General features: G+C 43.2%; 2 protein-coding genes, 3 long non-coding RNA genes and 1 other non-coding gene across 6 annotated transcripts; 2 read left to right on the top strand and 4 right to left on the bottom strand.

Annotated features, from left to right (window-relative positions):
- Positions 1-3,316: 3,316 nt before the first annotated feature.
- MBOAT4 (membrane bound ghrelin O-acyltransferase MBOAT4) lies at positions 3,317-9,893 on the bottom strand. The gene is made up of 3 exons (XM_004310631.4): positions 9,724-9,893; positions 6,715-6,939; positions 3,317-4,286 (listed from the first exon to the last, which is right to left on the bottom strand). The coding sequence occupies exons 1-3, from the start codon at positions 9,843-9,845 to the stop codon at positions 3,317-3,319; spliced, it is 1,317 nt and encodes a 438-aa protein (XP_004310679.2). The 5' UTR covers positions 9,846-9,893.
- A 5,759-nt stretch (positions 9,894-15,652) lies between these two features.
- On the top strand, positions 15,653-39,360 carry DCTN6 (dynactin subunit 6). The gene is made up of 7 exons (XM_019921574.3): positions 15,653-15,772; positions 22,945-23,009; positions 32,352-32,457; positions 34,397-34,485; positions 35,730-35,777; positions 37,154-37,296; positions 38,891-39,360. Exons 1-7 carry the CDS (start codon positions 15,750-15,752, stop codon positions 38,987-38,989), a joined length of 573 nt encoding a protein of 190 aa, XP_019777133.1. The 5' UTR covers positions 15,653-15,749; the 3' UTR covers positions 38,990-39,360.
- A 9,272-nt stretch (positions 39,361-48,632) lies between these two features.
- LOC109547637 (uncharacterized) lies at positions 48,633-58,910 on the top strand. The gene is made up of 5 exons (XR_012329006.1): positions 48,633-50,300; positions 53,664-53,862; positions 55,203-55,424; positions 56,773-56,844; positions 58,142-58,910. It is a non-coding gene; the product is annotated as an uncharacterized lncRNA (long non-coding RNA).
- Positions 58,911-61,508: 2,598 nt separating this feature from the next.
- On the bottom strand, positions 61,509-77,964 carry LOC117309990 (uncharacterized). Its single transcript, XR_012328903.1, has 4 exons — positions 77,740-77,964; positions 66,999-67,131; positions 66,751-66,826; positions 61,509-66,302 (listed from the first exon to the last, which is right to left on the bottom strand). It is a non-coding gene; the product is annotated as an uncharacterized lncRNA (long non-coding RNA).
- A 42,463-nt stretch (positions 77,965-120,427) lies between these two features.
- Positions 120,428-123,779, bottom strand: LOC141277471 (uncharacterized). Its single transcript, XR_012328911.1, has 3 exons — positions 123,548-123,779; positions 122,610-122,954; positions 120,428-120,777 (listed from the first exon to the last, which is right to left on the bottom strand). It is a non-coding gene; the product is annotated as an uncharacterized lncRNA (long non-coding RNA).
- A 3,889-nt stretch (positions 123,780-127,668) lies between these two features.
- On the bottom strand, positions 127,669-127,776 carry LOC117310072 (U6 spliceosomal RNA). The gene has a single exon (XR_004524330.1). It is a non-coding gene; the product is annotated as a U6 spliceosomal RNA (small nuclear RNA).
- Positions 127,777-144,179: the final 16,403 nt, after the last annotated feature.

Genomic DNA, 144,179 nt, shown 5'->3' on the forward strand with positions numbered 1-144,179 from the left:
TATACACTGCGGGACCGATTCTAGGTACTGTTGGGGAACAGAAAAAGATGGGGACACGTGGTCCCTCTCTGAGCTGTCAGTCTAGTGAGCTAAGACGAGACACAAGAACGGACCAAAGGAAGCTGATTACTATACATGCCAAAGGAGAAGTTTGTGGGTTCACAGGAGGAAACGATTTGGGAAGCAAAAGTGAGCTGGAGGGAGTTTCCCGTTCTGCTCTGGCCGGTCTTCTGCTGGCAGGCAGGGTCATGGACACGAGGGTGTGTCCAGAGCAACGTCCTGGTGGCGGTTCTTCAGCTCCCTGGGACTCGGGAGGTGGTGAGCGCACCAGCAGTGGTCGTGGGAGCTTCTTGATTCTGACACCCTCATCTCTGGGTCCCAGATACAGTGGAGATGGGAGAGGTGGTGAGACTTAGGGTATATTTCAAAGGAACTGATCAGGGCTTCCCTGGTGGCGCAGTGGTTGGGAGTCCGCCTGCCAATGCAGGGGACGTGGGTTCGACCCCTGGTCCGGGAAGATCCACATGCCGCGGAGCAATTAGGCCCATGTGCCACAACTACTGAGCCTGCACTCTAGAACCCACGAGCCACAACTGCTGAAGCCCGCATGCCTGGAGCCCGTGCTCCACAACGGGAGAAGCCACTGCGCTGGGAGGCCCACGCACTGCAGCAAAGAGTAGCCCCTGCTGCAACTGGAGAAAGCCCGCGTACAGCAACGAAGACCCAACTCAGCCAACAAATTAATTAATTAAAAATTTTTAAAAAGGAACTGATCAAGCAGATTCGCTGATGAATTGTGTGGGAGAAAGGGAGAAGTCAAGCGTGACAAGCAAGTTTTCAGTTGTCCCTGTCAGGGCCGTGGGGAGAAGATGTAATGAGGGAGAGTTGGAAAAAGACAACTGAGGTGGACACCACTTCCAAACTACTGGTTTGTCATATGTATTTGTTACCTAGAAATATCATTCGCCATGTTTAAAATCTTTACCAGACAAGAGAATACTGCTGACCTGTTGCCCTGTATCTGCTTTATAAACTGCTTGAGGGGCGACGTGGTAGCACACCATCTCGTCCTCGCAGTTACACTGTGGGCTCTGGGGTCACACTGCCTGGTCTCCAGGCTCTTCCTTACACTAGATGTGTCACCTCAAGCGAGTCCTTTCTCCTTTCTGGGTCCCATTTCCACACCTGTAAAATGAGGATGATAGTAGTACCTACCTCAGGGTGGTGGTGGGGTTCAAGTGTGACGTAGAGAGAGCTCACAGTGATGGTCTTGTTCAGTGTTAGCCATTATTACTGTTTCTCTTGCCAGTTCTCTGTACTGCTAAGCAGTTCCCTCTTCTCACACAAGTAGACAAACTTTTTTTTTTTTTTTTTTTTTTTTTTTGCGGTACGCGGGCCTCTCACTGTTGTGGCCTCTCCCGTTGCGGAGCACAGGCTCCGGACGCACAGGCTCAGCGGCCATGGCTCACGGGCCCAGCCACTCCGCGGCATGTGGGATCCTCCCGGACCGGGGCACGAACCCGTGTCCCCTGCATTGGCAGGCGGACTCTCAACCACTGCGCCACCAGGGAAGCCCGACAAACTGTTTTTAAAAATACATTTTAACAATCCAGTCTCTCTAGAGAATATATTACAGACACGAGTCACTGTCAGCCTCATAGTATCTCTTGGAAATGCTGTAACCACCTTGTTCCCCGTCTGTTGAGTACTTCAGGGTAATCAAGAGGGTCTGTTGACTATCCAATAGACACTGCCTGGTGCTGTGACACGTGCTTCCAGTGCACTAAGGACACATGATCCTCCCACCCCCTACTTCTGCCTCAGAACTGAGATGTACACATTTTTTTCTAGAACAGAGAAATATCAATATATTGCCAGACTTAAAACAAGAAGGGGAAGTCACGGTGAATCTGAAACTAAGAAATCCTTGAGAAAATGAAAACATCAGGGATCAAATTGAAGAGAGAAGCTGCAGCCTGAAACACCGGTGGCAGGTGTGTGAGCGAACACTACCCTAAAAGGTGGGAGCCGTGCCGGGGAGGCACCGTGCCGGCGAGGCCCCGTACCACTGCAAGTGGTGGAACCTGGGGCCAGGATGGGCTTGGGCAACTCACAGGGGGATTACATGGGGCGCTGTAGTGGGAACAGCCAAGCCAGCAGGTCCACCTGCATCACATACACACACATCCCCGTCTCACGCCCTCTAGGGTGGGGAAAACCCGTATCCTCCAGTAGCAAGAATGAGAATACCCAGTCCAGAAGACCAGCCATCAAGGTACCCTGCTTAGTGGCACATCTTTTTTGCCAGTGAAAGCACTGCCTCTCCCTTTAGGCGGGCTGCACAGGCAGGGGCAGCAGGTGGTCTACCCAGGGGATCTCAGCAAAGGGGAGGAGCTCCCAGGCAGGAATAACCGAACAGTTCAGGAGAGCCCAATGGAAGAAAACAAGTTCACAGAATTTACCACCAAGGAAACAGTTGACAGAAAAAAAGATGCTCCACGCTTACAGTTTTGAGTACTGGAGCTATCCACTGGCCCAGAAGGTCACACCGAGTGCTGTACACAACCTGGCTGATGGAGTCAAGTCACAGAACATTTTACTTTTTTTGCACCCAAACCCAATTACGATTCCCCAGGACCGAACCTTGGAGAAAACACTACTTTATTTTTCCTCAAGGCTCTTCTTCCTATAACAATAGATTTGATTCAAAGACACGTAGAATAATCTTATTACTGATAAACCTTTCTCCACAATGTGTTCTCTCCCTGTGGCATACTGTGCTGAGACAGTGAACCTAGAACCTGCTATCTGCGTGGATGGGAAGAAAGGGAAAAGTATACCGAATATTCTACATCTCATATGATGTTTTGCATTCCCACCTGAAACGTTACATGGCCCACCATCAGCATTTATTCATTCCACAGACTTTTGGAACCAGACACCAAGACTACAAAGTAATTGAAAAGGAAGGTGAATAGGAATTTGGGAGTAATATATACACACTATTACATGTAAAATAAACAACAAGGACCTACTGCCTAGCATTGGGAAGTCTACTCAATATTTTGTAATAACCTATATGGGAAAAGAATCTGAAAAAGAATATATATATGTATAACTGAATCACTTTGCTGTATACCTGAAACTAATACAACATTGTAAGTCAACACTACTCCAGGTACATACATCCAATACTTAAAAAAAAAAAAATAACTTTTATCACGGAAAAGTGCAAACACCTGCATCTTCAAGGCGCCATCTGGTACTTTCTAAAGTCTGTTTCACGGGTGTATAAGATGAAAGTTGGGGAAAGATGTCAGTTAAATTTATGCTTTCTCTTCGCTAAAACAAAAAGCAAAATACAATACACCGTGGGAAAGACGCTGTTGTAAGAATTCCACAGCAGCCAGAGAGAGGAGAGGCTCCGGACCTCCACGGCCAGCATTATGTAGGCAAGGATGAGCTGGGTGTGGGCCCAGGTGAGAGTTCTGTAGAGCACCCGCATCGGCCCGGATCTGATGAACACATTGGCAAAGGTGTGAATCAGGTAGTCGGCTTCCACCATCACAGCCCAGCAGAGGAAACCAAACACCTGTCCCGGGTGGAGTCCGTGCCACCAAGCCGAGAAGACGAACGTCTGCAACAAGGGCCAGGTCCTGCCCTGCTGGAAAACGAGGCGTCGGAGCCACCGAGCTGTGCTCTGGTTCCACTTTCTGGTGAACAGAGCTATCCTGTGGGTTGTTTCCAGCGTCCAAATGTCCGCATCAGGGATGTATCCCTCCTCACCGGGGCTCTGACCAAACTCAGATCCAAAGCCCGCTGCGTAGAGGAGGGAGTCATCCAGGAGCCAGTGGGAGTAGTAGGTGAGTTTGAGGAGCCCGGCAGTGGACCACGTGACATAGACGCACTGCAGTTGCCGGCAGTCTGTCAGTCCTGCCCCTGTGCTCACCGCCCGCCTCACCACGACCTTCAGACACTCTAGTCCCAGAATCTGCAGACCCCTCCGGGTCAGAGCCCAGAAAGAGTGCCTGGGATACAAACTGCTGGGCCCTTGAACACGAGCCTGAAATCTTTGGAAGGAACACAGGGGGCCTCCTAGGAGAGCAGGGAAAAAGAGCAAGTAGCTGAAATAGGGCAGAGCTCCCCACAGACGCTCAGACAAAGAGCTCCTGTTCCTGATGCCTCCTCCTGCTGTTGCTGCTGCCACTTTCCCTTCACGAATGTCCAGAGACAGGGATGTGACCCTCTGGGTCAAGAGCATGAGGGAAGAAAGAGTGACGCAGAACCTGAAAGAGATTTTTTTTTTAATGTAAAAACACTCCACGTTTACTTTATCCCCTTGCAGTGCCTCACCCAAGACCCAATGGCAGGGACTTCCCTAGCGGTCCAGTGGCTAAGACTCCATGCTCCCAATGCAGGGGGCCCGGGTTTGATCCCTAGTCAGGAAACTAGATCCTGCATGCATGCTGCCACTAAGAGTCTGCATGCCGCAACTAAAGATCCCACGTTCCACAACTAAGACCTAGCCCAGCCAAAAAAAAAAAAAAAAAAAAAAAAGACCCAGTGGCAAATGGGTGGCTCTGAACAATTAAGACCAAGCTCATGGCCTGCAGTTCCCCCACAAAGACTCTTGGATTAATCCAGAACCACAGGCTCCTCCGAGCAGGATGGAAAGGTAAATGGAGAAATGAATCATTAGGGAGGCAAATAAATGAATGATGAGGAACATTATGGTGAAACGTTGATTATCGTATTTCTAAGAATACCTTATAAAGATTAGGATCGAGCATCAAGGAGAAATTTGTCACAGAAGAAACAAGACCTTAGTTCTGTTTAGTCTTAGTTCTTCCTATAGACACTATAGGAAGTTGGAGGTTTGGACTGTGAACCGGTCCCTGACTGCAAGATTCTGAAGGCTTTGGGATTTGGGCTGAGGAAGGGTGAGTCAAGCTAGAGGTTCAGGGTGTATCCTGAGTCATTAGCAATTTGAGCTGTGTTCTTAACCAATCGCCTGACCTGTTCCTGCATCACCATCACACAGTAGAGAAGATCCTGCTGACCATGGAGAAAATCAATGAAAATTACAGTGACACACTCTACAATCAGGAACACTGTCCTGTGGGGAGAAAATGGCTCTGTTTCCCAACCGTTGCTGCTTCTGTGTCTGAGAACTTAAGGACAACTGACCTCCTTACTTGACCTATCAAACAGTAAGCGAAGTAGCCACCAAATGCCACTAACCCCTGTGCAGTCAGTCCTCTTCTGTTAAGGGCTGAATGTGTCCTCCCCCACCCCAAATTCATATGTCGGGGTCCTAACCTCCAGCACCTCAGAATATGTATATTTGGGGATGGATCTTTAAGAGGTAATTAAGGTAAAACGAGGTCATGAGGGTGGGCCCTAACCCAAGATGACTGGTTTCCATATAAGAAGAGATAAGGACACAGACACACATAGAGGGAAGACCATGTGAAAGCAGAGGGAGAAGACAGTATCTACAAGCCAAGGAGAGAGGCCTCAGGAGAAGCTGAACCTGCCAACACTTTGACCTTGGACTTCCAGCCTCCAGAGGAAGTAAATGTTTGCTGTTGAAGCCACCCTGTCCGCAGTACTTTGTATGAGAGCCAGAGCAAACTAACACATCTTCCCGCTTCAGCTCAGGTTCAGCCTCCCTCCTGTGCAGCCAGATTCTTCAACTTGCTCCTCCAGCCCCTATCAGGTCCGGACTTCTTCCTGAAATCCTAAGTCACCACATCGCGGTCAGTACTCCCCACTCCCTATCCACCCACCATCTTGCCTCTTCTTCAGAGAAGCAGGCCCTGGAGCCTTTGGTGAAAACAGTCAGAATAAAGAATAGGATTCTGGGTGTGGGAGGGATGGCAGAGTAAGGCAACCCATGGCAGCTAGAATCAGAGAGGTGACCCCCTCGACAGGTCACCGCTCCAGTTCACCGTGCGACCATGAAGCCAGTCCAATGGTGATCACGGCGAGAGCCAGGAACAGCAGGCTTCAGGGTGGCAGAGACGCCTGTTTCCCTCCAATCCTGGTGATCTCACTGGCTCAGGAAAACAACGTCCCTAGACTGTAATTAGCGCCGTATTTTTTTTCTTCCTGGATTGAGTGACTTCTCTTTTTCTGGGGGATGGAAGAGCTGAGTGTCAGTGAAAGTAAAACTCTTGCAGAGCAGGTGTGTGGGAAGGCAGCAAAGGTTTATGGTAGATTTATACCTTTCCTGTCCTACTGAAACAGCGGGGAAGCTGCCGGCTATGTGTCTAAACTACCTACACTGAGGTGTGTGTACTCTGCTTAGTCACCTGCAGGCCGGCCTCATCTGTGGGCCCTGGGACTCCTGGTTCACCCCCTTTCTCGGGCACAATGTGAATTACAGCTAGTGTCAGGCACTGTGCCATGCAGGCAGCACATGGTAGTTACTAGGAGATTAGTCATACAATGACGCTTACATTCATTCATTAACTCTAACCTAAGAGGCTTGCAAGATAGGTATTGCTATCCCCCCAACACACACTTACACACACCCTTTATTTCAGGAAAAGACATTGAGGCTGAGAGAGGTTGACTGACTCACTCAAGATCACACTGATGGGATGCGGAAGAATTTGGATTCAAAGTCCACGCCTAGGTCCTCCCCACCAGCACCCCGGTGCAAGCAAACCCTGGTGGGCTCCGTAGGAACACAGGAACGGGCTGCTTTACCTCGTGGAAGGAGCTTCTTGCAGATAATACTCCGTATAGTGCAGACCCAGGTGGCACAGCGTCTGCCAGCTCATCTGAAAGAGGAAAGTCAGCCTGTGGACGTCCTGGGGGCCCAGCGAGTAGATCAGGACCACGGTGCACAGAGCGGGGATGAAGACCAGCACAGCGAAGGAACCCATGGCGGCTACTGCCAGGGCTCCTCCTACCACCAGGAGGAACAGGTACCTGGAACACAGAATGCCTTGGAGCAGTGCGACAGATGAGTCACTTCCCATGGCAGCCCATCTGTGGAACCCAGTGGAGGTGGGCGCCCCCTCACCCCTACAGAAGTCACACTGTTGTCACTCTGCAGTATTCCTCCTGTTCTGAAGGAGAGAAACATGGAGGGTAGAGGCAGAGTCCATTTGTAAACCACTTCTGCAGGAGACAAATCTTGACTTCTGCCTCTGGGACCCTGGGCACCCCTCTTTGATGTCTGCCAGACCAGTGGGGAGACACCTGCCCCCAACAATCCTGTGGGGACCGGTCTGGAATGTTTCCCAGTGGGGTCACACCCAGCCCTGTGCTTGCTGCCCGACCAAAGTGATGGGACTCTAGGATCCAGGATCTAGGAGGACTCTAGACATCATCTCATACAGATGAGTCTCTTCCCTTTCCACAGAACTGCACACCCTGGCCCTCAATGCCTCCCTTTGATAAGTGTTTGAGAACTCGATTACAAAGTCTTTAAGTGTATCATTTAATAATTTTTGTCGTCTGCATACATAGTTTAGCCTATTCTCCAAATTCATACGAATAAAACCATACAGTATTTGCTTATTTGAGTAAAGCTCCTATCATTAGTATAATATTTTGTTTTTTTAATTTATTGAAGTATAGTTGATTTACAATGTTTCAGGTGTACAGCAAAGCGATTCAGTTATACATATGTATACTCCTTTTCAGATTATTTTCTAGCATAGTTTATGATAAGATATTGAGTGTAGTTCCCTGTGCTATACAGTAGGTTCTTGTTGTCTGTTTTATATATAGTAGTGTGTATATGTTAATCCCGAACTCCAAATTTATCTCTACCCCCTCCCCAGCTATCCCTTTGGTAACCATAGTTTGTTTTCTATGTCTGTGAGTCTATTGTCTATCTCTGTTTTGTAAATAAGTTCATTTGTATCATTTTTTAGATTCTACCTGTAAGTGATACCACGAGATTTGTCTTTATATCTACCCTTAATCCTCTCTACTGTACTTTAAGTTCTCATGACTTGGTGCTTTTTGCAATGTTGTAAATACATGTTGTAAATGATGTTGCAAATACATCAGTGAAGTGGTTTGTGGAGCATGCCTCCTTTGGAAGCCAGCGGATGTCCTCTGGATCTGCAGAGGCACCAGAGTTTCCATATTATGAGGACTCAGCTCTTCTTTCCACAGTATATGGAGATTTGTTTGTTTTTTCCTTTTAACTGGTGCCTAGTTAAGAAATCTGAACAAACAGGCCAGAAAAAAAATCTGAAACAGGGACTGAGTGGTCAGGGACAGGAAAAGTGAATGAATCTCTATGTCACAGGGTATAGATCATGGCTCCTTGGCCTGTGACGCACACGCCTTTACAAGAATTTCTTTCTTTCTTGAGGGAGACGGCAGGTGCTTCAGTGTGCGAGGCTCTATTCCACAGGCCCTGGCCATTCCTGAGCTTCAGACTATGCTTGGGATGACTCCTCCTCTACCCGCCCAAGCCTTCGCCTCCCTGCCATCGGAAAATAGGGGAGAACACTTATTCCTTACACAGCAGAGATGAAACATGAAACAGTGCCCTTTCCCAAAGCAACTGCCCTGGGGATTTGTAAACATTATTATGTCTACACATGTACAATGCAGGATGCATGATTTTCTGGAGTGCTTATTTTATTCTGGGCATTGGGCCAATAATTCTTTTATATGAAATATCTTCATTTAACCCTTAAAACAATCCCATGAGGTAGGCATTATTATTTCCATTTTACAGATGAACTCAGAGAGTTTATCCACATACACAAGGACACTCAGGAAGTGAGGGACCAGGACTCACCAGGCTAACTCCCAAAGCCAGCAATCTTAACCTATGGGAATTAGCCCTTATTTTTGCACTTGTTTTGCTTTATTGTTTGTGATTCTTTCTCAATAGGAAACTTTTTTTTTAACAACTGCTTCCCTCGTCTCCTAAACAGAGGTAAAGTGCCATTAACCAGTTGTGACGATGTAATAACCTGCCATAGTTTAATCGAACTCAGCCATCCTGGTTGCTAGAAACAGCTAGATTTTACTTATGAATCCCCAATATATAAAAATCCTAGTTTCCAAAATAAGTGAATTATTAAGAGGTAGAACTTCGGCAATGGATTTTCACTTTACAAAAGGATATTCCATAGAACCTTTTTTTAAAAATAGGGACTGTCTCTAATGTATTGAATTTACCAGGTATAAAAAAATCATTTCGATCAAGTTATCAAATCTCTAGTGACAATAATTTTGGATCCCACGTAGAGATAAAACTAATCGAACAAAATTTATTTTGACTTTTTTCATTTCTCTGAGAAATCATACAAAGGCATTAAAAAAATCACATAGTTGTATATTTAATAAAATTTAATTTTATTGAAAATGATAGAATTCCATGAAATTAAGACTGTTCAAGAACATCTGGGGCATATGGTTGATTTATAGATGCATCTATTTGGGGAATTCCTATATCACCCCAACATCCCTCTGTCCCCCATTTATTTTCATCCTTTTCCTACTTAATGTGACCCTATCAAACTTTGGCTGAGTCAATGCAGACATGATGTCAATTTCCAGTTCCGATTCACTCTATTAGACATAATCATGATCAAGCAATCAATAATTGGTGGCAGTGATGATAACTTAAAAACAACCAGTGTAATTAGTATTTAATATTCACATCTGCACTCCAACCTGGGCTTTTTGATCTACTATAGTATTCATAGACGTAAGAGCAAAATTAGCCATCAAACCTACCTGGCATGAGTGGAAAATGAATCCATAATGCAGAGATAATTAAAGAGAAGCGCAAAAGGAAAAGCAGCCCCTTGATAAAATGATACAGGATGGAGGAAGAACAGCTGAAGCCAATCCATCATGAACTGGAACAAAAGATACTGTCCTTTCCAGAATCCTTAACGGATGCTTTCCTGGAAATCTCAACCAGGTTCTCTTTGATCTTTTTATACGGTTTAGGAAGGCCTGGCTGAGCAAAAGGCAAACAAAAGCACTGGAGATAAGCAGTATAAAAGTTGGCTTTCTGATAAAGGGAACTCACTATAGAAACCAAAACGCATCTGGTGTTAGATTACCTAGTAAGGATATGTATGAAAAGCATTGCTTTCAGAAGTTCTGGTTTTGTTTATACACTGCAGTATTTGCCTTTCCAGTCATCTGACTTTCATATTCTTCTCACTAAGTAAATGGAAAAATCTCATTTTCCAATTGTGGACAGGCAACTCACCCGACTGGGGAGGGGGAACGAACGGTGAGGAAGGGAGGCCGGTTCCCCCTCCCAACCCTTTCCTCCTTAGGCTCTTTATACTACTCCCTTATGCTATTTCTTCTTTTTTTTTATAGTACCTAGTCACCACCCTTTATATACCTATTTCTCGATTAGTTTATTGCCCGTCTCCCTGCTGCAATGTGAGCTCTGCAAGGGAGGAACCTTGTTTTGTTTATTGCTCTACCCCACTACCTATAGAACAGTGCTGGATGCGTACGATGTACTCAGTAAGTACCTGTTAACATTTGAAAGGTTTTAAGGAAGCTAAAGTGTGGAGAGGAACATTTAAAGAGAAGCTCTTCTTTAGGGTGTGGACAAGAAATCCAAGAGACACTGCTTACAAGCAAGACAAGAACAAGAGGCCAGGGCTTCCCTGGTGGCGCAGTGGTTGAGAGTCCGCCTGCCAATGCAGGGGACACGGGTATGGCTGCTGAGCCTGCGCGTCCGGAGCCTGTGCTCCGCAACGGGAGAGGCCACAGCAGTGAGGGGCCCGCGTACCGCAAAAAAGAAAAGAACAAGAGGCCATTTCTTGGCGGGTAGAGGTCTATCTACTGAGCCCAGAGCATTACAACGCCATCCCAGACCAGCCACTTTTCATCTCTGAAGGCACATGCAAGAGCAAGCAGCCTTAAATAAGGGACGGGAGAGTATAGCCTGATTCAAGAGCATCTTAAGGGCAAGGACCCCCTGTTAGTGGGAGACAGCTCTGCTCAGAAGAGAAAACATGAAAGAGAGCCTCCAATTAGCTAGGGAACTCTGAGCAAATCAGTCACTTCTCTGAGACTGAACATCTTCATCTTAAAATTCTATATAATAATGACTGTTATTCAGCAGAATTGTGTTGTCTTCAACAGAACTGTTATGAAGATTAGATAACATATGTAAAAGCATGGAGGATAAAGCTGGTTGGTTGAATGTAGTTGAAGGTAACACAATTGAATAATAAAAATGATGAGCGTTATTGGGCTACCATTTTATTTATTATTTTTTAAAATAAATTTATTTATTTATTTATTTTTGGCTGTGTTGGGGTTTTTTTTGTTGTTGCTGCTCGCGGGCTTTCTCTAGTTGCAGCGAGCGGGGGCTACTCTTCGTTGTGGTGCGCAGGCTTCTCATTGCAGTGGTTTCTCTTGTTGTGGAGCACGTGTTCTAGGTGTGCGGGCTTCAGTAGTTGTGGCTCGCGGGCTCTAGAGCACAGGCTCGGTAGTTGTGGTGCATGGGCTTAGTTGCTCTGCGGCACGTGGGATCGTCCCAGACCAGGGCTCAAAACCGTGTCCCCTGCATTGGCAGGCAGATTCTTAACCACTGCACCACCAGGGAAGTCCCTGGGCTACCATTTTATGACAGACCTGTGCTAAGCACTTGGAATAGAAGGATGAATAAGATACGGTTCCTGCCCTCAAGTAGCTCTGAATCTACTAGGGAGAAGGAAATGGCAACAAATACTTGCGTTAAAGAACTATAGGTGCAGTATACCACTGGCACACTGTACTGGACAAACAAAGAAGCAATCATCTGCAGAGATAAGGAATTTTTAAAATGCAGGGGAAGTGGGGAAGGGGGAATGCTTACATTGGCTCTGGAAGGATGTTTCCAAACAGATGGATAATTTATTCCAGGCCACAGATGGCACAAAGACCTAGACAAACAGTAGAGCAATTAATGGGAGAAAAGGGCTCCCTAAGCAATGAATAAGCTCACATCGTAGTAAACATATTAAAATGCAACCACAACCCCCATTAAATATACTTGCTAGGTTCAGAAGAATTGAGTTGCACTTGTTAGGGAAAAGTTATGCTTTTTGTCATTGAATTAAATATTTATTAATTCTTACTTGTACTTTCTGCATTTTGGAATCAGCATATTTTATTTGCAGGTCTCAAACATTTTATAGGTTCCCCGAAAGGCTTATAGGCCCTAGACACTGTAGCTAATATTGATAAAATGGTCCTTTTTACAAGCATGCCATGAGGGTTAATTCTGTGTCAACTCAGGCTATGCTGCCCAGCTGTTTGGTCATCACCAGTCTAACTATTGCAGCGAAGGTATTTTTAAGATGAGATTAAAATCAGATTTAAATCAGTAGACTTTTAGTAAAACATATTACCATCCAAAATGTGGGGGGTGACTTCCAAAATATGGGGGGTGACTTCCCTGGTGGTGCAGTGGTTAAGAATCCGCCTGTCAATGCAGGGGACACGGGTTCGAGCCCTGGTTTGGGAAGATCCCACGTGCCGAGGAGCAAGTAAGCCCGTGTGCCACAACTACTGAGCCTGCACTCTAGAGCCCGCGAGCCACAACTACTGAGCCCACATGCTGCCACTACTGTAGCCCCCACGCCTAGAGCCCGTGCTCCGCAACAAGAGAAGCCACCGCAATGAGAAACCCGCGCACCACAACGAAGAGTAGCCCCCGCTCCCCGCAACTAGAGAAAGCCCGCGCGCAGCAATGAAGACCCAACACAGCCAAAAATAAATAAATAAAATAAACAAACTGTGGGTGGGCCTCATCCAATCAGCTGAAGGCCTTAAGAGCAAAGACTGAGGTTTCCCCCCCGCAGAAAGCAATTCTGCCTCATAGAAACCCTGCCTGAATTTCCCACTTGTAGATTTTGGATTTGAGACTGCAAGATCAACTTCTTCCAGCCTGGGGTTCTACGTAACTACGTGAGCCAGTTCCTTAAAATAAACGTGCGTCTCCCACGGCTTCTGCTTCTCTGGAGAACACTAGCACCCATGCCATGGAAGTCTTTTTTTTTTTTTTAACATCTTTATTGGAGTATAATTGCTTTAAATGGTGTGTTAGTTTCTGCTGTATAACAAAGTGAATCAGCTATACATATACATATAACCCCATATCCCCTCCCTCTTGCGTCTCCCTCCCACCCTCCCTATCCCAGCCCCCTAGGGGGTCACAAAGCACGGAGCTGATCTCCCTGTGCCATGCAGCTGCTTCCCACTTGTTATCTACTTTATGTTTCTTAGTGTATATAAGTCCATGCCACTCTCTCACTTCGTCCCAGCTTACCCTTCCCCCTCCCCATGTCCTCAAGTCCATTCTCTACGTCTGTGTCCTTATTCCTGTCCTGCCCCTAGGTTCTTCAGAAACTTTTTTTTTTTTTAGATTCCATATATATGTGTTAGCATATGGTATTTATTTTTCTCTTTCTGACTTACTTCACTCTGTATGACAGACTCTAGGTCCATCCACCTCACTACAAATAACTCCATTTCTTTTTATGGCTGAGTAATATTCCATGGTATATATGTGCCACATCTTCTTTATCCATTCATCTGTCGATGGACACTTAGGTTGCTTCCGTGTCCTGGCTATTGTAAGTAGAGCTGCAATGAACATTGTGGTACATGACTCTGTTTGAATTATGGTTTTCTCAGGGTATATGCCCAGTAGTGGGACTGCTGGGTCATATGGTAGTTCTATTTTTAGTGTTTTAAGGAACCACCATACTGTTCTGTATAGTGGCTGTATCAATTTACATTCCCACCAACAGTGCAAGAGGGTTCCCTTTTCTCCACACCCTCTCCAGCATTTACTGTTTGTAGATTTTTTGATGATGGCCATTCTGACTGGGCCATGGAAGTCTTTCAAATTAATTTAGACAGACATTGCTTAAAAATGAATAGGTGTTTACATGCTTGGAGACAACAGGATGTTTTAAATTCATCCATATATTTAGTCAACAATTTTTTTTTGAGTATCAACTATGTGTCAGGTACTGTGGTCAGTGAGTAAAGAGTAGGGACAAACTCATATGGCCTTACTTTCATGGAACTTAGTCTTTGGGGGAGGTGGGAAAAGAAATACAGTTGGTGATGGATGCTATCCTTATCCCTTGGAGATAACCAACAGTATAGCAAGAGTGACCTATTTTTTAAAAAATTTTATTTTATATTGGACTATAGTTGATTTACAATATTTTACTAGTTTCAGGTGTATAGCAAAGTGATTCAGTTATATATATACATATAAGAGTGACCTATTTCTGACTCAGTGGTCAGAGAGGCTTCTCTGAGAATGAAGGTCAGTTTCTTGTATCAACTGAGCTGGGCTACAGTTCTCAGTTATTCAATCAAACGCCAGTCTAGGTGATGTAGTGAAAGTATTTTGTTGATGTGATTAAATGCCATAACCAGCTGATTTTAAGGAATAGAGATTATCCTAGATAATCTGGGTGGGCTTGATTCAATCAGTTAAAAGGCCTTGGGGCAGAGCTGGAGCTTCCTGAAGAAAGTCCACCTGTAGACAGGGCTTCACTCCATGTGTCGGAGTTCCAGGCTGCCCGGAAGATTTCTCACCTGCCTAGCCAGCCCCACAATCACGCTGACCAATTCCCTGCAATAAATCTCTTAATATATTATCTCCTAGTGGTTCTGCTTCTGTGGTGGAACCCTGGCTGATACGCCCAGTATATGACATCTATCTGAGACTAGAGTCAGAAGCGGGGGCGGGGGGGGGAGGGGGTTGGCGAGGGCAGGTGGAAGCTCTTTGGGTCTGAGATTCAGCCTGGCTTCCGGGAGAATGGAAGTGTGATTACAGAAAGAGGAAGAGAACATGAAATTAAAGAAGAGAGAACTGGGCAGGGGCTGGATTTTGAAAGGAATGGGAAGTAAAATAACTGAATTTGGTTTTTAAAGGATGATTTCAGCTACAGGAGAGTGGCTTGGATGGGGGTGTGATTTCAGAGGTCACGGGTGGAAGGGGCAGGCTACAGGGGGAGGTTAGATTAGAGAGGTGGCAGAGTAAATGATGCAAAGTGTAAGAATGAGATGTAGGAGCTGCAGAACTTGCCGGTGAATTATGTATGGAGAGGTGAGGACTGCCAAGGATGACTGTTGAGTTTCTTACTTGAGCAGCTGGGTGAATGGCGGACTCCTTTACTAGACAGAGATCAAATGACCAACTTGGATCCTCTGGAGAGAGGGCAAGGGCGTAAATCAAAAGCTCTGTTCTGGACATTTTAGGTTTCAAAGACCTTGAGGCACCCAAGTGGACAGGTGAAGTAGGCAATCGAATAATCAGCCCGGCAAGGAGGACAGAATTAGAGATATTAACCTGACACCGACAGCAGGTAGAGGGTACTTAATTTACGGGAATAACGAGCTCACACTGAAAGGGAAAAGGGCCCAGCGTTTAGCAGTAAGATGCTTAAGGAAAGGAGACTGATAATGAACAGTGGGTATAATGAGGTCACAATGACGTGCGTTGGATCAAACTAAACGGCTGTTTTAAATCCGAGTCCATCGATCCCCGGATTGCGCTAAAACCAGATGGTGGCCATGCACCGCCCCCTGGCACAAACCCGCTTTCCCCAGCGAAGTGGAACCTTACACCAGAGCCGGCCCCGCCCTCGCTCCGCCCCCGCGAGCAGCCCCAGGCTCCGCCCCTTCCCGATCCTGCCAGGCTCTGCAATCGTTCGTAGAGATCGTCGCTTTGCCCAGGCGGTTGTGTAGATCCAACTGGAGGTCAGGCCCAAACCATGGCGGAAAAGACTCAAAAAAGGTGGGTCGCTGCCTGAGAAAAGCCTGTTCTGTCCTCTCTGCAGGGGTGGAACCTGTTCCTGGTCGCCTGTGGTGGGGATTTAGATGGTGTCTTAGATCCCGGGCGCCCGGCTTAGACGGTTCCTAAGGCCCAGACCTGGGCGTCCGCGGAGGGAGGGGCGACGGAGTAGCGGTAGAGCGGCCCGGGAAGGTATACGGAATGGGGCTGGGTTCTCGGTCCCTCCGCGACCTCTCCGGCTCTCCTCCGCCACGCGCCTGCGCGGAAGCGGTCTCGGGCGGGGCTGCGAGGGGAGGAGGGTGTTGTCCCCCGCCCCGGACACGGAGGAACTGTCCCCTTTCTTTCCGCTGCCTTCGGGGCGCCTGTAGCTGCCCTGTGTCCACGACACACGTGGGAGTGCCGGCCGCTCCCCAATCCCTTCGTGCCTGTCGTGGGCGCTGTGTTTGTGTAGACGGGCTCCAGGGGGGCCGCGCCTGGACCAGAACTAGCTGCTTTGTAGACGCGTGGGGACAGGCCCTGGGGTTGCTTCTCCAGTGGTCTTACTGGCTGGGCACTCTGGGTGGAAAGGAGCGGCTGGGATGGGGACACGCTTAAGTTAAACTGTTTCCCACAGCAGCAGTGTTGAACACTCTCTGGTGATTCTCTCTGAAAAAGAAAACCGACAAACCTTGTTTTGGGTGCCATAAATTAACATTTAGGTTTTTCTTCTCTTTAGGCAGGTAATTGTAATCTTTTTCATAAGATAAAGAGGAAAGGAATATTATGCACAGTGTATAGTAGTGTGCAGTGGAGATGAAGGTGGTGTTGATTGTTGTTTTAATAGGTAGGTCTTTGGCTAAGCCTTCTGCCAGCTGCCTGTTTCCCCGTCCGCCCCATCACTCCCAGGTACAGTGAGGTCTACGTGGAGATATTCGGACCACGTTTTAATTGATCTAGCGGTGAGTTTAATTATTCCTGCCTCACAAAGTGTGCTGATTGTAACACACACTGCCTGGAGCCTCTTCCTTCTGCATAAAACTGAAGACAGGGCATTTTTGAGTTTCACCTGTTCTCGCTTGCCCAGGATAAGTTAAACGTTAGATAATACTTTTTTCATTAAAAAATCATAGCGAGAGGGAGGGTGAGGGAATGGAAAACTGGGATGGGAAATCATGTCTAAAATGAGATGTTTTATAGAGGTTAATTTATTTGTCCAGGGCTTAATAAAATTGCTTTTTTGAACACACAAACCAACTTGAAAAAACATTTACAAATGTTGATACATTCAAGGGCAGCATCATTCAGCTGTCACAGAAAGAATATCCAAAATGACAGGATGTTTCCAGGAAACTTTCAGCTAACAGAAAAGAGATGACTGGTGTTAGGATAATGATGTCCCGGAAATGAACTTTGCTTCAAGACATTTAAAGTCTCTGGGTTTCAGTTTCCTCATCTAGAAAATGAGAGGTTTGGACCATTTTCTGTTTTCTACTTCATGTTACTGAAGTTTTTTCTTTCTTCTATTCAGTAGAAAGGTTTTATATTTTCTGTGGTTTCAGCAGACAAGTGACACATAGTAACCCAGATGGATCATTTTAAAATTTTATTAACTTGTTCCTTGTAGAAAGTCAGTGCCTGTTAAAATGATGGGAGCAGTCATAGCTGTGTCTAATCTCAACAACATTTCTTGAAGATAGACCCAGGGATTATTAGTTTTTGGTTTGATATTCTTTTTACTTAGAGCTTTAAAAATACTTTGTGGTAGGAAGGTTTGTTCACAGAAATTTATAGAAGAAAAATTCTTGCATGTCTTTTTTTAGTTTTTCACATCAGTAAGGAAGTGGTGATATTTAAAAATATTTAAAAATATTATGCATATACCTGGAGCTCCCAGCTGTGCTGTTCCTATATAATAAAAATATTTTAAAATATTTAAAATTTTAAAAAATATTTAAAATTTTTTTAATTTTAAAAAATTTAAAATTTTTTACAAATTTTTTACAAATGCTCATCACATAATCTTTCTGGTTTTTTCTTTTTTCCTAGAAATCTTCCCTTTGAAGTCCTCTGTCAACTTTGCTCTCTAAGACTGATGCACAGCTGTTATCCTGATGTTTCCCTCTGTCCTTGCACGCTGGAGCCTCTGTTTCTAGAATCTGTCTTGTCTGCTGGTTTACTTTTATTTAGCTAAGTACATCCTTCATTAGCTTCATAATAAAGAGTACATAGGAAATATTTTTTTTTAGTCCTTGCAAGTCTAAAAATGTCTTTATTTTCCTTCCGTAGTTGTTTGCTAGTTTGGCTGGATAAACAGCTCTAGGTTAAAAGTTTTCACTCAGATTTCTGTAGGCTTTGTTTGCTGGTGTTGTAGTATCCAGTATTGCTCTTAAGAAATCTGATGCCATTCCGATTATTTCTTCTCCTCCGTGTGTGACTGTCCCACCCCCCACCCCTGGAAACTTTTGAGGATCTTCTCTATAGTGTTCAAAATTTTTATGATAATGGTACTTGCCCATGGGTGTTTTGCATTCACTGAGTCCTTCTGGAGTGGAGATTGATAGCCTTTGTCCTGGGGAATTTTCTTGTGTTATTCTTTCATAGTTTATTCTCTACCAATATCTCTCTTTTCTCCTTTCAATATTACTTTTATTGGGATTACTTTTATACTTCATGTATTGGTCCTCTAACCGTCTTGCCTTTTCTCTTTTTTTTTTTTTTTTACATTTTGTTCTACTTTCCGGGAGAGCTCTTTTTTTAACCTCCATCCTTCTAGTGAATTTTGAATATTAGTCATGTTTTTTATTTCTAGGACCTCTTTCTTAGACTCTGTTCCTTTTTCATAGGCTTCTGTCTTGATTTATGCAGTAGTGTCTCATTTCTCTCAATTATAAGTGTTGTGTGTTTTTCATGTTTTCTTCTACTATCTGAATTAACTGTGTTTCCTCAAACTATTTTTTTTTCCTGTTTGTTTTGGGTTTTTTCCTTCCTAGTTGGAGGCTTCCTGGATGTATCTGATAATGGCCTTCTGTCCATTCTGTCCATTGTTAAGCATGAGAACAGCACAGCTGGGAGCTCCAGGTATATGCATTAGGCTTGTCCTCTGATGTGTTTCAGGGTAGAGCAAGTCAGGCAGGAAGCTGAGCTTTTCATTGAAGAACTCAGGATGTCTGGTAGCTTCTGTAGAAAAGAATCGTCTTATCTCCTTGCTGCCTGAAATTCTGTATGAGGCCAGGAAGGGACATGGGGAAGGGGTGCTGGTGGTCTCACTGTTGCTCTGCCCGTCATTGTCACCTGGCTTTGGCTTGATATCTTAAGTGCAGCGCCTCATGGAGGCGCCAGTCATCACCCGGCTGTGCTCCTGAGGATGAGGACGGGGGCAGACATCTGACTGCTTGGTTGCCTCACTTTTCTCCCCTTCCCTAGTGCCTGGTGCCCCCAAGCTAAGCCTCTCAGTGACTCTCTTCCTGCTGCTTACAGGCTTCTGAAAGTCTTGACATCTTTCATCTGCTGTTACCTCCTCTCCCTTGCTCTTTGGGAATAGTACTTTTATTCCTTTACTGTTGTTTTAGTGGTATTTTGAAAGGAGAGATAAGTTGTCCATGTAGACCAGGGGTGGGCTAACTTTTTCTGTAAAAAGCTAATATTACCTTGTTTTTATTGTTAAGGAGTACATAGTGTTCCAGTAAGCTGGTGGCAATATTTTATTTCATTATCTCTCCCTTTTTATGGCTATCAATGTTATTAACAATGTTTCACTGTTCTGAATAATATTACAATGACCAATTTGTGCATATATTTTCCTCCTATTGAATTCTTGATGATAGAACTCCAGAAATAGATTTCCTAGATCACACATTATGAATATTTTTATGATTCCTGATGCATATTGGTACAGTAATTTCAAAGACGTGTCCTGATACTGCCACCAGAAATGTCCTAGTGTCTCAGTTAAATTACAGCTGCATCATCATTGGATAGCGTCATTAAAGGAAAAACAAAACACCTCATCACCCTGAACAAACTAATATGAGATAAGAAATGGACCAGAATATAACCATATTGAATATTCCACGTATTCACATTTATCTCATAACACAGCCTTTCATTTCTTCCCTCCATTGACTTGTGTCATGTTTCTGCTAGTACGATATCAAGCATCCTGGGTGTAATATGACACAGAACAGTTATGAACAGTGGTCTAGAAATATTCTAACCCATGCCGTTGTGAATATGGTGTAATCAGGTTATATTTGTGATAGCAGTTTGTTTATTTGGAGACTGAAAGTAATGAGAAGTAATGCTAATGAAAAATAATCATTTTTTCCTTGGTTAAAGAGGATTGTTGCTGAAGCAGTGGGAGAAATGATTTGAAGAACAGAAAAACTGGTCTTAAAGGGAAACTAAGGAGTCTAAAATTCATTAAATGATACTTACAAGTTACATGAAAGTATTTTTAGATAAAGGGGGAGACACTTTTAGGGATTATGATTTGAGGGGGACTTTTCCAGGAAAGTGGATAAAGTTTCCCCCTGATTATGGAAACATATCCAGGACTTCTGTAGTACCTGGCCTTAAGAAAATTTGATCAGCTATTGATTGATTGATTGGATAGGTAATGCATTTGTGTGATTCAAAATGCAAACAATTTAAAAAATGATATATAATGAAAAAAATCTTCCATCTACCTTTGTGTCCCTGCTATCTAGCTCCTCTCTCTGAAGGCAGTGAGTATTGATTGTTTCTTACCTGTTCTTCCAGAGATAGTTTGGAAATATTCAAGAAAATACAAATATTAAGCAGTTACACACTAGTACTACTGTACACATTGCACCAGTTGTAAATGATGCTCAAAAGTCATTTCAGAAAAGCTGAATGTGCTGAACACTTAAGTATTTTATTAGAATGGTAAGGTTGTCTTGTTTAAGTTCATGTTACATATAATGAAAATTTTCAGTCATCAAGGAGGACAAATTTTAAAAACATATGAATCTGTTTCAGAGTAAAACATTTGAAAAAATAAAACTTTGCAATAATATTTTTTAAAATCAAAGAAGTATCCAAAAAAGACATGAAACACAAACAGAAAGTACCATTAAATTTGTTTATAGTATCTACTGTATGTTAAAAATAAGCAAGTAGGGACTTCCCTGGTGGCACAGTGGTTAAGAACCCGCCTGCCAATGCAGGGGACACGGGTTCGAGCCCTGGTCCGGGAAGATCCCACATGCCACAGAGCAACTAAGCCCATGTGCCACAACTACTGAGCCTGCGCTCTAGAGCCCGCAAGCCACAACTACTGAGCCCGAGTGCCACAACTACTGAAGCCCGCACGCCTAGAGAGAGCCCATGCCCCGCAACAAGAGAATCCACTGCTATGAGAAGCCTGCACACCACAGTGAAGAGTAGCCCCCGCTCACAGCAACTAGAGAAAGCCCGCGCTCAGCGGCGAAGACCCAATGCAGCCAAAGATAGATAAATAATTAATTAAAAATAAATCAATAAATAAGCAAGTATTTTCATACATGAATATTTATAGAACTTAATGATATTGATATGAGTGAATCATTGCACTCTAGATTTCTAGTCCTTGCTGGTGGTGATACAAATATTTCAATATAAATATGATATATACTGAAATGAGAAAACAATTTTTTGAAAAATTTATAAATCAAGGCTGTAACATGCAAGTCAAGAAAACTTCAACTGTTGTATACCAGGTTTTAGTAATTTACTTGAAATGCAAAGTTCATGTCTTAGAAGAAACTTTGATAGGTTTTGTTTATCTTGTAGAGCTAGAACATGGCAAGGATGTCTGGTTTCAACACTCTTCTACTTAATATCATACTGGAAGTCTTAGCCAGGACAATAAGGGAAGAAAAAGAAATAATATGAATACAAATTGGAAAAGAAGAAATAAAACTGTCCCTATCCACAGATAACAAAATTGTTTACATGAAACTGGTTTACATGGAAAATCCCAGAGAATCTATAAAACTACTTGAACTAAGTGGGTTTAGCAAGGTTGCAAGATACAAGGTCAATATACAAAATTATTGTATTCCTATAAACTTGCAATGAACAGCTAGAAATCAAAATTTTGAAAAATCCACACAGATATAAAATAGAAATATCTAAAATGGTATTGTTATTTCATAGAAACTGAGAGCAGATTTAACACCATGAATAATATCATTACTACTAAGAAAAATTATTAATGACTACAAGTTACTTAACGATTATCAGTTTAATGGGGAAGTCATTTGGTACAGTTCTTCATGTCAGCTCATGGCTCAGCTAGGGTAGCATTTAGCTAGATTCAGCTGTGTCCAACAAAAGATCACAGCAGAATATCAAAAACATTAATAAATTATTAATTTTTTGAATAATTTGCACTACAATTTATATCACTTGATCAGCAGCTTTATCATATACATAGAGAATAAATAGGAATATTTATAAATTTTAAATTTCTACATTAATATTACATTGCTGCATTGTTAAATATTTTGAATGAACATTCTTTTTCCTCTTCTTTTTTTTTTTTTTTTTTTTTTTTTTGCCGTACGCGGGCCTCTCACTGTTGTGGCCTCTCCCGTCGCGGAGCACAGGCTCAGCGGCCATGGCTCACGGGCCCAGCCGCTCCGCGGCATGTGGGATCTTCCTGGACCAGGGCACGAACCCGCGTCCCCTGCATTGGCAGGCAGACTCTCAACCTCTGCGCCACCAGGGAAGCCCTCTTTTTCCTCTTCTTAACCAAAATACTGGCATGTTACTGTCCATCTCTGGCTTTGATTTTGTTGACTTAACAATGTAGCTTGGAGATCATTCCAACTCTTTACATACAGGATTATTCATTATTATGCTGTATATTAGTTCATAGTATACCATAATTTATTAACAGTTCCCTACTAATGAATATCTAGATTGTTTTGAGCTTTTTGCTATTTAGAAACAATGTTGGTGTTAAAAGAGTCCAAAGCCTCTTTCCTCTCAAGCATTTTAAGAACGCATGATAAATAATTTTAGCTCAGGATGGTGTGCCACCTGAGAAGTTTATAATATATTAAATCTTACAGTTTATTTTTCATTTTTCCCTCAATTTGTTTTAACCTTTTTCTCATTGCAGTGTCAAGATAGCTTCTATAACAGTATTTTTAAACTTTACACATGATGAATGTTACCTTTTTTTCCTGCAGTGTGAAGATTGCACCTGGAGCAGTTGTGTGTGTAGAGAGTGAAATCAAGGGTGATGTAACTATAGGTAAGAAAATAGCCTATTAGTGTTGTTTCTCAAGAATTGTGATTTCTTTCAGTGCTTTACAATTCATTAGGTATTATTTTCTATGTTTGACTGATGCCCTAATTTTATTGAGAAACAGTGTATTTCTCTAAGTGTTTAATATTTCTAAAAGAATTTAGTGTGATGGAGTCTATATTTAAACTCATGTCTGATAAACTAACAAGGCAATATAATAAAGTCATTTATTTGAGAGACAGCTATTGTGTACCTACTACGTGCCAGGCACTGTGCTAGCACTAGGGACACAGCAGTGAACACAGCAGACAAAGGTACTGCCTTCACAGAGCTTACATTCTATTAAGAGTATAAACCACAGAGTCTGACAGACTTGGGGTAGCATCCTCGCTCTTAACCTGCTGAGTTACCTCTGGTATGTCACTTAACCTGTCTCATTTTCCCCATCTGTGTAATTGTGTGTATCAGAATTGGGTTCAACTGCTTGTAGTGGTGGCTTACACGCTCAAAGGTTTACTCCCTTATGTAAAAAGCCCAGGGGTAGGCAATTCAGGGCCTGTCAGTTGATTGTCTGGGAACTCCAGCCTTGCAGGCTAGGATGTGATGGCTAGAGCATGAAGAGTGATCTCGGATAAGAAAGGGGAGGAGCGGAGACAAAGGGTGTACCTCCCAGTGCATCAGCTCCCCTTAAATAGTCTTCCTGAAAGTTCCACACGGTCTTTTGCCTTGGTCTCGGTCTCATGGACACACTTAGCTACAGAGAAGGCTGGGAGATGTAGTCTGAACTGGACACGTTGCTGCCCCCTTATTGGGTTCTGTTACAAGGCAAAAGGAAAGAATGGATGTTCAGTGGTAGTTAGCAGCTTTTGTCACAGGCAAAATAGGAGTGCCTCCCTCAGAGGTTTTTTTTTTTTTTTTTTTTTTTTTTTTACCTTATAGGTTTTTGAAGAATTAAAAATAAAAGAATATTTGTGGGGCTTCCCTGGTGGCGCAGTGGTTGAGAGTCCGCCTGTCGATGCAGGGGACGTGGGTTCGTGCCCCGGTCTGGGAAGATCCCACATGTCGCAGAGCGGCTGGGCCCGTGAGCCATGGCCGCTGAGCCTGTGCGTCCGGAGCCTGTGCTCCGCAACGGGAGAGGCCGCGACAGTGAGAGACCTCACGTACCGCAAACAAACAAACAAACAAATGAATAAATATTTGTGAAAGTCATTGCCCAATACCTAACAGATAGTAAGCACTCAATAAACGTTGGCTAATCACAGTGTAAAATCATTGTAGCCTTGTTAGAGGTGAAGTCTAACATTTAAATCAAATGAACAATTTAACATGAGGCAACTTGCTTATATGAACATGATTGAATTCCCCCAAATGCACATTTTAGCACATTCTAGTTCTTTTACATGTGTTTTCACTGGACATGGTGCCCTGGTAGCTTTATTAACGTGAGCCCATCTTTACTAGCCACTGTGTGTTGCTGGAGTAGAGCTTTCAGGGAATTAAGTACACTTGCAGAGAGAAGATATGCCTTGTTCCCTTATACTAACAGTATCTGTAAAAGAAAAAAAGATTTTTTTTAATTTCAGTAAGTCTAAGCCTCCAGCCACTTCAGGCATCATGTCTTATAAAACCAGTTAAGATTGTGGCTGTATTGGGGACTTCCCTGGTGGCCCAATGGTTAAGACTCTGCACTCCCAATGCAGGAGGCCTGGGTTCGATCCCTGGTCAGGGAATTAGACCCCACATGCATGCCACAACTAAGAGTTCGCATGCCACAACTAAGGAGCCGGCAAGCCTCAACTAAGGAGCCCATGAACCACAACTAAGGAGCCCGCCTGCCGCAACTAAGACCCAGCATAACCAAATAAATAAATAAAGGAAATACAGCATTAAATTACTAAAAAGATCATGCCAGTATTAGGGAACATCATTAGGAATTTGCCAGGTTGGATTTATTTAATTATAATATTTTAAATTGACAGAATTTCAAAGTTTAGGTGATGGCTCTTTCTTTCCAGTGCTGTATTAACTCTTTGTTAACTCTTAAACCACTTGCAAACTTTTTATGAGGAGAAATTATGATGGTCACATGTTTATCAAAATGTTCCTCTGCATTTTGCCTTTTTTTTTTGGCCTCATGTGGGCTCTTAGTTCCCCAGCCAGGGACTGAACCCGAGCCCCCTGCATTGGGAGCACAGAGTCTTAACCACTGGACCGCCAGGGAAGTCCCTCCTCTGCATTTTTATTCTAGTATTTTTATGGTTTTCTTCATGATTCGAGGAATAACATCTAATAGTAGCCCACAAGGTGTTCTGTAATTAGAAGGAAAATAAGATTATAGTACTTACTTTCCCTCTCATTTCTACTTCTTCCTCACTTTAAACAATAAGTGTTCAGTATCTACTGTATAGTAGATATATAGATGGTATAAATGTCTCTACAGGCATAAATGTACGCACAGGTATACATATATGTTTGTGTGTGTTTGTGTGTGTGTTTCAGATTTGAAATAACAGGTCCTGTCCTTGCAAAGCATCCCTAGAATAGCAGTAAAGGCTTTATCCTGTGAAAAGGAGAGCTGGACCACTACATAGGACTGGGGCCTGGGGGTTTCAGGAATCAGCGCTCGCTTTTCTGTTCCCCCTCTGTCTTTTGTTCCTTTGTTTATCCCTTTTATCCTCCTGCCTTCTGTAAATGTTGAAATTATGTAAAGAAATACAGTATTTAAATCTACTTTCCATGTAAGCTCATTACCATCAGATCATGCACAACTTTGATGGTTAAAATATAAAATGATTGTTCAACACAGATTTTCAGTGACGGATTGTAGCATAAGAAATGGTAATTTTTTTAAAACTAGGGATTTGAAGTTTATCATAGAATGGATCTAAGTTAATATTTGTTGGGTTTATTTTTGACCCAGTTTTTTAGAACAAGAAAATTTGCTCACGTTACAGAAACATCTCAATTTTTGAAATTAAGGAAAGGGGCTTCCCTGGCAGTCCAGTGGTTGGGAGTTTGCCTTGCAGAGCTGGGGACACGGGTTCGATCCCTGGTTGGGGAACTAGGATCCCACAGGCCTCGCGGCAATTAGGCCCACGCGCCGCAACTCTTGAGCCCGTGCCCAAACTAGAGAGAAGCCCGTGTGCTGCAGCTAAGACCTGATGCAGCCCAAAAATATAAATAAATAAATATTTTAAAAGAAAAGGAAAAAATTCAGAAGTGATATAGTTACCCAGTGTTCTATGTTACACAATTCTTATCTCATTTTCATTGTGCCTGTTTCTTATCTCTAATTTTATATATAAATATCGAAATTTTCCAGTATTGGTATTTAGTCATTTCTATCATGTTATATTTGGTATAAAATTATCTCTTATCTTTTGATACTATTAATTCATTTTTCTGATGTAATACATCAGATTAAAAAAGCTCCTGGGAGATATAAAGTTAAATCAAAGCTGAGAGTAGAGATAAGTTATCTGATTAAACCTCACTCTCCCTACCATGTTGTGTTTTTTTATTTTTAGTGTTGTGGTTTTTTTTGGGGGGTGGAATTTTCTTCTTAGGGAAACTTTTATTTTCTTATTTATTTTTAATAATTTTTATTGGAGCATAGTTGATTTACAATGTTGTGTTAGTTTCTGCTGTATAGCAAAGTGAATCAGTTATACATATACATCTATCCACCCTTTTTTAGATTCTTTTCCCATAGAGGTCATTACAGAGTACTGAGTAGAGCTCCCTGTGCTATACAGTAGGTCCTTATTAGTTGTCTATTTTATATATAGTGGTATGTATATGTCAGTTCTGATCTCCCAGTTTATCCCTCTCCCTCCCTTTTCCCCCTGGTAACTGTTTGTTTTCTACATCTGTGATTCTATTTCTGTTTTGTAAGTAAGTTCATTTGTACCATTTTTTTAGATTCCACATATAAGCAATATATGATATTTGTTTTTGTCTGAATTACTTCACTTAGTATGATAATCTCTAGGTCCTTCCATGTTGCTGCAAATGGCATTACCTCATTCTTTCTTATGGCTGAGTAATATTCCATTGTATATATATATACCACATCTTTATCCATTCCTCTGTCAATGGACTATTTTTCAACTTACGGCTGTTTTTGTTTAATTTATCAAAACAACTAATGTAAGTCTTCTGTTACAGTATGAGATTTGAGCACTTAATAAGCTCTGTTTTCTGGCTTAAGTGGCAATGAATTTAAGTGTAGTTTAATTAATAGATTTTTCAGGATGTTTTACATAACTTATCATTCCCTTATCAGTTTTACTCTTATCAAATTATTCCATTCTGAAATATTTGAGGAGGAAAGTAATTTTTTCCTTTGCTATATTTCAGTTAGTAGAACTTTAAACCTGATCTTCTGTTTTCCTAGAAAATCAGGCATTTGGTTTATCAAAGTAACTAGTCCGAAGCTTTGAAGTATTGTCCTTAACCAGAAACCCTATGGCTGTGGCTCTGCAGGAACTTGACCCTTTCATTAGAGGCAGCTAGGAAACAGACCTTGGGAAAACTAACAGCACTCTCATTAATTATAATTTGGGTAAATAAGGTTTCATAGTATGAAGCCTGTTTTTAATTAGTTTGCCTTGATTCATGGGCCATGCATTATTTCCTGAAAATTTTTTTTGAAAGCTGAAAAACATTTCAGAAAGGTAGCTCTGAGCACAGTCCTGTAGTCCTGTTACAGGGTGAAGGCAGACTCCTGGGGTTAGGACAGGGCTTGGTGGGACATCGTAATGTGAAGGCAGAACTGGGTATAGTGGCAAAGCTTTGTGATGGAAGCACTTTGTCCCACTTATTCTGTCGTTCTTTCCATTAGAGTTTTTAATATAAGCTTCCCTTTTATTGTGGAAATCTTTTTTTAATTGAGGTAACATTGGTTTATAACATTATGTAAGTTTCATATATACATTATATGGAAATCTTTTTCACTAAAGCAGAACAGTGGCTTTGACTTGAGAAATTCATTGAATATAAAGCAGTTCTTAAAGATACTTCAGCTTACAGGTCAAAGGAATTGTTTTCATTTTCAAAAGAGACCTTGTGGCTTTTGGAGCTATTTATTGACATATGAAAATGTCCACAAAGATTGCTTTCTGTGGCAAAGATAGACAAGAAAAATGCCCTTTACTAAATGAGGGGAATGGAAATTTGATGCAAGGAATGTCTTTCTGGCTGGGTTGCGTCAAGCCCGGCCAACCATTTAGAAAAATAATTCATCAGCGAGTGAGGCAGCTCCGACTCTAGACACACTTATCCAAACAAGGAGATAAGCCAAATAGGGTTTCAGCACATTTGGTAAGAAAATATACAAACTGCCCCGCCAGAAAGAGCGCCAAGAAAGTTCACAGCAGCCTTTTAAAAAAAAACTTTCCATGGTGACAGATTTTTATTGTTAAAGCATTTTAACCTCAAGACCCTTCAGCTTGGTTTGAATTCAGACCCATTCTAGGTAAAAATGCTTCTTGCGTGCAGAAAAGTATGGAGCAGACTGTGCTCACATTCCAGTGTCTTGGACTAGTGCTCAGGTTGCCGGGCTGTCTGGTGACGACCTCCAGCGCTGCGCAGAGACAAAGCCTCACTCACCTAAGTCAGAAGGTTCCTTTAAGGAGTTCACCAAATTTAAGTCTTAGCAGTCACATGTCCTGCGGTTCATATACACGTACTAACCTCTCTAGTCTCTGCCCAAAAAAGACCTACAAGAGGTTAAGGGAAGCAATTCAGTTTATTGTCACCCATGACCTTGTTGTTAACATCACAACTTGAAGTAGATAGTTTTCACGCCCTGAACTCCAAGACTTGTAGTTTGGCAGTGTGGCCACCAGGGGGAGGTGTTGTCCTAAACACAGGTCTCACAGCAGCTGCTCACAGGTCTCATATAATGCTTTATATCCCAGGGCAAGGCCATCAGATTTATAACCAGTTTTCCAGTTACTTACTAACAAACTTATTAATAATGATAAAAACAATAACAATAATAAACACCTGGCTAAAATAGCCCCAACATTATTTTTAAATATTGTGTAAGAAGACATGGGATTTGGGATTATTTAATTTTTAAAAATTTGTGCTCATCTCTTTGGGTTTCTTTTGTATAATTAACATGTATTATATTATTTTTGAAAGGGAGATGAAAATGCCAATTGTTTTCAAAGCTGGACTTCAGAGGAACTTTTAAAGGAGCACAGGTCCCAGTGGTACTTTTGTCTTATTAGCCCTCTCTCAGGTAGCTTCTTGCAAGGCTGCTTGTTGTCAAAAGCTGCAGCCTGAGTACCAGCAGAATATCTAGTGCCTCTGGCTGCTTATCTAGCTGTGGCAAAGGATCTGCTTTCTGTCACAGCCATGACGATCTCTTCCTCCTGTCAGATTTTTAATGCCAGCAATGGAAAATTATTCATTTTATTAATTATTAATCTTTTTCACTATCTTACAGTTTGGTGAAGAATTTTCCTCCCTGGTTAAAAAGAGGTTTTACCCCAGTACCTGAGTATCAGGGAAGTAAAGCACTCCCTTTTCTTCTGTTTCTCAGACCAGAAGAAGTTATTTTGTTTACTGTGATAAAGTTCTTAGCTCTTAGTGTCAGGTTATGATGAACTTCCCATTTTGAAAAACTATGATCTCCTTTTCAAACATTATTTTATATAATCCACACTTCAGCCCAGTGAGGTAGGTTATCGTGCTCATCTTTTTATAGATGAGAAAACTGAGGCATTTGAGAGATTAAGCACATAGCCTTTAAGTGATAAAGGCCAGAGCCTGGACTTTCTAGACAAGGGGCGGGGTGCTAGCTGGGGCTTTAATTATAAAGAACCTAAAATAGAAAGATCGTGTCCCTTTATCATGGAATATTTTGACGTAAAATGTAAATCTGGTATTGTGCAAACTACAGATTTAAATTGGTTCACATGGCTGGAAGACCTGTAAGAAATTTCTCATTTCAAAGGAATCCAGTGTTTGTTTCAGAAATGTTTTAGCACCTCTCCCCAAAAGTGTTAACTTCTAAATGCCCCTTATTAAGGGATTGGTTAAATAAATTATGGTATATTCATATGATGTGAAATAATAATCAGCCATTAAAAAGAATAGCCAGCTAGATACTTATATGGAAAAATCACCATGACTTATTAGGTGAAAAAGCAAATTGCAGAATAAGTACTATTCCTTGTTTTTTTGAAAAAGTATGTACTTGTAATTCATATTTTTTCTCCTTTATTTTTTAACTTTCTAATGAAATATATTTTATATACAGTGATATTTACAGATTTTAAGTATATAGTAGTACTTAAGTCTGGAATAATATACTCCAAATTTTTAAGAATAGTTATCTCTAGGGAATGGGATTAGCAAGAGGAGAGAGATCATTCACTTTTGGCTTTGATTGAGGTTTTTCTAATGAGTATGTATTCCTTTTATGTGTGTGTGTGTGTGTGTGTGTGTGTGTGTGTGTGTGTGTGTGTGTGTGTGTGTGTGTTTAGCAAAGGAAAAAGGCACACGTGGTCACAGTCACAGTCGCCTTGAGAAGCTTCCCCGGGATCTCAGTGATCCCGTCTTCTATTCTGAAATCTCCTATCCTGAACAGGAGAATTCGCCAGGGAAATTGTACTTTAGTAGCTGAGAATTTGGGAAGCCAGAGGTGACAGAAATAACAAAGCCACTCTCTGTGCATCCTTTGACTTGGGCCCCACCCTCTTTATCAATCCTGAGCTCTTCATTGTTAGGGAAAAAAATAAGCTGCACCGAGATTCCTTCCAGTTTCTGGGCACCTGTAATGCCTCTTTATTTTAATACATTTTTGAGCAAGCATGTTAAGTATCCCAATTTTTAAGATAAACAAGCTCAAAAGGGCAAATATAGCACACATTCCTTTTTGTTTCCCTGTAACATACAGCCCTGCCTGTCACAAGCAGATAATGATTACTGAATAAATTAACAAGTTATTAATATACTTTATTAAAACAATAGAATACTGAATTTCATGGACAGTGCCATCTATCTGACTCCCCTCCTACTTTCTGTCAGCACTTCTGCCCACCCTCTCTTACTTTCAGAGTCAGTTACTTCCTGTGCGCTTGTTTACAGATAAAAATGGCCTTGGTATGGGTGGGTGGGCGGGTGTTGGAGAGAGCGGCTGCCGAGAGAGATTCTGTTTTCTCACTAGTGGTTTCATTATCACCCAAATGCTAGGCCTATAGGGAGGGGATGTTACCGGATTTAGGCAGTGCACCCTGACCCGCCAATGGGCTTGATGAGAGCCCTTCCTGCCCCTCGACTTGAGGTTGGAGTCACTGCCTCAGGTCTCCTTTTATCAGAGTCGTAGGACTCCAGTAACCATGCTTGGCTCCTTCCTCTGCCTGCCGTTACCCCTTTCACCTGGTTAAAATCACATCCTAGACCAGTAGGGATGGTGACAGAGTAACAAAGCTAGTTAACAAAGTTAACATAGTAACAAAGACTAACAAAGTTAGTCTCCATATTTTCTAACTCTCATCTCGCCCATATTTCCTCTTAATCCCTTAATAAAAGGACTAATTTTGGGCTTCTGTGGTGGCGCAGTGGTTAAGAATCCGCCTGCCAATGAAGGGGACACGGGTTCGAGCCCTGGTCCAGGAAGATCCCACATGCCGCGGAGCAACTAAGTCCGTGCATCACAACTACTGAGCCTGTGCTCTAGAGCCCGCGAGCCACAACTACTGAGCCCACGTGCCACAACTACTGAAGCCCGTGCGCCTGGAGCCTGTGCTGCACAACAAGAGAAGCCACCGCAATGAGAAGTCCGCGCACTGCAACAAGGAGTAGTCCCCACTCACTGCAACTAGAGAAAGCCCGCATGCAGCAACAAAGACCCAACACAGCCAAAAATAAATTAATTAAAATAAATAAATTAATTAGCTAATTAAAAGGACTAATTCTGTAATGCACTAGCATAAGAAAGCACCACCATAAGCAAAGAGAGCCTTACCTTTATGAGGGAAAGGAAGGAAAGGAATTAATTTTTATTGCTGGCTATGTGTCAGAATACTATGTCTACAAACATTATTTCATCTAATTCTTAAAACAGCCCTGCAAGACTGTTACTATCACCGCCCCCATTTCACCGCTGAGATAACAGAGGCTTCAGAACAGAGGGTGAGCCAGGGCTGTCCGGCTCCAAAGCGTGTGCTGTCTCCACTCACCTCGGCTTGAGATTTGGCACAAACGGCAGTGATAACATTTGTAACGTGCCTAGTGTGGTGCCTGGCACCTACTTTAGGAAACGTTCCTCCCAACAGCCTCCTTGGAAGCGCAGCCTTCAAAAGTAATTTCTTTTCACCATACTTTTAACAGGACCCAGGACAGTGATCCACCCTAAAGCACGCATCATCGCGGAAGCCGGGCCCATAGTGATCGGCGAAGGGAACCTAATAGAAGAACAGGCGCTCATCATAAATGGGTGAGTGAGACTCTTACAGATGCTCTGAATCAGGTGCCACAGAGAGCGTTTCCATTCATTTCAGCCCCATCTCCAGGGACCTTTTACAACTGACATCTGCAAAGCCCACTATTTGAGAACTAGGGAAACACTAAGCATCTTTTTCTTTTTTAAAATAATTAATTAATTAATTTTTAGCATCTTTATTGGAGTATAATTGCTTTACAATGGTGTGTTAGTTTCTGCTTTATAACAAAGTGAATCAGCTATACATATACATATATCCCCATATCTCCTCCCTCTTGCGTTTCCCTCCCTCCCACCCTCCCTATCTCACCCCTCTAGGTCGTTGCAAAGCACCGACCTGATCTCCCTGTGCTATACAGCTGCTTCCCACTAGCTAGCTATTTTACATTTGGTAGTGTATATATGTCCATGCCACTCTCTCACTTCATCCCAGCTTCCCCTTCCCCCTCCCCGTGTCCTCAAGTCCATTCTCTACGTCTGCATCTTTATTCTTGTCTTGCCCCTAGGTTCTTCAGAACCTTTTTTGTTTTGTTTTTTTAGATTCCATATATATGTGTTAGCACACGGTATTTGTTTTTCTCTTTCTGACTTACTTCACTCTGTATGGCAGACTATGTCCATCCACCTCACTACAAATAACTCAATTTTGTTTCTTTTTATGGCTGAGTAATATTTCATTGTATATATGTGCCACGTCTTCTTTATCCATTCATCTTAAGCATCTTTTTCAACACAAGTAATTAGTAAATGAGGAAAGCAAAGACCAGAGGGGTAAAGAGACTTGTCCAAGGTGAGATAGCTCGTAGGTGGATGACTAGAATCTCCGAGTCTCAGTCTGATAATCTTCCCCTTACATATGACAGCCTCTTCTGTTCCTGAAGCGAACATTTCCTGAGGACACCCCCAGTGGCCCAGTGCTGTGCTCACTGCCTCAGATAGTCTTTTAGTTGGATGTCTTGGTTCTGGCTGCAATGTTATTTCTCATACCCAGACATGTGAACTTAAATCTGATATATATTTTCATATGCTTTGAGGGATAACACTCAGAATTATATTTGAAAAATTGGGGGTTCTAGAGGCAATTTTTAAACTTTATAAAATATTAGAACATGTACATGATCTTAGTGAACTAGACTATCATACCTGTGAAATTTTTATAAGCATTTGTAAAGCTTTCTAGGTAAAATTTTGGCAGGAAATTCAAGCTTATACCTAATTTATAGCAACAGTGTATGGAATTTTTAATCAAGACCTTGGGAAAATACTTAACTGTGGTAAAGAGATTGATTTCTCTTAATGCTTACTTAGGATTTGGGAGTTTCTTACTATATTAAGCAGTTTCTTTTTAAAATATATTTTGGCACTTTTAGTGTAAGTCAGTTAACAAGTTATATTCTGCAGTAACTCAGCTGTCAGAGATAAAGCACTGTTTTTAAATGGCTTTTTTCCTCTTAGACCACAAACATCTTATGTTCTAAATGTTTCAGCTATCCACCTAACAGCATAAAATGATTATTTTATGTGAATATCTGTTTACGTTTCACAATCTTGAATGATTATTAAGAAAGGGAATTTTTCAAGTTAGGCATGATTTTGATTCCATTTCAACAAGCCGAAAGTCCTAGCCAGCATCTTTTCTACCTTGTCCTGGGAAAGGCACACTGGGCTTTGAGTTTAAAAAATAAACAAAGAAAAGCTGACCTTCTATACACACCTATGACTTCTTTACATTTCAGTAGTTCTTTTTCAACTCAGAATAAAGTCTTCTGCAGCATAGAGGATAAATAATTCACTTGGATTAAGAAATTACTTACATCGTTACATATATTAAGCTTGATGGAGGTAAAATTGAGAGAACGAACCCAAATTCCAAACCAGCAGAATTGCTTACTGCACTGTTAACTTGTTGATAACTTGTCTCTCCTTTCTATAGTCACCCTGAAAATATCACTCCTGATGCTGAAGATCCAGAGCCCAAACCTATGGTCATTGGCACCAATAATGTGTTTGAAGTTGGCTGCTGTATCCTTTGCCATAATTTAAGATAAATCGTTTCCAGCTGTCTTGGTACCTAAATCTCCTCTGTAGAGATTGTTGTAATTTATCTATCAAATACTTACATTTTATATATATATATAATTATTTTTTAACACATAATATAATTGTATGTAATATATGTTATGTATTATGTAATTTATATTATGTGTATATATAAACATATATAAACTATGTTTTTAGGACTAGGCCATCCAGCTCTTTGAAAGGACTTATTTACAGTATAATCCCCTCTGTTCCATTGAATAACCCGAGTAAAAGAAGTATGCTGTTTTCAGGTGTGCATGCATGCACACACAAACTCACACTCACCTTTAGGAGCCATCTCGCTCCTGTTGCTACATCTTGTTGGTAGGTACAGTGACTGAGTGGCAGTAGACATGGAACAGAGTAATCTTGGCTTCAGTCCTGGTTTAAGAACCACACTCTGTCCATTTGATTCCTATATAGTTTCAGGTTGACAGTATGTTGTCTGATACAAGGAAATGGTGGATGGAGATGAAAACATTTCATTCTTTGCATTTTTCCCCCCAAGTGTCACCAGTGTCTTTGCTGATTTCATACTCTAAAAAGATAGTAAAATCTTTTCAAGATGTCAGCGAAACCTTATTTTATAATAGAAACTACTTGAAGGAGAAAATCTAAAGGTTTAACAATAGCAAAATATTTAAATAAATTAAACTGCAAGCATAAAATGGACCACTAGAACCATTAAGCAGTCATTTACAATTATGTTTTTAAAGATTTTTGATGGTATGGGATAAGGCTTGCAAATGGAAGTGAACCGAATAAAGCGAGCTACAGACGTTTATACGGTTTGATTTTGTACAGTTTGATTTCTAGTTATATAAAGGGAATTATACATATTTACATAAAGATATATCAAGCCATTAACAGTGCTACCCTTAAGTGATTGGGTGTTAGTTTTCATTTCCTTAAAACAATTGTGAAAATATGTTACTCATAAAATCGGGGTATAAGGTGCTCATTTCTTTAAAAATATAGAAGACATTTATTTATACTTGAGGTATTTCTATATAAAGATTAAAACTTTACTTGCAGACTGCCCTGGGCAAGGAGTTCTGGCCAGGCCAGCCTGCGTGGCCCCTCCCATGCCTCTGTCTCTGCCCCAGTGCAGGATAAGGACAGAGTGAATTAGTAGGGAAGAAAGATGAACATATTCACAATGTCTACTTAACTCTGGCTTACAGATTCCCAAGCCATGAAAATAGGAGATAATAATGTTATTGAATCAAAAGGTAAGTTATGTTTGGAACTTTATTGTGAAAACTGATTACCTCCTTTCTCTTTGTGGTGTTCCAGAAAACAACCTAAGTACAGACCACGGCAAAGCGGTGTGCTTGGAAGGAAGGCGTGGTTGGAAGTGGGCTAACACAGCTATGAGATGAATTCTTTGCCTTTAAGGAACCTAATCTAGTAATGTGTTTCATACATTAATTTAAAATTCTAGCTATGTACATTTAAATCAGGATTGAGTTAAACCATAAACTTCAGGTGAAAGATTTGAAAAAGATTTCTCCTAAAAACTAGTGTCTGACTTCCCTGGTGGCTCGATGGTTAAGAATTGCCTACCAGTGCAGGGGACACAGGTTCGAGCCCTGGTCCGGGAAGATCCCACATGCCGCTGAGCACCTAAGCCCATGCACCACAACTACTGAGCCTGTGCTCTAGAGCCCGTGAGCCACAACTACTGAGCCCACATGCCACAACTACTAAAGCATGCGTGCCTAGAGCCCATGCTCCACAACAAGAGAAGCCACTGCAATGAGAAGGCCATGCACCACAGCAAAGAGTAGCCCCTGCTCGCCACAACTAGAGAAAGCCCACGCGCAGCAACGAAAACCGACCGCAGCCAAAAATAAATAAATAAATGATTTTTTTTAAACCAAAAAAAACTTCCTTCCTTCCTTTAAAAAAAAATTAGTTTCTCTAGCAGTTTACTTTCTTGAATTTCAGGACTGCTTTCCCCTAGCCCATCAGAAACAAATGTAAGCTACTTTATCATAGGTGGGGCAATGCCGGGGCCGTGTAAGTCACCATCACTGCTGGGAAGCAGCTCCAAGAGCTTGTCCAGAAAGAACTGGAGTGATAAGACTTTTTTAGAATAGTGCCTTTCCTTTCTTGGTCTTGACTGGCATGAAAGAAAATGTTTTCTTTAAAAAAAAAAAAAATTAGGCTTTTTGTTAATCTGCATAATGGTTTTTATTTAATTTGGATTACCAATTATGATGATGATGAGTCCCACTGTCATTTTCTATTTATTGTATACTTACTATGTGTCAAACCTGTGCTTGACACTTTACATTTACTATCTCATTTATTCCTTACAGCAAACTATGAAGTGGGATGGTCTCCATTTTATAGATGAATTTGCTCAGAGAATTTACAGTGACTTGCCCAAGATTGCACAGATAGCAGCAGAGCTCTGTTTTGAATGCTCTTGATACTAGTCTGGTGCCTGCCTCTGCGCCGTACAAACTCTGGACTAAAGTGATTTCTTAATATTTTTTTAAGGGCAGTTTGTATTTTTAGACTTGCATCATCTTAGGAAACAAAATAGTGTTCTAGTCATTGAATGTCTTACATGGTAGTTCTCTCTGTGTCTTTCCTGCAGCGTATGTAGGCAGAAACGTAATATTGACAAGTGGTTGCATCATCGGGGCCTGCTGCAACCTGAACACGTTTGAAGTCATCCCTGAGAACACAGTGATTTATGGCGCAGACTGCCTTCGTCGGGTGCAGACGGAGCGACCACAGGTACTAGAACCTCTCTTTTAAAAAGAGTCTTTTCCAGGGCTGCTAATTTTCCCAAAATACCACATAATTGTTTTAATGGGGCAGCAAGTCAGCTGTTTAAAAAGCAAATAATTAAAATAAAACATGAGAGAAACATTCCTAAAACTATAATTTCTTTGTAATTATTGAGTCCTTAATATCAGAAATATGTCCAAAGATGACAATGACACATTGATTATGGGAAAAGAAAATCCAGGGATATTATTCCTAGTCTTATGTATTTTCACTGGAGGTGCATCACCAAGCCTTACAAACTATATGGATTTGCTCCTAAAAATACCAACCTTCGAGGGTAAGGAATGAACCTACCAAATTTATACTGAATAGCTAACTTGGGTTCATCTGTTAGTTTACTAACATAGATGCCTTGAAAATAAGCACAGCTTGTGAACATGCAGGTATATTTAGATATTTTCCTGTCTTACGAGAAATTGTCCCCTCCTAATAACCAAGAATAATGGGAAGTATGTATTTGGAGTTTCACATTAGAGTAGGAGATAAGTAAGATAGGGCATTTGGGACTTCCTTTGGACAGAAGATATTCTGATTGAAGTTTGGAGCCTCACTGTTTGGCACACTCAGTATATTACCCACCCTCCTTCCCTTTCCCCAAAGAAAGTATTTTTCAAGACATTTAGCACTTTTGCTTCTTAGCCATATTTTATCAGAAATTAAAATTCCAGTTCTTTCTGGGTTATTGTAATGCTGTAATGTTTGGCTTTTATTATTATTACTATTATTATAAGCAGGTATTACCTCTGTAGACCAAAAAGGAAATAAGAACTCCAGTATTTTTTCACTATCTTTCTGCATAACAGCAAAACAATTGAAGAGGGAGAAATGAAGCTGGAGTTGGGTTAAGGGAGATTAGAATTAAGTGAGCAGGAATATCTGAGGTTTAATACATAATGGTGTGTATGCAGCTCTGTTTTCCATTATCTTGCTGAACGTAAGGATCATGTAGAGGTCCTTATTACAGAGGATTCACCCAGACTTTTGGAAACAAAGTTCTTAGGGCAAGGGCCTAAAAGTCCGTAATTTTCACAAGTACTCCCAGTGAGATTTACAGTGAGGGAAGTTTGAGCAAAGCTGGTATATGAAGAGAGAAGATCAGGTGAGTGTCACAGCTGTGTGCTCTGAAGGTCGTGTAGAAAGCAGTGTACTCGGGGTATTTTACTTGTGTTGTCTACTATAATTGGAACTTTTTCAATTCTTAGAGGCCAAGGTGAAATCTACGAAAGCAAGGTTGAAAACTGATTAACATATATTTTTATATGTAAAATTTTTTGGCTTTTTCTTATTACCAAACTTAACGTATGTTCATTGTAAATTGAAAAAACAGAAGCAAAAATAAGTCAGTGAATGGGATCCACTGCAGGGGCACAGTTTCGATCCCTGGATCCCTGGTCAGGGAACTAAGATCCTGCATGCTGCACGGCAGGGCCAAAAAAAAAAGTCTGAAAATCACCTGTAATCCCATGACATGGTGATAATCATCTCTACCTGATACTCTTTGCTTTCTGCTGGTCAGTTCTTAATTCTCTTATCTTTTTAGCCCCAGACACTACAGCTGGATTTCCTGATGAAAATCTTGCCAAACTACCATCACCTAAAGAAGACTATGAAAGGAAGCTCAACTCCAGTTAAGAACTAAGAACAATACATGACATCAAGATAACATTTGTCTTTGACCACTGTCTTTTGAAAGAGCCACAGTGTTTATGCACTCTTAGCAGTCCGCAGAATAATATGTGTTGACTTTATCTTGTAAAATTGAGTTAGAGAGGAAAGAAATGGGTTTTCATTGTAACTGTCCTCTATAATTTATATAAAATGTATTATTTTCTGATGTCCTTGTCCCATTTCTGATAATTTACAGATTTCTTATTTTGTGTTGTTTTGTTATGTAAAATGTTGGCCATGAATTTTAGTTATATAAAAGACTACCCATGATAAGAAAGAACATATTGTCATGTATTTATATTCTAACATTTACTAAACTAAATAAAAATGTTGATGACAGGACTTTCAGTGAATATACTTTAATCAATTTTTCTACTTGCATCAACTCTCCCAAAATAGCTCTTTTAATTTTTATTGTGTACTAGCTATATATTAAAGCTAATGTGGATTTGTAGCTGTTTAAAATTTCAGTGAAATTTCAGCAGCTATTGAATTAATTTAGACTTCATTTTGTTTCCAAGAAAAAGATTTGGTTTTTTTTTCAGTAAAACAAAAGTAATCAGGGAAAGATGTATTCAGTAGAATACAAAATCAAAAAGAATGGTGTCTGATGAAAATGACAAGTAAAATGACCATTGAGTGGTATTCTTAGGTTTCTGAGAACAATGAAACTAGAAGAGATTTTGATATATTTATAAATGTATGAAATTATTTTGGCATATTACTAATCACTAATTATCGACCTTGTCATAATTCTATTTACCTAATTACATAATGGGCAAAATATTGAGGATTTTATTGTAATTCCAAGTTTTTTTAATAATTCAAGTGCATACATTTAATGGGACATACTTTTTAACTTTTGAATCAGTAGATGTTGATTAATACTAAGACATTAAATGCTAAAATATTTTCTCTTGAAACTTTTTTTTTCATTGAAGTATAGTTGATTTACAATGTTATGTTAGTTTCAGGTATACAGCAAAGTGATTCAGTCATACGTATATATGTATTCTTTTTCAGATTCTTTTCCATTGTAAATTATTACAAGATTAATTTTTAATTGTGGATAGTAAAAAACTATTTTTGAATTTCTGAAACTGACTGGTACAAATTAGCCTTTGTTCCAGTTGTGAACGACTTGATTTTGGTAAGAATATTCATGGCTCAAGTGAGAAAACTGTACTACTACATATAGTGGTTTGAAAAATGAGAACATCACATAAATGTCCTGTTTTTGATAACTGCTCTTTATTCATTTTTCAACCCCTGGTGATCAACTTAGGATTTTGTTGATCATGAAAATTTCTAGAGAAAAGATCAGAAATTACAAAACTGCCCTTGCAATGCTGTACCAGTTCTGAAATATTATCTCTGGACAGGCTCTGATATGCTAATAAATGCCCTGTGCTCCAAACTATACAGGTAGTATGTGAAGACAGCAGTGAGATCCCTCCTGAGGACTTGGTAATAAGATATCCCCAGAGAGTCAAACTAGTTTAATCATCATGTGAGAAGAGCCTCAACGTTTCCCAGGTACACTGTGGCTTTTAATCACTATTAACTCATTTGAGGAAAGAAAATGTCAATTTACCAAGAGTTTAGAGAAACAAAAGTGACAGTGTGAATATAGTGTTAACCCACGGAGGGGAGGTGCTGAATCCAAGAGATGTGAGCCATTCAGTGACCAGAGGTGTTCTCTACTTCCCATAGTATCAGTTTATGAAGACTTGCTGTGGCTTGGGAAGAGCATACCTCAAGACTTGCCACTTTGTCCTCTAACTGCAAGCTTAACTGAGCCACCTTCTGATTGCCGATATGGACTCTAAGCTGTCATTCAGGAAAAGGGGGAGCTCTGTATGAGAGCATCAGAATTCCATTCTGCACATAGTAAACTTAGAGAAGCTTCCTGATTTATACATCAGTATCATGTGAATTTAGTTTGTGTAGTTCTGCCTCCATGTCCGTCAGTTTAGTCTGTGAGTTTTGAATATTCTAATAAAATAGTTTATAATCCTTCAGGACAGAGAATCAAAGCCCAGACAGTTTATTGCAGTCTTTACTCTTTGGGGCTTCTCCATAGCCAGGCCCCCAGCCTTCTCCTGATGACAGTCTCTGTCTCACTGAGACCGCATTCAATACTCAAAACTTCAGCACAGATATTCTAGGCAATTATGCTAAGTGGTAGGACAAACCCTGACATGCTGATGACATAAAAAGTAGCAACTAAGCAGGGATAAGAAAGAAACCATTTTATCATCGCAGTTTGGTGATAGTTCTTGGGTCAAGATGATGGGTTTTCACCAGGTGAAGTGTCAGGTCTAGAAAGGGTACTTTTTACCCTGCTGTCTTCTTCATCCATTAACACACACTGTAGGGGTTTATCTATGCAGTGTAGAAAATTACCCTAAAATATAGCAGCTTAGAACAACAGATGTGTATTATCTTCTTGCGTGGTTTCTTCAGGTCAAATCTAGGAGCGGCTCAGCTGGTGGTCCTGGCTCAGTGCCCCTCAGGTTTCACTCAAGCCAGACTGCAGTCATCTGAAGGCTCAACTGGGTCTGGAAGGTCCACTTCCAAGGTGGCTTCCTCACATGGCCATCGGCAGGAGGCCTCAGCTCTGCACACGTTGAGCCTCTCCACATGGCTACCGAGTGTCCTCGTGATGGGGCAGCTGGCTTCCCTCAGCTTCCTTCAGCTTCTCCCAGATCCAAGCGAGGAAAGACCTAGTCTCTAACGTTGCACACCACCACTTCCATTGCATTTTATCTGCTAGAAGCAGGTCCCTAAGTCCATCTCGCACTCAAGGGGGGGTGATTAGGTGCTACGTTTTGAAGGGAGGAGCATCCAAGAACTCCTGTTCATGTTCTAAAGCTGCCAGCATACACACGCATCATTCCCACCTGGGTTCCTCCCTAGTACGCCATCAGCATCTCTTAGGGGCCCCCATGCTGTGGGGAAGCTTTAGGAAGGACTGCTGTTTATTGATGGGCACACACATGACATCATTCAAGATCTTCATCTCATAACCTATAAACCCTGTCTTTTTTTTTTGCGGTACGCGGGCCTCTCACTATTGTGGTCTCTCCCGTTGCGGAGCACAGGCTCCGGACGCGCAGGCTCAGTGGCCATGGCTCACGGGCCCAGCCGCTCCGCGGCATGTGGGATCTTCCCAGACCGGGGCACAAACCCGTGTCCTCTGCATCGGCAGGCGGACTCTCAACCACTGCGCTACCAGGGAAGCCCAAACCCTGTCTTCTTAGACATTTAGATTACTTGTCCTAAATTTAGCATACATTTCATTAAGCATCAGTTTAACTTGTCTAGGCTTAATAGAAATTATTAATAAAAATCTTGAAGGATAAGGATGTTGAATGAGAGAATGTTGAAAATCATACAGAAATGCTGAAGTATGTACTTAGTAAACTCACTGACATTTTAAAAATTTGCACGTATTTGTTAAACTTGTATAGAACCTATTACATGCCAGGCACTGTTTAAAGCAGTTTACACATAACTTATTAACTACACATTAACTTACTTAATACTCTTAATCAGGTAGGTAATCTTATTACCATTATTTTGCAGATGTGGAAATTGAGGCACAGAGAGGTTTAGTAATCATCCAAGGTCACTCAGCTGGTAAGTGGCATTTCAGCTCCGGAGTTCATAACCTTAACCCCTTTCAAGGCTGCCATTTGGAAGACTGGTTAAACCTTTTAAGATAGAGATTCCATAGCTTGGTGAGCTTCCTAAATACTAGTTAGGAAAACAGCTGTGGATTTGTCTTGCTTAGTTTTTGTTTCTCTTAAAGTTTTTAAACCGCATGAGACAAAACAATAGGAAAATTTCAAAAGAATTGTTTGGTCTTCCCACTGAATTCAGTAAGAATTACCCAGAGGGATTCTCATGATAAGGCTACAGGTCATTCTGTCCAAAACTTTGAACTACTTCTGCATATTATTACTAATTAAGTGTGGTGGTAAATTGTGGTGGTATTTTTATTGTTGTTTTTACTTATAAAAGTAATATAATTTCATTTTAGACATTAAGAGGATAGAGAGGAAATACTTCTAATTTCATGGCCCACCCTAAAGCACCACCACTTTTATCATTTTAGTGTCTACTTCTTAGTGTGCAATCCAACCGCTAATGAAGGTAAATGAAGATAATTTAATCTTAGAACTTTATAATTCCACTGCAGGCCTGCTGTTTTATCACAGAAGGGAAACAGCATCATTTTTTCTGCTTTTGGCTAGCAATTGGGTTCTCCTAGAGAATTTTATTATCCTTAGTAATCCAACCTATATTAAGGCTACTTTAAACATATTTTATTAAACATAAACTAGAAACAGTTCCTCGCCTGCCCCCTTCAAAGGGAGATATATTTTAACATTTTAGAGAATTTACCAGGAGTAGAACCAGTGACGCTACACACATCCAAACGGGGGTTCGGGCACGGCATCTCCCTCAGAGAAGCATTGCTGGTCCCACCAGGGACCTAGCAAAGAAAGGTTTCTCAAATCTTTGTTAGCATCCCTCACAAAAGAGTTTCCACACTAACTTCATGTGAGTTTGAGGGCTAAGGCTCTGAATTTAGATGTTCTGTTTCTTAAACCAACTCCACTTTCCTGTGATTCAGACCTTTGAACCAGTCTCTGTTCTCTGTGAAAAACAGGACTGGTGCTCAAGGCCCATCCACTTTTTTTTTTTTTTTTTTTTTTTTTTTGCAGTACGTGGGCCTCTCACTGTCGTGGCCTCTCCTGTTGCGGAGCACAGGCTCTGGACGCGCAGGCTCAGCGGCCATGGCTCACGGGCCCAGCCGCTCTGCGGCATGTGCGATCTTACTGGACCAGGGCATGAACCCGCGTTCCCTGCATCGGCAGGCGGACTCTCAACCACTGCGCCACCAGGGAAGCCCGATATATTTTTTAATAGGGGAAAGAATGACCCACACCTGATCCCATATGCTGTCAGCCTTTATATTTTAACTTTATCATAATGCAGTAAGAACAATTAGAAAGCTCTTTACTGAATTATAAATAAATTATTAAAGTGTGTTTGTGCTGGATGACAAAAAATCAAGTGCAGTTGAGTTTTGAATATTGAAATAAGAAGGGGGAAAAGTCATGCTGTAAATGACATTTTGCTTAAATCACCTTCCTCTTTCTGCAGTATACAAGGGCCCCTTCCCTATATTTCAAGCTTTGCATAAAAGAAGAGCCGTATTAGATCAGGGGCAAGCATCCATCCCCGCTTCATCCTTCTGAGTAGATCCTCAAATTTTGTTCAATTGTCTACCCAATCCACAAGTAAACCTCAGTCAGTCGGTGCCAATGCGTGTTTGCCCTTTCCCTGGTCCACAATTGCACATGTAACTTAAATTTGCTTAATTCAAGCCCAGGGAAGGACTTAAGAGTTGGGGAGGAGATTTTCCTTCTGCCACAGGATGTGTATAGGGGAATAGGCTGCCTCTTTGCTGCTGGCAGCCACCTTACCACCATGAGGGGAGGCAGCAGAATGGAAAGATAGGTGCTCCAAGACATGGCTGAGCCTAACCTTAGAGCCTACCTAACCCTGAACTTGTTAGGGGAGACATTTTCTCATTGTCTTAGCTGGGGTTTCTATTGCAGAAAATACAAAATTTTTCAAGAAATTTTGCCTCAATTTTTTTTTCTTCTTTTTTTTTTTTTTGTGGTGAAGCAAGGTACAGCATTTATTTGCAGGACACAAAGCAAGGAGAATGGGCAACATATGCTCAAAAGACCTGAACTCCCTGATGCTTTGGAGCAAGGGTTTGTTTAAGGCAGCATTAGGAGCGAGGGTCACAGGTCATCAGCTCATGGACATTCTCCTGGTTGGTTGGTGGTGAGGTAACAGGGTGATGTTTTGGAAATCTTAATCATCAGTCTTCTGGTTCCAACCAGTCTGGGGTCTACATGCTTGTGGTCAGCATGTAGTCAACATCCTCCACTGGATGGGGGTCTTAGTTTCTTAGTTTATGTCTGAAGCAAGTTCCTGAAGCAACACCCCCCTGTGTACTGCGGACAGCAGGCAGGACATGGTGGCAGTCTTCCCACCTCAATTTTTTGGTGGCCTGCTTTGCTCGTGTAGTTAGCACAAGCCTGGTTCATCTGTTGAGCAACCCAGCACTGCCTGCTGCTGCATGGGTGGCAGATTGAAGAGGGGCAAGAATGAATAAACAGGGCAGAAAAGAAACTTTGTTAACAAGAGATGATGGTAGCTTGGGATGTAGCAATAAAGGTATGGACAAATGGAAAAACTAAAGAGAGATTTATGAGAAAAGTGTATGATTCTGTGGTCTTTAATCCATTCACAGAGTAATACAATCATCATGACTAATTTTTTTTTTTTTAACATTTTCATCATTCCAAAAAGAAAACCCCACACCCATTAGCAGTCCTTCCTCCTTCCTTCTCACCTCTGGCCACCACTAATCAACTTGCAGTCTCTGTGGATTTGCCTGTTCTAGACATTTTATGTAAATGGAATCATGTAATATGTGGTCTTCTGTGACTGGCTTCTTTCACTTAGCATAATGTTTTCAAGGTTCGTGTAAGTAATAGCACGTATCAGTACTTCATTCCTTTTGATGGCTGAAAAATAGTCCAGTATATGGGTATACCTTATTTTGTTTATCTGTTCATCAGTTGATGGACATTTGGGTTGCTTCTAGTTTTTTTTTTTTTTTTCTATTATGAATAATGCTGGTATGAATATTTATGCACAAGTTTTTTTGTGTGACAAGTTTTTATTTCTCTTATACATACCTGGGAGTGGAGAAGAATTGCTGGTAACTCTATGTTTAACTTTTTGAGGAACTACCAAACTGTATTCCAAAGTGGTTGCACCATTTTACCTTCCCACCAGCAACGAATGAGGATTCCAATTTTTCCACATCCTCACTAACACTTGTTAATATTTGTCTGTTTTATTTTAGCCATCCTAGTGGGTGTGAAGTAGTGGTATCTTATGGTTTTGATTTGCATTTCTTTGATGACTAATGATGTTTGGGGCACAGATCATGGCTTGCATGCAAAAAGTATTTTAGTAATTGAAAAAAGTATTTTCAATATTATAGAGTGGTTTGTTTTTGTTTTGGTTTATTTGGTTTTTTTGGCCGGGCCACATGACATGTGAGATCTTAGTTCTGCAAACAGGGATTGAACCCTAGCCCCTAGCATTGGAAGTGTGGAGTCTTAACCACCAGACCACCAGGGAAGTCCCATTATAAAATATTTTGATAAAATATACATCCAATAATTTAACAGATAATAATAACTGCATTGAACAGTACTAATTGAGCCATCAGGTAATGAATTAAAGTAATTTTACAGAGAAACACGGGTTTTATCCCTCAGAAAGAAGCTTATACTCGAATTGGGAGGTATAATGAAGCTTATACTCGAATTGGGAGGTATAATGAAAATAACACCTATATATGCACATTTATTAAGGCTCAAATCAAAACACTAATTAACTTGTGGTCCATGGATTATATGCAAACTGTGGGTTTTTTCCTAAAAAGATGGTCACGGTCCATAACTTCTGTGAATTTCTTAAAGAATTCTAACCACTACCACCCCCGCAAAAGCTAAGAATGACTGCTCTAAAATTTTCATTGGGGAAAAAATGACTAATGCATTCTTAATGTCTGCTTCCATTAACATTTCTTTCTCAATGTTAGTTACTGGTTAAGTTATGCATTTTGCTTTGGTTACCATTTTTTTCTAGTCAAGGCTTTCTGGGTCACAAGATAAAGATATCACTTCACACTAGTTTAAGGGAAAAAGACTTTATGGAAGGCTCTCGATGTGGCTAATGGAATCCAAGGGCATCCAGCCTGGCTGGGACCAACAGAGGACTGGCCCAGGAAGCCGGCAGCCAGCTTCCCTCGCTCGAGTTCTCTCAAATTATCCGCTCTGCTGATCTCTCAGCGAAGCAACCACCACTGCTCATGCGTGCCCCTGACCCGGAGTGCCTGCCCTCACTCCCTAGTTTCCGCGTCCTCCGTTCACTGCCCTGCAGGAATGACTAAATAGTGCCTCACAGCCCCAATTCAAAACTCTCAGGATTGAGACTCTTGTTAGTCCCACTGCTAATCCCGTCAGCTCTAGCCAGGAAGGCAGCATCCTGTGGAGCAAGTGTGACGCTGCCCCTGGAAAGGGGAGCAGAGGCGGAGAGACACCCCATCTGTGTCTCCCGCTCCACTCAACCGAACATGAACTTGCTTGTCCGTATACCTGAACTTCAGGAACTTTTCATTTGTATGAGTCTCTAGAATCTGAAATGAAATACTCTCATTTCCTATGGAGATGATAATTAAGAGAGAAAACTTATTGATCTTTTAGATCAAAATCTCCATTATGTTATCTTTATTGCAAACCAAGCCTTGAGGGATTTGTGTCACTTCCCATGTTACAGTTTCAGATCCTGGCCACCATCACCACCACTGCCACACACACCCACGTACTCACTAGCTAAAAAGACAGATGCCTCCTTGAATATTTAGCTTAAAAGTTGTCACAGTTGGCCTGTTGATTGATATCAACCATCTGAAGAGGTGAATCCCAACCTGCAGTGTTGCATATATATTTTATTTCACAAACTCTCTCCTGTTTCCAAGAGTACTGTGAGATTTGTATGTTTTTTTTAATGAATTTAAATGAATATGGCTTTGAGAATTAAGTTTGACCATTTTCCAGTACCCAGTAGGCTAATAATGGACGTGGAAGCCCCCATGGGGAATCTGTTCAATTGGACGAACGCAGGAGACCCACCCCGTTATCCACCATTCACAGTAGTGGTGGCTGCCGACACTCCCTTCAGCTTCTGATTCCAGCCAGAGTCTTGCTGTCATGGACTTCACAGGAGGGTCATCATCCCCCCCGATTAGTGAGGAAGTCTGGAAACCATCAGCCTGTTACCTGAAAACTGGGTTTGCCTCTTTTTGGGCATCGAGCCAAAAGATACAACCAAGCCACAGATCAGGAGAAGGGTTTGTTATTACTTGCAGCAAGTAAGGAGAACACTGGTGATCTTTCCCAAAGCAGTGTCTCTCTGAACCACAAAATTGGGGAAGCTTTAAGCTAAGTGTACATGCATATTCATGAAGGGGCTTGAGCAGAGGAGAATTCAGCACAGAATTGGGGCAGAGGTCAACGGAGTCCAAGCTTTGGTTGATTGACGTCAGGAGTGTCAGGTCATTCCTCCTCTACCTGCGGGGGAGCCTTCGTTCCCGCAGAACTCAAAGACATTATTATGTATATCCCTTGAGGAAGAACTAGGACTCTGCTTTATCGTTTCACTGTTGTTTGACTGCCTTTTCTCTGTTCCTATATTCCTTTGTTCCCTTAGCATCATTAATTACTGAGACATGTTCAAGGGCGAGCATTGTGGCCAGACTTAGATTCCAAAATGGCTTCTTCTCATGTCAGGAAAGTCCCCTAACCTATCTGCTTACAAGCTCATAGGTCCTCTACCTTGGCTGTTCGTCAGCCCCCCAGGCCAGACCTCATAGTCTCTGAAAAATTTAAAAGCTTTCCAGGTGACACACAGCCCCCAAGTTTGAAGACTGTTACATTTGATGGAATTTTCAGACAAATGTGTGGCATAAATTGCAAAACAAGGGTAGGGTTGTTTTTTCTGTTTTGTTTTCCCGTATTTCAGTTTCATTATAAATATGTCTCATTCAGCACATAAAATTTTGGGGGGAAAAAACCATATACAACCCCAAAATAAGGAGAAAACCACTGGTACCATTTAATCGTATTTTCTACTCATGTTTCCTATCCATATATTTTATATAACTAAGGCCCCAGTGTAAATACGCAAAGACTGTTTGGTTTTATTTTGTACTACTTGACACTGTAAGGAAGCATTTTCCAGGCAAGGCAGGCAGTATGGTTATCAGAAAATTAGAAGTAAAAATCCTCCCATCACTTTAAGGTCCATCCCTCCCACCCACCTTAGCCTCACTAGGTCAAAACAAGAACTCGCCACAGTTAAAACACAGAAACAGGTAGTCAAGACTTGACTGGTTTTACCTCAGAGCCTACCGGATAAGGGCTCTTTTAATAACAAAGCTTCCATTTGGGGATACTGAATTGCCTTCCCCTTCAGAGTCTATGGGCCACTTGCTTTGATGTGCAGTTCCCTTTAAACCTTGCTTGTTAGGCACCTGGAAATTCCTGAGACGATCTTTAAGTCAACAATACAGATTTCTGAGCCTTGACCAGACCTGATGTCCCCTCCCTGCCTCCCCGAAGCCTCTTCCGAAGGCAGTCTGCCTGGGGTGATAATGGGATCCCAGCCCCAGAGGGAGCGCCCATCCCGACTTAACACCACCCAAGTGCCAGAAGGGAGCTGCCAGCTGGAGGTGGCTTTTCCTGCCCTTGAGTGAAGGTGTTCGTTGACCCCCTCAGACTTCTGACAGCTCCCTCAAAAACTGCTTGCCAAGGCCAGGAGTCCTTGTCAATGGGCACCTGTCCTCTCTGGAAATCTGTAAATTCTCTTTGAATAGTTTATATTTCAATTAGGTTACTGTGCATAATTACGGAGGGTGACTCACGGAGAAATGAAACAGCTTAGAGAAATGATCACATCTATACTATATTTATATGCACACACGTAGACTGTCCATAAAGTACAAGTGTAAAGATTATGTGTACGTGAAAAAATACTATAAAGGAGAGCGAGCCAGACTTCATTCTAGATGACAATCACCCTACCTGTCCCTTATGATCCATGGGCAGGTGTGGAAATGACACACCCTCCCTCTGAAGCCCCACCAGACAGTACAGATCTTTTTCAACTTACAATGGGGTTACCTCCTGATACACCTATCATAAGTTGAAAATACCGTAAGTTGGAAATGCATTTAATACACCTAACCTACAGAACGTCATAGCTTTGCCTAGCCTGCATTAAACATGCTCAGAACACTTACATTAGCTTACTGTTGGGCAAAATCATCTAACACAAAGCCTACTTTATAATAAAGTGTTGAATATCTCATGTCATTTATTGAATACTGTACTGAAAGTGGAAAACAGGATGGTTGTCTGGGTCCAGAATGACTGTCAGTGTATTGACTGTTTACCCTCATGATCGCAGGGCTGACCCGAAGCTGAGACTCGCTGCCACTGCCCAGTGTCACCGGAGAGCATGCCGCCAGCCCAGGAAAAGATTAAACTTCAAAATCGAAGTACGGTTTCTGCTCACTGCCTACCACTTTCACGCCATCCTAAAGTCAAAAAATTGTAAGTCAAACTAAGCTGGGGACCATATTCTGTACTTGGTAGCAGAGGAAAGGCCTTTGCCCCTGCAGAGCCCAAGTCAAGGCTTTCCAACTTTGTGTAAAATACCGCTGTCTTACAAAGTAAACGTGAGCAGAGTAGTTTAACAAGAATGGCTGTTGTCTTTCAGGTAAACCATAGATTCTTTAGAAGTTGAGACAAACTAAAGCCTTCACGATCAATCACTCTCTAAAAAAATCATTCCAAAAATGTACTTCATTCATCAGAATGCTGCCTTTTTCCAAAAGAAATTTGAAGTGGGTTAAGGTAAAGAATGTGTACACATTAAGATTAACAAAGTAGGGGGGCTTCCCTGGTGGCGCAGTGGTTGAGAATCTGCCTGCTAATGCAGGGGACACGGGTTCGAGCCCTGGTCTGGGAGGATCCCACAGGCCGTGGAGCAACTAGGCCCGTAAGCCACAACTACTGAGCCTGCGCGTCTGGAGCCTGTGCTCCGCAACGAGAGAGGCCGCGATAAGTGAGAGGCCCGCGCGCCACGAGGAAGAGTGGCCCCCGCTTGCCACAACTAGAGAAAGCCCTTGCACAGAAACAAAGACCCAACACAGCAAAAATAAATTAATTAATTAATACCCTGTCTTGAAAAACCTCACAGAGACCCACAGAGTTACCCTATTTAAAAAAAAAAAAAAAAGATTAACAAAGTAGGGATTTCCCTGGTGGCACATTGGTTAAGAATCCGCCTGCCAATACAGGGGACACGGGTTCGAGCCCTGGTCCAGGAAGATCCCACATGCCGCGGAGCAACTAAGCCCGTGAGCCACAACTACTGAGCCTGTGCTCTAGAGCCCACAAGCCACAACTACTGAGCCTGTGTACCACAACTACTGAAGCCCGCGTGCCTAGAGCCCGTGCTCCGCAACAGGAGAAGCCACCGCAATAAGACACCCACGTGCCACAACGAAGAGTAGCCCCCACTCGCCACAACTAGAGAAAGCCCGTGTGCAGCAATGAAGACCCAACGTAGCCAAAAAAAAAATAAAAAGATTAACAAAGTAGACATGAACAGAGCAAGTGGGAAAATGAGGCGAGGCAGACATCCTAACCCCGAGAACTAGCTAACCACTGTGACTGCCGGTGAGACTTGGCTTCAAGAGCAAGTATACAAGGCAGTTAGCAGGAAACCTGGAACATGATAAGGGCTAATAAGTCATAGCCAGTATTATTATAATTCATAACCAGTATTACATTTCTCAAATACCCATTTTATTTCATCTCATGAAGTTGCAGCTACATTCATTTTTAAGGCTTTAAAATAATTTTGGAACAAGATGCCATTGGATTGGAATCTTCTGGTACAGTGCAGCACCAAGCTTGCTCTTCTAACTCAGGATCATCTGAGCCTTGCATTTCAGCAATTAAAAAAGAATGATTGGGAACTCCCTGGCAGTCCAGTGGTTGGAACTCCATGCTTCCCTGCAGGGAGCACGAGTTTGATCCTTGGCCGGGGAACTAAGATTCCACCAGCCAAGCAGCACGGCCAAAAAAAAAAGATTAAACTAGCAATGTCCTTTTCCCATACGTTTAGCTCTTCCATCTCTGACTGGAACATTTGGAGGCAACAAGGTCCCCAGTATTTTGGTCTGCAAAACATCTCTGTGATTCTTGGTAGCCATGACAAATAAGAAAAAAGAGTAACTTCCATTGTTCCCATCACATATAATGGAAGGTTTCAACTATAATAAGACTCTCAAGAAATATTTCTAGTGCAGGTCAGAGAGACACAGAATCGAACCAAACAGGATTTTTCTGTTATCTGTCATCTGGATCTGAGATGCTGCCCTCAAGAACCAACTTGTATAGCCAACGGCCCTAGTGCAGTCCCTGCGAGTCTCCCAGAAGTGCCTCATGTCGGGGTCTGGAGTGAGTGTCGCACTTTATACAGCAGACGGTGGCTGGCACCAGTGGCACCATTGCAGACATTAGGAAAACTAGTTGATTCCACCTGGGCACAAAGGCCAAGTCTCTCTTCATATGCCTCCTATAGCTCTTCCTTTTTGCCTTCTGCCAAATCCTTAGGTGAGTCCATCCTGTTTCACCTGAGATGATACCAGAAGGAGGTTTATAAAAGCATTACCTCTCCCCAGGTACCTAGCACAGTGCATGGTGCACACTCAGTAAGTAAATGAATGAGAACCAAACAACATCCAAACAAAAATGACCCTAATAGTTTCCAGTTCAGTCCAGAAAAACAAAACAACCCCACGGCATTTAAAGAAGAGAATGAGTTGTCAAATAAAATTGTCAAAATGAGACCCCCTAGATTTCACCACATAGGCAGCCTCCTGCCTCAGTCAGACCTACCTGATGCCCCTTCATCTCTATGATCATCCACCTCTCCTCATCTGATCAGAAACTGTCATCAGCTATTACTATTTAGCAATTCTGTCTTAATGAGATTAAGAAGATTGGGGGTGAGAGGAGGGACAGCAGATGGAATATATTCTATTTTCTGAATTGATAAGAAGAGAAAGGCAATGTAGACATGGTCAATTTCCATCATTAATCAAATTGAAAATACTAATTTCCTGAAAAGAAAATTTGTGGGTTCGATGTCTCTTTACTTTTTCTCAAAAGATCTGCATTTGGTCCCAACCCACCAAGTTGAATGTAATTTTCTTGGATTTATCTCAGGCGAAAAACTACCCTATCTCGCTTCGTTCACAGTTAAGAACCTCTAAAAGCTACCTCCTGTCTATTGGAATTTTTATTTAACCAAAGGAATAAGCATTAATACTAATATATGTGTTGTTTACACTGTGATTATGCAAAGCGGAGAAAGTAAAAGAACAATTTGATTTGTAGAGTCTTTACATCATTGTTAAATTCTCCAACCCTGTCCCATCACATCCCCACACTAAAAATCTTCAGAGGTGATTATCAAACTTCATACATGTATTTTAAAAAGTTTGTTTGCATTTATAGAACATGATTCCACCTGTGATGTGAGCCTAGATACACAAACCCTATTTCACTATTAGGATTTTTGTTTGTTTCTTTAAGTAAAATTTCCAGCTGACACATGGTAGATGTTAGAGGTGCTTAACCATGAGGGCAGCAGCTGGCGGCCAGGATTAGAACGCGCCACGCTGGTCTTCAGAGAGCGAGGGGAGAGCCTTTTTCCCCTGACTGCTGAGCGGCAGGACCTCCATCAATCAGCCCAACAGCCAATCTCTCAGCTTACAATCGACAGATTCTTAAGAAGTTTTTTCTTGCTTTTCTCCTGGAATGTTCCTACCCCAAGATCAAAGCCACGCTCAGAAATATCGTTACATGCTATATCTACACTGATTTTTTTTTTTTTTTCAGTGCAAAGCAAGGAAGAGTGGCGTTGGCCCAGTAGTCCAGAAGCTCTTATCCAAGAGATGAGTGAAGGGAGGTTCTAAGACCCTCCTTGTTTTACCTCTGATCTCAGAGGCTTGAACCCCCAAAGGTCAAGATGGTGGCCTCCCTTAGAGCCGTGAAGGATGGGCCCAGAGCAAACTAAGCTGGGCCTGGATACAGAGAAGTTAGTACACGGGTCAGGGCACGACAGTCCAGGTTGCTAGGGCTGACACCCCGTCCCCCGCCCTCCTCCCCACCCCGCCCGCCCCATTCCCCTTCTCCCGCTCTGCCAGCCTCCCCTCACTGGCTTCACTGGTTTTACTTGCCCTTTAGCCAGCCCAGTCCGTCCCACAGCAGACTCCCAGCCTCTGCCCTCTCCTCGTCCTCTTCATACCCGTTTCCACTGGCACCTCCTCCTCGACTGCTCTGTCCGGGGCCCTCCGTGAGTCATCTCACCCATGCCCCTGGCTTCAGCTGCCTCCAGTCTGCTAATTGTGGCCCGGATTTCCAACCTGGCTATCACCTGATATCCAAGCTCCGGCCGTCTTCTAGAGAGCATCACCCGATGGCCTCCTAGCCCTGCATTCAACGTGAGCTTCCACCTGACCAGCCTCCCAGAGGTGCCTCACGTGGGGGGTCTGGAGTGAGTCCCACTTGATTCCGTCCCAGTTTATACAGTGGCTGCCACCAGTGGCACTATTGCAGACGTTAGGAAAACTAGCAGATTCCATCTGGGCGCGAAGAGCAAGCCTCTCTTCATGGGCCTCCTGTAGGTCCTCCTTGTACCTTCTGCCGAATCCCCAGGCAGCTGCCTCCTTAGAGTCACCTGAGATGATACCAGCTTATGAAGCATTACCTCTTCTCAGGTATCCAAGTGCATGGCTTCAAGGACCTGTTCTCCCAAACTAGCAAACTTTCTGTCATGCGCTATTCCTTCCTACACAGTCACCAGCCAGCCCAGCTCAATCCTAAGTATTTCGAGACACTGTCCCTTTCTCTCCGTCCCACCCACCGCCTGAAGCAGGCTTCATCACCTTCATCCTGTAACGGCTTCCAGATTGCTTTTCATCACTCCCCCGTCTCTAGTCATCTTCCCAAAACACAGAATCCACCACGCCTCCACATGTTCGATGACTTCCAGTCTCCAGCCACACCCCGTGTCTCCCGGCCCCAGCACCCCACCCCCCTGCATGCCGTCAGTCACACTGTCTCCTCAGCTCGGAATGCTCTTGTCTCTGCCTGTCAAACACCCACTCACCATCGAAAAACCCAGTTCATCACAAGCACCCCCAGTCCCTTGGGCAGAGTCAACAGCTCCATGGGCCCGTGGACCTACCTCCTGGAGCTCAGGGCTGTTCCCCTCCTCACTCACTACCTACCCGACTCCCAAGTGCGATGCTTCAACGGGCCAGGTGCTCAAAAATGCCCGCTGCCTTTGATTCCACCAGAAAAAGAAAGCTGGAGTCACAGATGGGTTTCCTAACAGTCTCATTACATTGTCATTCTCTCCTGTCCTCACAACAGATACTGTTTACATGAGAATCTAATCTGCTGGATATTTATTGAAGAGATTTCTAGAAGCAAAGAACAAGCTCTTATGAGGAAACTCTCACCATGGAAGCCTGTTCGGGTGGTAACAGACACCAGCCGCTCCCCGGGAGGGGTCAGTCTTTACCTGGATAACCCGGAGCATGGCAGGGGAGGGCAATGAAAGGAGGAAGAAGGAAAATTTGTTTCCATTAAAAGGTACCGGTGCTGTAAAAACTCCAGGGTTAGAACCCCTATCCCCGTAACAGCATAAGAACTCCTCATATGTGTCTAGGTGTACAATTCTATTAGACCGATAGAGAAGTAATGGACTTAATAAACTGCAAAGAGCAAATGACACTACGTGATGATCAGATAAGGACTCTGGGGGTGGGCAGGCTGGGCTGACTCTGCTCTGCCCCCTCTCTGATCGGTCTCTCCGCCTCCCCGACTGCCGGCTTCCCCACTGTTTAAGGGGAGCCTGGCAGAGGCTGGATCACGGAAGGCCATGGAAGGCTGGGGAAGGGCTGGAGCGGGCAGAGAGGCCAGTGAGGAAGAGACAGAAATGTCATTTGGCTTGTGGGACAGCAGGATAATGTGGCACCTTCTCTCCATCGCTTTCTCCCCTGCTGGAATCTGGTCTCTGGTTGCCTCTCTCCTGGACTGCTTTCCCTGGTGACTAAGCTCAGTGTCCCACCGCCACCTGTGCTCGCCATCACTCTGGTCGCCAGGCTGCCACCAGAGCAGTGTCTCCAAGGGGCTAATGTAACCTTGTCTCTCCCTTGCTTCCCAGGGCCCTCTGCTATTACAGGATTAACCCACGTGCTTCCCAGTCATAATCCCTGCCCCTCTTCACCTCCCAACCCTGTTGATGGGTCTCGGCAAGTCAACTGTTGCCTCTGTGTACTGACTGGCTCTGCCCTTCTCTTTGCTTGGAATCTCCTTTTCAAGATTTAGGTCATGTGTCTTGTCTTCAAGGAAGATGTATATACACTGTTGACCTAAAACAAATAGAGTGCCAGATATTTCTCCAACAAAGATGGGTTTATTTGGGATCAGCAAAGAATTGTGGAGGGGAGCAAGACGCCACCCCAAAATGCCTCTTTGTCAGGCAGATTATTTCAAGCTGAGAACAGTCAAGGGCCCCAAAGCTCAGAACCTTTGACCTTCTCCCTAACTGCCTAAAGGAGTTTGCATAGCGGGCCTGTTCCCGGAACAGAGCTGTCACCAGAGACATCAGCAGAGAGTATGGGCTCGAGTGGTGGGGGAAATGCCTAGAGACCCGAGTCCACGCTGGGTCCCACTGTCTCTGCAGGCCCAGCAAACATTTATTTACTAAACATTTGCTTTTCCATCTCCATGTGCATTGCCTTCCTCCCCTTTGAAGTCCCAAACCACTACCCCTAACATCCTTTTTTGGCTTTAGCTGAAGATGGTACTTAAGGTGAGGGCTTGGGTCATTTTCATGAGTTACTCAGTTTTCCTGGGTCTCTCCCATGTATACATGTTACTGGACTTCTGTTTGATTTTCTCTTGTTAATCTGTCTCATGTGCATTTAATTCTTAGCCAGAAGAACCTAGAGGGGCAGAGGAAAATTTCTTACTCCCCAGCAATTGCAGTTTGGGGTCTGCAGCTATGGTGAGCCAGGGGCAAGGGAAGGAGATTGCTTTTATGGGGCAGGGAGGAGAGAAGTTGGGGAGCTACAGTAAACAAAGAGTCTATGGCTTTTCATTGGCTGAGTGCTAACCAGGAAAGGAGTCTTTCTTCTTCCTGGTGGGCTCTGCTGTCATCACAGACCCTGAGATCTCCCCTTTCTGGTCTTCCAACTCCATTTAAAATAAATTGAGGGGGACTTCCCTGGCGGTTCAGTGGTTAAGACTCCAAGCTTCCACTGCAGGGGGCACGGGTTAGCTCCCTGGTCCGGGAACTATGATCCCACATGGCACACAGTGCCACCAAAAAAAAAGGAAATAAAAGAAATTGAGGTTTCTGTTTATTAATTTTTACAACATCGACACACACAGACACACTCAGACACACATATAGACACACACAGAGACACACACACACAGCCCATACTGCACCATACTGTAAGACTGGGCTAAATCCCTTCCCCGGGCTCTCCTAGCACCCAACCTCTGTTACTGAACTGACCAGCTTTTACTGACAAATCTGTCCTCCTTATCTCGATGATAAACCCTTCCGGGTCAAAGACCATGTCCTTCGCAACTTTAGCACCCTGCTTTCCCCACGCTCTATCTGGTTCAGAGTGGGCCGTCAATAAAGCTTTGCTAACTGAACCCAACGATAATTCAAGGCAGGCTGGAGGGACTGGGAAACGGAATGGCTTCCAGGGTGACCGAATGTAAAATTGATTCCCCTCTCCGAATCCCTGGGCAGACTGCAACCTTTCACAGCAATGGACAGTATCACATACCCTCACCCTTCAAGTCTTATCCTTGCCCCTTAAAGCACACATAAAAATTGGACTCCTTGGGCTTCCCTGGTGGCGCAGTGGTTGAGAGTCCGCCTACCGTTGCAGGGGACACGGGTTCGTGCCCCAGTCCGGGAAGATCCCGCGTGCCGTGGAGCGGCTGGGCCTGTGGGCCGTGGCCGCTGAGCCTGCGCGTCCGGAGCCTGTGCTCCGCGACGGGAGAGGCCGCAGCAGTGAGAGGCCCACGTGCCGGAAAAAAAAAAAAAAAAAAAAAAAAATTGGACTCCTAAAACTCAGCCATTCGCTGTTGAATTCAAGGCCTTTCCCCAATTTGAGATATTCCACAGAAGAAATCGAGCCATTTCTAGGTAGCCGAAAGGAAACAGAAAAGAGACTGACTTAAAGCTTCATTCAGCTCTCACGTCGTTTCCTATTCATCTCCTACATTAAAACCTTTTGAACGCGGAAGCTACATCTGATTACTCTTCCTGTTTCCCACAGCTCCTAGCAGGATGCTTTGGATATGCATGGCAAAGCACTGGAGGAGAAGACAGGATAGGATGGACGTGGGCCCTTTGGATTTGCCAGAGGAAAAAAATAATGTGTAACTTGGAAATGTAATAAAACCTTCAAAAGTACGTACCACAACCTACGTCCATTGCAGGAACTCGGCTGTGTTTCTATCCATTCCACGCAGTTTATGCACCTGAGTCGTCTGCTCACCTGTGTCACATCACGGCCACGAGCACAGGCTTTGGGACCACACAGCTCTGGGCGGAATCCCAATTCTGTCACCCACCAGCTCTCCACCCTGGGGCTCAGGGTCCTCTCCTGTAAAGAGACGATGACACACCTCACAGGGAGGGTCCAGCACTCAGCTCGGTGCCAGGCACATAGGATGTGCTCTATAAACAGTCGCTATTTGATTGTTGTGGTTGTTATTGTTATGTGGGTCCTCAGTATATTTGAAATGAGAGCAGGGATTCTAAATTAGAGCAGGACACTATTCAAATATTGGTAGAGGTTTGGCAGTTTGGAGAGGTATAATGGGAGAGATCACACCTGAATATATGTAGAGACAAACAACAAATTAGTTAAGAAACTTGTTAAAACCTAAGATCGGCACTAAGCAGGGTGCTTCCTTGGCAAAACAGGGCAGGTGGGGAGGAGGGGGGTCCAGCTCGGCCCGCCACGTGGAAAAGGACAGGGAAGGCATGTCCGGCCACTGACAGAGTCTCGGGTCTCAAACCTCATTTAGGTCCCTGGTGGCAGCAAGTTCCCACCTGAAGAGGGGGAAGCAGCCCAGGAAATCCAGGGATCAGGCGGTCCTGAGTCTGTATCTTAGATGCCCTGTCCAGAATTACACCTGGAGCCACACAGATGCCCTGTCCAGTGGTGATGAAGCCCTGGGCTTCTCTGAGGCTCTGGACACCCCATGGGATTGGCCGCCAAGCACAGCTGGGACCACGATGTGAGCCCAGGGGTCAGCTGGGGGTCCAGGGTCCCTAAACCCACAGGTATGGGGGGTGGTGCTTAAACTCTGTAATCCTTTCCTGCCTGAGCGCCAAAGGAACCTGCACTGAGGGGTGAGCATCAGTGAAGCCAGCGGTCCCAGCTCTGAGCAGCTGGTGGAGAAAGAGTCAGGAATATGGGATGCAAGCCACATGTCCTGCCGAACTCAAATAGGTTGAATTATCCATCGTCAATGTTGGTCGACTTTTTTCCACCCAGAAGCGTCTTTGTACCAAGGTACAGTTACCTAGCCCGCTGACAGGCACATACCATTAACTTGCAGATATTTTTATTTATTTATTTTTATTTTTTTAATTAAAAAAATTTTTATTTATTTATTTTGGCTGTACCTCACAGCTTGTGGGATCTTAGTTCCCCAACCAGGGATTGAACCCGGGCCCTCGGCAGTGAGAGCGCAGAGTCCTAACCACTGGACCGCCAGGGCATTCCCTGCAGATATTTTATAATGACATCATCCATCATTTACATGGTGCCTTGCAGACTCCAAAGCACTTCCATAAAAACTGGGCTCACTCATTCCTTAGAATAACCTGTGAGGTAGAAAGGGAGGTGATTTTTATCACCTCAGAGAGATTTTGATGCCTGAGAGAATTTGAGAAGATGTCATACAACACTTGACTTGGGTCTTGGAAGGAGGAATAGAAGTTTGCCCAGCATAACTGAAAGGTTGCTTCTTTCAAAGGTTGCCAGCTCGTCTGCCCAGCCATTTTAATGCTGGGCTGAGAGCAGGGGCGACGTACTGCTTCCAGTAGAATATCCTTGTGGGACCAGTGCCCTGGGACTCGCGTGTGACCTACAATCTCAGTTTTAATGTAACTCTTCCAAAGCAATTAAAAATACTTTACCCACAGATTGACGTTGAATTCCCTTCCCTGTACCCAATTAAAAAATAATGATAACAGTCTTATTAGATCTAAAATAAGCCCAGATTAGAAACAGCCTGTTTAAAAATCAATAAACTTTTCTTAATCCCTGCAGTGGAAAAAGAAAGAGGCTCCTCTCTGTCTTCCCTAAAAAGTCAGTATTTACACAAAGTGTTGCGTTGCCGGATTCAGAGACGCAGAGGTGCCCGAGCGTTCACCCAGCTGCCGGCACCCCCTGAATCCTGCGAGACTTATTTGGCTATAACTAATCTTGGCTCTAGGCTTGCTTACATTTTTGGGTGACCCTTTTGCCTGGAATGTTTCTCAGTGTTCTCATTAGCGCTGTCTTCCCAGCCCTGGACCTCGCTCTCCTTTTGTTGCTGTTACTGTCTGTCCTGCCATTAGTAATCTTGACTGCTCCCAGCAGCCAGGCCTGGCGTGTTCCCCATCACGCTGACACTGTTCCCGCACCAGACCCGGGCCCGACTCCTGCTCTCTAACCCTGTCCTCACAGCCAAGCACCTCTGCCGCCCTTCCTGTGTATTTACAGTTGGATTTGTTGTTGTTGTTGTCCTTTTTCTAATTATAAAATATATTTTATGCTTCTTATAGAGAACTATAAAGAAAGATATTAAGAAAACCCTCATGATCTACGCTCAGAGTCAGACACCGCTATTTTTCTAGCATAATCCTTATTTAAAATATATTTTATTCTATGTTTCATTCAGAAAGTAATACAGGGAGTTCCCTGGCAGTCTAGTGGTTAGGATTGGGCACTCTCACTGCCGTGGCCCAGGTTCAGTCCTTGGTCAGGGAACGAAGATCCTGCAAGCCGTGTGGGACAGCCAAAATAAAAACCAAGCAACAAATAATAAATTAAAAAATAAAATAAAAATATTTTATTTCATTTTTATATAAATTTAAAAATATATAAAAATAAAATAAATAAATAAATATTTTATTTTTATATAAATAAAAAAATACTTTTTTTTAAAGTAATATATCTCTTGATATTATGTGATGAGAATGGCACTTAACTTTTGTGGTCTTTTCCCCCAAAATTCATAACCTCAGTCTAGTCATGAGGGTAGACTTCAGACAAACCCAAACTGAGGGACACTCTACAGAATATCTGACCAGGACTCCTCAAAACCGTCAAGATCATCAAAAACAAGGAAAGCCTAGCCTAACAGTCTAGAGGAGCCTAGGGAGACATGATCATTAAACGTAATGCGGTGTCCTGGATGGGCTCCTGGAAAAGGAAAATGACATTAGATTAAAAACTTTAAAAATCCCATAAAGGAATGGACGTTCATTAATAAAAATGGTTAATTGTGACAAATAAGTTAATAATAGAGGAAACTGGGTACTTGACATATGGGAACTCTCTGCATTATCTTTGTAGCTTTTCTGTAAATCTGAACCTATTTTCAAACTTAAAGTTTATTTTTTTTCTTCCAGTTTTACTGAGATATAATTGACATTCAGCACTATAAAAGTTCAAGGTGTACAGCATAATGATTTGACTTACATATGTCATGAAATAATTATCACAGTAAGTTTAGTGAACATCCATCAACTCATACAGATACAAAAGAAAAAGAAAATGTTTTTTCCTTGTGATGAGAACTCAGGATGTACTCTCCTAACAATGTTCGTATAGAACAACTTTCATATATAACATACAGCAGGGTTAATTATATTAATCATATACTACATTACATCCCTAGTACTTATTTATCATATAGCTGGAAGTCTGTACCTTTTGATCATTTTCATCCATGTTTTGGGAAAAAAAATTCAGACAACATGGAAGTGTGTAAAACAAAAGGCAATAGCTCCCTGCTTCCATCTCCTCACCTCACGGTTGGCACCAGCCTTATTTTCTGGAAGTACTTCCTCTTTATTGCACAGTCGAGCTCACGCCGCAGTGCAGTTCTGGGTCCTGGCTTTGTTGTTTAGCATTACAGCATGAGCATTTTCCCATGTCCTTAAGAACTCTTCTTAAAGACAATTTTATAGGTTGTGTGACATTCATTGCACTGTTTTCTTGCCTAAGGTAGCTGTGATCCAGCCCTTATGTTTCCAGGAGATTTGCTTTCATTACCCATGTTTTAGAGTTTCCTCATGCAAAGAACTGCTCCCTGCTTTCTCCAAGCAACAAGGAAGACAGCAAAATCTTCATCCAGACTCTCCTGGGACCTTCAGAAAACTTGTTTAGTCCAACATGTTTCAGCAGAGTTCAGGTTTCAAGACTTTCTTTTTCACAATCTCTTCTTTTGCCTTTATTTCTCACAATTTATAATCCACTGGGGATAACCCAGGCACTGTCATGGCTGATGACTATAATGTGGACTGTTTGGGCATTAATGTACGGGATTGAAGAGCATCCCTCCCAAATTCAGACCCACCTGGAACCCCAGAACAAGACCTCATTTCAAAGCAGGGTCTTTGCAGATGCAATTAGGTAAGATGAGGTCATACTAGAATCAGGTGTGCCCTAAATCCAATCACTGTCGTCCTTGTAAGAAAGCCACGTGAAGACAAAGATACACAGAGAGGAGAATGCCACGTGAGGGCGGAGACAGATTGGAGGGATGCGTCTACGAGCCAAGGAACGCCAGGGACTGCTGGCAGCCGCTGGGAGAGAGGCCTGGACAGATGCTCCCCGGAGCCCCCATGAAGGAACGAACCCTGCTGACACCTTCATTTGGGACTTCTAGTCTCCGCAACGGTAAGAGAGTAAATTTCTGTTGTTTTAACCACCCAGGTGCTGGTGTTTGTTACGGCAGTGCTTGCAAACTAATTACAGGAAGCTGTGGCCTCAGAGGGCCACGGGTATGGGCAGAGCTCTGGCACTCGAGTGGGGGGAAGGGACAGTGGCTCTCGCTGTGAGGGGCAGTGAGGTATTTGGTGGTGGTGGGGAGATCCACAGAGATCACAGGTGTCAGGCATTGAGCAAAGTTCGAATTGAAACACAGGTGTTTTGTGTCATTTCCTTTCTCCACCATCCTCCCCACCTGATGGCCATTTCTTTCTGGTCAGACAGAAAGAGGCCCACAAAAATCCCTTTCCTCCCTTATATCTGCATCCATTCTTTTTCTAGAAGATGTAAGTAGCTGTCTGCCAGAATATGCCTTAAATATCAATACACAAGGCCTCCAGGTTGCAAACCGTTTCATTTCAAAGCTTTGGCCACAAGATAAATTACTTCAGCGCTTCGTTTCTTGTACATTATTTACAGTGAATTTGGTTTGACAGCACACGCACACCTTAACCGTGATCGCTCTGTGGATTCTCCACTTCTTCGAAATTGAGCTTATATTACTCTCATAAAGAAAATATTTTTATAAAACCTCCTTTAAAAGAGTGGTGTTGTATCTGCCGTAAGAAACTGATTGCTGATGGAGAGATTCTCCTCAGATAAGAGGCTGAGGCTCAAGGTTGGCGGGGAAAATGTGAGCGGGATGTTGTCAACAACTTTTCCATGTGCGAGACCTGGGGACCTCTCAGGGGTCCAGGGAGTGACTGTCTTTATGGGGCTAGGAGCTGCCAGGAGGTCCTGAGGTGGGTGTGTGGTGAGGAATAAGTTCCTCCTGAAGGGCTGGGGTAGCGGTGGTGCTGGAGCGCAGAGTCTTGAAGGAGTTTGATGACTTTTCCTACAACTATGGGGTCAGAATGGCAGGAGGAAATACATCTCAGTCTCTCCCTGGGCTGCTGTGAATGAAAACGCGGAGGGAGAGGGAGGTTTGTGGGCAGGAGAGAAAGTTCCTGTGGTTCGCCGCAGGAAGGCGGGCCACACCTGCCAAGAGGCACCTTCGTGTCCTCTGAAGGTCCCAGCTTCATTTTACGTGTTGGTCATCAACTGCTGTGTCACTTCGAAACTGTCTTAACACAACGATGCACGTTTCTTATCTCGGAGTTAATGTGGGTAAGGACTTCAGGAGAGGAGTAGTGGTTGCTCGCCAGGCCCGGACCCAGAAGCCCCCCCCTCAGGCCTGATTCTCTCCTACACCTTCCCGACCCTCTGAGTGTCCATGGGGTGAGGTAGCTAGGGGCTATGGAGGCCCACCCGGGGCAATGCTAGCTTCAGATGCAAATCCACAGCCCTCCCAGCTCTGCAGCCTCATTGCGCTGAGCCCTTGGAAGGCTCAAGGGGCCTCCTCCCCGACCGCAAGCCCCCAGCTGTCCCCCCAGCCCCACTGCTCGCTAGGCCTCAGGGCAGAGATAGACACTTTGCTCTAGGCAGAAGTCCATCGTTCTCATTACCGGTCACTCTGAATCTTTAGAGTCGATTCTGCCAGTCTTCTGCATCAGGGGGCTGCCAGCCCGAACTGGGGAGCCTCTCACCGCCGTGGGGAGGGAGGTGAGGGATGTGGCCCGGTGTTGGGGTCACAGAACCAGTGATGAGCTGAAGGCCTGGCCGAGCCGGTGGGGCAGCCTCGGACCCCAGCGAGCCCGGCCCAGGAACGGTCTGGGAGGACGCAAAAGGAGCGGGACATAGACCTGGAGGACTTATCCTGGCCTTGCTTCCCGCCCAGGTCTGAAAGCCTGGCCTCGGGAACGAGGGCCGACAGCTCCTTCCCCTCCTTTTTCTAGCAGCTGGAAGCAAGGAAAAGCACCTTTTCCGTGCACAGAGATGCACGGCCGTCAAAACAGATTGCAACACTTTGCTGGCAGAAAACTAAGGCCCCTTTCTGCTGGAGCCGCCTGCTCTTTGTAGCTTAATTCACTTAACTCCTACATGAGCTCCCCCGACGCAAACAAACAACAACCAACCCACAAAAAGTAGCTCTGCACAGTCCGCTCAGGGAAGGCCACCCTCTTGCTCCCAGTACTGCTGGGCGTCCGGATGGCAACCTGGGGAGGACGCAGGTGACCCGGTTAGACCTGCCCACTCGGGGCGGAGGATGGGAGTGGCTAGTTACCAGTTCATCAAGTATTTTAAATATCATCTCAGACACCGGCTCTTTTGTCATCTGCAGTAGCCAGGACAAGAGTTATAAGGGAAGTGTGAGAGAATTGCTAGGAATGGGGAGAGCCTACCATGTACCATCTTCCCTTCAAGGCTTAACCTTGCCCTCCTCCCCCCACCCCTCCAGGTACAGACCCTCTCCTAAGGCCCTCCTCCTTCACCTCTCCAGTCCTGTGGTTTCCTAGACACTTTTTATCTGGGCCAGTCATTCCAATGGTTAGTCATATGTTGTGTTAGAGATCTGTAGTGGCTTACAAAAACGTAAAGAAGATTTTTAAAACTCAGGTATGATATTGGCACAGAGAAAAGCACAGTCTTATCCAGTTGCTAAAAGGGGGCCAGAAAGTTTCTCTAAGTCTCTTTCCGGAGGCCGAAGTTAAAGTGCAAAGGATCATTGCAGGGACTGCACAGCATCTTTAGGTGCAATCTAACTGGTTTTTAGGAATAGAACATATTCTCTCAACACTGAGAACGGAGAAAAATCTCCCCAGCGGGTCAAGCCAAAGACCTCGGTGTACCGTCTCATCCGAGAAAATGGCTCATCTCTTACGACAGTGGGGGGTCTTGTTTGCTTGCTTGTTTGTTTTGGCCGCGTTGGGTCTCCGCCGCTGCGCGCGGGCTTCCTCTAGTTGCGGTGAGCGGGGCTGCTCTTCGTTGTGGTGCACACAGTGTGCGGTTTTTGGTTTGGTTGTGGTTCTTTTTTTTTTTTTTTTAAATCAAAATCACAAGTTGGCTCAAATAACTTACTCCTTTGGTAGAAATGAGAAAAGCGTAAGTCGATGCAAATGGACAAGAAAGAATTACAGAAGGAAGCAGAGGGTGCAAGAGGCTTTTTTTGTTTTTTTTTTCATAAGAACAGATTGTTTTACTAAACCGTCAGCTGTTGTCCCTCCTTCCCAGTTGGGGGCTGTGATGGGGCCCTTGCTGCCGCCTTCCTGCATTTGCTCCTTAGCCCCCCGCACCATTTCCCTGGGTGTTGCTAGGTTTCTTGTCCCTGTGCTCCAGGTTAGGGGGTCCTCTGGGGTCTGACTGTCACCAGCCCCTTCCTCGCCCTCCTCTATACATAAGACCTTAGGAAAGAGTATGCTGGCCTCTGGTTCCGGAACTTCCACGCCCTTGTTTTGTCTTGCTCTCTTGTAGCAGCTGGTGCACGTTCTGCAGCTTCAATGTGCAGAAACTCCTGCTGGGCTCCAGCCAGGGTAGTCACACGCTCAAAAAGGGGGTCCAGCTGGGCCATCAGACTGTTCAGGTGTTGCTCTGTCTGGGCCAGCTGTTGTGTCAGCTGGGCCAGCTGTTGAAGAGGCATTTTTTATAAACTTAAGAGCAAGGGACAGAAACGCTAAAAAAAGAAACCTAAAATTTCCACACCAGGAGCCATGTCTAAAGTTTGCTCCATCCCCACTACAGCACCCATCACACTGAATGGTCCAGAGTAGTTCCAAAAGGTTATTTATCACAAGGTGTTAGCCCTCTAATTTGTAACTTTCAGTATTTAACAACTGCTTCATCTCTTCTTCCCTGGAGTCACAGCCTGCGCTAGGCTGCAGTGTTCCAAACGGCCAGCAGGCGTCGCCAGCTAACACGATTCTGAGCAGCCAGAAAACGCAAAGTTCATTCTCTCTGCTTGAAAACTTTCCATGGAGCCTTAATGTGGGCAGTGTAAAGTCCAAATTCCTATCCAGGACACCCCAGGCCCTTCAGATTTAATCCAATTCACTTTTTATGGCTTTAGTTCTTACCAATTCAGGCACCCATTCAATCAATCAGGAAAGGCTTATTGAACACTTGTTTTTTTATCAGGTGCTTTTCTGGGACCTGGAAATAAAAAGATAACAGAGATTTCATCTCTGCTCTGGAGAAGCTCACTGCCTACCCCACCTAGGAAAACAGTTTAGGGCTAAGCTGCTATGTTAAAGAGACATATATCTACACTCACGTACACACACACAGTGGCTTAAAGAAAATTAAATTTATTTATTTCTCACACCAGAAACCAGAGTGGTCCAGACTGGTCAGCTGGGGATCTGGCCGCTTCCCATCTCGTTGTGCGTCATCATCCGTAGGATGTTGTCCTTAGTTGCACTGTCAAAGCTGGGTCATGACCATATCCAAGCTTCAGCCTGGGAAAGGGGAAGAGAAAAAGAGGAGGGCAGGCAATTTCCTTTTAAGCAGGAAACACAGAAGCTGCACCTACCCTTTGATTCACATTCCAGGGCAGGGACCTAGTCATGTGGCCACATCTAGCTGCAAGGAAGGCTGGGAAGTGTAGTCTTTATCTAGGCAGCAGCGTGCCCAGCTAGCAATGAGTTGCAACTACCAGTCTGGTCAGAAAGCATCTCTTTTTTTCATACAACCTAACTTTACTTTTAATGGATTCGAGAAACAATTTTTGTGTCTTCTACATTGCTGTCAATGGTAATTGCACTGTCAGGGTTTAGGGATGCCGGTTCATAGAAATTTGTGGTGACTAATAGCAATTTACTATGCACATTTCATATTTGTGAGACGTATCTATTACTGCCCATCAGAGATGATAAAATCTTATCACAATGACAACTGAGTTGATAAAACTCAGTGAAATGCAACTTAGAATCCAGTTTATTTTTTACTCATGAGAATATGACATTTGAGTCGGCTTCTTGAGGCTGGCCAGGTGGGAAAGGAGGAAGAACATTCTAGAATGTGACTAGCATCTGTAGAGGCCTGTAGTCATGGCAAGGCCAGCTCTATTGGTACGTTGGTTATTAGGTGCGGGTATGTGTGTGGGGAAGGAAGACAGGAGAGAAACTGGGAAAATAGAGTAGAATAAGATTGTGCTAAGTTTCTCACTCCAAACTAAGGAACTTGGATTTTACCTGGCAGAGCAGATGCTTGGGGGGTACTTCCCAGTCTAGGAGCCAAGGTCAGGTCCCAAACTTTCTGTCGCTGTATGTGGGTGGGCTCCAGGCAGCCAGTGTACAGTACTTGACCTCACTGTCTCATTCACGAGACAGTGAGCGGAGATAAGATGGTAAGGGTGTGTGTATGTGTGTGTGCGTGTGTGTATGTTGCTTTGTTCTTGTTGGAAAAGACTTGTGTATGTTATGGAATCAATAGGAAGGATCCAGAAGCCAGAGGTTGAGAACAGGAGAGAGAAGGGATAATGGACAGTTTTATGTTCCTCCAAAGGACTCTTGGCCAAGATTCAAGGCAGGAATGAAGGACTTCGCTTTTGTAGGAGGGACGGCATCCCTGCCATAACAAGAGAACACAGAAAAGAAAAGGCAGGCTTTCATCTGGTATTAGGAAGAAGAGGGGGCAATTGCTGTCTCCCTTTCTATTTCTCTGTATAGTAGGAGCAAGATCGCCTCCTGAGTGAAGAAATCTGAGGAGAGTAGAGAGGGTTCAAAACCATGCTTGTGAGGGTAAGAGAGTGAGTGGACCGGCAAAGCCTAGCAGTGGTACTCAGTAGGTCATCAATTTATGCACGTATTCAGTCAACAAATGTTCACTGAGATCAAGCAGAATGGTAGGCAGTGTGAAATGCAGAGATGAGTAAAACACAGCAGCTGATGACAAGGCTTCCCCATATGGTTGTACAAGTTGTGCACTGCCCAAACATGCCAGTAAGGGAAGGAGCTTAAGCTGAAATCCAGTTGATGCTTCGCTAGGCACGTCCCACAGCAAATGGGCTACATGTGCCCAGAGGGAGTGCCTTTATCAGTGAACTCAAAGGGCTAACGTGAAAGTTTGAGGCCCTGGTTAAGGGCTAGCTGCTTTAGGTCATGGGAGAGAAGAATGCACTGTAATTAAGAGAAGGCTCTGAGGGCACAGAGGGAAGAGTGACATGAACCAACCAATGGAGAGTGAGCAGGTCCTTGAGGGAATGAGACCAAAATCCTCTCATGTAAAGTGAGTTTGGACATTCTCCTCTGACTCGAGAGCCCCGGGGCCACCAGAGAGCAAGCAGGGGAAGCGGGCAGAGTGGAAGGGAAGGGGAGTCATGGACAGAGATGAGGAACCTCATTTCACCATTTCGTCCTGTTTGGCTCTGAAGATATTTCTACTGCATACATGCTCTCTCCCCATCAGGGACACCTAGTCAGGGCTTGACAGGTGAATCCACAGAGGAAGGGGGCACCAGGCCCCCCAAGTGTAGCTAAGCCTGGAGTGTTAGTATGCTAATTAGCGGCAGCCTTTCTCATCAGCCAGTGGCAATGGGCCACCAAGGTGGGGTTGCCGGTGGGGCAGCTCTGCTCAGCACAGAGTGTTTCTTTTCACATTTAGGTTGTGTTGGTGAGGACAGGTTTGCCCCGTGTTGCTTCTAACTCTGGAGGCTTTCTTTCCTTTCTGGATCCAGGGATTCCGCTCACATATTGAGTCCAGAACCCAAAATGCCCTTGCTAGGCTTCTAGCAAGCTGTGTTTTAGATATTTATAAATGATTAATAACATTACATATAGTCACTTCATGGAGTAAAAACCCCTCACATTTGTTATCCAGTTTGAGATGGGAGCCGACTCGGTGAGTCGTGAATGAGCCATGTCTCGGGGAAGGTGGCTGGCTCAGCTGAGGTCACAGGCACGGTTGGTTAACTGGCAGAGCTAGGATGCAAATCCCCGTCTGCCTGATTTCAGAATAACTGCTCTTCTTTTACCCAGAGAAAGGGAATAGTAACACCTGCTTTATAGTTGTGAGAATTACATGAGAAAATCAACACAAGGTGTCCAGCAGAACTCCCTGTGCGTAATTCTACATTTTCACTCCCAGAAAGTCTTCTCTCTGTAGCCGTAGTTACCTCTTCTCTCTTTAACCGAGAGTGACCAACCACTGCTACACCACAATATAGAGAACACAGGGTGGCTGGTCCTGGGCCGCAGACAGCCTGTGTGCCACCCTGTGTTATCACATGGTGCCTGCCTGCTGTCTGGTGCTCAGAGATGGCCTCCTCAAGCCACCATGCGCCTCTTCTGTCTCCTTTCCCAGGAGAAACACAAAAGCTGCGTGAATGCGGAACAGCATTGTGGTCGTGGTGGGGATAGGGTGGGGTTCCAAGGCCGTCATCAATTATTGTCAAAAACCACTTCAACGTTGCATTTTAACATGGTGCTTACCGGGCACAGTGCCAGAGACAACAGTCTAGGACAGGCAATGGGAATAAGTAAAGGATGGGAGGGGCATCTCCCGCTATCTCTAACCCACCAGCTATAGGAAGTCCTTCTAGACACAATGGTTCTCAACCTCACCGGATACAACTCCCCCTTTTTATAATGAATACACTATATTCTTATCATGAAATAAAGATGTAAACCACTCTAACTTGCCTTTGATGGAGTATTGATGGGCGAGGACACAAGGGAGCCTTCTGGGTTGTTGGAAATATTCTATATATTGATTTGGGTGGTAGTTACATTACTGTATTCATATATAAACGTTCACTGAACAAGGGATCTCTCTGTATTATTTTTTACAAATTTATATGAATCTATAATTATCTCTATTAAAATTTAAATTAAAAGCGAGATCCAGGTAAAGTTTTAAATGTGTATTTTGCCATAATTTTTAAAAAAACGAGGTGCATTTCACACCCATCAGATTGGCAGAAATGGAGAAGTTTAATAATATTCATTTCATCAAGGATGTGGAGAAAAGGGAAATGCTTCAGTGCTGCTAGGGGCATGAATTTGTACAATGGCTGTGGAGGACAGTTCAGTGTTACCTGCTAAGACTGGCAATGTAGATGCCCTGGGAGTCAGCAGTTCTACTCTCACACATGAATAAGAATATATGTACGAGACATTCTTTGAGATATTGTTAGTACTGGTACAATATTGAAAACAAAGTGTTCATCTGTTTTTTCTTTTATTTAAAAATAAAGGGAGGGACTTCCCTGGTGGTCCAGTGGCTAAGACTCTGAGCTCCCAATGCAGGGGGACTGGGTTCGACCCCTGGTCCAGGAACTAGATCCCACATGCCACAACTAAGAGTTTGCATGCCGCAACTAAAGATCCCACGTGCTGCAACGAAGATCCCGCATGCTGCAACTAAGACTCGGCACAGCCAAATAAATATTTTAAAAATAAATAAAGGGAATTCCCTGGCAGTCCAGTGGTTAGGATTTGGCGTTTTCACTGCTGTGGGCCCAGGTTCAATCCCTGGTCAGGGAACCAAGATCTTGCAAGCTGCGCAGTGTGGCCAAAAATAAATAAATGAATGAATAAATAACTAAAATTTTAAAAATAAAAAATACTGTGCAAAAGTCAACATGGAACAGGAAACATGGATGGAAGTGTTGAATTTGTTTCCGTGGTTTGAGAGACTGTGCAGTGCCCAACGGACACACACATACCATTAGCAAGTAATTGTGGTTATTTAAGAATAAAATCAAAATATTATTTTTTCTTTAAAAAAATCACATTTCCATGTTGCCTGTCAAAACTGTAGCAGACAGATGATGTACTAGGCCATTAACACATTTCTGTCTATTAAAAAACCTCTAGAGAAGCAAGCAGATGAGCCTTGGAGTTAGCTCAGTGATGGGGGTCAGTGCTTTGCTAATAATAAACACTGTTCTCAGAACTCTTAAAGACACTTAGGAAGGCCCAGCTCTGAGGAGCCAGGGGTGACTGTTGAAAAATACCAATGCAACACTCAAGACTCAGGAAGTTAAGAGGTGATGTGGCACTGGCACAGTTGTGGAACCAGGAATTGAACCCATCAATGCAGCAACGTGGTAGCCATCCCCCAGGAATCCTAGTCCCCTGGTATTCATGCCCTTATGTGGTCCCCTCCCACAGTGAATCACAGCTGGTCCTGTGGGGCCAGTGCAATATGGTGAAAATGACATCATGTGGCTTTCAAGGCTAGATCATAAATGGTATCGCAGATTCCACTTTGGTCTCCTGGATCTCTGGGAGATCCATCCACCATGTTGTCAGGATGCTCAAGCAGCCCCACGGAGAGGTCCATAGAGAGAGGAATTGGGGCTCCCAGCTGCCAGTCAGCACCATCTTAGCTCAATGTATGAGCCACAGTGAAAGTGAATCCTCTCACCAAACTGTATACATTATGTTCAGTGTTTTGTATACCAATTATACCTCAACAAAGCTGAATAAGGAAGGAAAGAAGGAAGGAAGGAAGGAAGAGAAAGAAAGGGTTAGTGTTTTCATTTTCTTTGGATACATACTCAGAAGTGGAATTGCTGGATTATATGGTAGTTCTAGTTTTAATTTTTTTGAGGAAACTCCATATTATTTTCATACTGGCTGCACCAATTTACATCCTCACCAACGGTACACAAAGGTTCCCTTTTCTCCACATCCTAGCCAACAATTGCTATTTCAAGTCTTTTAGGTAATAGCCTTTCTAAAATGTGTGAGGTGATATCTCACTGTGGTTTTGATTTATGTTTCCCTGATGATTAATGATATAGAGCATTTCTCATGTTCCTGTTGGCCATCTGTATGTATTTTTTGGAGAAATGTCTTTTCAGGTCTTCTGCTCATTTTTAAATCAGACTGTTTATTTTTTGCTATTGAGTTGTATGAATTCTTTATATATTTTGGACGTTAGCCCCTTATCAGATATATGATTTGCAAACATTTTCTCTCATTCAGTATGTTGCCTTTTCATTTTGTTGATGGTTTCCTTTGCTGTGCAGAAAATGTTTAGTTTGGTGTAGTCCCACTTATTTTTGCTTTTGTTTCTTTTGCTTTGGACATCAGATTAAAAAAATCATTGCCAAGACCTATGTCAAGGAGCTTACTGTCTATGTTTTCCTCTAAGATTTTTTTCAAATTTTATGTTCAAGTCTTTAATTCATTTTGAGTTAATTTTTTGTATAGTATAAGATAATGCTCTAGTTTCATTCTTTTGCATGTGGCTGTCCAATTTTCCCAACACCAGTTATTAAAGAGACCTTCCTTTCCTCATTGTCTATTCTTGTGTCTTTTATCATAAATTAATTGACCATACCTGTGTAGATTTATTTCTGGGCTCTCTATTCTGTTCCATTGATCTATATGTCTGTTTTTATGCCAATACCATACTGTTTTATTTATTTATTTATTTATTTTTACATAAATTTATGTATTTTATTTTTGGCTGTGTTCAGTCTTCATTGCTGCACATGGGCTTTCTCTAATTGCAGCAAGCGGGGGCTACTCTTTGTTGTGGTGTGCGGGCTTTGCATTGTGATGGCTTCTCTTGTTGCAGAGCACAGGCTCTAGGCACGTGGGCTTCAGTAGTTGCAGCATGTGGGCTCAGTAGTTGTGGCTCGTAAGCTCTAGAGCGCAGGCTCAGTAGTTGTGGCACACGGGCTTAGTTGCTCTGCGGCATGTGGGATCTTCCTGGACCAGGGCTCAAACCCATGTCCCCTGCATTGGCAGGCGGATTCTCAACCACTGCACCACCAATGAAGCCCCACCATACTGTTTTAATTACTATAGATTTGTAATAATAGTTTTAAATCATGGAGCATGATGACTCCAGGTTTGTTCTTCTTTCTCAAGATTGCTTTGGCTATTCAGGGTTTTTTTATGGTTCCATTCAAATTTTAGGATTGTTTTCTCTCTTTCTGTGAAAAATGCCATTGGTACTTTTCTGAATTCTTGACTAATAGAAACTGTGAGAAATAATAAGTGAGTACAATTGCTTAAAAAAATTTACTGAGCTGTACACTGATGATTTGTGCACTTTACCATATATAAGTGATACCGCAATAACAAAGTTTTAAATTTAATAATCAACTTAATTCAGAATAATAATAGAATGTATTAATTATAACATAAAATAAATAAAAGGAAAAATATGAACAGTAGGTTTTTGTTTTTTGTCTTTTGCTTTTTTTGGTACGCGGGCCTCTCACTGTTGTGGCCTCTCCCGTTGAGGAGCACAGGCTCCAGACGCGCAGGCTCAGTGGCCGTGGCTCACGGGCCTAGCCACTCCGCAGCATGTGGGATCTTCCCGGACCGGGGCATGAACCCGTGTCCTCTGCATCGGCAGGCGGACTCTCAACCACTGCGCCACCAGGGAAGCCCTGAACAGTAGTTTAATATAAAAATTCGTGGCCATTACAAATCCAGAAGACTTGATTAGTTGCTTAGAAAAATCATCTCCATATATGTGATAGCACAAATGTAAACTGACTCTAGTCTGTTGAACTGGTAATTTGGATAGTACAAGCAGAACTGCCATTGGTGGCTTGATTTTTCCAAAATAGTAAATGTAGCAGATTATATTTTCCAAAAATGGCCCATTTCTTTTCCCACATGCTCTTCCAGAGACTTGACGCTGTCCTATCAAGTGATAGAATCTATTGCCTCTCACTTGAAATTGGGCACACCTCTGTGACTGCCTCAACAAAATGATGCTACTTGATTTATGATGCTAGGTTATAAAAAGTGGTAGAGTGGCAGTCAGCTTTTGGGATGGTGGAGTAAGGACTTTGAAAATCCACTCTTCCATAAAGGCAATGAGAACACTAAAAAAATTCTTTCAAAATCAACTTTGTCACAAGTTTGGAAATTAAATAAAATCTTGCAACAATCCTAAGAGCATTTATTCAAGAAAAACAACTGAATATTGGTAAGAGCATTGAACTTTATGGCATTTTTAACTTGCTCAATTTCCATTCCTTATTTCTAGCTTTGTAATAGTCTCGAAAACCAAGAACTTTGTAACTGTTGTAGTTGTTTGTGAAAACCAGCAGCATAACAGCAAGTGGAGGGGGCACAAGGAGTTTAGAGGTCTCTTAAATCCCCATTCCCAGAGAATTGTCTTTATTTGACTTCTCTGGTAGCTCCCTGGAAACCACCAAATTCAGGGCTTGTCTTTAGTTCACCAATTCAGAGCTCAGTAAACGTGAACAGATTTTTCCAGGGGCATTTGTCAAAAACAATCAGCAGGGGACATCCCTGGTGGCACAGTGGTTAAGAATCCGCCTGCCAATGCAGGGGACACGGGTTCAAGCCCTGGTCTGGGAAGATCCCACAAGCCGCAGAGCAACTAAGCCTGTGCGCCACAGCTACGGAGCCTGTGCTCTAGAGCCAGTGAGCCCCAACTACTGAAGCCTGCGTGCCTAGAGCCCGTGCTCTGCAACAAGAGCAGCCACCACAATGAGAAGCCTGTGCACCGCAACGAAGAGTAGCCCCCGCTCGCCACAACTAGAGAAAACCTGCACACAGCAAGGAAGACCCAATGCAGCCAAAAGAAACCCCCAAAAACAAAAAAGCAATCAACAGCAATTGTTTAATATCACAGCTGCTTGAAGTGGCAATAACAGTTGGAAGAAACAAAAGGCTGACCAAAATCTTAAAAGGAAAAGCTGTAAAATGAGATGTCCATAAGAAGATTTTAAAAGCTCTGACGTACTAATAAAAATCTAAAAGTCCAGAGGCATGTGCAGGGCTGTGCACATGCCCAGGAGACAGCGGAAAAGACCCTAATCTCTCACTCTGGCTGAACTTGAGGCTCTGCGCAAGCAGGAAATGAGGCAGAGTTGTAAACTGCTGGAGCATTGATTGTGACCCCAACATGCACATAGAAACGCTCAGCAAAGCTGGGAGATGTACTGGTTCAGGGAGTTTAAGAAAATATCTCTGCAATCACTAGCTGACCACTAAGCTAAATGAACAAGGAATTCAGCGGCCACACATGACCAAAAAATACAAACTCTACATAATTAGTTCAGGAAAGTCACTAAGCAAACAAATAGCAAAACAGAAAGAGAGAGGAAAAAACAAATTCAAAAATCTTGGAGGGGAGAATCTGATTTCCAGCATTGCTAATTATATTCTTTAAAATGTCCAGTTTTTGACAAAAAATTACATGATTTGAAAGAAACAGAAAAGTATGGCCTATACACAGGAGGAAAAGCAGTTCATAAAAACTGTCCCTTGGGTGTCTATACATCCAAGAACCTAAGCAAACTCCAAGTGGGATACCTCAAAGAGATCAACACCTAGACACATAATCCAACAATTGAAAGCTAAAGACAAAGAAAGAATCTTGAACATAGCAAGAGAGAAGTGGCTCATCTCAAAGAATCATCAGTAAGATTAACAGACAATTTCTCATCAGAAACCATGGAGACCAGATGGCAGTGGAGTGACATATTCAAAGTCCTGGGGGAGAAAAAGGACTGTCGACCAAGAATTCTATACTCAGCAAAGCTATACTTTAAAATGAAGGTGAAATGAGGACATTCACAGATTTTTTTAAGTAAGAGAATTGTTAGCAAACCTGTATTACAAGAAATGCTCAAGGAGGGGCTTCCCTGGTGGCGCAGTGGTTGAGAATCTGCCTCTAATGCGGGGGACGCGGGTTCGAGCCCTGGTCTGGGAGGATCCCACATGCCGCAGAGCAGCTGGGCCCATGGGCCACAGCTACTGAGCCTGCGCGTCTGGAGCCTGTGCTCCACAACAAGAGAGGCCGCCATAGTGAAGAGGCTCACGCACCGCGATGAAGAGTGGCCCCTGCTTGCTGCAACTAGAGAAAGCCCTTGCACAGAAACGAAGACCCAACACAGCCAAAAATAAATATTAAAAAAAAATGAATAAAAGATTACTATAAAAAAAAAGAAATGCTCAAGTTGAAATAAAAGGACTCTAGACAGTAACTCTAATCTACACAAATAAAGAACACCATTAAAAATACCTATATACCTTTGTGTTCTCTGACCACAATGGAATGAAATTGTAAATCAATAACAGAAGGAAATTTGGAACATTTACAAATGGAAAGAAATTAAATAACACATTCTTTGAAATTTTCTGAGTGGTAGGTGTGAGAGGAGTGTTTTTTGTTATTCATAACAAGACTCTTTCAACCAAATCTGAGTTTATGCTAATGAGGTAACTCTTGTTCGTTCCTAGATAGCCGAATGGCAGAGGAACAAATCTTGTGATTAGAAGGTTGGACCTCTGGGGAGACTGAGTTAATCACCAAGGGCAAATGATTTAATCAATCATGCCTATATAATGAAACCTCCATAAAACCCCTAGACTACAGGGTTTGGAGAACTTCCAGCTTGGTGAGCACATCAAGATGCTAAGAGGGTGTGCTACCAATGCATCTCCCATTTGGCCATTCCTGAGTTGTATCCTGAGTTCTGTGAGCCATTCTAGCAAATTATTGAGCCTGAGGAGGGGATGTGGGACCCCACCCCCCAACTTTACAGATGGTTGGTCAGAAGTTTGGGAGGCCTGGACTTGCAGTTGGTCTCTGAAGTGGGGGCATTCTTTGGGACTGAGCCTTTAACCCATCAGGCGTGTGCTAAACCCAGGTAGTTAGTGTCAGAATCAAATTATAAAACACGCAGTTGGGGTCCAGGGAGTTGGGAAATGTGTTGGTGTGGGGAAAACCCTCACATATTTGGTATCAGAAGTCTTCTGAGTAAAAACAGGTCGTAGTCGTAGGAATTAACTTATCCATTGTGTATTCCTGCTTAACGAGCCATCCCAAAACTTAGTGGCTTAAAACAAAACCATTTAGGGACTTCCCTGGCGGTCCAGTGGTTAAGACTCCATGCTCCAATGCAGGGGCCCCAGGTTTGATCCCTGGTCAGAGAACTAGATCCCACATGCATGCCACAAGTCATACCACAGCTAAAGATCCCACGTGCCGCAACTAAGACCCAGAGCAGCCAAATAAATAAATATTAAAAAATAAAAAACAAAACACACAAAAAGAACCCACAAAAAAAAAAAAGGAAAAGAAAAACAAACAAAACAAAAAAACACATTTGTTACTTCTCATGATTTTGTGGCTTGGCTGGTGGTTCTTTTGCTGGTCTGGCCTGGGCTTGATCAAGAAGCTGCATTCGGCAGGTGGGTTGCCTGGAGCTGGAAGGTATCACTTGGTGGAGGTAGATGGGAAGCTGGGACCTCTCTTTTTACTGGGCATCTGGATTCTGAGAATGTAAGCCCCAGTGTGTGCGTGCTTATCCAGCCTCTGCTGTGTCACAGGTCCCATGAGCCAAGCGATTCATAAGGACGAGCCCAAAGTCAGTTTAGGAGGAGACTCTACCCAAGGACGTAAATGCCATGAATACCAGTGGGCTTGAATCACTGGAAGCAATCAGTGTAACTGTCTGGAATTTTTTTTTTTTTTTTTTTTTTTTTTTTTTGTGGTACGCAGGCCTCTCACTGTTGTGGCCTCTCCCGTTGCGGAGCACAGGCTCCGGACGCACAGGCTCAGCAGCCATGGCTCATGGGCCCAGCCGCTCCGCGGCATGTGGGATCTTCCCAGACCGGGGCATGAACCCATGTCCCCTGCATTGGCAGGCGGACTCTCAACCACTGCACCACCAGAGAAGCAAGCCCCTGTCTGTAATTTTATATACATTATTGCTATCCTGACAGACAGCAGGCTGCCACCTAGTTTTTCTTGTCATCTCTTTTTACAGACAAGGATCTAAGGTCCAGAGAGGTCAAGTAACTTATACTTGCCCAAGGTCCATAGCAATTAAGTGGTGGGAAATTCTAATTTCTGATTCCAAAGTCTGTGACCTTCCACTCAATTACAGGCTCCTCCTGGGAAGACCTGGAGTACAAGAACAGATGCAACTCATTAGAGAATTCCACCCCATGCTTTTATTACAATGGGAAGAAAGTAAGCTTTATTTTTGTTTGCAAGTAATGGAGAAGATGAATGAGTCAGATAATATGGGTGGAGGAGATGTTAAAATAGTTCATTTGTGACCTCGATGGCCAAAACCATCCCATGCTCTCAGTGGAAGTTTTATGGTTCCTCAGCTGTGGTCACTCAATATTTCATACATAATTCTCAACTGTAGCTCTTTCCTGTGTACTGTTTGGTGTTCCCTATTTATTATGAGCTCTTCTTGGTCTGGGTCCACTTTCCCTTGTATAGTGTCTGAAGCACAGCAGACTCTCAACAAATGTTTGTTGAATGAATGAATGAGGGAGCAGAGGTCAGGGAGGCCAAAGATGGACTCTTTCACACTTTGCCAGGGACTCTGAAGAGAATCAATGGCTATCCAGGGAGTGAAGCATTAAATGTGATGAACAATGAACTGTGTATTACCTGAATAACAAGCAGGAGTTCATAGAAGCAGATGTTTTGGTTAAACAAATAGGTCAAAATTCAAGAAATTAAAGACTAATCTTAAAATCAATTTGTGCTTTTAAATAGCTTTGTCATATTTTTCACTTAGAAAATTTCTCATTCATTTCAGCCTATTCCACTTGTTAGTTTCATTTTGCTTTGTTGATTTTTTTCCGTAGTTTTTTACCAACAATTTCAAAAGTCCCCAGGAGGAGTCCTACCCCACAGCACAGATTCTCTCCTCTTGCTTGTTCTACTACTTTCAGCATTGATTTCAAGAATTTAAATTTTCTTCTCCAGTTGGCAGTAAATCATCCCAAAGAAAATTTGTTTAAAAATGCAAGAGTTGGGAGATTTCGTCTCTAGAGATATTGAACCATGAAGCATTTGCACTCTGGTGATACCAGGCCCAGTGAAGGACAGGGGTGAAGCAACAATTAAATTAAAAAATTAACTTTAAAAAAGTAAGTGTAAGTCCACTCACTGAATGTGGCATCCCAGCCGTTTTCAAATGGTATATTTAAGTGGTGTTGGTGGAGTTTTCTAAGAAAAGAAGAACGAATCTCCAAAGAAAGGAAGGAAGGGCAGATTCATACTGACTATTCTGAAAAGAACACTAAGATTTAAAGGGGTAATTTAACATCCATGTGAAATAGAGAGTAGAAGTGTGTTTAGAACCATTTCTTAAGTTCATGCCGCGTATGCTCATTCACAAACAGACAGTGCTGCTTCTTTAGTTTCCCCAGTTGTCCTAAGTAAAGCCAGTAAGGGCTGTCCCCCGTCTCCTGATCACCTGGGCCGGTTATGGTGGCAGGAACCAGTCCTGGTTCCAAATTTTCCTGACCTTCTTTTAGAAGGATCTGCATGCAGCTCATGTGGATTTTCTCCCTGGGAAACTTTGGCAGGTAGACCAGCAGTCGGTAAAGGCAGAGCTGAATGGTCATGAGTTCTGGGAGGCTGGGAGAGAATTCCAGGAAGCTGGCACGGATTTCAGGTTAGTTCTGGACTTGCCTTCACACAAAGGAATGTCTCTATGGCGCAATTTCTGGCGACAGTCAGAGGCCTGTGGGACCAGAGCAGGTGTTCTTTATACTGAGAGCTGACACACAGCACACTTAGCTTAAAAGAGCCTCCACATGCTTCATCTTAACTGAGCAAGTAAGACAGGTGTCACTGGCCCGAGGTTAGAGAAGACCGAACGAGGACTTCATGACGGCCACACTGGAGGCAAATCCAGGACTAGAACCCAGGTCTTCAACTATTCAACTATCCCTGGAGCCCCCAGTTGATCAGGCCTTCAGCCCATCGCTGGCTCTGTGAACTCCACGCCTGGTCACGTCCCTCACCTCCCTCCCAGCTGCCACGACAGACCCCTCGCTGTTGGCAAGGGGTGCAGGGGACTGTGGCAGACCGGGTATAAATTATCTATAAAGTTACACATTAATAAGACATATACTGAGCACAAAGGATGGATTCCTGCCTCGGAGATCAAGGCGGCCTTTGATGGGCTGCGGGGACCTGGGGGCCCCCTCTCTACGTATGGCCGTGTTTCAGGGGATGAGCTTCTATGACTCTTGGCTCTCCCTGGCCTGTCACTAAGGTGGTTCTCAACCAGGAGCAATTTTATCCTCAGGGGACATTTGGCAATGTTTAGAGGCATTCTGGGTTGTCACAACTGGCCTGAGGAGGGTACTCTAGCATCTAGTAGAGATAGAGACTAGGTAGATAGTCTCTACTAGGTAGAGACTAGGGATGCTGCTGTTATCCTACAACACACAGGACAGCCCTCAGATGTTAGCGGTGCCAAGGCTGAGATACCCTGCTTTCAGGTAGGAAGCCTGGGCTTAGGAAAGCACTCCCTTGACAGAGCAACTTGCTTAAGACCTCACAGCTAGTGAAATCCAAGCGTAAGGCCAGGGATTCCAGTGAGGTTGTTCCAAAGCCCTCACTCATTCAAGGAAAAACCTTTTTTTTTTCTGGCATCTTTATCCTCTCGTTCTTACTCTCAATTTCTTCTCCTATAAAATGGGGTCACAATACCTACCGACTAGTATTATTATGAAGATTAACTCAGCTAAGGCATATGAAAATGCTTTGTAAACTGGTTAGTACTGAACTAATACCAGTTATTATTATGAATAAAAAGTAACCAAATGGTGCAAGAGGGGCCGTATCTGAGCTTGTAGCTTATGCACCATGCAGGGATATTGCCACAACTCAGCCAACAGAGATACACGTCCGACGCTGGAGATGGAAAAAGAACCATGTGGTTTTCATCTATATGGCGAAGGAGGCAGGATGGTTCTCAGAGCTTCTATAACACAATTGTTAAAGACATGGCTCTGGGGTCCAGCTGACTGGGTTTGAATCCCATCTCAGCCAAGTACTAGTTGTATGAACTTGGCAAGGTGTGTATCCTCTCTGCACCTTTGCTGTAGACAAAGGATAGTGGTGTCTACCTCGCTCTGTTGTTTCTTGTTTATAACATTGCTTGGCCCATAGGAAGTACAGAATAAACATCAGCTATTGTTATTAGTGCTGTTGTTGGTATCATCTCCTTCCTGCAATCCTCCCTCCCTTCTTCCCTCCCTTCCTTCCTCCCTTCCTTCCTTCCTTTCTTGGGCTGTGTTGGGTCTTCGTTGCTGCATGTGGGCTTTCTCTAGTTGCGGCAAGCATGGGTTACTCTTCGTTGCAGTGTGCTGGCTTCTCATTGCGGTGGCTTCTCTTGTTGTGGAGCACGAGCTCTAGGAGCGTAGGTTTCAGTAGTTGCAGCATGCAGGCTCAGTAGTTGCGGCATGCGGGCTCTAGGGTGCACAGGCTTCAGTAGTTGTGGCGCACGCGCTTAGTTGCTCCGCGGCACGTGGGATCTTCCTGGACCAGGGCTCGAACCCGTGTCCCCTGCATTGCCAGGTGGATTCTAAACCACTGTGCCACCAGGAAAGTCCCCCTACAGTGCTTTCTGACACTACCTTCAGCAACACCCCAACTAGGAACATTTTTGTCAAATTTTACTATTTGTAGTAAATGCTATGGACTCCCTGCAGGTTGGAGTCAGAACTGTTTTGGTGGTTGCTGTATCTCTACTGCCTAACATGGTGTTATGGGCTGAATTGCGTCCCTCCAAAAAGTCTTATGTTGAAGCCCTAATCTTCCATGTGACTGTATTTGGAGCTAAGGCCTTTAGGAAGGTAATTAAGGGTGAAGTCATAAATGAAGTCATAAGGGTGGGGCCCTGATCCAATGGGACTGGTATCCTTGTAAGAAGAGTAAGAGACACCCCGGGAAACAGAGATCTCTCCCATGTGTGTACACAAAGGAGAGGCCACATGAGGGCACAGGGAGAAAGTAGCCATGTGCAAGTCAGAAAGAACTCTCACTAGAAACCAACCCTGATGGCTGATTTATCCTGAACTTCTAGCCTCCAGAACTGTGAGAAATTAAACTTCTGTTGTTTAAGCCACAATTTCTGTTGTCCATGGTATTTTGTTATAGCAGTCCTATAGCAGACTAGTACATGTGGAGTGCTCAGAAACTTCTGTGGAAAAAAAATAAGTGAAAGAATGAATAAGTCCCAGAACTTCCCTGGTGGTCCAGTGGTTAAGACTCTGTGCTCCCAGTGCAGGGGGCTAGGGTTCAATCCCTGGTCAGGGAACTAGATCCCACGTGCATGCCGCAACTAAGAGTTCGCCTGCTGCAGCGAAGGAGCCTGAGAGCTGCAACTAAGGCCTAGCACAACCAAATAAATAAATAAATAAATATTTAAAAAAATCAAACCATCTCAGTACTCTGTAATGACCTATATGGGAATAGACTCTAAAAAAGAGTGGCTCTGTGTATGTGTCTAACTGATTCACTTTGCTGTACAGCAGAAACTAACACAACATTGTAAATCAACTATACTCCAATAAAAATGTTTAAAAATTAATCACTTTTTTAAAAAAAGAATAAATAAGTCCCCTGTTCTCAAGAATCATACCACCTAGTAGAGCCTGTCAACAAGTATCTGCAATGTAATACCCGCAATTATTAAAATATTTACTGGTTCAACAAGTATTTCCTGACATTTTACCATGTGCCAGGCACTGTGATACGTACTGGGGATAGAGCAGTGAATGCAACAGGGTCTCTTCTGTCACATCTAGTGGGGGAGATAGCAAGCAAGTAGATATCATATCAGGGAGAGGAATAGAGCAGGTGAGAGGGATAGAAATGGCAGAGGTTATCTTTCGTACAGGATGTTTGCGAAAGCCTCTCTGACACAGTGATATTTGAGCAGAGACCTGAAGGAAATGCAGAAGGAAACCACACAGGTATCTGAGGGAAGAGAGTTCCAGGCTGAGAGACCGGCAGAGGCAAAGGCTTGAGAAGGGGGCTGACTTGTGTTCGAACAAAGGGGACCCATATGGCCGGAGCAAGACAGGATAGGGGATGGGCAGGGCTGGGGCCACCGTGGAGCATCAGGGCCCCCACTGGCTCAGGTGTCCCCTCCAAGCCCTGAGAGTAGCCTGGCAGTGGGTTCACTTGTCACACACTTTGTAACTTACGCAATTGAGATAATTCAGCTGAGACGGATTGGGACTCCCGTCTCCTTCTCCCCTGTTTCCCTTCCATTACACTTCCTCCCAAGCTGGATGGTGTCGGCCATTTGACATTTGACATTTTGGGGATCCGGAAGGGGAAATTGACTTGGGAAGATTTTTAATCGATTGTGATTTGTTTTCTCATTGTAAAGAAATATTCATGTTCATGCATAACTTTGTATTACAGCTCTTAAAAAGTCCTCCAAATCGTATAAGCTTCAGGCCCCTCAAAAACTGGATTCCCTCCTAGAGACCAAAAAAGTAGGAGGTGAAGACAGAAAGGCAGCAATGACTCTCCTCTGAGTGAGCTAGAAAGCCATTAGAGTGGTTTGTGAGTTTTTTCAGGAAAAATTCTTTCTCTCTTTTATTGTGGTAAAATACAATAACATAAAATTTACCTTCTTAATAATTTTTAAGTGTGCAGTTCAGGGATATTAAATACGTTTGTGTTGTTGTGCACCCGTCACTACCACCCATCCCTGTAACTCTTTTTTTTTAATTGAAATATTGTTGACATACAATATTACGTTAGTTTCAGGTGTACTACGTAGCGATCTGACATTTGCATACATTAGGAAGTGATCACCATGGTAAGTCTAGTAACCATCCGTCGTATAAAGTTATTACAATACTATTGACCATATCCCTTATGCTGCATACTTTTACATCCCTGTGGCTTATTTATTTTATAACCGGAGGTTTGTAATTCTTAATCCCCTTCACTTATCTCACCCAGTCCCACATGCACTCTGGCTCTCTGTGTCTGTGAGTCTGTTTTCATTTTGTTTTTTTCATTTGTTTGTTTTGTTTATTTGTTTGTTTTGTGTTTTAGATTCCACATATAAGTGAGATCATACACTATTTGTCTTTCTCAGCCATTCTTTTCTATGGCTGAGTCGTATTCCATTGTATATATGCACCACATCTTCTTTATCCATTCCTCTGTCGATGGACATTTACATGGCTTCCATGTCTTGGCTATTGTAAATAATGCAGCAATGAACACTGATGTGCATATATCTTTTCAAATTAGCGTTTTTGTTTTCTACAGGTGCCATCAGAGTGTTTTGAGCAGAGAGGTGACGTGACTCAGGCAGTAAAGGATAACCTGTCCTGTTAGGACTGCTTCACTCTGTGAGGGGGTCATGGTACATCAGGACATTGTGGCCCAGTGAATGCAAATCTCTGCGTTTGAGTTGAGTCACAGGGGTTTTGTAGAGGGTGCAAGCAGCCTCACCCTTGGATGGGGAGGAAGTTGCCGAGGGCACAGGCCGGATATACAGTGCAAGGAGAGAGATGCGTGTGAACTAGAGAGGTCAGTGGAGCCACATCACAGTGCACGTGTGCTGCTTCCAAGCATCTCTTGTTTTCGTTGCTTTTAATAATCAGGCACCATATTGAAGTGGAGGGATGGCAACGACATCCACCAGCATTTTCTTACACTCTTCCTTGACCCACCTAGTCTCTAGGGATGTAGCCATCTTCTTAGTTCTTGGTCACAAGAGAGGGATCCTGAGGACGTCTGGGTGACACCAACGCAGCATATTCGTGCTGCAGGGAACTGGCTCTCCCTCGTACCCTAAAGTGCCAGGACCAACAGGCTTGTCTGGGGCAAGGACGGTTTAACATATCTCTTTGACTATGACCACTGGACACATTAGACATGAGTTTATATTTTGGGTTTGTTGTAGGTTTGGGTACATGTCCTTTTTTAAATCTTCTGCCCTTCATTTCATTACCAAATGGCAAAGCACCTTAAATTTCTCTGTTTCCCAAAGGCAGGTGATCTGATTCTTGGGAGGTCTGCTCTCTGTCCCAGCATGTCCCATCATTGTCGCTTGCATGCAACACCTCAGGCCCTCGTGTAAATAGATCCCGGGTGGCCTCACATCTGGCCCTTCTTTCATGCCTGAACATGTCTGAATTCCCACTGGATGTTCCAGTTAGGCTGTTACTCTGGAAGCCCCACTCTCTGTGTAAATATGTGTGTACCCTATATAGGGTGTTATGTATATTCATAGAGGTGTTTGTGTATCTGGATGACATGCCACATCTCATGGAGCTAACCACAGGAACGTGTTTTTGAGCCTGTGTGCTCGAGTTTCTGTTCATGCCCATGTCCACATGATTGCCTTGTGGGACAGAATGACATGACTTCTCTGCCTTGGCGTAAATGTGAAGAAGGAGTTCATTTCTGTTATTTCAGTCACTCTTATTTTAGATTAACTGGGGGGAAAAGAGAATTTTCCAATGAGTTTTTGGCTGTTCACTTGGAAGCCCCTCCTCTGATGGTATTACCTCTGTCTTCCTTCTGTTGTGTGTGTTTTCTTCTATATTTCAACACAGATATAATATTCAGTATTCACAATTCGCATCGATAAAGAGCTTTACAATTTATAAAGTGCTTTGAAATAGGGCAGTTCATGTAAACATCACAACAGCTTTGTATAGAAGGAATTGTTTCTGTTTAACAGATGGAGTAATTGAGGGCCAGAGAGTGTACACATTTATCCAAAGGTGCACAGATAGGAAATGGCAGTACTGGGACTTGAACCCTACCTTTATGTGCCAAGCTCACTGCCCCAGTGTGAGACCATTGGTGACTCATTGTCTTTTTGTATGAGAATGTTCGGGTTTGCCATAGAAAGACTGATGCTAAGGAAGTAGTTTTATTCTTGCTATCAGACAAATATAATATTAGCAGTTCGAGAATGTCCATTTTCTAACAGGGCTAGGCAATTTTTCAAAACCAAAATTTCTGTTTTGGATGAAGAAGCGTAATAATAAAGAATCAATGAGCAGTTTTCAACTAGTTTTTATCAAGAAAAGATACATCTTCCTACTGGTTTATCAGCTGAAGTTCTTTGGCAACAGGTAGTAAAGACGAATCTGGGCTAGCATAAACCAACAGGAGGAATAAAGAAAATCATAGGTTGTCTCAAGGAACCAAGGGATAGGAATGCAGCCAGGCTAGGACCAGAAACCAACAGGACTTTTCCCCTCCAGCTCTTGTGTCTGCTCCTCTCTGAGCATGTGCTTTAGTCTTCTTTCTGTTTCTCAATTCAGACACGGTTTTTCTGCTTCTCTGGCCCTCAAGGAGGAATATGGGAATATGGCCACCCCAATATTTCCACAGCTTGAGATACCAAGAGAGGCTACTGACAAGACTCTTCCTGATCCCAATTCTCAATTCCCAGGAGAGAGAACCTGGGCCCCACCTTGGAGCCAGGTGTCTCCTCTGGTCTAATTAGCAATAGCAAGGGAAGGGGGTGGTCATGTAATAGTAACACAGCTGCCAGGGGAAGTTCCCAAAGGATGAGGAATTGTGGGGTTTGCACTTTGGATGTGCCCCCGGAAGTATTTACCATAACTGAGTAGCAGGAGAATTGTTATTAAAGTTTGGACTTAACCAGTTAGTGGTAGTTCTGTTACGACTTAATTTTCACAACTATTTTTAAAGAGTTCAGAAACTCTTAAAAATAAACTTTAGTATCTTTTTTCTTCCAGTTTTATTGAGGTGTAATTGACATAGAGCACTGTATAAGTTTAAGGTGTACAGCATAATGATTTGACTTCGTACATCATGAAATGATTATCACAGTAAGTGTAGTGAACATCCGTCATCTCGTATAAATACAAAATTAAAGGAATAGAAACACACTTTTTTCCTTCTGATGGAACTCTTAGGATTTACTCTCTTAACGTTCATGTATAACATCCAGCAGTGTTAATTATAGTTATCATGTTGTACTTTACATCCCTAGTACTTATCTTCTAACTGGAAGTTTGTACCTTCTGACCACCTGCATCCAATTCTCCCTCTTCCCCTCCCCCGCCTCTGGTAATCACAAATTTAATGTTATATGTTTGCTTATATGTTTAAAGTTGGGGACATCTTTAGAGACCACCTATTCCAAACCCCCTTATTTATTTATTTATTATTATTTTTAAAATGTATACATTTTATTTATTTTATTTATATTTATTTTTGGCTTGTTGAGTCTTCGTTGCTGCGTGTGGCCTTTCTCCAGTTGCAGTGAGTGGGGGCCACTCTTCGTTGTGGTGCGTGGGCTTCTCATTGCAGCGGCTTCTCCTGTTGCGGAGCACAGGCTGTAGGCATGTGGGCTTCAGTAGTTGTGGTGCACAGGCTTCAGTAGTTGTGGCACGCGGGCTCTAAAGCGCCGGCTCAGTAGTTGTGGCACATGGGCTCAGTTGCTCTGTGGCATGTGGGATCTTCCCGGACCAGGGCTCGAACGCGTGTCCCCTGCATCGGCAGGTGGATTCTAAACCACTGTGCCACCAGGGCAGCCCCCAAACCCCCCTTATTTAAACCAGTGATGAAACTGAGACTCAGAGCGTTAAGTGACGTAACCAAAGTCACACAGCAAGTCGATTGAAAAGATGAAATTGGAAGATGTATCTGACTCCCAGAACTGTGCTCTTTTTATTGTACCAAGTTTCTCCCCATAATCTGGACGTATGACTGGTATTGAGAAGAAACCAGATGTATCAGTGCTAGCGTAGAGAAGCAGAACCACTAGGAATGAAGTAGAATGAGGGGTTTAAGTCGACTGAGAGAACTCGCAAAACAGTCTCAGTCCAGCTGTTCCTCCTGGATTTGGGGCCAAGCGCAAAGTCACAGGGTAGGGGATGGGGAAGGTAAGATGCACGCAAACTGGGAGACAGGGAGGCAGCCGACCTCTGCCTCTCACTGGAGTGCACGTCAGCCCCTCCCCACCTCCATTGCCGCTGTGACCTGCAGGAGAGGGTCTGGAAGAGCTGGAGGAAGAGACCCCACAGAGCTGGAGCTTCAGCTTGTTTGCTTCCCACACCAGTAGCAGAGCCATTGGATCCGCGAATACCAGCGTGAGTTGTCACAGGGCCTGACCTATCTGGACCTTCTGAGAATAGTCATGGTACTACTCCACCTCCATCTTCCAAGGCTTCTGCAAATGCCTCTTGTGGCCACTCCTCGCCAGAAATACATAAGAGAGGGAATGGCTGGAAATCTAGTTCAGCTCTGCCAGGTTGACACTGCAAAGCTGCCCTATCACAACACGGATGGCTCTGTGGATGGCAGCAGTGCCACCTCCCAGCGTGGACCTGCAGCTGCCACACCTCCCCCGAGTACAGCCATGTCTTTCCAACTTTCTTGTCGCTGCTCACACCAGAACACAAGTGGCCAGCAAGTCTGCCATCTAAGCTGGTATCCAGCAGGGAAATGAGATGCCCAGAGCAGGGCTTCTCACAGGCATCCTCATTGCCTGTAAATGGTGCTGTAGGAGGTACCCTCTCTTTGCTTGGGTTCACAGAATGCAAGCATCTCCTTCCCTTGGAGGGTGGGGAGAGAATCATCACTCATCTGAACCCTGACCCCTCCCCAGTTTTCTCGGATAGAATCTCTCGGAGCAGGACGGTGAAGGCAGTAGAGCCCGTTCTGCCGCTTCTTCTAAACTCCCGGGGACTCTGTCTGGTCCCAGTTGTCGGCTAATTCTCTCAGTATCAGCTCCTCCTGTCCTCAGCTTTCAGCCTTAGCCACAATTCCAGTCTGACAGGAAAGGTCTTACCTAACATCCCATTTCATAATTCTCCCATGGAGCTTCCCAGATACTACAGCTCCTCCTGCTAGGAGCACCAATTAGGGATCTTTTGGAGATACATGCTTTACAGCTGGGAAGGAAATATACATCTCGTGTCATCTCAAAAGCAGAGGGGAAACAACCGAAAAACTGAATTTCCAAAGTCGCTACCCTTAAAGGAATGAAGCGGCTTGAGGCTTTCATTGAAATGACTAGAGTTCTCTGGGCATCCTGGTTGCTGCAAGGTAGAAACAGGACCACGGATAGGCAGAGGGAACAACTAACTTGCTGTCACACTTGGAATTCCAAACTAATAGTGTTTTGGCATCCCCTCACCAGAGGCATAATGTCCCCATGGTACTTGGCTAGAGGTTCCATTGCATAACACGTCACAAGTTGTTCCTATATACACCTACTCAGAAAGCTTCCTGCTTTTCTTCCTCCATAGTCTCATCAGAAGAAAGGAGCAGATTTTTTCTTTTTTTTAAAGGGAACTTTATTTTTATTTATTTATTTATTTATTTATTTTTTTTTTTTGCGGTACGCGGGCCTCTCACCGCTGTGGCCTCTCCCGTCGCAGAGCACAAGCTCCGGACGCGCAGGCTCAGCGGCCATGGCTCACAGGCGCAGCCGCTCCGTGGCATGTGGGATCCTTCCGGACCGGGGCACGAACCCGTGTCCCCTGCATCGGCAGGCGGACTCCCAACCACTGCGCCACCAGGGAAGCCCTATTTATTTATTTATATATGGCGTTGGGTCTTCGTTGCTGTGCGGGCTTTCTCTAGTTGCAGTGAGCGGAGGCTACTCTTCATTGAGGTGCGCGGGCTTCTCACTGCAGTGGATTCTGTTGTTGCGGAGCACGGCCTCTAGGTGCGCAGGCTTCAGTAGTTGTGGCACGCGGACTCAGTAGTTGTGGGTCTCGGGCTCTAGAGCGCAGGCTCAGTAGTTGTGGTGCAGGGGTTTAGTTGCTCCGCGGCATGTGAGCTCTTCCTGAACCAGGGCTCGAACCCGTGTCCCCTGCATTGTCAGGCGGATTCTTAACCACTGTGCCACCAGGGAAGCCTGGAGCAGATGTTTTTAATTGAATTCATTTTCCCTCCCCAAACACATATAGAGGAATCATTGGTTTCTCAATGGACTTATGTCTCTGCATGTAGTGTAAGTTTCCCTTATAAGATGCTATGCTGGTACCTTTCTTTCTACTTAGCTCATCCTCAGCCTGATTCCTTTCATCCCCATCGGTTGATGGGAAACCATCCTCATAGACACACCCAGAAATCATGGTTTACCTGCTCTCTCTTCATGCCTTAGCCCAGTCAGGTTCACACGTAAAATTAACAATCACACTACTTAACCTCTCTGTGTTTCAGTTTCTTCACCTCTAACTGGGACTTTCTCTATCATGGGGTACTTGTGAGGATCAAAGGCAGTACCGTGGTGGCCCCCTTCACCCTTTCTGCTGCCTTGCAGTGAGCACCCCTTGCAGGGATTTATCTTCCAGGCAGCTTTATGCCCTTTCTGCCTCTGCATCCTAAGATAATAAGCAGAAAGGGTCAAGGTCAGTTCCTCTGAGCAGTCAAGCGTGGCCACGTCTCTGTTCTCCGCTCTGCGTGCAGTGGGGTGGGTCAACTACCTTGAGGTTGCTCTGCAGACAGCCTTCCTGGATTCAAGAGGGCAGAGAGCAGGAAGTCCCACTGTGGTCTCTGGCCTCAGCCACAGTCCCCATTGCATTTCCCGCAAGGCAACCACATGTGGGGGGAGGAGGGCTTGGCCAACTATTACCAAGTTGGGCTTTGTTTCCCATTAACTATTCTTCCCTGCATATAACCCCGTGGAGGTGTGGGCCACAGGACTGAGGTAGTCCTATGTTCCTGGCCATGATACAATCAAACACTGGCAAAAATCTCACTTCTAACTTCTTTTTTTAAATATATTATTATTATTTTTTAATTTCTTTTTTATTTTTGGCCACGCCGTGTGGCTTGCAGGATCTTAGTTCCCCGACCAGGGATCAAACCCGGACCCATGGCAGTGAAAGCACTGAGTCCTAACCACTGGACCGTCAGGGAATTCCCACTTCTAACAACTTCTAATACTGCCTTTATTTAAGTAATATAGAGTCTTTCTAAAGTCTTTGAATAATTTTAGTTTTAAATTGATTTCTGAATGAAATAACCTCTGAGTTGTTAAAAAGTAACTCAAAATGTTTAGTAAAAAGTAGCATGCAATTGAACAGAAACATCCTAGATTATCCTTATTTCAGATCTGTGATTCACCCTGCCCTCACCCACATAAAAAAGCCACTCTAGAAAATCTGGTAAACTGGGTGAATGTTAATCTGGTGCATAATACAATTTTAGAGACACAGAGAATTTTGCATTATGTTGGAGACACGAAGCTTTCTGGGCTTGGACAACTCTTATAAGCAAGAGCACACAGCGGGAGGCGGCTCCAGTGGGCATTTTGCTTTCAGCTTCATGCTGTCTCTGTTATTGTGAGATTCTCACACTATGCCTATGGGATTTCTGTATTACTGGCAAACTTTATTCCAATTTTGAAAAATCAGCTACAATTTTCTAAGGCATCCTAAACTTTGCTTAGGTGCAAGCAGACGCAGCTTTACGGCCATTGGAATAGAAGGAGGCATCAATAACAGTAGGTTTACAGAGAAGCTTCAGCTGCTGATGCTGGTGGTGAACTTGCCGTGTCCCGTAGCAACGAATGGAATTCTACATGATGAGAGTCGCAGAACAGGCCTGAAAGGGTTGAACGGCCAAGGAAAGGCAGAAGGACAAGGGGACCTTCAGAGCTTTTTTTTAAAATTTTTTTTATTTTTGTCTGCATTGGGTCTTCGTTGTGGTGCGTGGGCTTCTCATTGCGATGGTGGCTTCTCTTGTTGCGGAGCACGGGCTCTAGGCGCACGGGCTTCAATAATTGTAGCGTGCGGGCTCAGTAGTTGTGGCTTGCGGGCTCTAGAGCTCAGGCTCAGTAGTTGTGATGCTCGGGCTTAGTTGTTCCTCCGCACGTGGGATCTTCCCGGACCAGGGCTCGAACCCGTGTCCCCTGCATTGGCAGGCAGATTCTTAACCACTGCGCCACCAGGGAAGCCCCGAGGACCCTCAGAGCTTTATCTTCGAGGAGGTGGCAGCTGTGTACCATGAGGATGAGTTGGCAATGACATGGTTTGAGGAGAGAGACCACAAATCCTCAGAAGTCTTGGAGATGAAGAGAGGCACCATGAAAAGGAGAAGGTGCCAGAAGTGGGAAATCACTCCTCTCTGCAGCTCCATCTTGCAAGCAGACACATTCTGGATGCTGGTCACTGGGTGATGTCATGATTGTTATCTTTTCTGACTTAAACACCATTTGAGTTACACGTTCCAGAATTGAACATTTGCTTGACTTAGGAAGAATAAACATTAGCAGAGGCAATCTCTGAGTGGTAAGGTCAGGGATGTTGTCTTCTTACTTTACTGTGTTGACCAAACTCTCTACAATGAATGAGTGCTACTTTTAACATTTTAGAAAGCACTACTTAAAAAAAAAAAGTTTGTTATTGCTCAAAGATGTATTTAGACATTCTATTTGAGACTAAAGGGAGGAGATGCTGCCTGGGGAAGAAGAAGAGGGGACACCAAGTCTGGGAGGATGTTAGACTGGAAAGATTATGGTTGGAAACGTCTAGGTTATTTGAACCAGTGGCTCAATGATATCATCAAGGAGCTGATTTCTTCCTCTCTGTTCTGTCTTCATCAGTTTCAGCTTCATTCAAGGCTGACTCCCCACTTTCTGGCACAAATTGCTACAGTGATTCCAGGCTTCATACCTATTCCCTGCACCATCTAGAACAGCACTGCCCAGTAGAAATATAATGCAAGCCCTATGTGTGATTGAAAATTTGCTAGTAGTGACATTTTTAAAAAGCAAGAAGAAAAGGGTGGGACTTCTCTGGTGGTCCAGCGGTTAAGTCCCTGTGGTCCCAATGCAGGGGGCCTGGGTTTGATCTCTGGTCAGGGAACTAGATCCCGCATGCATGCCGCAACTAAGACCCGGTGCAGCCAAATAAATAATTTTTTTTTTAATTTAAAAAAATAGAAGAAAAAGATGAAGTTAATTCTAGCAACATACTCTATTTAACCCAATATATGCATAACATTATCTCAATGTGTAATCATTTAAAACTTAATAACCTATTCTGCATTCATTTTTTTGTACTAAGTCTTCAAAATTCAGTGTGTGTTTTATGCTTGCAGAACATCTTAAGTCACAGTAGCCACATTTCAAGTGCTCAATAGTCTCATGTGCCTATTGGCTCCTGCACTGGACAGGTCAGATCTAGAGAAGAGGGAGAGTCCTTCTGTCCCAGCATTTCCGGCTAGAGCTGACATGATTGGACTGGATTCGGCTATTTGCCTGTGACTGTAGTAAGGGGAATGGATTGTGCTAATTGGCTGACGCCAGGCGTGACTGTGGGCAGAATTATGGCCCCGCCCAGAGATGTCCACATCCCAATTCCTGGAATTTGTGAACATGTTAGATTACACAGCAAAGGGGAAGTAAAGTTACAGATGGAATTAAGTTTATGATGAGTTGATCTTGGAATGAGGAGATTATCCTGGTGGGCCCAATGTAATCACAAGGATACGTACAAGTGGAAGAGGGAGGCAAAAGAGAACCAGAGAGATGGCAGTGTGAGCAGGGCTCAGCTCCATGCCGCTGGCTTTGGAGATGGAGGAAGGGGCCACAAGCCAAGGAGTGTGGGTGGCTTCCAGAAGCTGCAAAAGACAGGAAAGGGATTCTCCCCTAGAGCCTCCAGAAGAAACACAGCCCTGCCAACACCTCGACTTTAGTCCAGTGATACCGTGGTGCACTTCTGATCTCTAGAACTGTAAGATAATACATGTGTATTGTTTTAAGCCACTATGCATGTGGTCATTTGTTATAGCAGTCATAGGAAACTAAATCAATGACCGAATTTGGAAACCCAAAATTTTAAATGACAGGCATTTTGAGAGACAAAGGAGGTGTTAGTTCCAAAAGCTTGGTTTTTCAGTGTCAAAAACAAAACCATGAAAGAATAATAAAATTTGTGTCATAAACAATAGAGTGAAAAGAGAACAGATAAAGAATTGGACTGCCTTGTCCTCTGGGAGGCCTGATGAGGATTTCCTAGGAGAGGGAAAGAGTTAGAGAGGCAACAAGATAATAAGATGCTGTTTATCTCTTAACTGGTTGCTGTTTTATGCTCAAGCAACAATAGAATCCCATATATATATACACGCACACACACGCATGCACATATATATATATGTGGTGATCTAAGAATAGACAAGTCTTTTGTCCCACTTTCTATTAGAACCTTGGAAGCCAGTATGGGAGGATTAGGCAGAGAAAGTCAGAGGTAACCCTTCAATTTTTCTCCAGCACCAATGGCCCGTGGTCATGACCATGAGGGTGTAGAGTATGTGGACCAACAATCAGAGACCATGATAAGATATGGACAGCTTAGTGCATGCCAGGAAGATAGATGCTGACAACAAGACCAGCTGGGCAATGTTCCTCCTCAGTAGGGACCTGGGTGGACCCATGACAAAGGTTAAGCTGCCACTATCACATCAACCTTAGGGCAATATCACAAGCACCCTAGACCTTAGAACCATCCCTGTAGAGGTGAGGAGTGAAGGGAAATTGTAAAATGACTCAGTTTAAATCTCAAATGACTAAAAACATCCAGACTTGAGTGTACTGTCTCTTGACATCTGAGAGAATGGAGACAAGTGAGACACAAAATTCACCTACAGAAAAATAAAGTGGCCTTTTATTGCTCATGTGAATTTTGTCATCTAAAAACATCTGTACCCTCTAGAAACATGCTCTAAGAATATTGGGAACCACTGAAATATCTATAGGTGCATAAATGATTAGGATAGTTATATGCTCTTATTGAACTACCCCATTATTATTATTATAAAATAGACTCTTTATCTCTAGTAATATTCTTTGTCCTGAAGTCTACTTTGTGTGATATTAATACTGACACTCCAGCTTTCTTTTGCTGAATGTTAGCGTGATATACCATTTACCATCAATTCACTTAAAAAAAAAAAAAAAAAACTTTCGGTTTTGAGACAATTTCAAATTTGAGGAGAAGCTGCAAGAATAATAAAAAGAACTCCCCTGTATCCTGCCCCCAGACTAAGGTAGTGTTTCCCCATGATTAGCAAAGAGGAGAAACCTAAGGAAGAACCATCTGCCAATCTCAGAGCGACCTCACAGTACTCAGCTCTCCCCTCTGAACATTCCAGATGCCTTGGCCTCCCCACATTCTCAATTCTGTCTCCTCAACCCAGGCTGTGTCCAACTCTATGCTGTGACCTGTAAATTCTCTCCAGGTAATAAGGCGGGCAATTTTAGGACTTTGCATTCTCTCAGCAATCACTGTCATGCACTGTCTGTTGTCCAATGCCTGAAAACTGGTTTGATTGGTTTTTTTTCCCGTATATTTTCTCCCCAGGTGTTTACTTGTCTAAGGTCGTCTGGTTCCTGCTACTCCATCATAGCTATAAGTGAAAACCTGGTGATATTTTAAAATTAATCTTTACACCTTATACGCATATTCTTTTTTATACATGATGTATTTCATAATTTTAAAAATTGCGATCACCGAGCCAGAAAGGTTCATTGAGGTCAAGTAGGAAAATAATGAAAAGAGCATAAAAAAAATCATTATAGTTTGACCTTCAGAAAAAATTAGTATTATTTTAAATTTTGATGTACCAAATTGTTCCAGTCTTTTCTCCAGGCATATTTTTTAAACTTAGAGTTATTTTGCACAAAGCTATTTTGTAAGCTTATTTGTTGTGCTGAAATATATATATATATAACAGAAAATTTACCATTTTAACCATGCTTAAGTATATAATAAAGTGGCATTAAGTCCATTCACAATGTTGTGGAATTATCACCACTATCTATTTCCAGAACTTTTGCATCATCCCAAACAGAAGCTCTGTGACCATTAAACACTGACTCCGCATTCCTCCATTACCCCAAACCCTAGTAACATTTATTCTACTTTCTATTTCTGTGAATTTGCCTATTTTAGGTACCTCATATAAGTGGAATTATACAAGATTTGTCCTTTTCTGTATGGCTTATTTCACTTACCATAATGTTTTCAAGGATCAACCGTTGTTGTAACGTGTCAGAATTTCATTCCTTTTTAAGGCTGGATACTGTTCTCCATTGCATGGATACAGCACATTTTGTTCACCCATTCATGTGTTGATGGACACACTGGTTGCTTCCACCTTTGGGCTATTGTGAATAATGCTGGTTTACAGATATGTTTCAGTCCCTGCTTTCAATTATTTTGGGTTTATACCTAGGAATAAAATTGATGGATTAAATGGTAGCTCTATGTTTAACTTTTTGAGAAACAGCCAGGCTGTTTTCCATAGTGGCTGTACCATTTTACATTCCTGCCAGCAATAATCAAGGATTCCAATTTCTTCACATTCTCACCAACACTTATTTTCCATTTTTTGGATACTAACCATTTTAATGGGTGTGGCATGGTATCTCATTGTGGTACTGATTTGCATTTCCCTAATGACTAATGATGTTTAGCATCTTTTCATGTGCTAATTATCCATTTGAATATCTTTTTTGGAGAAATATCTATTCTAGCCCTTTGCCCATTTTTGAATTATTAGTTTTTGTTGTTGTTGAGTTGTAGGAGTTCTTTATATATTCTGGATATCAATCCATTAGCAGATATATGATTTACAAGTATTTTTTCCCCCTCTGTTTGTTGTCTTTTCACTCTCTTGGTATTGTCCTTTAGTGTACAAAAGTTTTTAATTTTGTTGAACTCCAATTTATCTAATTTTTTCTTTTGTTGCCTGTGCTTTTGATGTTGTATCCAAGAAATATTGGCCAAATCCAATATTATGAAGATTTTCCCTCATATTTTCTTCTAAGAGCTTTATAGTTTTAGCTTTTGTGTTTATGTCTTTGATCCACTTTGTGTTAATTTTTGTACGTGGTATAAGATAAGGTCCCACTTCATCCTTTTGCATGTGGATAGCCAGTTTTGCAGCACTATTTGTTGAAAAGACTGTCCTTTTCCCATTTAATGGTCTTGACACCTCTGCTGAAAATCAATTAACCATAGATGTGAGGGCTCATTTCTGGACTCTCTATTCTAGTCCATTGATCTATACGTCTGTCTTCATGCCAGTACCACACTGTTTTGATTATGGTAGCTCTGCAGTAATCTTTGAAATCAGGAAGTGTGAGTCCTCCAACTTTGTTCTTTTTTAAGATTGTTTTGGCTACTCAAGGTCCCTCTTGAGATTCTGTATGAATATTAGAATAAACTTTTCTATCTCTGCAAAAAAAACTATTGAATTTTGATAGGGAATGTGTAGACTGCTTTGGGTAGTATTGTCATCTTAACAAGATTAAGTCTTCCAGCCCATGAACAATGGCTGTCTTTCTATTTAAGTCTTTAATTTCTTTCAGCAACATTTTGTGGTTTTCGGTGTATAAGTCTTTCATCTCCATGGTTAAATTTATTCTGAACTATTTTATCCTTTTTGATACTATTGTAAATGAAATTGTTTTTTTTAACTTCCTTTTCAGATTGTTCATTGCTAGTATATAAAAATGCTACTGATTTTTATGTTGACCTTGTATCCTGCCACTTCGCTGAATTTGTTTATCAGCTCTAATAGGGTTTTTTGGGTGGAATCTTTAGGGTTTTCTACATGTAAGATCACATCATCTGCAATCACAGATAATTTTACTACTTCCTTTCCAATTTGAATACTTTTTTCCTTTTTCTTGCCTAATTGCTCTGGCTAAAACTTCCAGTACTATGTTAAAAAAGAAGTGGTGAAAGCAGGCACCCTTGTTTATTCCTAATATTCATGGAAAAGATTTCAGTCTTTTACCATTAAGTATAATGTTAGCTGTGGGGTTTTCCTACATAGCCTTCATTATGTTGAGAAAGTTCCCCTTTATTCCTAGTTGGTGGAGTGTTTTTATCAGGATAGCATGTTGAATTTTGTCAAATGCTTTTTCTCCATCAATTGAGATGATCATGTAGGTTTTTCCCCTTCATTTTGTTAATGTATTATACGACATTGATTGATTTTTTGTATGTTGAACCATCCTTGAATTCCAGGGATAAATTGCATTTGGTCAGGGTGTATAATTCTTTCGATATGCTGCTGAATTCAGTTTGCTAGAATTTCACAATGCTGTTTTAAGAGCTGCCTTTTCACTTATCAGTATGTCATTTTACCACATCAGTATATCATTTTATCCACATCATGAAATATTCTATTACTTTGTATTTTTAAAATCTTTTTAAGCTACAAAATCCTTTCTTTTTTCCTAATAAAATCTTATGCACACTCACAATATTTACAGCACAGAACAGTGGAGCTCATCTTATTAAAGCAGGTTTATGGAGTCCAGAGCCCTGTGTACATGTTCTCCAGTTCTTCCACCTCTGCCCCCTTTCCCACCAGTCACCAACAAAAGGGACCCCAAAGAGAGCAATATGAAAGACTTTGGTATGACTTTTCATCACTGCATAATATTCTTTCAAATGAAGACCCTGTACTTTCATTAACCAATCTATTATTTTTACACATATATATTACTTCCAATTTGTCAAGATTTTAGAGAAGAAATAAAATTATAGCCATATCCATAATTGTTTATCTTTAAGGTAAATTCCCCCAAAAAGGGATATTGGGACAAAAGTCAAAATTCTTAAAGATTTTTAAGTATTTTGATGCTTATTTTTATATTACCCAGTAACAATGTGGTAATTTATCCCCCAACCAGCAGTGTTTAATTTGTATATACAAAATAATATCTCTAAAGACTCACCTGACAGTGTGCATCTTGAAACAATATTGTTTTCTGGCCTATAATTGATACACAGAGCAGAAATGGAGGTAAATAGAAACTGAGATGAATAAATTCTAACACCCGTCACCAAGTTGAAGGGTTTTCTAACTTGGCTCCGTGGACAGACCTCTAGGGATCAATGAATGGCTGAAATTTTATATGAAATTTGGAATATGTGAATGTTTGCTTTTGTTTATGGAGAGTGTCTACAGTTCTCATCAAAGCCAAGAACTGCAACCTCCCTTCCAACTTTTATTTTTAAACCACAACAACAAGTTAAACTGGAGGCCATCAGAAAAATAGCTCATTGGAAACCAGGACTGTTTCATCCCTGCTTACTACCCAGAACTTTTGGAACAACTTGGATCACAGTTATAAAATACACCGCTGTTCCTGGGACAAAAAGTTCGTACACACCATATCCTTGTATCTGTATACTCTCCAAGAATGTGTTGCATAAAACCATAAAATGGCAAGAGATGGAGAAAAATCTGAGAGCTCATTTGGTCCAAACCCCTCATTTTACTCATGAAGGCAAGAAGGCCCAAGTGTAAAGCAGCTGCTCAAATTTAGACTCTTGCCAGTCGAACATAGACCCAGATCCTGCAGATACAAACGTTTAGGGAAGGGTGCCTTCCAGCTCTCTGGCAAACTGAACTCTTGGGTCAAACTTGACTTCAGGGCTTCCCTGGTGGTGCAGTGGTTAAGAATCCACCTGCCAATGCAGGAGACATGGGTTCGAGCCCTGGTCCAGGAAGATCCCACATCCCGTGGAGCAACGAAGCCTGTGTGCCACAACTACTGAGCCCTGCGCTCTACAGCCCACGAGCCACAACTACTGAAGCCCGCGCCTAGAGCCCATGCCCTGCAACAAGAGAAGCCCACGTACCGCAACGAAGAGTAGCACCCGCTCGCCACAACTAGAGAAAGCCCATGCGTAGCAATGAAGACCCAACGCAGCCAAAAATAAATAAATTAAATAATTAAAAAAAAAAAAAAACAGAAACTTGACTTCAATATTTATCAACAAAAACCCCTAAAGTATTTAAATTACTTTCCTTGCCTAAATCTAACAAAATGAATCTTTGATCATCTAATGGAGGATCTTGCAGGGTCGAGGGGGTCATTATTCTAAACATTCATTCTCATGTCCTAGAGGAGTATTTGCATCTTGCATGCTTCCTTTCAGGAGAAGTCCTGGAAGACCAACCTGAGATCTTCCATAGGCACCCAAGTCTATGACACCCAGCTCTACAACTCTCTTCCCAGCCCTTTCTAGTCTGCTCTGACTTCACATTTACTCCAGATCTAGTTTGTGGTCGGTGAGCACTGGAACTTTGTAGCCCTCATAATATTTCCTGGTTCACAGCCTCGTGAAAATCTAGCTTTTTTTCCCCTCTGTGTTCACAACAGACCTTTTGTTGCTTAGTTTCTCACCCAGGAGGAACAACTTTGAGGAAGCTGTCTGCTGCCTCTTCCTCAAACTCTGCATGGCAAGCCAAGCCCTTGGGCTACGTAAGTGTAGGATCCTTAGAGTTTTGACCTTAGGATGATTTATGGAAGTTCTAAAAGTAAGTTTATGAGGAAAATAAAGTGCATGCATATAGGTATGTGTATGTGTGTATATATATATATATATAGAGAGAGAGAGAGAGAGAGAGAGAGACAGACAGACAGACAGAGAGAGAGATGAGTGGGGGGGAGGGGAATATAGACACAGTAAAATGTACTAATCTTAGGGTAATATATATATGCATATGTATGTATATATGTATATGTATGTATATATGTATATGTGTGTGTGTGTGTATATATATATATATATATCCATCATACAGATCAAGACATAGAATACTTTCAGCCTCCTACATACTTGCCCCCTCCCGACCAGTGCCCCTGTCAATGAGTTACTACTCAGAGCTCTGTCACCAGAGATTAGTTTTGCCTGCTCTCGAAATTTATATGAATGGAAGCAAACAGTAGTATTCTTTTGTGTCTGGCTTCTTTGAGTCAACAATATGTCTATCAGCTTCACCCATATAGTCTACAGTCTACCACTTTCTTCCAGGAGTCAAAAAATGCAAAAACCCCAAGTAATTAAAAGCACGATGTTTTAGTATCTGGATAATCAATATTTATATTTATCATATTTGTTCCTAAATAGACACAAGTGCCTTAAAGGTATGAAAACAAAATTCATAGAGACATACAACTAATTAGCAGACATATCAGAAAATGTTCAATCTTACTAGCCTAATAAATACTTCTAACTTAGAAGAAAATGCCATACCTATTTTTCAAATAATTCAAATTAGTTTTAAAATGAGTTCAATAAAATGGGAATACTCCCAGTGAGACTATAAGTTAGTACAAGTCCTAGGGAATAAAATTCAAGAGCCTTTAAAAAATCTTCATTCCCCTTTAATATTTCCCTATAGTGACGCTAACACAAGGAAATAATCTTAAATATGGAAAAAGCCTTTTGAATAAAAATGCTCAGCCAGCATCATAAGTAATGAAAAGGAAGAAACAATCAAATATCCAGCACTTGGGGAATGGTTACAAAAATTGTGACAGGTTCACTCAGCAGAATATTAGATAGTCTAGTTAACTGCGTTTTTTTTTTTTTTTTTTTTTTTTTCAATACGCGGGCCTCTCACTGTTGTGGCCATGGCCATGGCTCACGGGCCCAGCCGCTCTGCGGCATGTGGGATCTTCCCGGACCAGGGCACGAACCTGTGTCCCCTGCATCAGCAGGCGGACTCTCAACCACTGCACCACCAGGGAAGCCCAACTGCGTTTTTTTTTTTCTTTTCTTTTCTTTTTTTTTTTTTTTTTTTGGCGGTGCCCCGCAGCTTGCAAGATCTTAGTTCCCAGGCCAGGGATCAAACTCAGGCCTGAAGCCTGGCAGTGAAAGTGTGGAGTCCTAATCAGTGGACCGCCAGGGAATTCCCAGCTGCCTTTCTTAGGACAAAGATAGAGAGGGTGGGAGGTTACAGTTTGCTTGGGCAGGATTGGCTGTTTTGCTTTACATACAACATTACAAAGCTGAAACCTCCGGAATCCAGGGATTTGTTTATCATCAAACAATGGATTTATTAAACTTTTTTTTTTTTTTTTTTTTTTTTTTTTTTTTGCGGTACGCGGGCCTCTCACTGCTGCGGCCTCTCCCGTTGTGGAGCACAGGCTCCGGACGCGCAGGCTCAGCAGCCACGGCTCACCGGCCCAGCCGCTCCCCGGAATGTGGGATCTTCCCGGACCGGGGCAGGAACCCGTGTCCCCTGCATCGGCAGGCGGACTCTCAACCACTGCGCCACCAGGGAAGCCCCTAAACTATTTTTTAATTAGGAAATGAAAGGCCTTTTGTGGTAAGAGACTACAGTGTAAATTTATCTCAGTTTCTAGCACATTTCCTGGGCAAAGTAGGTGATGGCAGTTATGATCAGAGTAATAACTGATGTTTTATATGAATGCTGACTGTGTGTCAGGGGCTTTCCCAAGTGGTTCATACCATCTTATGTATTTTATTCTCATTGAGCACATTTTGCAAGGTCTGCCCCTACAGAGTGTTTCAACTTGTTCCTCTGCTAAGCGTCTTGCCAGCCAGGTGGGTACGATGACCCTGAGGGATGGGGGCCTCTGAGTTATCGTTTGGGGATCCTAGCAGCCAGGTCCTGTGTTTTATGGCGCTTTTAAGCATGTTAAAGGGGACCGCGCAGGTCAAACGGGGGAGCTGGATTTGCAGGTCAAAGGCTGGTTCATCCACCCGGGCCGGGGATCCGCAGCCGCCAAGGAAAGTGGCATGTTGGGTCCTCGCTGGGCTGCGGACGGAGCTGGTACCGCACCGATGCCGGCCGGGCGCCCGCTCCAGGTGTCGGCTGAGCCCTCACGTGTAGACAGCAAGGCCAGGTCCATCTGGTGTGTATGTGAGTCCGCGAACACGGAAAACGGAAACCCCTGGGAAGCAAAGGAGATACAAATCCTTCCTTCGGAATTGGCCTTTTCCCCCTCCCCCCTCCCCCTGCCCCCCCCCCCCCGATCTGCAGCCTATAAATTCACCCCTGGTTCGCCCCCTTTCAAACCAACCCGGAAGAAAGCAGAATTCTGTCTTGTCCGTCACATTTCTTCAGGAAAACACTGGCAGGGCTCCCTGATCCCCTCCCAAGGGTGCGGTGGAGAGAATTCAACCAAGTCAGCCTCTGAATGGCTCCAGCGTCAGAACAGCCCCGCTGAGCCAGCCCCGGGGGAGAAACCTGAAATCGGAGGCATTTCTCTTTTATTCCTTCTTATTTCTCTCATTTTGAAAAACGTTGAATTTTATGTGTATTGTAAAAGCACGTTCAATTGTTGAAAAACTAAATACTGAGGGAATCGGAAGGAAAAGCAGGAATCCCTGCTGTCGTCCTCTGCGCTTCGGATGCCTCTACTTTTCAGTTGTTTTTTCTGGTATTTACTCCGTATTTTTAAAATCTAAGCCTAGCCCGCTATTGAGCTTTCGGCTTTAGATATTGCCTATCGCCTTTCAAGCGAAACAGCAAGATCTGGGGCTCTTCCTCTGCCCTGCCTTCCACACACCCAGCAGCCCCCCTCAGCCCACTCACAAATTTTGGTTAAATCCACATTTAGGGTTTCCGTTCTGATGACCTTTCATTTTATTCACAGCTGAGGCAAAGTCACGTACTCTCGCCAATGAGTTCTCCTCCATTGAGTTGGTCCTTGTGGATTTATGCTTTTTTTTTTTTTCACTCCTTCGCTCCATGCTAGGGAATTTGGGGGAGGCTTCAATCTTCTTTTCACCAGAAGTCGGCTTTCTTGGTCTCCAGTCCACCTTCTCTCCTCCAAAGCCTTGACCTGTGCCCATTCTTCAGAGTCTGTGAGCCGATACAAGAAAAGCTTAAGTCATTTCCCTTCCCAAGGGTACTTGCATAATTTTATGAGGAAACACCAGATGATAAAAAATATTCAGGCCCCAAGAGAGGTTTGTGGAGCAGAGTTTCAGGCTGCGAGGCAGGAGTTTGGGCCCCAGGGCACTTGGGTGGCACCTCTCATAGTCTGTTCTGCCTAAGGGTGAGGCCTGCAGGCGAACCCTCAAGCCATGGAGGGGTTAAGAGTCAGCTGCCGGAAGCAATCGGAGGGGAGGGGAAGGGAGAAGACAAAAGAATCCTGGTCTCTGAAGGAACAGGATTCTTTGGCTGGAAGGCTAGTCCCTTCCATGGACTTGCTAAATATAACTGTTAAGTAATCTGCAGTCCCCGGGGGTCAGGCTCAGGGGAGGAGCTAGGCCGGGAAAGAAGTGGGTGTTTGCAGCTCCAGGTCAAAGGTGTGCTGGAGGAAGCACCAGTGGCACCCTCTTTTCCTGCGATTCAGTTCCCTGAGTCAGTGTCATCCTTGTTTCGGGGTTTCACACTGAGTGGCTGCCTGCCCTTGCCCAGTGCATGATAAAGACCCGCTGTCCTTGGGTCACTTTGATTGAGGGCCTGCATTCCGCTGGATTCTTTATCTGAGGGACATTCCTGACTAAAACAGGACAGATCCCAGAGGAATGCTGATGGATGGGGCCTCTGCTGACAGCACACAGGGCTGGCCCCGGGTTCAGGGGTCCCACCAGGACCGCTCCCTGTAGGAGGACCCTTAGGAAGGGCCTCGTGCCTTGCAGGGGCACTGGAGAGGGACCGGGCTGGGGTAGCGCTGCTGCTGGGACACTCTGGTGTCCCCTTGCCCTGTTTGTTTATGGGGACAGCCAGCGGTCTGTGTCACTTGTGCAATGTTCAGTGAACGGGCTGATTCCCGGACTCTGTCAACTGGAAACTTAGGTTCTCTGTTAAAAAATAACAACAGAAAGAATAACTCTTGTGAACAGGGCAGTGAGAAAGAGAAAGCTGGATTCAGAGACCGGTTATACCTCACAGCAAAGAAAAACTTTGGAGAGAGAGGTTTCTGTACCCTCAGAAGATGTCTTAATCCAATAGTATTGCTAGCCTTGTACACAGGCACAGTGTTTCTGTTTATGAAAGAAAGCACACCTTTCTCCTCACCCGTGCGTTTAGTGGAGAGGACTGTTTACAACACACACACACACACACACACACACACACACACACACACACACACACAGAGGAATAAGGCTTTAGGCACTTTGCAAACACAGCCTCTGGAGGCTGACCTAGGCTGTGGTGCTTTTAATCTTGCCACCACATTAATTTGTAACGTATTTCAATGCCTCAGCTCACCAGGCACTACTGAGTGTTCCAAAGGGTCTGTCCCACTCTTTTTCCATATTAATGATCTTCCTGGAGAGGGGCCACTGAGAGGTATTTGAGTAGGGGGCAGTTTCTTCTAGTTTCTTCTTCGACCAGCATCTTCTCTCAGTCACCCCAGCCCAGAAGCAGTGTGAGGCTGTGAGTTCACCCACCTTCGTGGGAAGGTTGTGCTGTGGTTAGTAAATGGAGCCAGTAGAGTCCCTCAGTTCTGAACTCCAAAGTGCGCACGAATCACCCAAACATCTTGTTAAAAATGCAAATGCTGCATCCTGCGGCCGGGGGTGGGGCCTGAGAGTCAGTATTGCTAACCAGCTTCCAGGGGACACCAGTGCTCCAGTCCACACAACCCTCTGAGTATTGAGGCCCCGGGGGACCTTGTTATAGAAACACAGAACCACCCAGGGCACACCTGAACACTTTGTCCTCTGCCCCCCTGGGTTTGTAGGACTCCTCGTCCTCTCCGTGGACTTGGGCTCTTCTGGCTTTAGGCACTTTGCTCCTGGTCTACATGCCTGTCCTTGTACTACTCAAGGACGGGGTACACCATGCTCGCCATGCCTCCTGCTTCCCCCTGAAAGTTTATTGCATCCATAATAATAATAACAACAACCTGCTCACTCCTCCTAGGCACTGTGCTAAGTAGGTATTCCATGTCCATTAGGCATCACAAATGAGGTAGACGACCATGATGACTGCGGGCCAGGTGAGGAGAGCAAGGTTCTGAGAAGTCAAACCTTGCCAAAGGTCATAGTCAACGAGGGATGAAGCTGGGGAGCCTAAGCATTGCACTGTGTTGCCACCCCATTAGTGACACAGGTGGCAGATGCTAGGAGGGATCGGAAGAGTGCTTTGTGGACCCTGGGCATAGCTCTGGAACCCACACCTAATTCCCTGTATGTAGGACTCTACCCTCACCCAGCAGGTTCCCTGCATCTGGGACACGGGAGCTGGAGCCTCCCCAGAGCATTGCCATGGGGGTTTCAAAATGAGTGGAGCAGGGCTAGTTTACATCCATGCTGCTGGGAGAAGACAAAAGGGGTGATAATCTTCAGATCATGAGGCTTTGGGAAAGACAAGCCATTAAGGGAAAATGGGCTTATCTCAGAAGGTGGCCCTAGATAACCTTTGCTTCCACTTTCAGCCCTGGCATTCCTTTTTTTTTTTTTTTTGCTACAAGACTGAAGAAGAGAGTCAGGGAAACATCTATTTGCTCTGGAATCTTTTATGCTCATCTGTCTACTGCAGTGATCAAAAGGGGGGGGGACACAGGTCCCTTATCTCCAAACATAGCAAAGTTCTGGTGAGCTCTTGTTATCTTGCATGCACACACATGTACACGTATGCACATGCATGCACATACATGCATATGTACACACACATGATTTTCCAAGCCAATAAAGGGCTCAAGCATGGCGGGGGTGGAATGTGTCCATACTCATGAAAACAATCTTTTTAAAAGAATTTTTGGGAGAACCTATCTTCCTACATCTGCTTCTTTTTTTAAAAAAATGATTTTTATGAGTTTAAAAAAATTGATTTCATTTTTCACTTCTAGTTTTCTTGAGATGTAATTGACACACAGCACTGTATAAGTTCAAGGTGTACAGCATAACGATTTGACTTACATCATGAAGCGATTATCATAGTAAATTTAGTGAACATGCATCATCTCATATAGATATGAAGTTAAAGAAATAGAAATTTTGTTTTCCTTGTGATGAGCACTCTTAGGGTTTACTCCCTTAGCTTTCATACATAGCGTTCGGCAGGGCTAGCTATATTTATCATGTTGCGCGTCACATCCCTAGTACTTAACTTATTTACCTTGTAACTAGAAGTTTGTACCTTTTGACCCTCTTCATCCAGCTCCCCTCCCCCACTCCTTCCTACGTCTGCTTCTTTATCATTAACGTGAGTCTTGAACTACCTCTCACTTCATTAAACTTCCTATAAAAAATTATCAGCCGTGCTCATCTTTTTTCCTGCATTCTTGTTCTCTGCTGCTCAGTCTGAGCTCTCCTCTGGGCCCCTGGGGCAACCAGTCATCTCTTGGAAATAAACCATCCGATATCCTTAATCTTTGCTTCGAATGCTCGTTTCATCCCCTCACTTTCATCAAAATCTGACTTTATCTGCAGGAGGATACTTTCCTCCTCTCTTTGCACAGCATTCCACACACATACCTCCCTTCCCCACCCTCCCCATTCCAAACTGACATGCGTCTCCTGATTCCTCAATCCCCAGTTCCTTTTCCTGACTATTTTGTGCATCACGAACTCTCAGCAGCCTCTAAGGAAGTCCACGCCGATCCGTTTCCTCACCTTTCCCAGCCCTTCTTCCTGCCTCCCACTCTGTAGGGAGTTGTCTCTTGTTCCTCCCCATTCTGGAAACATCCATAGATACCCTTTTCTTACAGATCTTCAGCCTCCTCCTCGGGGCTAGAGACCTTTATCTCCACCGCTTTTATGTCTTCAAGACACAAGCAGACAATCATACAGGATCGCTCCACTCCGGCCCACATCCTGGAGCCCTGACATTCTCCTTTCAGCTCGGCAGGATCTTACATCCCCTCCGTCCTACTCAGCCCCTCTCACAGTCTTCTGAGTGTCCTGCTGGCTTTCCTTGCATCCCCACGCAGGCTGGAGACTTCCCACTTCTGAGCTACGGGATCCCCCGGGTGAGCCGTTCCCAGCCTCCACCATTTCTACAGGGTTCTCCCTCCGCATTCCTGTTCTTTGATTCTTTTGCGTTTCTCTTTCACAAACCTCGTGAGGTCCCTGCTATGGGGAGCCTGCACCTTCCACTTTCTTTCCTCTGTTGTGAGGCCACCACCAAGGAGGCTGGTTCCTGGTTTTTCTTCTACTTCTTATTACTTAGCCTGGAGGAAGATGTCAGTGACCCTTTGCAACCCTTATTCACTCCTCATACTTTTACTTCACTCCATGAGCCACTGGCCCATACCTGTCCCCTGCTCTTCAGATGCCCTTCTGGACTGAAAATATTGTGATTACCTGAAGTGAGGAGTTTCCTCATTGTCCCCCACTCCCTATTGGCCTTCTCCTCATTAGAACATTTATTAGGGACTTCCCTGGTAGTCCAGTGGATAAGACTCCGGGCTCCCAATACAGGGGGTCTGGGTTCGATCCCTGGTCAGGGAACTAGATCCCGCATGCTGCACCGAAGGTCCCACGTCCTGCAACTAAAGACCTGGAGCAGCTAAATAAATAAATTTAAAAAAATTTTTTTAAAGAACATTTATTATTTTCCACTTGGCATACTGAAATAACCTCCTAGCTGCATGAGCCCATCATCTCTTCCATTCCAACCCACTGTTGGATTTATTATTCCAAAGACCACATTCCTGTCTTGCTTAAAAATCTTCATGTTTCCCCACTGCCGCTAAATGCTTTGACATGCTAGGCATGGCTGTTTCCCACACGTACCCCACATTGGCTGCTGCTAAATCTTTGCTCCTGTTCTTTTCTCTGTCTTGAGGGCCTTCTCTCCTTCATGGCCACATGAGCAAATCTTAATCTTACCTTCGAGGCAAGTTCAAAAGCCATCTCAGACACGAAGTTGTCCCTAAGCCCTCCCAGTAGAAGTGGTTTCTCCCACCTTTGCTTTCTTACAGCTTTTGAGGCCTCTTGCAACATTTATACCTTTCCACCCTGTATTGTAGTTGACACACAAAACTGTAAGTTCTTTGAAGGGTACAGATCCTAGTCTACACACCTCTGCATGCCCCCTAGGAGCAGCACAGCTCATGACACACAATGCTGGACTATTAGGGATGCTTTTATTACAAATGACAGGAACATAGCTAACAGGCAAAAAAAAAAAGAGAGAACGTATTAGATAAACAAACACAGCAGGTCACACAGCAGTGGAAGGTACAGGAGAACAGCTGGGCCTCGGGGACAGCTGGAACCAGGGACTAGAACTCAGCAGGACGCTAGCTCTATAAATTTGCTTCTCTCTGCATTAATTCTCCTGCTGCAGTCAAGATCCTTCTGCATGGCACTTAGCTCCCAATACTCACGTACCAGGCTTCCACCTCCAAAGAGGGCTGGATTTCAAGTTGCAGTTTGAAAAAAGTCTTAGAGAAGTACTCTGATTGGTCCAGCCTAGGTCAGGGGTCTGCCCTGGACCAATCAGCTTGGCCGGGGAATTGGATGACTCTATTAGGAGCTCACCCCTGAGTTCTGGAGCCATTTTTAGAAAAGAGGAATCTTCATGAGCCAGGCAGGTACCCCAAGAATTATAGCACTCTTTTTTTTTTTTAATTGAAGTATAGTTGATTTACAATGTTGTGTTAGATTCTGGTGTACAGCAAAGTGATTCGGTTATACATATAGTTACATATATATTCTTTTTCATCTTCATTTTCATTATGGGTTATTACAAGATTTTTGTTTTGTTTTGTTTTGTTTTTTGTTTTTTGGCTGTATGCGGGCCTCTCACTGTTGTGGCCTCTCCCGTCGCGGAGCACAGGCTCCAGACGCGCAGGCTCAGCGGCCATGGCTCACGGGCCCAGCCGCTCTGCGGCATGTGGGATCTTCCCGGACTGGGGCACGAACCCGCGTCCCCTGCATCGGCAGGCGGACTCTCAACAACTGCGCCACCAGGGAAGCCCTTATTACAAGATTTTGAATATAGTTCCCTGTGCTGTACAGTAAGACCTTGTTGTTTATCTGTTTTATATATAGTAGTGTGTATATGTCAATCCTAAACTGCTAATTTATCCCTCCCCCAGCTTTCCCCTTTGGTAACCATAAGTTTATTTTCTATGTCTGTGAGTCTGTTTCTGTTTTATAAATAAGTCCATTTGTATCATATTTTACATTCCACATATAAATGGTATCATATGATATTTGTCTTTCTCTGTCTGATTTATGATCGTCTCTAAGTCCAACCATGTTGCCGCATATGGCATTATTTCATTCTTTTTTATGGCTGAGTAGTATAACACTCTTGTATCCAATAAATTTATAACAAACCTGTGTTATTAATATTTTTGTTAATCAAAAAGAATTATGTAGTAGTGCCATAAGAAGTCAATCACCACTTAGGATGGTTCTTTGTCATTTTAACCATGTACCTTTTTCTTACCAGTTCATCAAAGTAGGACTTTTTTTTTCGGTATGCGGGCCTCTCACTGCCGTGGCCTCTCCTGTTGCGGAGCACAGGCTCCGGTCGCGCAGGCTCAGCGGCCACGGCTCACGGGCCCAGCCGCTCCGCGGCATGTGGGATCTTCCCGGACCGGGGCATGAACCCGTGTCCCCTGCATCGGCAGGCGGACTCTCAACCACTGCGCCACCAGGGAAGCCCAAAGTAGGACTTTTAATAATTCCACGTGGTCAACCTCATTCCGATGAGAATATATACTTGAAGGGAAGAAAATTGATTGTTTCTTAAAGGACCCTTAAAATCAAACTTTCTCTAATCTAGATAAACATTACTTCCAACTAAAATCGGTTGATGAAATTTCCATGTGTATATATCTGGCCCCCAGTGAAAAAACGGCATCAAGCCCCATTATAGCTTTCAGTTGTACAAATTCCTTGTATTTTGACCAATTTCCTCTCTTCCGCTTTCATCAACATCCTGTACCTTGAATCCCAGCACTTGTGGATTTGCTATGTGAAAGGCGTCTTTGTTTCTTTTGCCCATATTGATCATTATTCATTATGAAAAATTATGAACATATTTCCTTAGATTGGCTTTTCTGGCATGGTCCCTATGGCCAGGGCTGTGAGACTCAGATTAGAAAGTAAGTCAAGGATGAGTTGGTTTTCTCACTTTGAGCTTTTTCACACTTTGAGATCTTTAAAATCCAGAGTAGTCATTTTGACCCCTTTTATCAATGTCACCTCCACTGAAAGTCAATAATAACTGAATTACCCAGAACCTCTGTTCCTTGAGTCCTTGAAAGTTGGGGGAATGGCAAGAAAAATCTTTTGTTTCGACCAACACTTATGGTTAAGAGAGGAAAGGAGCAACGAGATGTAAGGATGGGAGAAAGTGAGCTTTTAACACTTTACACGGTAGCAGAACATATTTAGCATCTATATGAAAAGGAGATTCATTTATCCAGATGACAGGTCAAATGTCTAGACCGTGGACTGAATATTTTTTCCATAGATTTGGAGTTGTCAGACTTAGCAGAAAAAAAAAAGAAAAAATATATATATATGATGCCCATTTAAATTTGAAATAAACAATGATTTTTCTTTTTTTAGTATAAGTATTTCCCATGTGATACTTAGGACAAACTTATACTAAAAGATTATTTGTAGTTTATCTGAAATTCAAATTTAACCATGTGTCCTGTATTTTATCTGGTAATTCTACTTAGGTTAGATGCTTTGGCCTTGTATAGACATAGTCTGAATTTTACTTTTAGGCCAATAATGGTTTTTTAATTTATTTTTTAAACATATTTATTTATTTGGCTGTGCTGGGTCTTGGTTGTGGCACCCGGGATCTTCCTTGCTGAGTGCTGGATCTTCAATGCGGCATAAGGGATCTTTAGTTGCAGCATGCGGGATCTAGCTCCCTGACCAGGGATCAAACCCCAGCCTTCTGCATTGGGAGCATGGAGTCTTAACCGCTGGACCACCAGGGAAGTCCCATAGTTTTTTGTTTGTTTGTTTGTTTGTTTTTGTGGTACGCAGGCCTCTCACTGTTGTGGCCTCTCCCTTTGCGGAGCACAGGCTCCGGACGCGCAGGCTCAGCAGCCATGGCTCACGGGCCTACCCGCTCCGCGGGTAGGATCTTTCCGGATCTTTTTTCCGGATCTTTCCGGACTGGGGTGCGAACCCGTGTCCCCTGCATCGGCAGGCGGACTCTCAACCACTGCGCCACCAGGGAAGCCCCCCATAGTTTTTTTAAAAAGATATATATCCATTGAAAAGAAGTCTTTTCCATGGTTTATTTACTTTTCCATTATCTTTGAAATGGAAATTTCAACTGCTCTTCTCAATTCCAAATTTTATTTTATACGGCTCACATCCTTAGCTGGAACCCTAAAGCATCACAGTTTAATCAATAGATAAATTGAGTTAATATTCTATTCTGTTAGTATGCCCATTGTTAATTTGATTGCCTCTAACTTTGAATCCATTGTAGTGCTTAGGCAAGTGTCACAACCTTTAGTCTTCTTACAATCTCCTAAATAGTGGTGATGCAGTCATCTATTCAAGGACCAATTGTCAAGCACAAAGTCCCTGTGATGCACCTTTCTGGGCTCTATGAGATTTACAAAGATGTATAAATTCATCCAGTGACTCTCTGAAGAGTGCCAGACACTGTGCAAAGTGCAGGAGCGCAGATGTAGAAAACAAACTTGTGGTTACTAGGGGTGAAGGGGGGAGGGATAAACCGGGAGATTGGGATTGACATATACACACTACTGTATATAGGATAACTAATAAGAACCTACTGACTAGCACAGGGAACTCTCTTCAATACTCTGTAATGACCTATATGGGAATAGAATCTAAAAAAGAGTGGATATATGTGTATGTATAACTGACTCACTTTGCTGCACAGCAGAAACTAACACAACATTGTAAATCAACTATACTCCAATAAAAAATTTTTAATAAATAAAAATTTTAAAAGAGGAAAAAAAAAAAGATGCTAGGAGTGCTATAGACGGACTAAGTTTATTGAGGAATAACATGTTCGATAAGGTGGTAAAAGAAACCAAGACCCCCAGTCCCAAGGGATATGTGGTCTGCTAAATACCAGGGTTTCTGTTTTGCTGAGTGGAGTATACAAGCTGAGGGCAAAGACTGACTTTCTTAGGATAATGAAGAGAAATTCTAAGGTTTAGTAGGAGAAAAGAAAGAAGAGGGAAGAGGCAACCGGCAGAGCTGGGCTCTTTGGTGGGAAGAGAAAAGATGTCCACTGGCGTAATGGATTCAGTTTCTGCCCAGTGATATGTGTGGGATGTGATCTCTCTTTCACAGGCTTCAAAGAATCTTCAATAAAGCATCAGTTTTCTCATTAGTATGTTGTTGTATTGGATGTGTTTTGCAGGATATGACAAAGTGGTGAGTATGGCCTCAAAGTGAGTGTAAAGTAAGAGGCATAGGCCCCCATGGGAGGCCCACCCATCTGGGTTACATCTTGGGAATGTTCATCTTACATGTTTGATATAAGTTAAAGAACCCAGCTGCAGTTCAGATTAAGTTGTTTCTAAGAAGACAACCCCACCATCCATGCCAAACATTTGGATTTTTATGTAAGAGAGCAAAGATACTTCTGGCATAAGCTGCAATGGTTCTTGGCATCAGTTAAGTTTCTTTTGTTTTAAGCAAATCAAGGCCGATTAAGCAAGACAAAAAAGGAGGATGTGGGGGAAGGGATTAATGGGAGACTGTATTGGAAGCACATGGGAGAGCTCACCGACTCAAAGGCAGAGCTGAGCAGCTAGGCCTTGGAAAGGACAGGGGGACAGGGACCAGGGCTCCTCCAGGGCCCTCAAGGGTCAAAGCTCATAGATGTTTTTTCTGAGCTGCTGCTATCATGTGTTTCAGCCCTACTTATCATCCTGGTCATGTTTTCAAGTTCCTGTGAGAGGATCTTATTAGCACAGCTGGAGTCAGGTGTCTCTACCCATTGTGGACAGCCAGACAGTACAGATGTGACCCACGGCAGAATCACTTGAGTTGGGCAGCCTCCTCTTTCCAGGCCTCCAATATATCTCAAAACTAGATGGCAATGGTGCAATCTTGGAAGCTTATCCTGTTGCGTCCCTTCTTTTAGTTTAACTGAGAATTTTAAATTATCCTCCCTCTCACACACACACTCATTTGGAAGTTATATACTTGATGGCTATTCTTCTGGTGATTACCCTAGAAATTCCAACTTGCATACTGAACTTACAAAATCTAAGTTAATCAGTATCTTTACTCTACTTCCAGGCAATATAAGGACCTTAAATTCCATTCCCCCATACTTACTTATAAACTGATTTTTTCATACATTTTAATTCAACTTTTAAAACACAACAAAAAATTATTAATTACAGTTTTATATTGTCAATGTTCATTTGCATTTACCATTTTCTTCGCTTTTCACTCTTTTTGTTGTACATTCCATATAAGATCACTTTTTTTTCTGTCTCAAGTATATCTTTTAGCATTTCCTTTAGGAGCTTTTGTTAGTGATGAGTGAACAATCTTCATTTCTCGGGACTATTTATTTATTTTGTCCTTATTCTTGAAAGATTCTTTTTTTCCACTGGATATACAATTGTAGGTTGGCAAATTATTTTTTCAATACGCTGAAGATATAGCGCTATTTATCTAGCTTCCATTGTTTGCTGTTGAAAATTTACTGCCAGCGTAGCTGCTGCTTCCTTAAAGGCAGTCTTTTCTCTCTTTTTTTCCTGACCGTTTTAAAGAGTTTCTTTTTTTTAAAATTTTATTTATTTTTGGCTGTGTTGGGTCTTTGTAGCTGCACACGGGCTTTCTCTAGTTGCGGTGAGCAGGGGCTACTCTTCGTTGCCGTGCGCGGTCTTCTCATTGCGGTGGCTTCTCTTGTAGTGGAGCACGGGCTTTAGGGGCGCGAGCTTCAGTAGTTGCAGCACACGGGCTCAGTAGTTGCGACGCATGGGCCCTAGGGCATGCGGATTTCAGTAGTTGTGGCATGCAGGCTCGGTAGTTGCGGCTCATGGGCTCCAGAGCACAGGCTCAGTAGTTGTGGTGCACGGACTTAGTTGCTCCGCGGCATGTGGGATCTTCCTGGACCAGGGATCGAACCCATGTCCCCTACATTGGCAGGCAGATTCTTAATCACTGTGCCACCAGGAAAGTCCTAAGAGTTTCTTTATTTTTAGTTTTCTGCAATTTTGCTATGATGTATCTAAGTGTATCTAAGAATGTTATCTTGCTTGGGATTCAATGGGTTTCCTAAGTTTCTGGATAAATATCTGGAGCAGTTCTGAAGAGGTTTGGGCCTTATGTCTTCAAATATTGCCTCTGCCCAATTCTTTTCTCCCTCCTTCTGGAATTCCTCTTTAACATTACTTGCACCTCTTAACCCCTATTTCATATTTTCCATCTTTTTGGTTCTGTGTTTCATTCAGAACAATTCATTGCTCTTTCACGAACTGTTTCTTCAATTGTGTCTTGATCTATCCCCTGAATTTTTAATTTTGGTTAAAACTTAAACTTTATTTTAAAAATCCAGTGACACTTTTTATAGCTTACTGATCTCTGCAGATATTACTAAATATATACTTTAAACACTAAGCATGGATGTTTTATCATTTATAACCACTTATATATTATTTTTGGCTGCGTTGGGCCTTCATTGCTGCACATGGGCTTTTCTCTAGTTGCAGTGAGTGGGGGCTACTCTTCGTTGTGGTGCACAGGCTTCTCATTGTGGTGGCTTCTCTTGTTGCAGAGCACATGCTCTAGGCGTGCGGGCTTCAGTAGTTGTGGCTCATGGACTCTAGAGCACAGGTTCAGTAGTTGTGGCGCACGGGCTTAGTTGCTCCGTGGCATGTGGGATCTTCCCAGACCGGGGCTCGAACCCGCGTCCCCTGCATTGGCAGGTGGATTCTTAACCACTGCGCCACCAGGGAAGTCCCTATAACCACTAATTTAATAATTGAAAATCTACATGTGTCTTTTTATGGTCCTCTGTTGTTTCTGTTGGTTTCCTTGTGTGCTTGGATATTTTAAATTATATGCTGCTCACTGGCCTTATTAAATGATTTGTGGAGATGCTCTGTGGTCTAAGATGAAGGTACCCTTCTTCAGCAGAATTTGAATTTGTCTTTGCTTCTTTCGGGCACATAGGTACCCTTCTGTCTTGCACCACTTTAAACTTCATTCAGGGTTTGAGATTTCTCTTCAGTCTTTTGAATTCATGGTAGTAACTACCTATAATTACAGCTTCTATGCATTTGTTTTTCTCTTTTGCTCCTTCTGTCCAAGTTAAATCTCCTCCAACCCCATGGAGGTAGAAGCAGGGAGGTGGCTTCACCTTTGAAAGTGCCACTTCTTGTGGAGGCTTCCATTAAACCTTTGCCTTTAGGCAGTCTTGGACTTGAGTTTCTGTCCCTCTCACACTGAGAGCATGTGAAAACCATTGCTCAGTTCCTCTGACCAATCTGGCAAACACTGTGAGGACAAAAGTAGTTCAGAGTTCTCTGTTTACCTCTGGATTTTTGCTTTCTCTTAGCTTTTGGCCAGATTTTTCATTTTTATTTGATCAGTAATTTGATGCTTTTATGAAGAATTTGAAAAATTTTTTTCCTCATCGTTTTTAGATGCTCTTAGCCAAAGGGTATCTCTGCGTAACCTAACTCACCACGAAGAACAAGGTCTAGCCACACAGAGTGAACGCTTGCTCCTCAGGCCTCCAGCTAGTGTCATCTTTCTCAGGGGAAGTCAACACAGCATCCTCTGCTGTGAGACAAGGATATCTGCCCTGTGTCATTCAAATGTTTAACGATTTTGGGAGGACTAGAGGTTTATAACTGTCCCAAGGCAAACAATTCTAAAAGGACTTGGAAGTGAGCAGAATTTCCAGTCTGGAGTCTCTTAAATACTTCTTCCGTCCTGTACCGAAAAGGCTCAGTCCATATCTGAGCTCCACACTTGGAAAGAGGAAACATCTGATGGGTGACCTTTCCCCTGTGGTCCCACTTCCATCACGGCAGATATAGAGAGTATTCACCACACTTTATTCCTCATGGGGGGAATCTGCCTCGAGAGACATGGGCATCTGCACCTGACTGAGTCAAGTTCTGTCCTTGTTTTATTTCAGATTCTGCTACCTCCATATAGAGGTTATGTGGGAAAGAGGAGGCAGAGAGGGAAGGTAGCTGGCAGGGAAGATCTTCTGGGGAAAGATGGAGAGGTTGATTATCTCTTCTCTTGGCACTCAAATGCTCTGCCCTTCTCTCCATAAAATTTCCTGTTAACTAATGATTTCTCGTTATTGTGTTCAATGTCTCTGTTTGAGGGGGATATAAAAAAATAAAGAATGCGATGTCAAGATTGGTATCAGACTACTTATGGAAAGCCGACCGTAATTGCTTCACTATTTTGTTTACCTGCTCAGCCCCTGTAGCCATTTGAGCTTGCAACCCTTGATGAGGATGATAATATTAGGTACCCAAGAGAATGAGCCCAATGAGGAGATGGGTAACTTCCATGTAAACAGCACAGGGGAATGAAACCTTTAGCCTGGAAGACTTGGAAGTCAGGCGTTGCTTAAGCAGAATATCTTTTTTTTTTTTTCATGGAAAGGCATTTTATTTTAAATATAGCAGTGTGTACATGTCAATCTCAAACTCCCAATCTATCCCTCCTCCCCACCCTTCCTCCTTGGTAACCATAAGTTCCTTCTCTAAGTCTGTGAGTCTGTTTCTGTTCTGTAAATAAGTTCATTTGTATCATTTTTTAAGATTCCGCATATAAGCAATATCATATGATATTTGTCTTTCTGTGCCTGACTTACTTCATTTAGTATGATAATCTCTAGGTCCATCCATGTTGCCACAAATGGCATTATTTCATTCTTTTTCATGGCTGAGTAATATTCCATTGTATATATGCGACACATTTTCTTTATCCATTCATCTGTCAATGAACATTTAAGTTGCTTCCATGTCTTGGCTATTGTAAACAGTGCGACAATGAACACTGGGGTGCATGTATCCTTTTGCACCATGGTTTTCTCTGGATATATGCCCAGGAGTGGGATTGTAGGATCATATAGTAGTTCTATTTTTAGTTTTTTAAGGAACCTCCACACTGTTCTCCATAGTGGCTGTATCAATTTACACTCCCACCAACAGTATGGGAGGGTTCCCTTTTCTCCACACCCTCTCCAGCATTTATTGTTTGCCGACTTTTTGGTGATGGCCATTCTGACCGGTGTGAGGTGATATCTCATTGTAGTTTTGATTTGCATTTTTTCTAATAATTAGTGATGTTGATCATCTTTTCATGTGCCTCTTGGCCATCTGTATGTCTTCTTTGGAGAAATGTCTCTTCAGGGTTTTTGCCCATCTTTTGGTTGGGTTGTTTATTTTTTTGATATTGAGCTGCATGAGTCAGCAGAATATCTTAAGGAGAAGACAGACATGATAATCATTTGTAGCTGTAGACTCAGGTTCAGCCAGCATTGATCAAGGACCTGTTATGCACAAAGCACTAGGCTAGGCATTTTTAAACACATAACCCATTAAAGTCAGAAGAATTGTGCCCTCTTTCTAGTGTTGAGTAGGGAAATGTGGGGGAAAAAACAACTATTTTAGAATTAGGGAAGGAAGAAAGGCTCTCACTAGATATTCTCTCATGTAGGGAAAAATATTTCAGGAATATATCTGGAGGCTCAAGGGCACATTTTAAAGCTCAAGTTTGCACAATATACCACTCAATTAAGCCTCCAGTTCCACTAAAGGACGTGGTAAGAGTCCTGGACATGAGAGATTTGCATTTTCTCCATATTTGTTCATCTTACATGTTAATTTTTAGGAAAGATTGTGCAATGTGCTGTTTCTGTGAAATCCACTGTCCAGGGGGTAAGGATTCTCAGCACACAGTACAGAAAGTGGTGTGCAACCCTACTAAGGAGGGGAGTACCATGTGTCTATAGGGCAAAGTTTTTCTACAGGGAGAACTCTACTTATTTTTCGTTGATAACATGTATTATTACACTACCTTCCACTGTGGCTATTTGTGGATGCCTTCTGTATCATATTAAACTCTAGTTTCTTGGACATTTGGGGGCCTTATTTTTCCACAGTACCTAGCACAGTGAGTTACCCAGGACAGGCAATAAATAATAAGAGGCAGCATAGGGCATAGAGAAGTAAGTACTAGGGCTCTGCCACTAAAGACAGGAGAGATGTAAGTGTCACAGATGCTTGTTCTTTTTCTTTCACCAATTTTTTTTCTTCCTTCCTTCCATACAATAACAGAATCCCAGTTTTCATCATTTATCCATTCCTCACTCATGCAGTCAATGTCCTTTGGGAAAAATCTGATCCCACTCCTGGCTCCAGGGGTGTATTAGTCAGGCTTTTCCAGAGAAACAGAACCCATATATATGGAGATTAATTATAAAGAATTGGCTCATGTGGGGCTGAGAAACCCTACAATCTGCCATCTGCAAGCTGGAGACCCAGGAGAGCCCATGAATTGAGTTCGAGTCCAAGGACAGGAGGAAACTGATGTCATTGCTCAAAAACAGGTAGAGAGCAAATTCTTCCTTCCCCCTCAGCCCTTTGTTCTATTCAGGCCTCCAACGGATTAGAAGAGGCTCACCCACACTGGGGAGGGCAATCTGCTTTACTCAGTCTACCGATTCAGATGTTCATCTTATTCAGAAACACCCTCACTGACCACTCAGAAAAAATGTTTGACCAATATCAGAAACCCCGTGCCCATCAAGTTGACACAGCAAATCAACCACCACAAAGGGCAAGCCCTATTTGGTTTAAGCCAATCATCATATCCTGCCATGCTGCTGGCCACAGTGATTGGTCCAAGATGGGCAAATACTCCACTCCAGGCCAACGAAATGCAAGATGAGATGATATTTGCTGGGGATTGCAAGGATAGAAACTTTCTCACTTTTCTATGGAAGTGACCTCCAAAGATGCTCTCTTCCACCTGGACAAGAATGAAAAAGATTCAGTCCAGGGACTTCCCTGGTGCTCCAGTGGTTAAGACTCTGCACTCCCAATGCAGGGGGCCCGGGTTCAATCCCTGTTCAGAGAACTAGATCTCACAACGAAGATCCCGCATGCCACAACTAAGACCTGGCACAGTCAAATAAACAAACAAATAAATAAATAAATATTATAAAAAGGATTCAGTCCAGAAAAGGTGCTAGTAGTCATGATGATGATGGAAAAGCCAGCCTGGAGAGAACAGGCAGAGAAAGGCATGAAAATAAACTGGACCAGTTTTGAAATTACTGAGCCTGGGATCAAGGTTTGCCTGAAAACCACCATATATCTGGACTTTACAGTTATATGAGCCAACGAATTCCATTTATTGTGTACACTGGTTGGGTTGAATTTTGTGTTACCTGCAACCAAAAGATTCCTAACTAATACAACTGGGGTTTTAATGTGATGATCAAGGAAACATTTTAACATTCAATGAGAACTCAACCAGAAAAGTCAACCATTTTTGCTACGAAAAGTGAGCAACCAAGTTGGACCACATACATCAAAAAAGTTGATCATATATCCAAAACTTGAGACCACCAGAGAAATTCTGCAGAGCTGCAGGCTACATTCCTTCCTTCTCTCTAGCCACAAATGTCCTTCAGACTAGCCTGTTCTCCACGCGGTTCCAGGGGCACATCTTCCCAACTGTCCTCTGAGAGTCCTTAGAGAAATGGAGAGTGTCTTATTTTTCTTTGTGTTCAACACTTTGAACAGTGCCTGGCAGAGTAGGCCCCTAATAAATATAAATCTATAAATCAGTGGATTTATTTAACAATTAGAGATCTTCCTCGACTTATGTTGTGGTTACATCCCAATAAACCCATCATAAGCAAAGATGAAGGGCCCTGGGTGATGGGAGTGTCTTGTCAATTTCACTGTTGTAGGAGGCTGGGTTGGATTTGAAAGCAAGGAATACACCCTGCGTTCCATTTAAATCACTGAAGTTTTGATGTTCTCTTTAAAGGACTGTGTGAGTCAGAGGAAAAAAACAGCTTTTAAGAGTAACTCCCACATTCATTTATTCACTTATTCATATTCACTGAGTGCCTGCTACATTCCAGCATTATTCAAGGCAGAATCACCCCTAATCCCCTACCTTTTGTGGGGCATGAGGCAGAGGACAAAGTAAGACCCTGGCCTGTGTCCCCCTCTTCTTCTCATCTCCCCGAGACTTTATCCCACACCAGGAAGGGCCCTGTGCAAACTGTGCAGATGCTCCAGTCAGCTTGTCTAAGCTCCGTCCACACCCATCTGGCTAGAGTCAAAGGAGGATGGACCCCAGGAAGAGGCCTATGCAGACTCTGGGAGTAGGCTTGGGGCCAAAGTGTGGGCTCTTGGTACATGTTCTGGAAGGAGGGGTGGAGACTCCGTGTGGCACATCCACTTGGCCACACAGACTCTGCAGCGGGGAGCAGGGAGGGAGGTAGGACCAGAGGAGGGCCAGAGAGGGCCTCCTGCAGCTTACGGTGTGTAAGGGCAGTTCTCATTTTAGGTACAGGGAATCCATGAAGAAAACATGCAAAAAATCTCTGCCTTCATGGTACTTACATCCCAGTGGAGGGAGACAGACTATAAACAAATACCCGAGTGAACAAGTAAACGGCTACATATAGAGGGTATTTGACAGTAATAAGTACTCTGGAGAAAACAAGAGGTACAGACAGTGCAATTTTAAATAGTGTGGGTCAAGGAAGGTATATTAGCTCCTCAGGGCTGCTATAATAAAGTACCACAAAGTAAATGCCTTAAATAAGAGAAATATATTGTCTCACAGACCTCTGAAACCAAGGTATTGGTAGGGTCTCTAAGGAACCTCAGGGTTCCTTCTGAGGCTGTGAGGGAGAATTCGTTCCATGTCTCTCTCCTGGCTTCTGGTAACCTCAGGTGTTCCTTGGCTGGTAGATGGCTATCTTCTCCTTGTCACTTCACACCACCTTCCCTTTGTATGTGTCTGTCTCTGTTTGTAAATTTCCCCTTTCTATAAGAACACCTGTCATGTTGGCTTAGGATTTCACCCTAATGAATGACTTCATTTTATCTGGATCGTCTGCAAAGACCTTACTTCAAAATAAGGTCATATTCACAGGCACTAGGGATTAGGACTTCAACATCTTTCAAAGGGACACAATTCAACCCATATCAGAAAGCTTTATTGTGAAGATGACATTTGAGCAGAAGCCCGAAGGTGAGGGGTAAGGGGGTGAGCCATGCTGAGATCTGGGGAAAGGGCTTTACAGCAGAGAGAACAGCAAGTGCAAAGGCCCTGCTTTCTCCTCCAGAATAACATTTCGGTGGGTTAATATAGTGAGCCGGGGAGGTCAAGGAGAGAGAGTCAGCGGCAGAATGACGCAGTAGGGTCAGAAATGACCCATCCGCCTCTCATGGGTGTCCTGCATAACCCCATAGTCCATCCATTTAGAGTGTTGGAGATTCTTCCATTTCCCAACTTATACACAGTATAAGGTCACTGAAAGCAGGGAAGGAGTCCCTTACCTTTTTTTGTGTGTGTGTGTGGTACGCGGGCCTCTCACTGTTGTGGCCTCTCCCGTTGCGGAGCACAGGCTCCGGACGCACAGGCTCAGCGGCCATGGCTCACTGGCCCAGCCGCTCCGCTGCATGTGGGATCCTCCTGGACCGGGGCACGAACCCGCGTCCCCCGCATCGGCAGGCGGACCCCCAACTACTGCGCCACCAGGGAAGCCCCCCTTACCTTTTTATACCCTCATGGTGCTCAGTGAACATGTGTGACGCTGAGGGTACATTAGCCACTATCTTCTTTCATTTCCACTCCAAGAAATGGCTTGTACCTGTGAGCCCATGCGACAAAAGGGAATTTCGCTGGAGGCAGGTAAGGCAACAAAGACAAAGGAGTCAAGTTTATCACTGAAAGGTGCCTATGGAATCTTATCATCATCTATTGCCACCCTCTTGTCATGATCGCCCCCATAACATGACCATCACTGGTAGCTTTAATTCGAATTTTCTTAGCTTTTAAAATCCTATCCTACCAATGAAAATGAGAGAAGTGAAAGAGAATAGGCAAGTTTTCTGAAATTCAAATTTGGAGTAAGAGGAACCGTCTTTAGTTGAAATCTGACAGCCACTGATCAATTCCAGCATTACAGAAGGACCCACGTAGCATCGAAAATTCTGATTTATCTCATTTCTTCAGGAGTGGAACGAGCAGTTCTGTAGACGTCCATTGAATCATTCCTAACCTTCTGGCTTCCCTTATCTGCAAGCTGGAATGCTCTCTGGAGCTGTCAGCCATCACCCCCCCCCCCGCCCCCCCCTTCCCTTCCCTTCCATCCTGCCCGGTCCTCAGATAACAATCCTCTCCAAACAGGCTTTGTTCCCACCATGTTTGGAATGCTTCAAAGTCAAACTGAATGTGAATAAGAACCAAAGTCGCTTCATTACATTCCATTCACCTTCCTCTCACATTCCACACCTCACTCTTAACTGGAGGGGGTCGGGTTGTTTTCCGATCACGACTCGCCCAATTCCGCCTGCCGTGGCCCAGGCTTGTTGCGAGACTAAGTCCTTTGTTCCTGTCGTCCTTTGGGCCCTGGGCGCCCTTCCTCGCCGTCCCAGGTCTGCAACGGTCCCCTCCCTGTCCGTCAGAAGCCCACTCCGTATCCAAATCCTCATGTAAGACTTTGGCCCGAAGATATTTTCTGGTGACGTGTACCCTTGGCTTCCCCCTCAGGCTGGAACAGGAAGCACAGAATCTTGTTTAAAGGATGGCAGAGGGATAAAAAGAACAAACGTCAGCTCGTTCCAGAGCCTTGCACTTTCTGGGGTTTTCAAAGTAGAAAAGTTTCCTCCAGCTTCCTTTCCAGGGCTCCCCTCTCTCCTCCAAAATGGAGACGCTTAGCGCCTGGGGCGGTGGGCTGCCCAGGCTGGTTGTTTGTTTCATCAGGAATGTTGGGGTGGGAAAGGGAGAAGGGTGAACAACAGGCCTTGTGTATGCCCAGCAAAATCTCCTTGGAACCTATGAACTCCCAAGTATCCTTAAAGGGCTCAGAAATTCATCCGCGTTGAGCATCCCTCAGGCGCCTTGCACATTCATTCCTAGTATAGTTTTAGCTTCACTCACACACAGATGCACACACGCAAACCACTGTGGGGTAGGTTTTATTATCCTCATTTTACAGATGCAGAAACTGAGGTTTGCAGTGCTAAAGGTCTGTGGGTCACAGAGCTAGTAAGAGGTGAAGCCCAGATTGAATTCAGTCCTGAGTTCAAAGTCTGTACTCTTTCATTTCCTGTTATTTAAAAATAAATATTGTTGTTTTTCTGATTATCTAAGTGATATTCTTTTTTTAAATTTATTTTTCTATTGAAGTATAATTGATTTACAGTGTTAGTTTCTGGTATAGAGCAAAGTGATTCAGTTATACATATATGTATCAATATATACATATTCTCTTTCAGATTCTTTTCCCTTATGGTTTATTATAGGATATTGAATATAGTTCCCTGTGCTATACAGTAGGTCCTTGTTGTTTATTTTATATATAGTAGTGTGTATCTGTTAATCCCATACTCCTAATTTATTCCTCCCCCCTTTCCCCTTTGGTAACCATAAGTTTGTTTTCTATGTCTGTGAGTCTGTTTCTGTTTTGTAAATAAGTTCACTTGTATCATATTTTAGATTCCACATACAAGCGATATCATATGATATTTGTCTTTGTCTGACTTACTTCACTTAGTATGATCATCTCTAGGTCCTCTAATCTCTATGATTATCTAAGTAGTACATATTCTTTATAGAGAATTTGGAAGACAAAATAAAATATAAAATTAAAATTATCTATAATTCCACTCTCCAGAGATAGTAGTCACTATTAACATTTTAGTCTCCTTTTCTCCAGTCTGAGTTTATGTTATGCTATCCTACTTTATGTCCTGCTTCTTCTGATGTTTTGGGTTTTCTTGCTTGTTTCTAAATAGTCTTTATTTTTCAGAGCAGTTTTAGGTTCACAGCGAAACCGACAGGAAGGTACAGAGAGTTCCCTTATTCCCCTACCCCCATATACGCACAGGCTCCCGCACTGTTGACATCCCGCACCACAGCGGTGTATTTGATACAACTGATGAACCTATACTGACATCATTATCCCCTAACGTATACAGTTTACATTAGGGTTCACCCTCGGTGTTGTACATTCTACAAGTTTTCACAAACGTATAATGACACATACCCGCTTTTATAGTGTTAAACAGAATAGTTTCGCTGTCCTAAAAATCCTCTGTGCTCCGTCTGTTCATCTCTTCCTCCTCTAACCCCTGAACATGCTACTGTCTCCATAGTTTTGGCTCTTCCAGAATGTCCTATAGTCGGAATCATAAAGTATATAGCTTTCATAGCTTGGCTTCTTTCGTTTAGTAATATGCACTTCAGTTTCCTCCATACCTTTTCACGGCTTGGTAACACATTTCTTTTTCAGTAGTGAATAATATTCCATTGTGTAATGTACCGTAGTTTTTTTAACCATTCACCTATTAAAGGACATCTTGATTGCTTCTAGTTTTTGCAGTTATGAACAAAGGTACTATAAACATCTGTGTGCAGGTTTTTGTGTGGACAGAAGTTTTCAACTCATTTGGGTAAATACCAAGGAGCATGATTGCTGGATTTGGGATACGAGTATATTTGGTTTTGTATGAAACTGCCAAACGGTCTTCCAAAGTGGCTGGACCGGGCTTCCCTGGTGGCACAGTGGTTGAGAGTCCGCCTGCCAATGCAGGGGACACGGGTTCGTGCCCCGGTCCGGGAGGATCCCACATGCACGGAGTGGCTGGGCCCGTGAGCCATGGCTGCTGAGCCTGCGCGTCCGGAGCCTGTGCTCTGCAACGGGAGAGGCCACAACAGTGAGAGGCCCGCGTACCACAAAAAACAAAAAAAACAAAGTGGCTGTACCATTTTGTATTCCCACCAGCAATGAACGTGAGTTCCTGTTGCTCCACATCCTCACCAATAGGTGATGTTGTCAGAGTTTGGGATTTTTTTCATTCGAATAGGTGTGTAATGATATCTCACTGTTGTTCTAATTTGCATTTCCCTAATGACATATGATGTTGGGCATCCTTTTACATGCTCATTTTCCATCTTTATACCTTCTTTGGTGATGTGTCTGTTCAGATATTTTGCCCATTTTAAAATTAGGTTGTTCATTTTCTTATTGTTGAGTTTTAAGTGCTCTTTGTATATTCTGGATAACGATCCTTTTATGAGATGGCTTTTGCAAATACTTTATAACATTCTGTGGCTTGGTTTCTCATTTTCTTGACTGAGTCTTTTGCAGAGCAGAAGTTTTTTTTTTAATTTTAATGAGATCCAGTTTATCAGTTACTTCTTTCATGGAACATACATTTGGTGTTGTATTTAAAAAGTTATTGCCATAACAAAGGTCATCTAGATACTCCCTCTGTTATCTTGTAGGAGAGTTTTATAGTTTTGCATTCAAATTTAGGTTTATGTTCCATTTTGAGTTAATTTTGTGATGCATGTAAGGTCTGTGTGCAGATTCTTTTTTTCCCTTTCTTCCTTTTTTTTTGTTTTTTGCTTGTTTGTTTTTTGTTTTTATGTGGATGTCTGTTGTTGCAGCACCATTTGTTGAAAAGACTGTCTCCATTGTATTGCCTGTCAAAGATAAGCTGACGGGCTTCCCTGGTGGCGCAGTGGTTGAGAGTCTGCCTGCCGATGCAGGGGACACGGGTTCGTGTCCTGGTCCGGGAAGATCCCACATGCCGCGGAGCGGCTAGGCCCGTGAGCCATGGCCGCTGAGCCTGCGCATCTGGAGGCTGTGCTCCACAACGGGAGAGGCCGCAACAGTGAGAGGCCTGAGTACCGCAAAAAAAAAAAAAAAAAAAAAAAAAAGATGAGCTGACTATATGTATGTGGGTCTATTTCCGGGTTCTCTGTTCTGTTCTATTGATCTATTAGTCTATTTTTTGCCAATAAAAGACTATCTTGATTACTGTCTTGAAGTCAGTTCGTGTCCGTCCTCTGACTTTGTTCTTCTCCTTCAATATTGTGTTGGCTCTTCTGGACCTTTTGCCTCGCCATATTAACTTTAGAATCAGTTTGTCAATATCCACAAAACAACTTGCTGGGATTTTGACTGGGATTGCGTTGAATCTATAGATCAAGTTGGAAAGAGCTGACGTCTTGACAATGTTGAGTCTTCCTGTCTGTGAATATGGAATAGCTCTTCATTTATTCAGTTCTTTTATTTCTTTCATCAGAGTTTTGTAGTTTTCCTCACATAGATCTTGTTCATGTTATTTGAGATTTATACTTAAATATGTCATTATTGGGGGTGCTAATTTAAATGGTATTGTTTTTTATTTCAAATTACTGATATATAGGAAAGTGATTGACTTTTGTATTTTAACCTTGTATCCTGCAACCTTGCTATAATCACCCAACTTTAGTTCCAGGGTTTTTTTGGTCAATTCTTTCAGATTTTCTACATAGTCATGTCATCTTCAAACAAAGACAGTTTTATTTATTTCTTCCCAACCTGTATACCTTTTTTTTTCTTTAAATATGGAACGCTTCACAAATTTGCGTGCCCATCCTTGCGCAGGGGCCATGCTAATCTTCTCTGTACCATTCCAATTTTAGTATACGTGCTGCTGAAGTGAGCACTCCAACCTGTATCCCTTTTATATCCCTTTCTTGTCTTGTTGCATTAGCTAGGACTTGTAATACAGTGTTTAAAAGGAATGGTGGGAGAAAATATCCTTGCCTTGTTTCTGATCTTAGCAGGAAAGAATGTAGTTTCTCACCATTTGTTATATTAGCCATAGTTTTTCTGTAGATGTTCTTTATCAAATTGAGGAAGTTCCTGCTCTATTCCTAGCTTGCTGAAAGTTTTTACCCTGCATGGGTGTTGGATTTTGTCAAATACTTTTTCTGCATCTATCGATATGATCACGTGATTTTTCTCCTTTAGCCTGTTGATGTGATGGATTACATTAATTGAATAATCCTTGCATAGATGGAATAAACCCCCCTTGGTTATGGTGTATAGTTCTTACTATACATTGCTGGATTGGACTAGCTAATATTTTGCTGAGGATTTTTTCCATCTATGTTCCTGAGAGGTCTTGGTCTGTAGTTTTCTTTTCTTGTAATGTCTTTGTCTGGTTTTAGTATTAGTGTAACGCTGGACTCACAGTATAAGTTAGGAAGTATTGCCTTTGCTTCTATCTTCTAGAAGAGATGGTAGAGAATGAGTATACATTCTTTCTTCAATGTTTGGTGGAATTGCCTCAGTGAATTCATATGGGCCTAGTGCCTTCTGATTTGGAAAGTTATTAATTGTTGGCTCATTTTTAAAATTAGATATAGGTCTATTCAAATTGTCTATTTCTTCTACTGTGAGTTTTGGCAGATTGCGTCTTTCAAGGAGTAGATCTAGTTCATCTAGGTTATCAAGTTTGTGGGCATAGAGTTGTTCATAATATTCCATTATTAGCCTTTTTATGGCCATGGCATCCTTTTTTTTCATTTCTGATGTTAGTCATTTGTGTCTTTCTTGTTTTCTTAGTTAGCCTGGTTAGTGGCTTATCAATTTACTGATCTTTTCAAAGAACAAGCTTTTGGTCTTGTCAGTTTTCTCTGTTGATTTCTTGTTTTCAATATCATTGATTTCTGCTCTAATTTTTATTTATTTTCTGATGCTCGCTTTGGATTTAATTTGCTCTCCTTTCACTAGTTTCCTAAGTTTCCTAAGGCTTACATTATTGATTTTAGATTTTTCTTCTTTTCTAGTATATTCATTTAATGCTAAACCTTTCCCTCTAAACACTGCTTTTTCTGCATCCCACATAGTTTAAGTTGTGTTTTCATTTAGTTCAAAGTATTTTAAAATTGGTCTTCAGATTTCCTCTTTTTTAAAAAAAAATTTATTTATTTATTATTATTTTTTTTTAAGTTGCCAGCTGACTTAGTGTCTGGTGAGGGCCAAATTTCTGGTTCATAATGTGGGTCTTCTGGTTCTGTAATTAAATGATGTAATGGCATAAGATCTTTTGTGTGCTACATTTATTAGGTCACTAATCCCATATTTGAGGTCTCTGGCCTCATGACCTAATCACCTCCCTAAAGCCCCACCTCCTAATACCATCAACAAGGGAGCTGGGTTTCAAAATTTGAAAATTAGAGGTACAAAATGTTTATACCATAACAGGGACCACAGGGTTAATTTATTTTTCCTTTCATGTTAAAAGTTTTGCACATATATATTTATTATATAATCCTCAAACCCTAGTTTTTTTTTTAAGATTCTTTTCCCATATAGGCTAGTACAGAGCATTGAGTAGAGTTCCCTGTGCTATACAGCAGGTCCAGACCAATACTTATCTATTTTATATATAGTAGTGTGTATATGTCAGTCCCATTTTCCCAAATTATCCCTCCCCCACTTATCCCCTGGTAACCATAAGTTTGTTTTCTATATCCATGACTCTATTTCTGTTTTGTAAATAAGTTCTTTTCTACTGTTTTTTTTTTTAAATTCCGCATATAAGCAATATCACATGATATCTGTCTTTCTGTGTCTGACTTGCTTCATTCAGCATAACAATCTCTAAGTCCATCCATGTTGCTGAAAAACACTTAATTGTTAAGGATAACTCTCAATTTTTTCCAGTGTCATCAGCAATTCTTTCTGGCAGACACGTGATAACACTTTTTAAACGGGGATATCGAGACCAAGGCTCCTGACCTATTCTGTTTAATGACATCATATCTCTCACAGCACCCCATCATCACCAATACAACCACAAAGTTCAAATGAAAATGACTGGTATTATCAAGTTTGACAAGAATGTGTATAATCCTTGAATCTCATTCACTGCTGCTGAGGATGAAAATTCATACAAATGTTTTGAAAATATTTAGAAGTATGTGGCTGTAGGTAGGAGGCCTCAGTTCCTTGCCACATGGATCTATCCTTAGGGCTGCTTGAGTGTCCTCATGACATGGCAGCTGGCTTACCCTAGGATGAGTGATCTGGGACAAGGTGGCCGTCCCTGGTTTCGCATCAACATGATCTCAGGCACAAACCTCCTTGTTTTTCCATTTTGTCTTTAAGTTACTTGTTGAAACAACCGGCCCGCGGTCCCCAGGACTGTCGCTTCAGCTGCTGGGGCCCCTCCAGAGCCAGCAGCCTCAGTGAGGCCGCCCTCCCCTCGGGCTCCAGGGCCCAGATTTCTTCTTTGAACCATGTGTTGTTTAAATGTGTACTTAATGTTCAAGTATTTGGGATTTTCCAGCTATCTTTTTGTTCTTATTTCTAGTTTAATTCCAGTGTGGTCTGAAAGCAGACATTGTATGATTTCTCTTCTTTTACAGCTGTTAAAGTGTGTTTTATGGCCCAGAAGGTGGTCTGTTTTGGTAAAGGTTCCATGTGAGCTTGAGAAGAATGTATACTCCATTGTACTTGGATGAAGTAGTCTATAGATGTCTATTATATCCAGTTGATTGATGGTGCTGTTGAGTTCAACTGCTTTTTTTGCTTCATGGATTTGTCCATTTCTGATAGAGGGTTGTTGAATCCTCCAACTATGATAGTGGATTCATCTCCTTACAATTTCTCCTTACATTCTATCAGTTTTGTTTCACGTATTTTGGTGCTCTGTTGTTAGGCACATATACATTAAAGATTGTTATTTCTTCTAAGTAACCTCCTAAGTCTAAGTTACTAAGCATAATAACTTAGGTCTATGCTATGTGGTACAATTTTATGTCCTATTTTTTCTCATTAAAAACATGATTTTGTTCCTAGGCACAAGCTCTTTTTACTCCATAAGTCTAATATTTCTTAATCAACTTGGTTCAGACCAATTTGTGATGATTCACCATATTGCCACAGCAAGATGTTATTCATGTGCCCTGGGGAGTTGTAGGATGGGGTACAAGACATCAGATGGAGAACAGGTCGAGAGGGAGCCCTTGACAAGTGGTAGCCATCATCAACAAGAGAGATGGCAGAAGAACGGGCAAAAGTTTCAGTTATTGGGTGAGAGAGCAGGTCAGCATCAGCATAGACTGGACCAGTGAAGCTCCTTCCATTCTAATGCCTGCCGGTTAGTACAGAGTTAAGACCAGGAATCCAAAGTAGAAAGCAGCTGGGTGCTTCCTGAGAGGGAAACCGAAGACGGGGGCAGAGGGCAGGGCAAAGTTCAGAGCCCAAGAAGAGCAGACACCAGGGTCAACACCACTCACCAAGGCTGAGTGTCCAGCAGGTCTGCTGGATGGGGTCTCCAGCGTCTATTCTGAAACTCAGGCAACTTTCTCAGCTGCCACCTTGGGGTTGTGTATTACTTCCTGCCTCCTGGGCAGCCAAACCACAGTTTGAAAGTGAGCCATGACAGATGTTTGACATGTGAACCCTCTTTAGTAACTGCCTCTGGGAATTGCTTCGGTTACTGCCCCATTCCATTCACCTGTCTTCTGAAACCTTGGCCTTGACTGGCCATGTCTATGATCAGAATGGAAGAAGGAAAAAACGCTCTAAGGAAAGGATTGAGTGATGTTAAAATAGATTGGGTGAGGTGTAGAGTCAACAGCAATGCCCTTAATGCTCTTGAATCAGCTGGGTTTCAGACTGTTCTCAGTTTCAAGGTCTCCAAGGTCCATGCTCAGTACAGTCATGCCCCGGGCTTCGGGACTTCCAGCTTCCTCACGTGACAGTAACTCTGAGCAAGGTTTCAGTGCCAACCAACTCACTAGCTCCAAAGATAAGGGTTGGCTTTATCTTGCCCTCTGAGAGGGCCTTTTGCATCTTTCCTGGGCTAAAATTTCTTCTGAGCCATCTTTTGTTTTCACTGAAATACAGTTGTTGCTTTCCCATAACAGATTAGCAGAGAATGCTCTCTAACTGGCAGTAGGATCCTCTCATAACCATTGCCTTGAAGCCAGGAGACAGTGTGGTAGAATCCAGGGGATTGAAGTCTCAGACTTTGAATCAATGTATGACTAACTGCAGTGGAAGGACCAGGAAGAACAGAGCAGGAGAGGAAAGGAATACAGTGACGTGGTGGGCGTGCAGAGTCAGACCTGCCTTTGTTCCTTCCTGCCTTGTTATTGTCCAGCTTTGCGCTCATTACTTACTCAGAGCTTCAGTTTCCCCAACAAGAATTCCCAGCATGGGCTCTCGAAGAGGGGTTACTTATTCAGCACCTGTTTATTGAGCATCTATTAAGCACAGTGAGCCCCTGTAAAGCAGAGCCCTGTGTTCTTCCTCTTCCATCCCAGATGGCTAGCACAGTATCTGGCACATTTCAAGCATTAAATCAATTCTTACTGAATAAGTAAATAAATGTGTGGATGGCAAAAAATACTTGAATGAAGAAAAAATGAATCACTATAGAGATACTGACCTTTGAGAATGTGCTTAGAAGGGTTGAAGGTTAGAGGAAGTGCTGGTTTTGATGCCTCTAGCAGTCACTAGTACAGCCACGGAAGTAGATGGAAATAAAAGAGGGCTCCCGGGCTTCCCTGGTGGCGCAGTGGTTGAGAGTCCTCCTGCCGATGCAGGGGACACGGGTTCGTGCCCCGGTCCGGGAGGATCCCACATGCTGCGGAGTGGCTGGGCCCGTGAGCCATGGCCGCTGAGCCTGCGCGTCCAGAGCCTGTGCTCTGCAACGGGAGAGGCCACAGCAGTGAAAAAAAAAAAAAGAGTTGGCTCCCTTCAAAATACACAGAGAAGCAGCGTTGCTAGGAAAGGGATGGAAGGCCAGAAGTTAACCAGCTCCATTGTGTAAGGAGCAATGTGGCCTAATGAGACAGTTGGGCCAATGTCATGAATGCCCTTAATGATTAATTTCTTAGTTAATAGCAGAGAAGCCTGAAAACTGAAATGACAATTGTTTCATTATTTTGGATTCTCCTGCGTGTCTGGGTCCTGCTAATCGTCACCATGGGATATGTGGACACATCAGCAAGGGAAGGTGCATTTTTAACCTTCTGAAGTGTTTAAATAAATTCAAATAAAATAAATGTAAATAAAATCTCCTGAGTTACCAGAAGAGGTATGAGCATAGTCAGGAAGGTATATTGGGGACTTCCCTGGTGGTTCAGTGGTTAGGACTCTGCTCTTCCACTGCAGGGGGCAGGGGTTCGATCCTTGGTTGGGGAAGTAAGACCCCGTGTGCCTCGTGGTGAGGCCAAAAAAATTAAAAGTTAAAAAGTTAAAAGAAAAAAAGAATATGTACTGACTCCCTTGAATATCTGGGTGCTCTAAACAGGTCCTTATTTAGGATTTGAGACCCTGAGAACAGGGCTGCCAGAGAACCGAGTCACCCCACACATAATGGGGGGACTAGTATAACAGGAAGCGCTCTAGAGATTCTTGCCTTGTCATTTCCTCTTTAAATACAACAGAAAAGTCCATTTAGCTGGGATTCTGGAACACTGCCTGCTCTTCCTGTCCTATCTGACTGTAAAATTCAACAAGGGATCATAAATAATAGACTCTAGGCCAAAAATACATTGGGGGAATCCTGTCAAATAGAAAGGCTGATGTCAGTGACCTCTGCACGGCCTCTGATATTTAGTCTAAAGAGAGAGAAGCGAGATCACAGATCCCAGTGTTGCTTCTGCTGCGCGGAGCTGAGGGAAGGGAATGAAGCAGAGCTGAGGCTCAGCTCAGCCCAGGTAGCCCTGGTGTTCTCTTATCCGTTGCTGCATAATAAATTTTCCCAGGACTTAGCAGATTAAAAGAACAGTCTGTCTCATGACTCTGTGGGTCAGGAATTCGGGAAAGTTCAACTGGACGATTTTTCTGCTTCACGTGGCATCAACTCAGGAGTCAGCTGGCGGAGGCCTCATCTGGAGAGTCCATGGCTTCACTCCTCCACTCACATGCCCAGAGCCTGGTGGGCTTGGCTGGAACTGCATGTTCATGAGACCTCCTGGCATGGACGTCCCCGGGCAGTCAACCCCTTACATGGTGGCTCAGGGCTCCCAGAGGAGGTGTTCTAAGAGACCTGGGTGGAAGCTGTAAAACTTCTTATGTCTTTACCCCAGGAGTTCTAGAACGTCACTCGTGTAGCATTCTACTAGTCGAGCGAGTCACTAAGGCCAGGCCAGCTCCAAGGTTAGAGGCACAAGATGCCGCCTCTCAGTGGGAGAGGTAGCGAGCACTTGTGGTCACCATTAACCTAGACCGTCGGAGAATGGAAGAAATGTCTACCCAGTGGAGGCGGGCTACCTGCAGAAGCATCTTTTCACTTCTCAGCAGGAACAGGAAGAAGACTGAAGAGATGCAAGGCAGGATGTAATCCTCCCAACCCCTGTCAGAGACTCGGGGGTGCTGCAAACAGCCCCGGAGACCCAGAGACCCAGGCCCTTCCCTGTGAGCACCTGTCTCTAAAACGAAGAGCTGTCTCTGACCTCTCTCCCTAAGCTTTCGGCCCATCTCATCTACAAACTCTTATACCTCTGGAGGTATTGAAAAACTGGAGATGCTCTTCCTGCAGCAACGTATTAGAATTGGGGAGAAAACGAAATCACAGGCCCCAAACCCGGCACGTCCTACAAACGTTCAAGTGTGGGCCTTTCTTTACATGTTAAAGACATAATACCTCCTAAAATGTCCCAATACGTTTTTCCAGTTTCTAAACACCTAGAAGCGAGATCATGGGTGAAGACAATCCGTGCATTCCACGATAGACATTTACTGCCCTCAACCACGGGACAAGCACAGAGCTGGCCCCTAGCAGCACAAAGAAGGAGGAAACACATAGAGCCTTCACACCAAGTGAGTCATAGGTGTTAACAAGAGCCCAGACCTTCTCAAAGCCCTCTGAGTAAGGACTATCATTTAACCTCTGCACAGAGGAGGAAGAAATCAGGCTCAGAGAGGTTAGGGGACTTGTCTAAGAGCACACAGTGAGGGTCGGTAAAACTGGGATTAGAGCCTAGGTCAGGCTGTGCAACCTCCCCTCAGAAGATACAAATGCCCTCAGAGAAAAGCAGCAAATGCACTTCTGGGTAAACACTTCTGGGTACAAAGGGTCCTGGTCTTCCTAGAGTCCCCTCCCTCACGTTTCGATCACCGGTGCTGGAAAGGGGACTGGAAAGGGGACTTGAGACAACATGCAGGACCAACCTTTCCAGTTAAGCTACAATCTCTGCAGGCCCCCTTGTCTTACTGGGCACTTTTGAAAACCATCCATCCGCTCTGGAGATCAGCCTGGCAATATATAAAGAGAGCTATAAAAGTGTTCATACACTTTGACCCCATCGTCCCACTGTGGAATATCCCTCAGGGTAATATGCAAAAGAGAAAAGAAAGCAAATAGCACAGAGAGGTTTACGGTAACACCATTCACAGCCGTGGAAAAACGGGGTGTGACCCAATGCCCCACATTGAGAAAAGGTTATGCGAACTATGGTACATGAAGACAATGGAATGTCATGTTGCTCTTAAAGGGAATCGAGTTTACAGATTCTGTTGATAGATCGAAATGCACACGTAAGAGAATCGCAAGAGAAAAGAGAAGAATGCAAAAGACTGTGTACACTCTGGCTGCCGACATAAATCAGTCTGCGTGCTCATCGATAAGGATCAGAAGCCAACAGCATGTTGCAAATAGTTAGTGCTCTCAACTTATAGCATATTTTCCCTCTGAAGTCCAGAGTACCATGAAAAAAAGGATCCATCATTCACTCTTGTTCCTGGTGAGGAGAGAGGGGATTTCCTAATCCCGAGGCTCAGCGTGTGTCTGCAGCTTAATGCGTCTGCAAGAAGAGCCAGCTCCACGCTCATGCGCTTGATACACACACGGCGTTCAGAGCAATGCGGGGGAGGGTGCCTGGCCTATGCTCACTAGGCCATCTCTCTGTAACTACATATAGTTCTGGGCACCGCACTGCAGGGGAGACGGATAAACCAGAGCTCCTTTCAAGGAGGATAACTAGGGTGTGTGGTTTCTAAAGGCCATGGAATTTGGGAAAAACTTGAAAAGCCTAGGAATATCTGGCCTGAAGCAGAAAAACCTATGAGAGACCCAAGAAGCTCTCTTCCAGCCCTCGGGAAGCATTCACGTGCAAGAGGGTTGGGCTTGTTTGGAGGGTTGGGAAGACCTATGGACAGAAGTTATGGAAGAGCAGAGTTCAAGTCAATATGAGGAGGAGAGTCGTTCAAGAGGCAGTGAGTCCCACGCCACCAGAAGTATGCAAGCGAAGCATGGAAGTTCCCATCCCATAAATGACCCTCCAGTTTGACCTTCATCAACTCAAGCAGGATTACGCATCCACTCGGGAACAGACACAGTTTCTCTGACTCATGAAGCCCTGAGGGAAAAGCATATGGTAAAAATAGAATATTCTGCCCTTCATAAACTGAGATAATTCTACTGACCCACTGTCAGGGAGGCTTCCATTTTGAGTTGTTTTCCTAGGACTGATCCTAAGTGTCTACAAAGTGATGTTGTGGAGAACTACAGACAGGCCAGAGGCGCAACCCAATGCTTTCATTTTTTCCAGTGGAAAGTGAATTATCCTGAACTGTGCAGCATCCGTGACTTTTTTTTTTTTTTTTTTTTTGCGGTACGCTGGCCTCTCATCATTGTGGCCTCTCCCGTTGCAGAGCACAGGCTCTGGATGCGCAGGCTCAGCGGCCATGGCTCGCGGGCCCAGCCGCTCTGCGGCATGTGGGATCTTCCCAGACCGGGGCACGAACCTGTGTCCCCTGCATCGGCAGGCGGACTCTCAACCACTGCGCCAGAAAGCCTTGACCAAGGAAAGGAGAGTGTCCTGGGAATCCCAAATGTAAGTTTCTTAAAGGCAGAATTGTTTGTTTGATTAACGAGGTCAAAAATCACGGATGCTGGGCTTCCCTGGTGGCGCAGTGGTTGAGAGTCCGCCTGCCGATGCAGGGGACACAGGTTCGTGCCCCGGTCTGGGAAGATCCCACATGCCGCAGAGCGGCTGGGCCCGTGAGCCATGGCCGCTGAGCCTGCGCGTCGGGAGCCTGTGCTCCGCAACGGGAGAGGCCACAACAGTGAGAGGCCCGCGTACCGCAAAAAAAAAAAAAAAAAAGAAACTTACATTAACGTGATATTATGGTCTAGTGGCTTCTACACTTTTTATTTTATTTTATCTTTTGGCGGTGCTGTACGGCATGTGGAATCTTAGTTCCCCGACCAGGGATCGAACCTGCGCGCCCCCCTGCAGTGGAAGGAAGTGTGGTGACTTAACCACTGGACCAACAGTGAAGTCCCTACACTTTTCAAGTTGAGAACCTCATCAGTAAAAAAAATTGAACATGTACCCCTAATGTCTGTTTGTTAATGTACAGATCTATACATGAACTACTGTCAAAACATATTAAATATTCATAAAGCTTAACATCTTTCTTATCTGTAAGTAAAAGTACATAAACAAAAGTTCTAGTACTTTCTCCCCAAACTCCTTGGATCATTTCACTCACCCCTCCCTCCCCGGCCTCAGTGTGAATACTCACTGGAGACACCATAGCTCTTGCCAACGGAGAGGTCAGTCTGATAACATTGGCGCAGCTGTAGTAGGAGCAAACACATCGGGATTTAAGAGAATTGGGATAGCTAACAAATATAATACCACCACGTCTGAAAAACATTTAGGTCTATTGGTAGGCATTGGAGTTGTGGTTTCAGCAACTTGTCTCAAACCAGTTTACAAGTATGATGAATAAAATCTTATAATAAAATATATGCAACTTTATAACAACTAAATGAAATCTTTAAAAAAATAAGGGATCTCGTCTTTGAATTTCAGTAGTGCTAGCTACTGAATGGATGGATTCACTTATTAATTCAGTATTCAGTATTTATTAAGTAATTAATTAAGTAATTAAGTAATTAATTCAGTATTTATTAAGAACCTACTAAGTACTAAGTGTGCTATGTATTGGGGATACTGTAGAAAGAAAAAAGCAGAGGGTCCCTGAGATTGTGAGATAATAAACAAGTATATGAGACAGAAATTACACGTGCAAGTAAACCAGTCGCAAGAGCTGAAGGCTGAGGAGAGACTACCACACAGAAGAAGGAAAAGACATACGTAGCACACTGCCAAACACGAAGCGTAACTCCAAAACCGAAGGGCAAACTTAAACTCGTCTTTCAGTCGGAGCCCATCACATATATTTTATTTATTTTTATTTTACTTATTTATTTTTTAATTATTATCTTTTTTTTTGGCCGTGCCACACAGCCTGCAGGACCTTAGTTCCCTGACCAGGGATTGAACCCGTGGCCCCTGCAGTGGCAGCTTGGAGTCTTAACCACTGGACCGCCAGGGAAGTTCCCCATCATGTATATTTTAACGCCCTCTCTGGAGCTTAGAGCAGAACTGTTTATTTTAGGCGCTCAATGCGCTGAGTGAACAGGTATCTGGCTCTAAGAACTTTCCTATAATTGGGCTATTTCTGTCCTCATTCAAGGCAGCATGTACACTCTCCTTTCCTTGGTCAAGGCTTTCTGGCAACCTTTCCAGATGACACAGAGGCAAGCCGACTTCACGGCTACAGAGAAGCCTCCCACTGGTCCTGCCAATGGGGAATTCTCTTAGTTGAGCAGGGTCACCCCAACCCACACCTGTGGAAATAGTAAAGGAAACTGGATTTGCTCTAAAGTTGTTCAAATTCCCTGCAAGGGCAACTGCTTTATCTTAAAATGTAAGACTCCTGGAATGAGCACGCCATAGGTTCTGTGCCCGCTGAAGACGTTAATGTATGGTCAGTAGGTTGGATTTATGAGGCGGCATCATCTGGGAATCACATTCTGTCCATTAGGTAGAGCTAAGTGCTGTCAGGAATGCAGGAAGAGCCGTGCTGAAACGAGGAAGCAGATAAGTGATTACGGTGCCTTAAGTGAATGCATCTGGATCAGCAGGTCCTTCGGTGGCAGCACCACTCTGCTCAACCTGGCTGAGCAGTCTACAGACTCACCTAACCCTCAGATGTTTGGAAAGCAAAATGCCAGTCCTTTGCTGTTTCATCTCACCGACTTTTTGGGCACTTACATGACAAGAAAGTGGGAAGAGAAATCACCCGTGTACTTGAGATTGCAAAGAAGAATGGTAAATCTGCCCTTGAATTTGAACTTGACTCACACTCTAGGGTTCTGTGGAAGACTGAGCAAAACAGCCATGACTCCCAGAGGTTCATTGACACTTATTTCAGTTCTGAATATCTCCAATGAAAGAGTAAGAGGGGGCTTCCCTGGTGGCGCAGTGGTTAAGAGTCTGCCTGCCAATGCAGAGAACACGGGTTTGAGCCCCTGGTCCGGGAAGATCCCACATGCTGCGGAGCAACTAAGCCCGTGCGCCACAACTACTGAGCCTGCGCTCTAGAGCCTGTGAGCTGCAGCTGCTGAGCCTGTGTGCCACAACTACTGAAGCCTGCGTGCCTAGAGCCCACGCTCCACAACAAGAGAGGCCGCCGCAATGAGAGGCCCACACACTGCAACGAAGAGTGGCCCCCGCTCTCCGCAACTGGAGAAAGGCCGCGCACAGCAACGAAGACCCAATGTAGCCAAAAATAAATAAATTAATAAAAGAAAAAAGAGTAACAGGAAAGTCCTGGACTCTGTTTATAGAGAGGTAACCCTGAAGTCAGTAAAAAATCACAAAAAACAGAAAACAAAAAACCCTGGGCATTAAAATAGTATTACAAGAGAAAGATGGCTTTCTAATGGGATCAGGAATAGCAGAGACACTTCTAATACGAAAACTTTGTCACTTTAAGATCAAAGCAACATGAGAAATGGAAACCCTCATGCACTGTTGGTGGGAATGTAAATTGGTGCAGCCACTATGGAGAACTATATGGAGGTTCCTCAAAAAACTAAAAATAGAACTACTATATGATCCAGCATCTGGGTCTTTTTCCAAAGAAAACAAAAACACGAATTTGAAAAGATATATGTACCCCCATGCTCACTGAAGCATTATTTAAAATTACCAAGATATAGAAACAACCTAAGTGCCCATCAACAGAGGAAAGGATAAAGAAGATGTGGTATATAAATACAATGGAATACCACTCAGCCATAGAACACAATGAGATCTTGCCATTTGTGACAACAAGGATGGACCTAGAGGCTATTAGGCTAAGTGAAATAAGTCAGACAGAGGAAGACAAACACCGTATGATGTCACTTACATGTGGAATCTAAAAAAAAATCCCCAGGGACTTCCATGGTGGTGCAGTTGTTAAGAAACCACCTGCCAATGCAGGGGACATGGGTTCGAGCCCTGGTCCAGAAAGATTCCACGTGCTGTGGAGCAACAAAGCCCGTGCGCCACAACTACAGAGCCTGCGCTCTAGAGCCCGCGAGCCACAACTACTGAGCCTGCGTGCCACAACTACTGAAGCTCGTGCGCCTAGGGCCCATGCTCTGCAACAAGAAAAGCCACCACAATGAGAAGCCCATGTACCTCAGCGAAGAGTTGCCCCCGCTCGATGCAACTAGAGAAAGCCCGTTCACAGCAACGAAGAAACAATGCAGCCAAAAATAAATAAATAAAATAAGTTAGAAAAATAAAATAAAAATAAATTAAAAAATTTTAAAAACTCAAACTTACAGATACAGAGAACGGATTGGTGGTTGCCTGAGATAGGGGCTGGGGGTGGGTAAAATGGGGAAATGGAGTCAAAAGCTACAAACTTCCAGTTATAAAATAAATACGTCCTGGGGATGTAATGTACAACTTCTGATAATTACCATAGATAATAATACATTACTGAGCTTCCCTGGTGGCGCAGTGGTTAAGAATCCACCTGCCAATGCAGGGGACACGGGTTTGAGCCCTGGTCCAGGAAGATCCCACATGTTGTGGGGCAACTAAGCCTGTGTGCCACAACTACTGAGCCTGCACTCTAGAGCCCACGAGCCACAACTACTGAGCGCACGTGCCACAACTACTGAGCCCATGCGCCTAGAGCCTGTGCTCTGCAACAAGAGAAGCCACCACAGTGAGAAGCCCACGCACCACAATGAAGAGTAGCCCCCGCTCGCCACAACCAGAGAAAAGCCCACGCACAGCAACAAAGACCCAACGCAGCCAAAGATAAAATAAATAAATGTATTTAAAAAAAATAATACAGTACTGCATATTTGAAAGTTGCTAAGAGAGTAGACCTTAAAATTTCTCATCGCAAGAAAAAAAATTCTGAAACTGTGTATAGTGACAGACGTTAACAAGCCTCATTGTGCCGGTCATTTCATAATATATACAAATATCAAATCATTATATTGTACATCTGAAACTAATATAATGTTATATGTCAATTATACCTCAATTTTAAAAAAACACAACATGAAGTACCTCCAATGGTTGTATAAAAATGTAATCGGAGCCATTCTCAGTAATCGTTTACACACTTAAAACAGATAGCAACCAAATGTGCAAAAATTCAACAAGGGAAGAAAAATGTATTCCAGAGAATGTAGACCAGAATTTGTTTGATTTCCCAGCAAACCCTGAAAATTGATGAAAAACAGATGGTAAGTAAACACTGAGAAAAGGAACAAGTGAAAGATACAACCAAACTAGCTTCAGTTATTCAAAAAGATTTCTTTAAACATTGATTTTAGGGAATTCCCTGGTGGTCCAGTGGTTAGGACACCGTGCTCTCATTGCCAAGGACCCGGGTTCGATCCCAAAGATCCCACATGCCGTGCCCCAAAAATAAATAAATAATTGAGATTAATTTTTAACAATAAGGGAAGGCTGTATACTGTGTTACCATGATTTGTGATAGATGTATAACAAAATCTCTCAGGGTCTCTTGGTCAGAGGAGGTACGTGGGCTCCACGTGGAGGTGGTGGGTTCCATGGATGACTGAACAACCTGAGTGGGCTGTTGGCCCTGTATGAGCCTGAAGAGGGATCCCCACCGTGAAGTGTCTGTCCCTAGTCCTGTCCATTGAATTGTTTTTGTTAGCCTGGAAGACCACTTTATCATGTTTATGATTGACCCACGTTCCAAGGGACTGCTGACCCATTGGAGAGTGCCACCCAGGCGTCCACACACCCACTCACCAGCTGCAGGAGCTTCTGTGAACTTCAATTTCCTTCTCCGAGTCTCAGTAACGTGAGAATACCTTCTAGAGGTTTTGCAAGAATTAAACTACACAGCAGAAGTGAAACACCCAGGAGAGAGCTTCAATAAATGCGGATTTCTTTCTAATCTTAGAAAGTACTAGGACTCAATATTATCTCGATAGCTGAGATTGATAGATTAAAAATCCAAAACATAAAATATAATAGAACAAATACACACCTTATCTTAAAACAGACAAAGGGTAGGCTATGGGAGAATGAACATAATATCAACTTTGATTAAAAAGATAGAAATTCTGGGAATTTTTTAGTGGACTACAAGTTCATGGTTAAAGAGGTAGCCTTTAGGCTTTTGTTTTTAGTGTGTCTGATCCTGGAATTCTTTTTTTTTTTTTGCAGCGCCGCAGGGCTTGCGGGATCCTAATTCCCCAGCCAGGGATTGAACCAGGCCCACAGCAGTGAAAGCACAATTCCCAGAGGTAGCTTTTAAAAAGATACACAATCTGGAGATTTCCCTGGTGGTCTAGTGGTTGATACTCCGTGCTCCCGGTGCAGGGGGCCTGGGTTCCATCCCTGGTCAGGGAGCTGGGTCCCGCATGCCACAACTAAGACCCGGCACAACCAAATAAATAAGTAAATATATATATTTTTTAAAGATACACAATCTGAAGATACAGTATGGGTGGTGTGGTGTGGAATAGGGCTGAAGGCTTGATGTTGCAACTAGGCAAAAATTTGCTCAATAAAATGATGCATTTTCTAAAGCAAAAGCTGTTTGCGAATGCAATTGTTTTCCAAATGAGACAGTGGCACCTCCGTCAGGCTCTCCAGGGAGAGGGTACTCTTGGGTACCAGGTCTTTCACGGTCTCTCTCATCAACACCGGGGGCCTCATTCCTGGGCTTCTCTCCTATGGGCTCTGGTCCTCTGGGAGAGAGGTATGCCTGGGCTTTGCCTGCCATCATCACCAAGTAACTGTATGATACTGTTTCCCACAAAGGTCAGGCGGTAATAAAATAAAATGAAAGTCCCAGTTCTGGAAAGACAGGCATGTCTCGATTTCCACTCACCTTCAAGCCACTGGGTGTGATAACAAGTACTCAATGTTGTCTGCACTTACCAAATAGCAGTCCTGTATTCGACAGCACACTGATAGTCATTGGTTCAAGCTCCTGTATATTTATTAAGTGATAAAACTGATGATCTCTTAATAATGAAGAATTCTGTAATTCAAATTTGATCATTTAGGTGACCCTTTTCTTGCTTCTCTATTGGCCAGAAGTATTGTGAAGATCTACAACCTAGTCTCATAAAGTCATATCTAATTATTTTTAAAAATTCATATTGACTCAGATAATGTACTTTTCAAATTTTGTGGTTTACAGAAGCAAGTCATCACTGAGTCATGCTTACAGTAAACACAGGCAAAAGGACAGTAATGTACTTAAATAAAGGTAGCACACTGCATTGGGTCTGTACAGAAATAAATTTTTTTAACATTTACAAATACAGGTACTCAAAATTGACTTTCCCTAAATAATGTCTTATTCCTCATCTACAACCAAATTTAGTACATGCCACCGTTATTAAAAACAAAGCAATTTTTAGTTATGAGTATAAAAATTCATGTGTCTTTTTTTCCCACAAACATTTTCACCATTTTTAAAGTGATCAAAAACAGCCAAATGGGGCTTCCCTGGTGGCGCAGTGGTTGAGAGTCCGCCTGCCGATGCAGGGGATGCGGGTTCGTGCCCGGTCTGGGAAGATCCCACATGCCGCGCAGCGGCTGGGCCCGTGAGCCATGGCCGCTGAGCCTGCGCGTCCGGAGCCTGTGCTCCGCAAGGGGAGAGGCCACAACAGTGAGAGGCCCGCGTACCGCAAAAAAATTAATTAATTAATTAATTAAATTTTTAAAAAAAACCGGAAAAAAAACCAGCTAAATGGACTTTTAGGGAGTTTTCCAAAAGCAAAACAAAAGGGGAAGTT

This window comes from Tursiops truncatus, chromosome 21, assembly GCF_011762595.2.
Source record: "Tursiops truncatus isolate mTurTru1 chromosome 21, mTurTru1.mat.Y, whole genome shotgun sequence".
NCBI classification, from domain to species: domain Eukaryota; kingdom Metazoa; phylum Chordata; class Mammalia; order Artiodactyla; family Delphinidae; genus Tursiops; species Tursiops truncatus.

Coding starts and splice junctions, on each gene's coding strand:
- MBOAT4 (XM_004310631.4), bottom strand. CDS start 9,845: ATGATGGATTGGCTTCAGCTGTTCTTCCTCCATCCTGTATCATTTTAT. Junction 6,940..9,723: donor TCATTTTCCACTCATGCCAG/GTAGGTTTGATG, acceptor TCTGTGTTCCAG/GTACCTGTTCCTCCTGGTGG. Junction 4,287..6,714: donor CAAGAAGCTCCTTCCACGAG/GTAAAGCAGCCC, acceptor AATCTCTTTCAG/GTTCTGCGTCACTCTTTCTT.
- DCTN6 (XM_019921574.3), top strand. CDS start 15,750: ATGGCGGAAAAGACTCAAAAAAG. Junction 35,778..37,153: donor TAATGTTATTGAATCAAAAG/GTAAGTTATGTT, acceptor TCTTTCCTGCAG/CGTATGTAGGCAGAAACGTA. Junction 37,297..38,890: donor TGCAGACGGAGCGACCACAG/GTACTAGAACCT, acceptor TTATCTTTTTAG/CCCCAGACACTACAGCTGGA.